Source organism: Moschus berezovskii, chromosome 6, assembly GCF_049115385.1.
Source record: "Moschus berezovskii isolate FMDL1 chromosome 6, NW_MosBer_1.0, whole genome shotgun sequence".
Lineage (NCBI taxonomy): Eukaryota > Metazoa > Chordata > Mammalia > Artiodactyla > Moschidae > Moschus > Moschus berezovskii.
The window spans coordinates 114102046-114210306 of NC_142465.1; the positions used below are offsets into that span (position 1 = coordinate 114102046).

A 108261-nucleotide genomic window follows, 5' to 3' on the forward strand; every position below is an offset into this window, starting at 1 on the left:
GTTTTGCTCCTCAGCTCAGCCCTGCAGAGCAGGGCATATCAGTCTGCATGCCTGTTGGCAGATAAGGAACCAAACTCCAGAGGTTTCAAAGCTGGTCTGGAATCAGAGCGGAAGTGTGGGAGCCTGTGATCCACAACCCACAGTGAGAGGGGAGCTGGTGAGGGGCTGCCTCGTGTAGTCCATCCTCAGGGCCAGCTCCCTGTGGGCTAGCTAGAGAAGCCCCAGTCCATAATCTTCCTTCCTGGTACAGGAGAGACTAACTTAGAACTGAGAAAGGATACTGCATGAGACTGCAAATAATAGGAGCAATGGAGAGTTTGCCTATTCCTCAACCAGGGTCTTTAACGACCATTTGCTGTGCACCCTGGATGCTGGACACCTGTAGACAGTGGTTCAGTGGTCTTAAAATTGTTCAGCTTACAATGTTTTGACTTTCAGTTTAGTCACTCAGTCGTGTCCGACTCTTTGCGACCCCATGAATCACAGCACGCCAGGCCTCCCTCTCCATCACCAACTCCCGGAGTTCACTCAAACTCATGTCCATCGAGTCGGTGATGCCATCCAGCCATCTCATCCTCTGTCGTCCCCATCTTCTCCCACCCCCAATCCCTCCCAGCATCAGACTCTTTTCCAGTGAGTCAACTCGTCGCATGAGGTGGCCAAAGTATTGGAGTTTCAGCTTTAGCATCAGTCCTTCCAATGAACACCCAGGGTTGATCTCCTTTAGAATGGACTGGTTGGATCACGGCGCAAAAGTGATATACATTTAGTATAAACTGTATTTTGACTTATGATAGTTTTCCAGGTTAGCAAAATGCTAGCAAAATAGATATTCATTGGAAGAACTGAAGCTGAAGCTCCAATACTTTGGCTACCTAATGCGAAGAGCCGACTGAATGGAAAAGACCCTGAGGCCGGGAAAGACTGAAAGCAGGAGAAGGAGGTGGCAGAGCATGAGAAGGATGAGATAGGTTTATTGGGACATAAACCAAAGAAGGGCTATGTTTCTAATTCTCATGAAAAATTTTCAAGTTTGTAATCATCATCCCCTGCTTTGAGATGAAGAAACAAGCCCAGCAAGATGACCCAGCTCGGAGGGAAGGATCCAGGACCGAAAGCTTTGGAATCAGCAGGGGCGTGTTTCATGGTCCCAGTGATAGGGGTCCTGGTCCCTCCGCACCACCACTGGCACCTGAGGGGGATTCAGCCGTGTGGGACAGCTCTGCAGTGAGGAAGCGCTTGTATTTAGGGCGCGGAGGGAAGCAAACTTGCATTGGTGAGTTTCACCAGAGGAACGCCGATCGACTTTTATGTAAAAAAAAAATTCCTCTGGCTTCGCTGTGTGTGAGAACAGATGGAAGAGGGCAAGGCTGGGACCAGAGAGGTGGCGGTTGAGGAGAAGTGGCCAGATTCTAGGCTGGAATTGAAGGTGGAGCCCACCAGTGTTTGCTGATGGATGTGCTGTGTGAGCTGAGTCTAAGGATAAGTCAAGAAGATGAGGATTTAGCTCTCAGCCCCTACCTTTTTCCATCTCCATTTTCCCAGTATTGTAATGTCACACTTTGGTTAAGCAGTATTCATTGTTCACATGATACCACCTTAATACTGTTGTAGATGAGATTTGGACTGTACTGTTTATTATCTTTGGGCACAAAGTATAAGTCAAGGATAATGAAAATCTGTAAGAAATGGGAAAAACAATTAGCCATATCTCTACCATAAACCTTTTTGGTTCCCCCCACCCCCACACACACAAACTGAAACGCTATGTGGTTTGGGAGTTCCTTGGTAGTTCCATCGTTAAGACTCTATTCACTGCTGAGGGCCTGGGTTCAATCCCTGGTCAAGGAACTAAGATCTTCAAGCCATGCAGTGTGGCCAAAAAAAAGCTATATACCTTCCAGATCTTAGCTTTTTGTCAGAAACAGCTATCACATGCTGGCTAAAATGCATCCTCATCCGAGCTTTATTGACCAAATTTACTGCTCTGGGGGCACCCAGGTAAACAGTGCTGTCTAATTAATGTTTGTGATCATTTGTAATCACTGCAATCCTCTTGTAAATTTCTGAGCTGAGTGTCATTAGGAAAGAACTGTTGCTGAAGAGCTGAGATAGAAAGTTCTGTGGGTGTGAGGGAGGAGAGCAAAAAACCAGAGAAGGGGTTTCCCTGGTGGTCCAGTGGTTAAGAATCCACCTGCCAATGCAGGGGACACAAGTTTGATCCCTGCTCTGGAAGGATCCCACGAGCCTCATGGCAACTAAGCCAGCCCTCTAGAGCCTGTGCTCCACACAAGAGAAGCTACCACAACGGGAAGCCCGCGCACCTCAACAGAGAGTAGCCCACTCTCACTGCAACTAGAGAAAGCCCCCAAGCAGCAATGAAGACCCAGCACAGCCAAAAATCAAGAAATGCTAACAAAAAAAAAAATTTACAGCTTGAGGCCTAATAAGGGGATTCATATGCAGAATTGTACAGATACGGGCTGATGTGTATGGTTTCTTGGGAGAGGGTACTTAGAACTTTTGTAAAATTCTCCAAGGGATCTGTGTCCCACACTGAACCAAACCAAATTAGGAACTGCCACACTGCCAGCTTCATGTTCTGACGCGAGAGAAACGGGAAAGGTGGGAACTGTGGAGGTGAGGGATAGGGGATGAGAGGAGCCAGGGCGGGGTTCCAGAACCCCTCCGCTCCAGCCAGATGGCAGAGTCACCCTTGTCCCAGCATGGGACATCGCCGTCACCTGATGGGACCCGCAACTGGTCCTCAGCAGAGGCTCTGGGCCGCCGTCAGCCTTCTCATGCGTCTCCTTTGCTGCCATGGAGCCATTTCTCCTTGAGATAATCATGACACTTCCCTCCTTCCTCTCCAGCAGCTCCTCCTCGAATTCACTCTTGGGTCGGGGGAAGAAGATGCCCTTCCCTACCCCTGACACTTTTAGGGGATTTTTGGAGGATAGTTCTGATTTTTTTGTTGTTATTCTGATATTTTGACTTTTCATTAAAAAGGTTTTATGTGGCAAAACACATAACATAAAAATTACCATCTTAACTATTTTAAAGTCATATTAATACATTCATCATATTGTACAACCATCACCACCATCAGGGATTGAACCTGTGCCCCACCCCCCAGCAATGGAAGCACAATCTTAACCACTTAGTCCCCTACTACCGGGTTTTGTGGGGTTTTGTTTTTTTGTTTTTAGATTTTATTTTTATTTATTTTGGCTGCATTGGGTCTTCATTGTGGTACTCTGACTCAATAGTTGTGGTATGTGAGATCTTAGTTCTCTGACCAGGGATCAAACCTTGGCTTCCTGTATTGGGAGCACAGAATTGTATCCACTGGACCACTAGGGAAGTCCTGTAAGGCCCATATTATGGACAGTTTACACAATCCAGATCCATGGGTCGTCATGGCATTTTACAAGATTAATAAGAATGAAGATTATCTAGACTTCCTTGGGGGTCCAGTGGTTAAGTCTTTGCTCTTCCACTCCAGAGGGCACAGGTTCAATCCCTGGTCTGGGAACTAAGATCCCACGTGGCTCAAGGCCAAGAATAAAACAAAAACTTTTCAAAAAAGGAAACCTATCTCCTTTAAAAAGGAAGGCCATCAAGAGTTGTGACCCTTGATGAGATTAAGAAGGAGGTCCCCAGGCAGTCTATCTATCTCCCAAGGAGGTCTCCCAAACCAGTCAGTCCTAAAGGAAATCAACCCTGAATATTCATTGCAAGGACTGATGCTGAAGCTGAAGCTCCAATATTTGGCCACCTGACTCAGTGAGCCAACTCTTTGGAAAAGACCCTGTTGCTGGGAAAGATTGAGGGCAGGAGAAGAAGGGAACAGCAGAGAATGAGAAGGTTGGATGGCATCACCAACTCAATGGACATGAGTCTGAGCAGGCTCTAGGAGAGTGGAGGACAGAGAACCTAGTGTGCTGCAGACCATGGGGTCGGGCGCGCACAGTCAGACACGACTTAGCGACTGAGCAACAGCAGCAACAAGGAGGCCTGGCTGAAACAGTCACGGTGCGTGCTAAAGGGGCGGGAGGAGGCCCCAGAGGCAGAGGAGGATTTTCTGTTTAAATTTGTTCTGTCTTTCTACAGGAGGAATTTTATTTCATCAGAGTCAATGATATCTGTAGCTTCCACACAAGATGGCCTTCTCAACCCTTCAAGAGTATTGGTCTTCTAGCATTTTTTTTTAAAGAACCTGTAAAAGAAATCAGATGCCATTGCTAAGTCGCTTCAGATGTGTCCAACTCTGTGCGACCCTGTGGACTATATCCCGCCAGTCTGCTCTGTCCATGGGATTCTCCAGGCAAGAATACTGGAGTGGGTTGCTATGCCCTCCTCCAGGGGATCTTCCTGACCCAGGAATCGAACCTCAGTCTTCTGCATTACAGGTGGATTCTTTACCACTGAGCCACCGGGGAAACACCGGGTTTAGCTGCGCATTGCTTAAAAGCCAATACTCAGACACAAGTCTTGGTTGGAAAGGAAAGGTGGCTTTATTCAAGAGGCCAGCAACTTGGGGTGAAGCAGGCTCATGTCCAAAGCCAACTCTGAAATTCTGCTGACCAAAAGAGTTTTTAAAGGGAGAGTCATGGGCGGGTGGGGACGGTCAGAGTCTTCCTTAGTGTCCGTCATGTGCAGACTTTCTCCTGATTGGTTGGTGGTGAGCTAGCAGGGCGGTTCTCCAGGAATCTTTTGTTCCGCCTGAGGTTACAATCCTCCTCCTGGTGGGGACCTTAATTCCTGCATAACTCAAAGGTTAGGTGTACCTCTTGAGTCCCCATCCCTCCACCCCCTAATATGAAAGAGCAAGACAAAGTCAAGTATCAGATAAGGATTGGGACTGTCCAGTCCTGAGAGTCTATGGTTCCACGGTCAGTTGGCTAAAGAGGTATATTAAATTACCCTTATGTTAATAACTTGTTGGGCACGTTATAAAAAGAAGCATTTTCATCCATTGTATAGACAAAAAATTAAAATTTGGAGAATGTGGAGAAAAGGATACTTCCATTTACTATTGTGAAAGTATGCTGCTGCTGCTGCTGCTAAGTCGCTTCAGTCGTGTCCGTCTCTGTGCGACCCCATAGATGGCAGCCCACCAGGCTCTGCTGTCCCTGGGATTCTCCAGGCAAGAACACTGAAGTGGGTTGCCATTTCCTTCTCCAGTGCATGAAAGTGAAAAGGGAAAGTGAAGTCGCTCAGTTGTGTCCGACTCTATTGTGAAAGTATATGATACTGTAATTCTGAGGGCAGTTACCTGATACCTAGCAAAATTTTAAATGTTTACACTTTTTGGCCAGGTACCATGATCTTAGTTTTTTGTTTTTTCCAGTAGTCATGTACGGATGTGAGAGCTAGATGATAAAAAAGGCTGAGCGCTGAAGAATTGATGCTTTTGAACTGTGGTGCTGGAGAAGACTCTTGAGAGTCCCTTGGACAGCAAGGAGATCCAACCAGTCCATCCTAAAAGAAATCAACCCTGGATATTCATTGGAAGGACTGAAGCTAAAGCTCCAATACTTGGGCCACCTGATGTGAAAAACTGAGTCACTGGAAAAGACCCTGATGCTGGGAAAGATTCAAGGCGGGAGGAGAAAGGGACGACAGATGATGAGATGGTAAGGAGATGACAGAGGCTGAGATGAGAGCATCACCGACTCGATGGACATGAGTTTGAGCAAGCTTCAGGAGTTGGTGATGGACAGTGACGCCTGGAGTGCTGCAGTCCATGGGGTCGCAAAGAGTCAGACACAACTGAGTGGCTGAAGAACTTTTTGTCCAGGAAACCCACTTCTAGAAATCCATCCTTCAGGAATATTTGCAGCAACCCTGTGCTGTGCCTCGATCTCATTTCTAAAATGGGGGTAATAGCACCTCAGTGGGTTGATGTGAGGATTAAATGAGCACTCCCAAACACCCACCTTCGCACACACAAACGATGTCTGATGCTCTTGAGTGTTAACTCGCCTTCATGTTAATACACTGAGATTGTTAACCTCACGTTTTCCCAGACCAATAAATCTCCAGCTCTCTAATTTACTCCTACCAAATATAGGAATGAAACTGGATTAGTGTTGGCCTAAGTGTGATATCGGAGAAGGCAATGGCAAGCCACTCCAGTACTCTTGCCTAGAAAATCCCATGGATGGAGGAGCCTGGTAGGCTGCAGTCCGTGGGGTCGCTAAGGGTCGGACACGACTGAGCGACTTCACTTTCACTTTCACACATTGGAGAAGGAAATGGCAACCCACTCCAGTGTTCTTGCCTGGAGAATCCCAGGGACGGGGGAGCCAGGTGGGCTTCCGTCTATGGGGTCACACAGAGTTGGACACGACTGAAGTGACTTAGCAGCAGCAGCAAGTGTGATATCTGGGAGGCTTGTTATTAATAAAATGCAGATTTCCGGGCTCACCCTAAGTCCACTGAACAGAATTACCGCGGGCACACCCGACTCTCTGCCTTAACAAGTTTTCCAGTTGTGTCACGTTCCCGTCCGCCTTTTGAAGGCCGGTGTTCATGGGGTCGCAAAGACTGAGCGACTGAACTGAACTGACTGAACTGAACTGAAGTCAATCCGCCAGAGGGCGCCGCTCTTCCCCAGTCCGCCAAGCTCCGGCTCCCGGAAGAGCTGTTCTATCCGCCGTGGTCGCTGCACTCGCCTCTTCTTTTCCGCTTCCGGTGTCCCCCCACAGCCATGGCTGCCGCCGCCGCCGGACCTGGAGCGCCCCTATCCCCCGACGAATTGCTTCCGAAAGGCGATGCCGAGAAGCCTGAGGAGGAGCTGGAGGAGGAAGACGACGAGGAGGTACTGAGCGCCGCAGGACAGAGAGGGCCTCGGAGGTGTGGGCAGGGAGTGGGGGTGTGGGATCCGCGTGCTGCGGAATCTGGACGAAGGCGCGTCGCGGAGCCTGGAGAGGTCCCAGCGGAGGCGTCTCCGGGAGGCGGGGTGAGGCCCTGCTGGGACCGGAGTGTCCCGGCGTCGGGGGTGGTTGCTGCAGCTTCTGCCCATATCCACGCCTCCTCCACCACAGCTAGATGAAACCCTATCCGAGAGACTGTGGGGTCTGACGGAGATGTTCCCGGAGAGGGTCCGGTCCGCGGCTGGAGCCACTTTTGATCTCTCTCTCTTCGTGGCTCAAAAAATGTACAGGTAAGGGACAAGGGCCAAGACGTTGGAATGTGCCTGGCGTGACCGAGGTGCCTTGAATGAACACGGGCTTTGGAAGCAGCATACCAGGGTTAGAGGCCACCTAGATCACTGAGTGACCTTGGATTGGTGCCACCTTAACCTTTCTTGGTCTTGATTTTCTCTTCTGTAAAGTGAGGATTCTTATCGGGTAGGGGGTCATTGTGAGGATCAGATTATGTGAGATAATGTGTAATAAAAGCAGCATTGTGAGAACTCAGTTCAGACTCTTCTTATTGAATGTACAGCCCCCAGAACTGCTCCTCCTGTTTCTGGCAGGAGTACGGTGTAGGGGTTGGGTAGAACACGTTTATCAAAAACATCGGTGTGTGCAGGGTGAGAGGTTTGGTTACTAGTTCCTTCTTGGGGAAGCTGTCTGTCTTTGTCTCGCCGTCATGCTCATGCTCCCTGTGCAGGTTTTCCAGGGCAGCCTTGTGGATTGGAACTACTTCCTTCATGATCCTGGTTCTTCCGGTCGTCTTTGAAACTGAGAAGTTGCAGATGGAGCAACAGCAGCAGCTGCAACAACGGCAGGTGAGCCCAGACCCTGGGCTTTTTGCCAGTAGTGGTGACACAAGTTTGTTTATTCCTCAAGTGCCTAGGTAGGGCACTTAATGTGTCATGCAGGATTGGGATCCGGCCCAAGCCCTTTAGGTACCTGAGCATTGTTTTTGCAACATTGTTTTCATAGACTTTGTCTGCCCAGACAGGTGTGATGAAAATGAGACCCTTGGGTCTGTACAATGCCTTACACCCCTCCTTTTCTTTTCCAGATACTTCTAGGGCCTAATACAGGGCTGTCAGGAGGAATGCCCGGGGCTCTACCTTCACTTCCCGGAAAAATCTAGATTGCTACTGCTATATTTGACCTGTCTTGGTGGGAAGAAGTTTGAAAATTCAATAGTGTTTGAACTGCTGATTATTGGATTTTTTTTTTTTTTTAAACTTTGGCAAATTGCTCTATAAACCTGGTGGCGGGAATTCTCCCCACATTGGCTCATGGAGACTCCTCACTTGCAGCTGTGCCCTCCACTGTCCTGACTTATTTCTTCTCTATTCATGCTGATACCAGAGTATCAACAACGCAGACCGTTACTCCAGCTCTGGCCACCCACCCCCTTCACTAAATTACTCCTGGTGGAAGATCTCACTGTTCTGTTGCTGGGGTGGGAACTGATGCCGTGGAGAAGGATGTGCTCCTGACCGTTAACAATAGATTGGAGAAGTTGGGGAGGGATGTGCACACAAGATAAAATACAAAATGCATTAATTACAGCTCTGCTGCAAAGCAGCCACTGTGAATTTGTGTATGTCGGAAAGGATGGAGGGAGGGCTGGCAGCTTCAGCCACAAGATGGGCATTGGAGGACGGAGCAGGAGCTCATTTCCTCCAATATTTCGGCTGTTAGACTTGTGTGTATATGTGTCTAAAAAGGAAAAAAAGTCAGTGCTCACATTTTGTATTTAAATATTAAAAATGATTCCAACAAAAAAATGTCTTCCAAGTGCTTGATACATACCTGGAAATTACTTGGACCATTTTAGCAGGACAAAGGCGGCTGTCCCTCATGTTTTCTCTCACCTAAGCCAGCAGCACCATTTACTACTGATTGACCCCTTAAGGCCAAAAAGGTAAAAAATTCTTTGTCCAAGAACTTGAGTTCCAGCAATCACTTGCAGGTCTGCCAACAGAGGACTGGGTTCATGTACTTGCAGTCTACAATGTTGTTTCAGTCACTAAGTCGTGTCTGACTTTGCGACCCCATGACTATAGCCCGCCAGGCTCCTCTATCCATGGGATTTCCCAGGCAAGAATACTGGAGTGGGTTGCCAGGATCTTCCTGACCCAGGGATCGTAACTGCATTGACAGGCAGATTCTTTACCACTGAGCCACCTGGGGAATTCTCTAGTGGTTCAGTAGTTAGGACTGCACTTCCACTGCAGGGGGTACAGGTTTGATCCCTGGTCAGGAAACTAAGATTCCACATGGCCATGCAGCAAGTCCAAAAATAGAAAAAATTATAAAGGACTTGTAAAGAACAACAGTATTGATTTCTAGTCTGGGGATAGGAAGGTAGCAAGTATGACATCTTGGGTTTGTTCTTTTTTAAAAAATACAATTGACCCTTGAAAAATAAAGGGGTGGGGGGACTAGCCCTCCACGCAGTCAAGTCTGTGCATTCCTTTTTTCAGTGGCCCTGTGTGTCTGCAGTTCAGCTACAGGTTGTGGTACTGTAGTATTCACAAAAAATCTCATGTATAGAGTGGACCCTCATAGTTCAAACCTGTGCTGTTTGAGGAGCAACTAACTGCTGATGAGCTCTTGATAGTGAATCCAGCTGTAGCCCTATCTTTGAACTCTAGTTTTTCCTCTTGATATACATTTTTATTGGCATTGTGCTAGTAACAATACTAAGCCTTTCATGTGGGTTGCTGGAACCATATTATACAATTTAGGAGGTGGTAGTATTCTCATTTTACAGAAGAAAACAGTCCCAGAAAGGTTAAATGATCTGCTCCAGGCTGAATAGAAAATGCCTGATCTGAATCCCAATCTAGACAGCCCCACTCAGAATCCTGCAATGTACTTGATGCTGGGGCCTCCCAGGCCCTCTTGAAATACATGATCTACTTGTTAATCAGGGAAAAATGTATCACTTGTCAGTAAAGAAAACTTGTCCTTAGATGAAGGTTAGGGTTCTTCATATTGTGGAGCCTAGTTTTTGTAAATTGAGAAATGTCTTAGACTTCTTTTGAATCAAGTCGTACTTTGTGAATCTTTTGTCTGGATTTTTGAAGTGAGAGGCTGGACCAAAGCACAGTATGTCTCTAAAAGATTACTTAAAGCAGTCGTGAATGCCTTTTAAAACTAAAGTTCACTTTTTAAAATGTACATGGTTACAGAATTCAGACATATGAAATTTATGTACGGAGTTTTCCATTTTTAATATTTGGTTAAACAAAATACATCTTTTGTAAACAAACCCAGCACAAGGCCAACAAAAAGGAATAAAAGCAAGAAAAAACAAAAAGCCTAGGGTTGCCCCTTACTGGGCATCAGGGTCAGGCCTGCCCACTTCCCTAAAGGAAGTGGGGCTTTCTGCCGTTGGGCGTCAGCATAGGTCCCTGTTCCTAAGCACCAGAATTGGATATGAACAGAGGAACCAGCCCTGAAATGGTTAAGTGTCTTTGCATATCCCATTGGCTTATGAACTCCAAGTGCGTGAGGACTCCTTTGAAGTGCTGTCTGCACAGGCCCAAGCAGACTGGTGGCGAGGAGTTCTCTCCTCCTCCTTCCAGGAAATGGCTTACAACACTGACAGTGCCAATGGACCCAAGGTCCTGCTGTGACAGTCAGCAAGGCTGGCTGAACTTCTGGCTGGTGGTGGTTGGAATGTCACTGTGCAGGGGTGACGAGCTCCCTGTGGTGCCAAGCAGGTCTGGTGTAGAAAATGGTGCAGAAGACTGCGGCCACTTGCTGAGAGGGTGAAACGCAGTAGCTGCTTGGTGGCCTGTTACTCAGCATTAAAAAAATGGCCTTCTGGGATTGAAGATGCGTGTGCAGAAAAAGTGCTGGTGTAAACATGCACTCCAGTCTCAGTGGGGAGAAGGCCTCAGCCCCATCATGTTCAGCCTGCTCAGGCTGGACATGCAAGCCCCACGCTGGCTCTGCTGCTGGAGGAGTCTGGCCAGTGGGGCAGCTCTCAGACCTGCCAAGACCACTGATCTGTGAACGGCTGGACAGGCCACCCCTGCCTGCCCCCTGCCTTGAGACAACCACGGCCCCTTTGGTGACAGGCGGTGTAGCCTAACACTTATTTCTCTTGTTTTCCAAAGTTACCAGGAGAAAAGTGTCCTACAGCTATTTAAAGAGGTAGGGGGTGGGTCAATTCTCAGTTGATCTGTTATGGAAACTCCAGAGAGATGACAAACCCAGGTCCTAAGCAGAATGCACGTATCTGCCCAACGTGAAGGCTCTGTTTGGTCACCACAGTGACTCCAAGCCTAGGACTTCTACTAACTTGAGCGGCTCCAAATCTCTGAGGGCTTAGCTTCATAATACTTCCCTTGCCCAACGCTGTCTCAAACTAGTAGAATTTGATGGTGAAGGCAGTCTTATTTTTTTCCGATTTTGCTGGGGTGGGTCAGCTGGAAAACTGCCCTTTGGCCTGTCTTGTGTCCCCAAACCTCCTAAACCATGCAGTGTAGTGGCAGGGACGATGCTGGAGTGAGGCAGGCAGGCTGTCCGTGCCTATCCCCAGGCTGGCTTTGGCCACATCCTCTTAGGTATATAGCTCACTCTGTCATGTTAGAATACTGCAGGATTCAACCACCCGGCATGGAACATTAGAGAACTTTTCATTATAAAACTTCACTCTTAAAAATGGGGTCAGGGTGGCACTGAGGGTTGGAGACAGCATGCTGCGCAGCTGCTGCAGTTCTGGAGATGGTTTTCTGAGGGGCCTTTCTGCTCTGAGACCTTCAAACCAGCCCCATGGGCTTTGTCTGGACTGTGTGTTCAGACTCACTGGTTGCCAGGAAAGGGAAAGGGGAGGCAGCATCTCCAGGTGAGTCAGACAGAGCAGAAGTGAACTCCAGCAGAGCCTCTGTCAAGTCCTCATAGAAATGGGGAAAGGAAGCTAAGACCCACCTTTCTTTCTCCTCTTTAAAATAAAACCAAGGTCTCCACAGATCGCCCTAAGCACACAGAGCTCCTACTTTCCTTTTCCAGGAGCGAGTAACGCTGGTTGGTTCTTATAATAGTCCACGTGTCTGTCCTATTGCACTGTCAAACTGGAGGGGAAAAAACCCGATGAGATGTTTGGGGAAGTGGCAAGGGCAGACCACGGTAGAGGCCACAGCACATCACGGAGGATTTCAGAGGGCTGAGGTGAGGGGAGGCTGGGTGGGACTGCATCACACGTCAGCCCTCCAACTCTGACGGGCCTCTACCTCTTCTGGTACCACCAGCAGGAGTTCACAGTTCTTTCCTCGCAAATGATGTTTTAGAAATTTCCTACAGGAAAAAAAGGATAGATGAAAGAGAAAATAAAATGCTAGTAAAATTGCAAATGCCAGTCTTGGGGCCACATGTTCACTGCCAGGCAGTAACCTTGTTATTTATACCCTTGGCAGTCCTGAACACAGTCTAGTCATCTTGTTCTTGGAGCAGTCCACGTTTGGTTACCTCTCAATCTTTCCAATTAAATTTGCAATCTGAATTTTTGCTCATCCTCATATATTACTGCCAACAGTACTCAGTTCTGTGAGGAAGAGAGCCCCAAGTACTCTAAAGGACTGCTAATTGTAAAAAAAGAAAAGAAAAGGTTTCTTCTTTGGTCCTAAGAAAGTTTAGCCCTCTGTGGCCCAAAGGTCTGTCTTCCCTTCTCCGAACTGGCAGCGATACTGTCACATTTGTCTAAGTTGGAGAGTGTTACAAGGGCAGTTCCACCAAACCAGAAAGCCAGCATCCAAGGTAATGGCACTTCTCTACCAGGGGACTTAACATCCTCAGGGGCCATGGAAGATTCAGGTCTTTTAAATCTAAGACCCTTTGATTCTAAGTAACAACAGGGAGAGGATCCACAGAGCTAGGAATTTCACTTGCCTTGTCAAATACCCAAAGGTAAGTTCAACTTGCCACTACACCAGCCACACAGGTACCTGAGCTCACTCTTGCCTCCAATCCATTCGGGCATCTTCAGTTTGGAGTCGAGGTTGTAGTAGGCACCTCCCACCTCTCGAACACAGATCCAGTGCTGCCTTTTGAGTGGCAGCTTCAGAGGACCCCAGCACAGGCTGGAGGGCAGGTTCATGATGAAGCCCATAACGTTTGTGAGAGCAATGGCGCCAACATCCCTGCAGAACAGAAATGGAGTCAGGCTCCACAGTGTCAGCCAACTCCCCAGGATTCCCCAGCTGTAACCCCACCACTGGCTTCCTTTCCAGCTTAGTGTCAGATCCCTTCAAGTCAAGCCTGGTTCGATTACCTGCGCTTGTCCCACCAAACAGCTTCATAGCCTTTGGTCTGAAGTGCTGCCATAATGACGTTCACATCATAGTTCCCATTTCCCAGCATGCTCTTCTTGTGGGGGGTCACCATGGTGTTTGGAGATAACCTGCAAATGTGACGGGAGGGAAGCTGAGATTGGCTGGCCAGCCCAAGCCCTCCTGGCCCCACACTGGCAGGGACAGAAGACCCTTTACACCACTGCCCCTGGAAGCCTGTTGCCGTCCACTCAAGTTAATGTAACCAGTTTTTACTAAAGTATTTTGTAGTCTGGGCTCCTGCTAGGAGCCTAGGGATTTATCTTTCTTTTGATGCAAAATGGTAATTCAGCAGTGGTGGTGCCTATCTGCCTGCCATTTAGAAAGTGCGTCTATAGTGAATTCAATGGATATAAAGAAAGAAATCGCTCATTTATAAAATCCCCAGACTTCCCTTTTCTGAAATCTTCTTTGCTGATCTTCCTGCCTTGATATAGCCTTTTTTTTTTAACATTAGAAAATAGTATTTGCATGGACAGTATCTATCATTAGTTTTTTTACAAATTTAAATGCTTTCTATTTAAGACCTGCATACTTGGTAATTATTAATTATTAAATACTCAAAGGCCTACACACAGGTAACATCAATGTATGAACTGGGGCCACAGAGAAAGCAATTAAAAACAGTATTAAACTGAAATGCATGAACCACCAAAAGGTATTCCAAATATACATGTGTGTGAAATAGTGGAATTTGAAAGAAAATACACCAACTGAAAAATATTTTTGCCACCAGACAAACAAAACTCAACTGCAGTCTGGTTCACCTGCTAGCTTTAAGCCATCTTTGGGTCAGGCCTCTTTAGCCACTCCTCCATCTTCAGATAAGGTTAGTTCTGGAGGCATTTTCGATCCTATTAATTTGCTTTCACAAGCTGCGCAGGCCAGGACATGTGGAAAGGCAGGGGCAGCACACCTCTCACCCCCAAGTAAGGGAAACGTAGTGAGTTCCTCAGGAATACAGGTGGAGAGCAGCTATCTAGGAGGTTGCTAACTGCCATCTCCAGAAGAGAATCAGATCTTGCAGTCAACTCTAAAAACTTAAAGAGATCTTAAGACTCTACACACAGCAACCATACTGGTATTTTTCCAACATACTCTTGGCACTGCTTAGACCCTCCAAGGCTCCCAAAGCACTTAAATACGATCTAAATGACATTGGCAGGTCTTTAAGACCCTTAGGATTCTGCTAACCTCATCACTACCTCCCAGCACAAAGACCTTCTGTCTACTACCTAGACACACAAGCTCTTTCTCTCTTTCGGGCCTCTGCACTTGCTCACTGTCTCCGATGTGTGGAAAGCTCTTCCCCTACATCTCCACTCGGTCTGCTTCTCATCATGTGGGTCTTAAGTGTTACTGCCCTAGAGACCTTTTCTGACCGGCCAACCTTAACTCTCCCAGTCGTTTCCTCTTACATCCAATTTAATTACAGCCCAGGTTACTACTGGACATGTTTTCTGACTTGCCTGTGGGCTAATAAGAGGAAAGGCCAGCCAAGTCCCTTGGCTTGGGTCTAAAATGTAGCCTGATAGGATAACGGCTCTCAGTGCATTCTTGGGCACTTAGATTAAATGACAAAGCCCATGGATGAAAACCTATACCAAGATATATCGAATTGCTTTCTTTCACCAACTTTTCAATAGCTTCTCAATCCCTTCAGTGATGTCTCCAGCCAGTAGATGCATGAAGGTTCCAGTAGAGAAACTGCCAAGTCTTCCACCTTTTTTACCACCTAACTCCCTACCAGGCTCGAACCTTAGTGCTGTGCTGTCCCCTCGGTGTGTTCCCAAAGGATCACAGAAGGTGCTTAGTACAGTAGCTGAATGAATTAGTAAACAGGTTTCCTGCAGGATTCCTTGAAGCCCCTAAAATACTAATATTTACCTTGAGTCTCCAGCCTGTATGTTCCTGCCAATTCACCAAAGTGTCATTTCAGTTACTTACATAAGAACTGCCAATGAAGCCAGCTGCCTTGCTAGCCAACTCTAACCCTCCCAGCCCCACTTGATGTGCTGTTTCCCTTTAACTGGGCTTAGTGTACTTTGGGTACCATGACCATGTGGCCTCTCTTCTTTATCCTAGTCCTTGTTCCAAGCTAATCCTAAAGTTTTTTCAAGTTCCACCTAACACCCAACCTTTTCCATGAAATCTTTCTTGACTCCAATGTAGTAGGGAAAAAAGAGAGCGATCTAAGGACCACACATATTTGAGTTCACATCCAAGCAGCATCAGTATCAATTTTGAGATTTAATCTCCACGCCTGTTAGCTTACCTGTAAACATGGGAACTATTCCTGTCTTATAGGACCACTGAAGAATTCAGTTATTTCACACTTGTCCAATGAAATAGCCAATGGAGGAGTGGCTTAATAAATAAATGCCCAAAGTGAAGGGGTGACTGTATCTCTCATAGCTGGGCACTAGCAACTGAATAACCATGTGTTTGCCAAACCAATCAATATAGTAAAGGCCAAGAATGGTTTCCATCTCAATCCTAGAGGAGAGATCATTTGAATAAGTGGATTCCAGGGACTTCCCTGGTGGTCCAGTGGTTCAGACTCTGTGTTTCCTGTGCAGGAGCATGGGTTCAATCCCTGGTTGGGAAACAAAGCTGCCACAGGCTGGGTGCAGCCAAAATAAAAAAAGATAAAAAAATTTTTTGAAGAAGTGGGATCTATCCATTGTGCCCATTAAACCAGTGCTTGTTTTTACTTTAACAATAATCAGGTGCCCACTGTGTTAGCTACTTTTAAGAGATTTATCACATAATCCTTCCAACAATCTTGAGATTAACCCCACAGTGTAAACAAGGAAGCTGAGGTGCAGAGGTCAGGGTGGCTTGTAGTCATATATACAGCTAGTAAGTAGCAGAGCTAGGAACCCACCTCTAAACCTGAAGCTACACTCAACAGTCTCCTGGATACCTCAATACCTGCTCCCGCTGAATCCCATGGGAATTCTGCTCTCAGTGGAATGTTTTCTCGAGATTCCTCAGCAAACTCCTGTTAAAGACTGTCTTAATAATTTCCATAGAGATTCTGAACTACACACTAGCCTCTCATTTTTGTCACCAGGGCAGACGTAAGAGCCATGAGATGTGAAGTCATCCCCAAGTGGGAAGATGGGTCCCAGTTTTCCACTGACGTCTGTGTCCTCGGTTAAGCCTCTGGTCCTCTCTTGTGGTTACCACTGTGTCTGTCTAAGGTGATGTTTCAGGTTGCAATGAAAAGGAGATGTGGAAACAATTCATCAAGATTCCTTTTCTCTCGATTTTTTCCTTTTTATCAGTTCTGAAGAGGTGTGACCTTAGAAAATATGGCTCGGGACCTCCTAACGTGTTTTTAAATTTTTAAATACATAAAGCACAGATTACAGGGCCAGGCACACCGAAGGATTCTGTAGGTGGTGGCGATGAGGAGGAGGAGTTTGCCTGGCCCTTGGATAAGAAAATTTAAATCTCTAGAGGTTAACACTCAACAACACGTTTTCTCAGTTTACAACCACCATACCTTTAAATGTGGCTCCTTCCTTTAAATGTGTGCTCAGGGACTTTTTAATGGGGGGCAGAAGGGCTTCTCTGTGGTAGAGGATGTTCACCAATATCTATAACCCCTTACAGTTTGATCTTTTCTCCAATTTCAGTTGTTCATCCTTTCCAAACCAACAACCTCTCTGCTATTACTACAATCGTGACCACTATCTTCAAATCCTGGACTGAGCCTGTCACACCTGACTGTCTCTTCCCTGTTGCTGTCATTAGCTTAGTCCTTTCCAAATCCCTATTCACTTCCATGTCTACCATGAGTCATCTCATACCCACAACTGCACTGAAACTCCACCCTGCTTTTGTATTTCTTCTACCTGGCTAGAATTCAACTACAAGGATGAACTTCCTCTCAACAAATGGCATTAATCAAAAACTTTCCCATTTCTACCATTTATCAACATCTTCAAAACAGCACAGAACTTTAGATCTGGGAATTTAAAAGTATCTAGTTGACATTACTGTCAACATTACTCTTCTTTTCTGTTAAGATCGAAAGAGATTATCTTTTTCCCTTTAAACTGCTCTAAATTCCAAAGTTCTAATTCACTTAAACCTATTCTCGAGCTGGGTCAATGTACAGTTCTGAGCTGTATTACTTCTCTGTGGCTAAGTCTTGTTCAGCTTGCTTTCTTTACGGTGCCGAGTGGTGCCTGGCACACTGTAGGCAGCTAGTAAATGTTTGCTTAAAAAATTCCATCCTCTCTCCCTCACCTCTTCTCCCTTTGTTTTTTTCCCTCTGATCCCTTTCACACGTCTTTATTTCTGTGTATCCACAGAGAATCTTTGCATATTAAATACTCTGTACAGAATGCCATGTCTGGAGAGGTAGGGTACAAATATTCTCGTATTTACAAGGACATTTACAGCACGCTGACAGGTAACTGGAGAATGCAGTACAACTTGCTAAAGCTTCAAAAGCCAGGAACAGAACTTTTTTGGTTCTATGTGAGTTTAGCAAATATTTAGCATTCTTTCAATTGGGGAAAACATAGCTGAAAGAGTCCTGCTATTATCCATGAACAACTTATAATCACAGTCCACATCTTCAGACCCAGGCCCAACTTCCTAGAAGAGTGAGCGGCTACTGACAGTATAATTGCTCTGACACCCCTTCCCAATATTCAGGAAGGAGCAGGGTAGTTAGGAGAGCAGGTCCTCCATTCACAAAGCTTGGGTCCAAATCCTACCATTACTAGGTCTGTTCACTCATCTGGAAAAGTCAGAAGTAACAGGATCTACCTTCTGAGACGGGTGTCAGGAGTGACACCCAGTCACTGATGGGTGTCAGTGCTTTCCAAGGAAAGCACTCAGAACTGTGCTCTGCCCAGTGTGAGCGCTCATCTGTGTTAGCGATTATCATCATGTTGACCCGGGCCAAATTTATCCAAGTGAAAAACTTCTGAATGGACACACAGAATCTTGTAATTGACTTTTACTAGTTGAGTGAAACTGGGTAAATTGCTTAAGATGAATTCTGATTTCCTAGGATCACGCCTGATAAGGTTGTAAGATTGTCGGAGTTCAAAATACTAAGCACATTCAAGCACTCAGGGTCTTTTCCTTCTCCCTAGTCTTCGATTAGGACATAATTTGCAAATATTCAATCAGGAGTAGAAGATGTATTAATGGCTGGCCAAAAGGAAGCAGTCTAAAGGACTGGCCTCCAGCAATCTTAGACAAATTATCTCATCTCCCAGGGCCCTATTTCCTGAAAAGAGCTCATTCTACTTGCCAGGTAATGGCTATGATGCAAAGGACACATTTGCCCTGCTAAGGCATTACTATGGTCATTACTGACCCTGGAAAATAATTACCCTCATTATAACTTTGTCAGCACACCAAGATTACCATTCTTTTAAAAGAGGGCCTATGGTTCTTTTAAGGTAAATGGTCCAAACCTATGCTTCAAAAATCACCCCAGATAGGTTGCTCTCAACTGTAATTCAGGCCCTCCTGGGGCCATAATTTCACCTCTGAACGGAGTCAGAAAAGGATCTTCTGTAACTGCCAATATGCACTGCTTGAAGAATTCCTGAGCTTTCTCCACACTGAGAACTGAGCAGGATAACTCTTTAGAAGCTGGAGTAGTGAGACAGGCTCACTGCCAAAGTTGCTATGGACTGCAGACATGCCTCTGTGTTCATCCAGACACTGCCGCACCATTACTCAAACTCTTTGAGAGACAAATTTTAAAACATCAAAGCTGAGAGAAAAAAGCTGGAACTTCTATCAACCTGTCTGGTAGCACTTTGCAAAGTAGATAAGAAAGGCCATTTGGAATGAAGTAGAAAGGGGAGGGGACCTAGAGTCAGCTTCAAATTATAGCTTTGTTACTTCAAAGCTGTTTGGACATTACCTGACCTTTCCTTTTCTTTATCAGTAAAATAGAGACAGTAAATCGACTAAAAGAGCTAAACAAAACACCATATAAAAAGCACCAAGGCCAGCACATGGATTCACAGAGAAGCAAGTATTGTGCAGGAACTTTCTTATGGAACCCACAACATTTGAACTCTGATGACAGGTGACTGAGTGTGTATGGATCTGGTTTCCCTTCTAGACTCTTAAACTCCTCGAGGGAAGGACTTGAACGGCATTAATATCACAGTGATAAACAGCACAGCAACAAACCTGGATTTAAGCTTGACTTCATTTCTTGTTATGTTACCTTGGGCAAATTACTGAACTTCTCTGAGCCCCGTCTTTATCCACAGAATGGAAATAATTACACATTCCAATGGACTGTAGAGAGGATCACTTGAGATGACACCACTGAGGCTCTTTATCACTGAGCCTAGCCCACTGGAGTGCTCAGTAAATGGTCCTGATTATTCTCTTTCCCATTCCTGTGTCCCTTACACCTGCTAACAGCACCGAGCTAATAAGACCTGTTAGTTTGAAGGTTTATGCAGCACAGAAGTTGCCCCATGCACAGAAATTCAGATAGAGCAAAAACTATATGTATAAAGACCCCAACAAGAAGGGGAGTTCCCTACCTCTGGAAAATCTCTTGCAGCGTTTCCCGGGTGAAGGCATTGCTGTCCTGGAAGACGTTATTGAGGGCGTGCAGAGCACAGAGCTCCCTCCGCTGTTTCTCATGGTAGATTTGTGGGGGTGCTGCCTGGGGCAGCTCCAATGATTCAGATTTGACCTTGTCTCCTTTCCATGGCACGCAACTCATGTTTTTCCTTTTAGGTTCCAGAGAGGGCTAAAAACACCCCACCCTTCCCTCCTGAGGAGGAATGTAAGCTTCTCAGTCTTTTGAGAATTCCTGAGGTCCACCTTACTTTCTGGTGTCCATGATTTATGCTTTGTCACGGGGAGAAGAAAAGGTTGGACTCAAAAGGGAAAATAATCCCCCTCTTCTCAACAGAAAGATAACTTTTGGATTAGTGTATTTCACCGCCACTGTCAAAGTGCAGAAGTTTTAAAAAACCATGTAAAATCAAAGACCTTGTTTTCCTTCTTCCCCCGCCTCCACAAAACCCCAACGATTTTCTTGTTTTCTCTCTGCAAATGCCAGCCAGGCCTCAAGGCAGAAGGACCGAATGGAATCGGTCACATCGCTCCTTTTCTTCCATTTCTTTGGAACCACAAAGCCACTGGCTCGGGAGACAAGGCCTAAGCGGCGGATAAAACGCAAATCTCGAGCAGCTAACGAGGGCTGGCCGGCGTGGGTTCGCGGGCCCTGCTGCGGCCTCGGGGGAGGCTCTCCATCCTCTCGGGTGCGGCGGGACCTCGAGGGGCCGAGGCGGACGCAGCTCCTTCGGAAAGCGCGAACTCTCACCCTCTCGACGCGGCCCTACGGAGGAGATAACTCCTGTCAGCTCCGGCGGTCGTGCAGGCCACCGCGGAGGACCGGGCTGTCCCGGGAAGCGGCGCGGCGGGTCCCGCCCCAGCCCCAGCCCCAGGGAAGGAGGTCCTTCGCGGCGACGCGCAGGCCAGTCAGGGGTGGGGCCGGACAGTTCGTCTCGCTCTCGGGGGCCTGGGCCCACCCAGCTCGCAGCCCCCACCCCAACCTCCCCGCCCGTCACGTGAGTGCAAAAATCGAGCCGCCCTCCCGCCGCTCCCCTAACCCCGGTCCCCGCGCCGCCCGAACAGCCTGCCGCCGCTCGCCCTCTCACCGCTGCGGGCCGCCACCTGGAGCTGCGGGCCGCCACCTGAGCCGCGCTCCGGGCGGGCGGGTAGGCAGGCAAGCGCACGCACCTGAGCCCGACGTCAGCGGTCGCCGCCCGGCGCGTGCTCCGGAAACGCCCTCCTGCGCCGTTTCCCCGCTCCCGCCCCCCGCGGCGTCACGTCTGACGTCAGCCTGACGTCAGCGGCGCCGGCTTCGGGGCCGCGGCGGCGGTTCCGTTGACTGGGTGTGGGCTGCGCCTGGTCTCCTAGGGGTGCGGGGTTGGGAGTTCGGCGGCCGCGGTAGCCGAGGCGGCGGCGGTAGCTCGCCGTAGGAAGAGCTAAGTGCCGGGTTCCTCGGCTCTGTTCCTTCCGGGGCTGGGCTGGCCAGGCGGCCCGGCGAGTCCCGCCCCGGTGCCTGTTCCGCCCTTCGTTTCCCCGTCCCTCCCCTGGGCGTCGGCTCCGTTCCAGGGCGGCGACCCGGCCCGCGGCTGCACTTTAGCGGCTCTTCCCACCCGTCCGCTCTGTCTTACCGGGCTTTTGGGGCTGATTGCTTGCGCGAACCCGGACTAGTCTTACCTGCGCCGACCGTTTTATGTTTATACTTTCACTTTTCACTTTCACACATTGGAGAAGGAAATGGCAACCCACTCCAGTGTTCTTGCCTGGAGAATTTCAGGGAAGGGGGAGCCTGGTGGGCTTCCGTCTATGGGGTCACACAGAGTCGGACACGACTGAAGTGACTTAGCAGCAGCAGCACACCGTTTACCAGGTGATTTCATAGCACTTTACTGACGCGGTCGGGCGCAGATTTTCTTGGTTAGTGGGCCCGACCGCCGTCAATTTCCAGCAGCTCCTGCGTGCTAAGTCCTTGCCGCAAGCCGAGTTTGAAGTGGTGTAGAGCCCTGTTTCAGTTCCTTGGTGTCGAATTTCGGCTTGCCACTCACAGACTACCGTCCTTTTGCCTTCAGGTTCCCGTCTGGTCAATGGTAGCGGCCATAGAGTTTTCCTCTGAATTTTCTCTAGATCTTGAGAGCAGTGTGTGTGTCAGGAAGATGAACTCAGTCTCGTATGAATCTCCGCCCCCCGCTTTTTTTTTCCCCCTTTTGGATTTTTGTTCAGAAAGTTCGAAAAACAAAAATAACGATTCAGGCATTTAATTCTGCTTCAACAGAACTCACTGTTAAAACACAACATTCAACTGAGTAAATTTGAAAATCTAATTGAGTTATTAACTGATGTATCTGGCAGCACCCCAGCTAGTAAATAGAAAGGTCCTCCTAGAAGTTGTGCAAAATGGAAGGTTTTTAATAGAAGAAAGTGGATTGTATCGCTGGAAGGGCACATCCCCTTCCTTATAGGAAGGCAAGGGTCTTATCAGGCAGATTAGCTCAGTAGTGATTAGTTAGAGATTCTACTCCTGATAGAGGCTGAAACTGCAATTTAGTTAGGTGTTAAATCTTGGCTGGGCTTAACACAAGTGATATATTCCCAGATGGAGGCACTCCAAATTTGCACTCCAGTGCAAGAGAGGCAAGAGGTCTGGGTTTTGAGCTCTGGGCCGGGAAGATTCCCTGGAGTAAGAAATGGCAACCCACTGCAGTATTCTTGGCTGGAAAATTTCGTGGACAGGAGCCTGGTGGCTACAATTCATGGGGTCGCAAAGAGATGTGACTGAGCATGCACCCACGAGTGACTACAGATTAACAGCAAGTTGTGAGCCTGCCTGTGTCGTTGGGGGTCCTCTACACTGATTGACGCAACTTTTGAATTTTTTATAATTTGTAAGCCATCTAAGGATTACAGTTATATTTGCAAAAGATTCGTTATTGAGGCTTGCACGCATTGTTCTAAGTGCTTTACTTATATTAGCTGATTTACTGTGAACTATCCTGTTAAGTTCATACTTCTTGTGCTGACAACTGAAGCACAGACAGATTAATTTGTTTGAGGTCACTAACCTGTCTTCAGAAAAAGGATGTAAACATGATAAGGAATTCCTTCTCTAAAATGTGATTTCAGATTTTTAAAGAAGTACCTTTTGGGGCTTCTCTGGTGGTCCAGTGGTTAAGAATTTGGCTTGCAATGCAGGGGACACCAGTTCGATCCCTGGTCTGGGTAGATCCCAGTGCCACAGGGCAGATAAGTCCGTGAGCTGCAACTACTGAAGCTGGTGCTCCACATCAAGAGAAGCCAAGGCAATGGGAAGCCCGTGCAGCGCAACTAGAGAAAGCCTGAGAGCAGCAATGAAGACACAGCACAGCCACAAATAAATCAACAAAGAAAGATCCAACATTTCTTAAAAAAAAAAAATAGAAGTACCTTCTCTGATAATGTACATATTTTTTCTGGGTAAAGCCCTGTAGTAAGAAGGGCTTTTTTTTTTTTTTTTTAAACGTATACCATGAGGTGTAAGCACATTCTGAACTTGAACTCCTTCTGGAAGAGCCAGTTGGTGTGATAAATATCAATATTATTCTAGAGTATAATGCCATAATTGGCTCTTTCGACAAACTGGGATTTTAATATTTTCATCTAATAGAGATATATGTAGGATAATGGTGAGCAATTTCTCCAGAAGAAAAAAACTGAACTATTATCAAAACCTTTTTAGTTGGATGACTTCTTGTTCCAGATTCCCAGCTGTATTTGTACAGATTTGGTTGCAAACAGGAACAAGAAGTTGTCTCTTAACCCTCAAGTAGATCCTTGAAACTGAAGACTCTTTGGAACTCCGCCTCTTGCTCACTAAACTTTGTGTTTTCAGACCCCTCAGTTCAGTTCAGTCACTCAGTCGTGTCCGACTCTCTACGACCCCATGAATCACAGCACGCCAGGCCTCCCTGTCCATCACCAACTCCTGGAGTTCACTCAAACTTATGTCCACAGAGACGGTGATGCCATCCAGCCATCTCATTCTCTGTCGTCCCCTTCTCCTCCCGCCCCCAACCTTTCCCAGCATCGGAGTCTTTTCCAGTGAGTCAACTCGTCGCATGAGGTGGCCAAAGTACTGGAGTTTCAGCTTTAGCATCAGTCCTTCCAATGAACACCCAGGACTGATCTCCTTTAGAATGGACTGGTTGGATCTCCTTGCAGTCCAAGGGACTCTCAAGAGTCTTCTCCAACACCACAGTTCAAAAGCATCAATTCTTCGGCGATCAGCTTTCTTCACAGTCCAACTCTCACATCCATACATGACCATGGGAAAAACCATAGCCTTGACTAGACTGACCTTTGTTGGCAAAGTAATGTCTCTGCTCTTTAATATACTATCTAGGTTGGTCACAACCTAAACCTGGGTATATTATCTTCTCAATTCAAATGGCTGCTTTTGCTTGCTTGCTGCCTGGGCCGAGTGTCCATGGCCAGCATTATTAGAGTTTGACTAATCCCTAACTTCAAGCTCTTCAGTCTTTTGGAAGAAGAATTCAAGACAGTAGAACTGGTGTTGATAGTGTTTTGGGTTGGGGTTTTCCACAGCTGATGACACTGGAAGAATCTCCCATAGGAAGCTACCTTAGCAGACACTAGAGTTTCGCCTTTCAGTTTACAAATGTGGTGAGGTACTTTTTTTGGCTTCTGTTTGAGCCGGTTGCCTCATTTTGGTCGTGTAATTTCCTTTTCCGCAGAGGCAATGAATGGGGAATGCTCCCTAAGGTCAGCGTTTAATTAATTGCCGCGCTCTGGCTGCTACAGTACTCCAGGCATCGATCCTACTATTAAAATTGCCAGGAGATTGCCAGCAGGTTGAAAATCCGTCTTCAGTGACAGCCCGGAGTCATTGAGTTGGGTGGGAGGTGCCTTGCGCAGTTTACAACCTCCGTGGGCGGTGGCCCGAGGCGCGGGACTTATCCGAAAACTGGATTGGGCCTTTCCCCTGTCTATCATCGGAAGGCTCTCTGCCCCCGACAATCTTGCTGCAGGATTTGGAAGCTGAGCACCGCCTCTGAAAACTAGGGGAGTGATGGGCGGTAAGGGTAAACCCGGTGTGTATTTCTCTCCTTATTGGTTGGCTGATGTGTCAGTCGTACTCCACTCTGCTCCCATTGGCGGGAAGGCTCCAGGCCGGTAGCGTGGACACTGTGCTGCCCACTTGCAAGCTACGATCAAGGCGCGTGACGTCCCAGACTTTTGTTGTTGGGCTTTGGACCTCATTAATTATTCATTAGGTACTTGAACGAGCTGTAGCGATTGGTGGCCGAGAGGGCCGGTCGATTGTTTCTTAGCTAGAGATACGTGTCACTCTCTACGCGGCGGGAGAAGTTTCGTATAAATTATTCTGATACGGTATGGGGGCGTGGCCGCGCATAGATTAGGCAAATAAGCTGAGGAGGGAGGGGAGGCCGGCTACGAATTAGCCTAAGTTATTAAAGATGGCGGCGGAGCGGAGTCGCTCCCCGATGGAGTCGCCGGTCCCGGCCTCTATGTTCGCCCCCGAGCCCAGCTCTCCGGGGGCGGCCAGGGCCGCGGCGGCTGCCGCCCGGCTCCACGGCGGCTTCGACTCGGACTGCAGCGAGGACGGCGAGGCGCTCAACGGCGAACCGGAGCTGGACCTCACCAGCAAGGTAGGCCCCGGGCGCCGGCGGCTGGGGGGACCGGGCACTGAGGGGGAACCGGCCGGTGGGCCGAGCCGTCTCTGGGGCGACGGCGGGGGCGGGAGGCGCCGAGCCCGCCCACCTGTAAGTGCGGGACGCGCGGCGGGCTCCGGGGCGAGGGGCGGCTCTGGCTGCCCGCGGGCACCGCCGTCCTTCTCTGGTGGCGCCCACCCGGCCTCCCCGCCGTCTCGCTCCCGCCGAGATCACAACCCCTCGGCTCCGCCACGTGGAACGCGGGCGCCCGACGCCGGCAGCTGCCCGCGCAGTGGCGGTCCCCACGCGGTGCCGCCTCCCCGGGAGATCGAGAGGGACTCTCTCCGTGGACTGTCCACGGGAGCCGAGCGTCGAAGGTGGCTCGGGCAGGGCGAGCGCGGGAGGATCAGGTAGTCCGAGGGGGAGCCGGGAGGCAGCTGCGGCTCTTCCTGGTGTCCAGAAAGCAATATTAAGTAGTCCCTCAGTCAAGAATGTCTGCTTTAGAAATCCACCCAAAACAAAAGTGAAAGATGGGCATGACCCATAGTTTCGTCTTCTAGGAATGGAACCTTATCTTGTATGACTGGAATAATGAAGGACGTTTTAGATCGTGTTTTCTGAGCTTTTGTGAAGGTGGGCAGGATTTTAAGGGCTCAACCTTCTGCTTGGCGTTGGTGGGGGCGGGGATAAATAATTCAGTATAATTTGGGACTGGCGTTTTGAAGGTTCCTAACGTTGCTAAAGGAAAGAATGCCAGCTTGGGAGTGGGAACGGCTGGGTTCCCTTTCCTGCCCTGCCAGTTAAAAAGGCTCTGTGACCTTGGGAAAGTGTCTTAACCTCTCAGTTTTCCAGCTTCATCATCTTTTTTAGTACAAATACGTAGTGAAAATGAGAAACGTATGTAAGAAATCTACTACACTGCTGGTTACTTACTACTCAGTAAATGTTTGAAGGAAATTGAAGGAACTGATGATTCTCTGTGCAGATTAAATAGCAGCTGATGCAAGACAGCACACCCATCCCACCTCCTACCTGTTGTTGGATACTTACAATAGAGATGTTTAGTGAGTTTTGAAAACATTTGTGATTTTTTAGTCTATGGTGACAAAACTGCACGAAACTTGATCTAAACTGAAGAGAACTTTCTTGAAACCAACAGTTCTCTCCCTTTAGTCTCCACTGAGCACTTAGAAGCTAGCGCTCCACCTTAGCACAGGGTCCTCTCTGGTGCCTCTAATGCCATAATGAGGCTGACCAGGTTCAAAGAGAGGATGATCAGGGGAAGTGTATGAGGCAGTGGGACACAGTGCAGAAGACCCAGCACCTAGGTTCAAAGTATAGGCTCTGATGAGTCAACTCAGGAAATTGTAAGAGATGCACTTGACTCGGAAGCAAATGAACTAGATGTCAGCTCATAGCCAAGGTGCTGAAGAAGCCTGAAAACAGTGGGAACTGGCTCAGCAGAGTTGCAAACAGATTTATTTCCTGACCAGCTTATTTAATGTTCCAGGGTAGGGAGGTGTGTCTTCGTCATGAAGCTGAGGAAGTCCTCATTATTTTAAAGATGCTATATGTAAATTAATATTGATGATATTGAAAAAAACTGATGTGATGAGAGAAAAGAGATGGGTTAAATAGGCTGATTCCTGAGGAAAAGTTAGAAGCTGTAAGTATATATATACTTGCCATAGTTAAATGTAGGGATGGACATAAGACTCTGAGAGCTTCCAAAGAGAGAGAATTAGTGAATTGCGGTATCTAGTTTCATTTAGGAATGACTGGGTGGGGAAAACTGTAATTACCACTTACTGAGCTGTGGAGTGGATGCTTTACATGTTATCTTGTTATCATGTTATCTTGTCTTTACAGTGGCCTTAGGAGGTAGATAATAGTATCTTCATTTTGTAGACTAAAAAAACTGAGACTCAGAGGTTAAGTTCTTTGTCCAAGGTCACACATGACAGTTAGAGAATGGGATTTGACGTGCCTGTTGGTAAACAGCCTCCCCAAATAAGTGGTTGATATTTTAATGTTATTGGCAGAAATTCACAAAATGATGGTGTTGATACCCATCTTAGAGGTAAGGGTGTTTTGTTGATAAAGATAAATCTTGCAGCAGTTTTTACTGCCGATTCCTAAATAATCAAGATAGCCCAGGCAAGATGGAACAAAATTCTTATGTTGTTATGGGAACCATTGGCCTTGGATGGAGAGCATGGCAGTATATGAGATCCCTGTCCTGTGAGTTGCAAGCTGCAGGTAGAATACCTTGGCATGTTGGTGTAAAGCACTGCTCATTAATTTCTACTTACAATGTCACATTGTTAGTCCCTGTGGGTCCTGCCCCTCCTGTTAAGCAGCAGGAGGCAGGCTACTCACACCTTCTATTCTGTGGGTTGGGGTTCAAACGTACTTATAAAGCCTTGAGCTCAAAGGCTGTTTGAGGAGAGGCAAAGAGGCCATGAGAGGGCTGCAAAGCTAGTTTAGGTCAGGGCGCAGTGGGGTTCAGTCAGGGTCTTTGGTCAGGCTATCGATCTGCTTTGGCTGTGGTACTCTTCTAGTAAGTGTGGTCTAAGGCTGTTGGTTTCTCTTCTAGCTGGTTCTAGTGAGCCCTACATCAGAGCAGTATGACAGCCTACTTCGGCAAATGTGGGAGAGGATGGACGAGGGATGCGGAGAGACCATATATGTCATTGGGCAGGGATCAGGTGAGCATAGTTTTCCTTTCACTTTATTTTTAAAAACATTATTCAGAGTACATTTTCCCTCTTTTATCAACTTTTCCTGTTCGTGTGTCTCAGTTGCAGTGATTCTTTAGTGTCTGCAGAACTGTTTGGGAGAACGTGAAAGTACAAAGTGATAATGTTAATTCCCACCTTAGTGGTGTCCTAACGTGCTTGACTTTAAAGATTCACTTTCCAAGAGATTTTACAGAAGCTTCATTTCTGCTTCCAGTACCCTGCATTTGCGTAAGGTGTGATGAAGCACAGAGCAAGGAAACTTCTTGTCTGAGATAATAGAGTAAGTCACCATTAGGTCTAGAATTAAGTTTCCCTAGGCAGTTCTAGGTCTTCCCCTCCAAGCCTGATTTACCAATCCCATTGCTACTTGTTGCCTGCTTAGCAGAGAACCTCTGTGATACTTCTTGATGTCAGCAAGAAAAGGACATCCAGAATTCTCTCTTCAGCTAGGCTGCCTTGCCCTGGTTCACACTGACCATTCAGTGGGAATAGCTGTGAGATCCTTCGCATATGTAGGCTTGTTGCCATTCTGGAAGGGACTTGTTATTGCCCTCCAGCCCTCTTATTCCACTTTCAGTTCAGTTCAGTTCAGTCGCTCAGTCGTGTCCGACTCTCCGCGACACCATGAATCACAGCACGCCAGGCCTCCCTGTCCATCACCAACTCCCGGAGCTCACTCAAACTCATGTCCATCGAGTCAGTGATGCCATCCAGCCATCTCATTCTCTGTCATCCCCATCTCCTCCCACCCCCAATCCCTCCCAGCATCAGACTCTTTTCCAGTGAGTCAACTTATCGCATGAGGTGGCCAAAGTATTGGAGTTTCCACTTTAGGAGCCCATTATTTTAGAGGAAGGCCATCCCCCTGACAGAATCCCAGATTATATCCTGGGCTTCCCATCCCGGTCATTCCTAGTTTATACTCTCAATGCAAAGCCTGCTTACTCTTGTCTTCATTTAGACATTATCTTTGCTAAAATGGCAGCTGGGCTTGTTTAACAGTTATCAATTTAGCCTGTACTAGATCTTGTCTGTTGTCTTTGCAAGTTTAAGTAGGCCTCCATGCATCATTAAAGGACTAGTTCTCTTTACTGAACGTAGATTTTTATAAAGACAGGTAATAATTCTTTTACAGTGTGAGTCTAAGATGGTAGGAATCTCAAAATCAGTTTTGAACTGTTCGACAAATATCTACTAAGAATCCTTCTAAGGTCTTGATACTGTTGCAAAACACTTTTGGATACTTAACATCTGTCCTCTGTCTTGAGAAGGAAAGATGGCATATACATAATTAACTTCAGTAGAAAACAGCATTTAGAAATGTTGCAAAATTGACACAAGGAAGAAGGGTTTGATCTCCCAATACTGCTTTGAAATGTTTCTCATGTTTATCCTTTCCTTTCTCTTTGCTGCCACCTCCCCAGTTTCAGGTCTTATCACTTTAAAGAAGGCATGGTGAGAGAGATAGGCAAAGCAGGAGGTTCATGTCGAGAGAGAGAGATGGTCAGCATTGTCTGGTGTTACAGAGACAGCAGGGAGAGTTAGGTTCAGAAAAAGCCATTCCATTTGGTGACTAGGCCTTTTGAAAAGCCTTTGTGTCACTCAAAGATCACTTAAAACTTACAAAATTGAAGAAAACCACATCTAGGTCAATTCTGACAAGTCTTGGGACTGTTTGTTGAAGATACCGATTCTTAAAGCTCAGTTGAGTTCGACTCTGCGACCCGTGGGCCCTCGCCAGCCAGGCTCCTCTGTCCATTGAATTCTCCAGGTCAGAATACTGGAGTGGGTGGCCATTCCCTACTCCAGAGCATCTTCCCAACCCAGGGATTGAACCCAGGTCTCCTACATTGCAGGCGGATTCTTTACAGTCGGAGCCACCAGGGAAGCCCCTTAAAGCCCCCACTGCTCCCTTATTCTTTAATAGGAACTCTTAGTGAACTTTACCAAACCTTGATGGCTCACAGTTAATTAACCCTCCCATGGCAAAGCATAAGAACAAACATTCATTAACATGTATCTTACACACCCAAGCATTATCTTGGCATCTACCAATTGGATGCTATTAGATTCATAGTGACTCCTTCCTGCTGGAATTCTTTAGAGGTTGAAAAAGATTGCAACTCGTTAAACAAGTTGAACTTCAAATGGAAGATTGAACTAGATGCAAAGCCCCCAGGAGTCAACTTCATCACTGATGTCCTGTGTGTATTTGGTACTTCCCCTCTGTTTACTGCTTCCTTCGTCTGTAAAATGGGGCTAATGGTACCACCACCACCACCCCCACCTCAGAGAAATCTGTATGGATAAATTAGGTTTTTAAAAAATTCTAAACAGGGCAGAGGACTGTGCTCTTTAAATATACATTCTTAAGATTGATATTAAAAGGAGGCACCGTGATTAGTTAGTTCAAATTCTGTAGTTAGGTCAGATTCTGGAACCTGGCAGGTCTGAGTTTGCCTTATGGGTTCTTTCCTTGCCTTAAAATGGAGAAAATAATAGAATCTAGCCCGTGGTATCATGGTGAGGATTAACACTTGGCATATAGTAAGCACTATATAAATGCTTAGCTAGTGTTAATAGTTAGAGTAGTCATTTTTTAAAGGTTCCAGGTTATAATTGACTTACCATGAGATCTCTTTCCAAAAGAACCTGTTCATTCCTCAAATATTAAATCATGACTTTCTAAGAACGAGGTACTGCATTAAAAGTTCAGGAAATGTGGGAGGAGTATTATAACTTTGTGGCAGGGTCAGAGAAGGCTTAAAAGCCTTTCTAAAGGAGGAGGTGCCCGATGAGTGAATTCTAAAGGATGAGTAGGAGTTTCCTAGATGAGTGGAGGCAGTAGTTAGTGAGCCGAGAAAGCCACAAGCACAGAGGCATGGAGGCACTGTGATTGTGGAGTATTTGGTGGATCAGAGGTGATTCAGTAAAGCGGGAGTGAGGGTGAGATTGGGAGTGTCAGGGAGACTGGACAGGTAGTCAGGGCCCAGCTCTGAGAGTCTTTGAATGCCATACCAAAGCATTTAGACTTGTGTCCTAAAAGTTTGGGGACCCCCTAGCTGCATATTGAGCAGGAGGGTGAGTCAGGAGGCAGGACCGAAATCTGACTAGCTTCCCGCGTGGCTTAATGTGTGGCCCTGAGTGATTGAAAAGCCCTCTGGCTTTTCTCCTTGGCTTTTTTTCTACTCCTACCAAGTGAGGACATGCTGGAGAAGGCTGATGTGACTGGGGGTATTTTCAGTCACAGAATACTGGGAGCCCTGGATGGATAGGTGATACTGTTGATTGCCGCCTGGTGTGAGATAGAACCTGAAAGCATTGCTTTCCAATGTAACAGAAGCAGAAAAGGTTGGATAGAGTTTGGGGATCTGGCCAGAATGGCAAGGTAGCCGGCCTTCTCTCAGGAACAGTTCCAAGCCCTTCTTTAATCCAGAAGATTCCCAGAGCTCAGTTGGCCATGCATTTAGAAGCTCCTTGACCGAACTGCTCCCTCTTTTTTCATTTGTTTTAGCATTTTGCAGACACTTGCAGACTTGGTATAGGAAAAGCACCCCTCTTGGAGTGTCCAGGGATATTTGAGATAGGGTCCTTATCCTCAAGATGCTTGTGTATAGTGGGTGAAGACACATCCGAAACACTATTCCGTGGTGAACTTCATAAGGGAGCAGAATGGGTAGGCTTTTGACAAGTGGAGATGTGCCAATTGGCTTTCCAGGGTAGGAAATACATGAGCAAAGGTGTAGAGCTGGCAGAGTGCAGAGAACATGGGGATGGTGACTGGGCCGTCTGCCCGGAACAGAGTTGAGGAGGGGAGGATGGGGAAAGGGTGGAGTAAATGATGGATGCCTCTAAGGAGTTAGAACTGAACGCTGCCGGGCCTGGGGAGCCCTTCCAAGGCTTTGACTCGAAAGTGGCAACAGCAGAGCTGTGCATTGTTTAGGAACTCGAGCTTGTGCATCTATGCTGGATGGGTTGGAGGAAACAGATGGGATTTGCTAAGACCAGTTAGGGATCTTGTGGTGATTCAGGTAAATAAGGGCCTGAATCAGGCTGGTGACATTGGACTGGCAAAGAAAGGAGAGCAGGAACAAGGAAAGCTAGACTTGGCAGGACTAGAGTGATGAGTATTAATCTTGGGTGACTGCAAGGATAGTGGTGTCATCAGAAACAGGGAAGGCAGGAAAAGGAACTGATCTGGCATTAAGAGGAGCCCTTGCCAAAGGAAAAGGCTCTAGGTGTGGAATCAGAAGACCCATGGCCGCTCTGTTCCCTCCCAGCTCTGAGACTTCTGGGTTCTGTGTACCCCAATACTAAATGGGAACAGTAGTATCTAATTCATAGGGCTACAGGGAGGACTGAAATGCTTTGTTAATGCTGTTAGTTTTTGTGCTGTTGTTTAAAAAGGGAGTGGATAGAGCTCTGGAAAGAGGACTAGTTATGAATGTTTTTTGTAGTTTTCAAATGACAGTGGAAGCCATAGAATATTCAGATGGTCGAGGGGCATGTTCAAGGACAGAGAAGAGGGCCACTGACCAACTACTGAAAAAGGCTGGCATCGAGGGGCAGGAGCAGGAAGAGCCAGCAGAAGAGACAGAAGGAGGAACCAGAGGGAGGGAGGTGAAGCAGAAGAAGTTGGGGGACTTCTCTGGTGGTTTAATGGTCAAGGCTTCGCGCTCCCAGTGCAGGGGGCACTGGTTTGATCCCTGGTCGGGGAACTAATCCCACATGTGGCAAGGCATGGCCAAAAGTAAATAAATGAAAGGAAAAACAGTTTGGGTTATAGGCAAGCAGAGTGGGAGTGAAGTGCTTCAGTCAACAGAGGGACGGTGGCCAGTGGCGTTGACTCTGCAGGGCTCGAGAAAAGGACTTTGGATAAGGGCATAGAAGGCCACTGATGACTTGAAAAGCGGTTTTTTTCCAGAGGCATCAGGTCAGTGAGTAGGTGGTGGGGACGGTGGCGCCGTTCATTCGCTGGGCCACAGGGACAGAGGCTGGGCCTCCTTGAGTTTAGGAGTGACCTGGACTTGTTTATAAGGGCAGGAGCAGAAGCGGCTGAGAGGAGCTGCAGGGTCTTGGGGGGCAGCAAAGAAAAGAGGGGGGGCACATGCTGGGGGTGAGCCCAGGGGAGGAGACAGGCTGGAGGGAGGCGGAAGCGGCTACTGTGGGGATTAAATATGACTCCGTGTGGGAAGCACCTGACCATATTGGCAGACAGTAGGCACCATAAATTACTGATTGATTGGTCCTTCCTCCCTCATCCTAAGCTCAGACTCATTTTTGCCAGCTCCTTGCTGGATATTTCACCTGAGCCACCTCTGAAAAATCTGTCCCTAAAGCCATTCATAAATTCTCTCCCCATTTTCCTTTGTCTCCTGTCCTTGTTATCTTTTAACTGTATTATTAGAATTCTTTTCTAACCTTCGCTCCCCGTTTCTGGTCTCTCGCTTGCCAGCACACACTTTACACTGCTGCTCCAGAGATCTTCCTGTCCCACAGCGATCTGATCATGTTACTCCCCCGTGTAACCCCTGAGGCCCCCCTCCCTGGTATATGTGTGTGTTGCTGCTGTGTGACGTTCACCTGCCTAACCATTTCCACCTGTCATGTGGTCTCCCGCCACTTGACATCCTGCTCCCCAGCTCACCAAGCTGCTTCTCGGTCCCTGAATGTGGCGTGATTTGCCGGGCTCCATGCTTTGCTCTGCTGCCTAGCATGTCTTCCCTCCTTTCTCTGCAGGCCCGTTTTTCATGTTAGGAGTCCCAGCTTGAAGTCAGCGCCCTGCAAAGCCGTGTTCAGCTTCCCTAGGCAATGCTAGTTGCTCATGCTTTACATTCTCTTTGTACCGTTCTTTAGTACAGCACTCAAGCAGTATGGCAATTAATTAATTTCCTGTCTCTCCCGCTGGGCTGTGAACCCGCCAAGGGCACCTGTATTCCCAGTACCCAGCATGAGACTTGGCATGAAACCTGGGAGAGTCTCCATGATTATCATTGAAGGAATTAATGACTGCCCTGCTTAATGGGGAAGCCCTGTTACTTATGAACTCCACACGTGCCCGAGTGTTGGAAGTGTCAGGTAGAGAGAGAGCCATGTTCGGCAGTGCCCAGGGTGGGGCCCTGGTGATGGCTGGTTAACTGGCTGACTTGGTGGCAGGCTGACGTGTGGACTCTTGTCACCAGATGGGACTGAGTACGGGCTGAGTGAAGCTGACATGGAGGCCTCCTACGCCACCGTGAAGAGCATGGCAGAGCAGATAGAGGCTGATGTCATCCTCCTGCGGGAGCGGCAAGAGGCCGGGGGTCGAGTGCGCGATTACCTGGTCCGAAAACGAGTAGGAGACAATGACTTCCTGGAAGTCAGGTGAGGGGGCCCCTGAACAGTTCCAGGTCCCCTGCAGCATGACCTTGGGGTCCCGGGCACCACAGAGAAGGTGATTGAGCCTTTGACATCAGGCACATTCACTTCGTCCTTTTGCCTCCTGAGGCCTGAAAAGAGTGTCCAGTGACATCAATGGCTCCATTTTCTGTTTCCATACTTTTTCATCTTTAAATCCTCCCATTTGGAAAGAGTGGGAGGGAGGCCAGCCCTGCGTGCTGTGGCCACTTTGTGGGGGCACTTGCTCTCCCCTCATGGAGGAGAGCAGCGTGTGCCCCTCTCGGCTTTAGGGCTCCTGTCGGGGAGCTCAGTTCCTCCTGAGTAACATTCTAGTCCCTGGGTACAGCTCCAAGAGCATTCCCAACGTGCTCACCCATGACTTGAAGGAGCAGAGAGCTGGAGGGGCCCAGGGGTGAGCCCGTCCCTACAGGTCCGGTTGCTGGGGTTCACTTCACTCACCTGCCAACTCACGCACAAATGTATGGGTTTGTGTACATGCAGGGTAGCGGTTGTGGGCAATGTGGATGCTGGCAAAAGCACGCTTCTGGGAGTCTTGACACACGGGGAGCTGGACAATGGGCGAGGCTTTGCCCGCCAGAAACTCTTCCGCCACAAACATGAGATTGAGTCAGGTCGCACCAGCAGTGTGGGCAACGACATTCTGGGCTTTGACAGTGAAGGAAATGTCGTAAACAAGCCAGACAGCCACGGTGGCAGCCTGGAGTGGACAAAGATCTGTGAGAAATCCACTAAGGTGATTACCTTCATCGACTTGGCTGGCCATGAGAAGTACCTGAAGACCACTGTCTTTGGCATGACTGGCCATTTGCCTGACTTCTGCATGCTGATGGTAAGTGAGGTGCTGGTGAGGAGGGCAGGGGGCTTTAGCTAGGCTCCTGGGATGTGGTGGTATGCAAGTGTTTAAAATTGTTCTGAGGCAGGAGTCTTTTGGTTTAGGGCTTTGAAACCGGATAAGGACGACAAGTGTTGCAAGGGTGCCCAGTCTTCTCAAGGGTGTACCTTGATCTTTCTCCTAGGTGAGGCCAGGAAGAGATCCTCGAAGAGAAACCAAGGTGCCATTTGCAGACCTCTCTTGTTTTTCAGAGAGGTGTAGAGGAGGGTTCTCCTGGGGCGTTTCTTACTACCTTCTGAAAGGAAACACCTCTGAAAGGTGTTTCCTCCTGGGGTCGGGCTGTTTTGAGATGATATTGGGCAGCACCCTCAGAGATGGGGCAGCCTGGGGACAAAATGGAGGCGAGGGCATAGCCAGCCACCAAGGGGCTCAAGAGGTGGTCTCTTCTGAAGCCTGGAACTGGTGTCCGCCTCTCACAGCTACTTGTTGAGAGGCGTCTGTGTGCCTGGCACTGTGCCAAGCCTGAAAATAGAGCCGTGAACAGGCTGTCCTGAGCACCCATAGAGCTCACAGTCTGGTGGGAATAGACTTTTCAGCACCTCACCAAGTGGATAAACTGAAGAGGGAAGGGAGCAGAGGCTTCTGGGCCGGATCACGTTGTGAATCCTGCAGTTGGGTCTCTTGGATCTTCCTGGCCAGAGAATAGGTGTCTGTGAGGCCCACAGCCTTGGTCATGACTTCATAGCTTTCACGGAGCGCAGGCAAGCTGGTTTTCCTTTGGCAAATCCTTCTCAAAGTCCTTCCCCATTTCCCAGTCCCTCCAGCTGCCTGTATTAATAAGTGTAGTAAATGAAAGCATCTGTTCAATACAGACTTGATCAAATTGCCCAACGAACAGGTTCTCGGGCAAATTCTCTCCAGACTGGAGAGCAGAGAGAGGCAGAGCATATGTGTGAACACTCTCGTCAGCTCTCTGCCCAAGGTTCTTAGGATCTCAGTGTGATTTCATCTCCTGTATCTTTGGACGTTGCAAAGGACCCTTACCAACCTTGACTGGCCAAGGAAAGCTGCTCTTCCCGAAGGGGTTTTAGAGGAAGAGCATAGAGTGTATTTGGGGCAGTTGTTGGATTAAAATTAAGAAGGGTATAGAAATCAGTTTAAAATGAGTGTTTTTCTAACTGAGCTACAGTTAGTTAGTGTCAGTCACTTTGCGACCCTATGGGCTATAGCCCTCTAGGCTCCTCTGTCCATGGGATTTTCTGGACAGGAATACTGGAATGGGTTGCCATTTCCTTTTCCAGGGGATCTCCCCAACCCAGGAATCAAACCTGGGTCTCCCACATGGCTACAGTGATTGATGGACATGTCTTCACCCCAGATGAGATGTTATATATTATTTGACTTTTAGGTCAGGAGCTAAATGCTAAAAATCTCTGTAGAAAACAATGAAATACTTGATTATTGTTTCATGGCAATCAATTAAAAAAAAAACACACACAACCAAAACCTTGAAAATATAGAGACAGCAGAGAGAGAGTATTCTCTTATCCCTCTTGGAAGAAGAGAAGTAGATCTGGGTAGGTTAGGAAAGGCGGTCGGAGGGATGGGAAGATTTAGGAGGAAGATGGTAGAGAGGTCGTGGTGTAGGCAGAGGGAACATGTGTGGGATCAGTGTAGGTGGGGTAATAGCTCCCCTGGGAACTGTGATGACCAGCGAGAGCACCACTTGAAAACACTCTGGAATGTATGAAACCCTGTATAAGTACTTCATGGCAATTTTAACCTTATTTTCTTTTAGTGAGTAATACATGCGTATGGTACAAAAATTAGAAGGAAATGGCAACCCACTCCAGTGTTTCTTGCCTGGAGAATCCCAGGGACAGCAAAGCCTGGTCGGCGGCTGCCTATGGGGTCGCACAGAGTCAGACATGACTGAAGCGACTTAGCAGCAGCAGCAAGGGCTCTTGATGAAAGTGAAAGAGGAAAGTGAAAATATTGGCTTGAAGCTCAACATTCAGAAAACTAAGATCATGGCATCTGGTCCCATCACTTCATGGGAATTGGATGGGGAAACAGTGGAAACAGTGTCAGACTTTATTTTTTGGGACTCCAAAATCATTGCAGATGCTGATTGCAGCCATGAAATTAAAAGACGCTTACTCCTTGGAAGGAAAGTTATGACCAACCTAGATAGCATATTAAAAAGCAGAGACATTACTTTGTCAACAAAGGTCCGTCTATTCAAGGCTATGGTTTTTCCAGTGGTCATGTATAGATGTGAGAGTTGGACTGTGAAGAAAGCTGATCACCAAAGAATTGATGCTTCTGAACTGTGGTGTTGGAGAAGACTCTTGAGAGTCCTTGGACTGCAAGGTGATCCAACCAGTCCATTAAAGGAGATCAGTCCTGGGTGTTCATTGGAAGGACTGATGCTAAAGCTGAAACTCCAATACTTTGGCTACCTCATGTAAAGAGTTGACTCACTGGAAAAGACTCTGATTCTGGGAGGAATTGGGGGCGGGCAAAGGGGACGACAGAGAATGAGATGGCTGGATGGCATCACTGACTCGATGGACATGAGTTTGAGTGAACTCTGGGAGTTGGTGATGGACAGGGAGGCCTGGCGTGCTGTGATTCATGGGGTTGCAGAGTCGGACACGACTGAGCAACTGAACTGAACTGAAGGACTTTAGAGACTTTCCACTTTAGAGTGAGAAGTCTCTCTTCTGCCTCTGTTCCATTTTCTCCAGAGGCAACCAGTACTGCCACTTTCTTATACATCCTCTAGAACTATTTTGTAATCATACCAGCAAACGTGTATATATTGAAAGTAGATTATATTATAGACATTGTGACTCTTCACCCCAAATGCCTCTCACAGGTCCTAAAATACTTTAGCGCTCAGTCTGCTACAGTTTTTGCACCCAAGAAGATGAATGAGAGTTCACTAATGTCATATAGTATCTAGTCTAAAAGCATTTACATTGTCTCAGATGCTCCCCGGATGTGTTGCAGCTGCTTTTTTTTCAAACAGTGATCTAATCACCAGTCTTCATGGTAGCACTGTGCATACCACCTTGCTTTTCTGCCCTTCAAACATATCTTAGATTTCCCTGTATCCGTGGAGAGGAATTTCCTCTTTCTTTTGCAGGCATACTTGTGCAGTGCATTAATTCATGTAACTGGCCTTTATGATATTTGAAAATGTTTATTGTTACAGGAAGGAATGGTAACAGCAGTAGCAGCAGCTCTTGCATGAAGACCTAATTCCTGCTAGTTCAGTGTGGACCTTTGACACGTTTGGTTATTCAAACCTCAAGTGAACCCTTTAAAGTGAATATTATTACCCTCCCATTTCATGGCTAGGGTTACTGGGGGCCAGGGATGTTACTGAATCCACCTTGATGACTCTGGACAGCTCTTTTCCCAGCCTGAGTTTGTCTTTTTTTGTATTGCCTCCAGATCTCCTCAGATTTTGATAGGCCGTCTTGTTATATGGGAGGGTAAAGTGGTCTGTGCCCAGCCCAGCCTTCAGCTACAGCTGTTTGGTTTCTGGCCCAAGACTTGTGCCCCTTGTTTTCCGTTCTGATGGTGGCCCTAGAGATGAGACTGCGCTCTTCCCTCAGCCTTCCTTGGGCCCCTGTGCCCACCCATCATCCACTGTGGGCACACAAACTCTCTCTGCCCCTTGTCCTGATAGTTCTTTCTGTGTTGGGGCAGGTGGGCAGCAACGCTGGCATCGTAGGGATGACCAAGGAGCACCTGGGCTTGGCGTTGGCCCTCAACGTGCCTGTGTTTGTGGTGGTCACCAAGATTGACATGTGTCCTGCCAACATCCTACAAGGTAAGCGCAGGCGGCAGTCTATGGCACAGTCACCCACGGTGGCTCCTTGGTGATCTGCCGCCAGGGCTGCAGCCTGTGATCTTCTGCTTCCCTGTACTGTGTGTAGACTTTGGCCTGCATGTCCACCAGCCCAGAGACTTCTGCTCCCTCCCTGTTTGGCTCTTGGTCTGAGCACAGCCTAGAGTTACCTCCTGCTTATTGTTCTTCTGGTTACAAATGCAGGATCCCTGAAGGCCCTGATCTAGCATCTCTTTTCAGGTTCTAGGCAGAAGGGGTTGGGTTTTACCATCTAAGCTGGGCATGTATGGAGACATTTGGGCAGAGAGTCTGATGGCCTTTTGCAACCAAAGCTTTCAAAACAGAGTTGCAAGACTAGGCTAGAGATGGTGGAAGAGAATTAGAGAAGGATCCTTCTGGAGGGCCTCCTAAGGGCTTCTGTAGGTGTCTAAATATCCTAGAGATCCTCTTGTCAGATGAATTTTTTCCCAGGAAACAGAGCACTCTAGAAACAATACTGTCCCTCTCATGGAGCCCCAAGTCACTTGCGTATAGGATGTGAGTCTTCTAGAGACCCCAGAGAAGCCTGACAGGTTTCAGACCTGTGACCTGAGCACACACTCCCTATCAGTCTCCTCCTACTCTGGCAAGCGTTCACCCAGTTTTGGCCCTCCTTCTCTTCTCCAGGCATTATGGCATTTAACACTATGCGTCTGTCTGTCTCCTGCTGCGTCAGTAATGAGTGGACCTGTCTTGCCTTGGAAGCCTGGCCAAATAGAAGGCTGTGTCCCCCTAATTTTGTTCCATTTCACCCTTTAAGAAACCCTGAAGCTATTACAGCGCCTGCTGAAGTCACCAGGCTGCCGGAAGATCCCTGTGCTGGTGCAGAGCAAGGACGATGTGATTGTTACAGCCTCCAACTTCAGCTCTGAGAGGTAATGGGTAGGGAGCAGTCACTTGGGCGCAGGCACAGAGATTGGTTGCGATAGATGATTCTGCTCTCAGCGATGTTGCTCAGGGGCTGTATGAGGTGACCTGGATTCTGAGGTGCTGGCCTCACTGAGGTTGGAGTACTAGCTGAGACTTCAGTGTCCTTATCTGTGAAACGGATATTATCTTCTTCATAGGGCTCTTGGAAGTGTTGGCAATGATATATGTAAAGCACTTAGCACTGCGCGTGGCTGCTGTCTGATAGCCATTTTTATAACTTTCTATTGACTTTTATTTTTTTTTTTTTCTATTGACTTTTAAAATCAGTACATTTTATTTATTTGGCTGCACTGGGTCTTGTTTGCGGCATTCCGGATCTAGTTCCCTGACCAGAGATCAAACCCAGGCCCCCTGTATTGGGAGTGCAGACTCTTAGCCACTGGACCACCAGGGAAGTCCCTAGTTTTTTTATACTGTTGTTTCTCAAAAACTCTCTAATCCCAGATGAGTTTTGGCATTTACTCATTAGCATGTCCTTTGATTCTATAAATATATATATATTTTTGGCCGTGCTGGACGACTTTTGGGCTCTTAGTTCCCAGACCACAATTGAACCCAGGCCAGCAGTGAAAGTGGTTGACTGCCAGGGAATTCCTTGATCCCATAAATATTTATTGGATGTTTGTTCTGAGCTGGGCTTTTCATTTAAGCATTGAGGACTCAAAGTTGACTTGGGCACAGTCCTTGTCTTCAGGGCGGTCGGCTTCTTGGTCAAAGATGGTCTCTTGGCAGTAGTGCATTTTGTTGACCCCGCTTCTTCTCTTGGGGCTGTTTGCCACAGGACCCAGAGCAGCCCGACTTTTTGGCCTCTCTCTGCCCTAGCACTGTCTTTAGTACCACCAGTTGGCCAGCAGAGGGGGTATGTCTCAGTTGGCCCCATTTCAATTCATTCATTTTGTTGAGTGCCTGTTCTGTCCAGTCCTTATTCTAGATGTAGCAAACGTGTAGTTCCTGATCTTGAGAAGTTTGATTAACCATGGATAGCAGATAGGCAGGAAACTATTATATATAGAATGGATAAATAATGAGCTTCTACTGTGTAGCATATTCAGTATCCTATGACAAACCATAATGGAAAAGAATATAGAAAATTATATATTGAATATATATGTATGTGTATAACTGAGTCACTTTACAGAAAAATTGAGCACTGTAAATCAACTACTGTACTTCAGTATTTTTTTGAAAAAAGTTTTTCTGGAAACTCAGAGGGAGTCAGGGGCACCCATCTGGGGAAGATTCTCTAGAAGGACGCAGCATTAGAGATGGGCCATTCATGTTGAGTACAGTCCCCAGATGAGAGGATTTGGTAGTTGGATAAGAGGGAAGGAACCCAGGCAGGCGGATTAGAATGAACAAGTGCATGGGAATGAAAAAAGCTTTGAGGAGAAGGGAGGATTCTCCAGTCCAGCTGGAATATAGGACTCTGAGAGAAATAAACCGGTAGGGGTGTCAGGAGGAGGGATTCCGGCTGGTATCTCTTCAGTGGAGAGTTGGTTAAGGATTTAAGGATGTGTGCGCTGTAAGAAGAAGGGGTACTCACGAGCACCCGGAATAGGGCAGTGGTGCCAAGACAAGAGAGGAGGGGACAGATTTCAGGGACAAAACGGTGTAAGGAGAGGAGGCCTCAGGCACAGGTCGGTGGGCTAGGCGGGGCCTGGGAGGCCAGTGAAGGTGTGGTGGGGGCACCCTCAGTCGCAGCATCTGTGCCAGGAGTCCCCCTGCTGCTCCTCCCCGCTCAGGCAGGAGCTCGCCACACGAGTGCCTTTCTTCCTCTCTCTACACCGCCCCCCCACCAGGATGTGCCCGATATTCCAAATCTCCAACGTCACAGGCGAGAACCTCGACCTGCTAAAGATGTTCCTCAACCTCCTCTCCCCTCGCACCAGCTACCGGGAGGAGGAGCCTGCTGAGTTTCAGATTGACGACACCTACTCCGTCCCGGTGCGTGGGTTTCGGTGGACTGAACAGGGTTGGAGCGCTGAGCGGTGCTTCCTCCAGGGCTGTCGGGGCCAGCCTGTGCTGCGGATGGACTCACTGGGCCAGGGTCTTCTCTGCAGGGTGTGGGGACCGTGGTGTCTGGGACAACACTGAGGGGCCTGATCAAGCTGAACGACACACTGCTGCTGGGCCCAGATCCCCTGGGTAACTTCCTGTCGATTGCTGTCAAATCCATCCATCGCAAGCGCATGCCTGTCAAGGAGGTGCGCGGGGGCCAGACTGCCTCCTTCGCACTGAAGAAGGTGAGTGTGGAGAAAGCTACAAGCTCCCTCGGGCTCTGCATCACACTGGGCTCTGACTCATCTCCAGCTCTCAACAGCTGCTCTGCAAGGCAGGGAGTGCTGACCTCACTTTTACAGATGAGGAAACTGAGGCTCAGAGAGCCTGAGTGACTTGTCAGGCCCTTGGGGAGCACACCAGGCCTGCGGCCTCCTGAGCTCTGTTCCTCCACAGTGTCTGGCCGTGGTACCCTGCACCGGGGGTGAGGTCAGCTGGGGGCCTGCCTGCTGTGCAGAGGGTCTTTCTACCCGGGGCTATTGAGGTCTATAGCAGATTCTCTTGCCATTCAGCTTTCAGTTCCTGGGGCAGGGGACTGGGGTGACTGCTGGCTCCTGGGTCACGCACTTTTCCCACGAAACAAATTAACCAGCAAGGCCAGACTTTCTACTTTCCGTCAGTCATATTGTGCTTACCCTATTTCTCCCACTTGAGTACTTGCCTGCCTTTGCCCTTTCACCACTCACTTAATTCCAGCCCATCCACAAGGTCTGGCTGAAATGACACTTTCTGACTGAAGTCTTTCCTGATCCCCCAGTAACTACTCCCTGACGGAGCCCTAAAGTCTGTCTGGGACGGTCTGCCCTAGAAAGCTTTTGGTCCAGCGCAATGAGAGGTCAAGGCCCTGTTGGTCCCGGTTCCCAGAGGGACTCCTGCCCCGCCACACCAGGGCATGAAGCCAGACAGCCTTACTGTCCCTGAGGTCTGGGGTTCCCTCTTGTTTTCAGATCAAGCGCTCGTCCATCCGGAAGGGCATGGTGATGGTTTCTCCACGCCTGAATCCCCAAGCTTCCTGGGAGTTTGAGGCCGAAATCCTGGTCCTTCACCACCCCACCACAATCAGCCCGCGGTACCAGGCCATGGGTAGGTGTCAAAGGGCATTGCCAGCCAGAAGTCCCCAGCTCCAGCAGCCTACACCCCAAAGTTTCAGCTGCAGCCAAGAGGCAGGTCTCTGTCCTGTTTAGTGATGCCATCCCTTCTGTTCCACCTGCAAGCTGCAGCCTGTGGTCTGTTCATTCTTGCAAACACTAACCGAGCACTGGCTCTGCGCTGGGCACTGGAGACTCAGACCTGCCCTCAGCAACCTCACACTCAGTCCTTCAGTGGACGTCTGCCAAGCGCTGCTGTGTGCCAGGCAGTGATGCTAAGGTGCTGGGGGACAAAGACAAGATGGGTGAGGGCACTCCCATCAGGAAGCCTAAAGTCCAGAGAAGGCACGCATACCAGCAGAGTGCCTGTGTTCAAGAACTAGGATGGTGGGTCCAGGGACCAGCAGAGTCTATAACTGGAGGACAAAGTGGGGGAGTGTGAGGCAGGATTAATCTGAGAGCAGGCCTCCAGCTCACTTAGCCACACTCGGCCCCTCCAGGTTCAGCCTGCCACATAGCAGTAGCATGGTTCATGCTTTCACTCACTGCGTCCCCTGCCCTGAGGCCCCCGGGCGGCTCAGGCCTCTGCTGACCTCCTGGCTCCCTTGGCAGTGCACTGTGGGAGCATCAGGCAGACGGCCACCATCCTGAGCATGGATAAGGACTGTCTGCGCACCGGGGACAAGGCCACCGTTCATTTCCGCTTCATCAAGACCCCCGAGTACCTGCACATAGACCAGCGGCTGGTGTTCCGGGAGGGCCGCACCAAGGCCGTGGGCACGATCACTAAGGTATGGCCGGGCAGACCGCCTTCCCTGCCCGCGGGAAGCACCGGGGGCTGCCAGCGACAGCCTGGGAGCACAAAAATCACTGCTCGAGAAGCCCTGTGAAAGTGTACCAGCTGCCGTCTGCCCTGCTGCCCTGAGAGGCGTCCCTAGACCTCTCATCCTGGGCTCTGGTGGCCACCACGGTGGACGGAAGGTGGGGCTGAGGCATGGAGAGATTGGTGGGAAGATTTCCTGGCCGGGCGGGGCTGGCCTCTGAGAAGCTGGGCACAGGCTCCAGTGGCCTGGCTGGGGCAGTGCCTGTACAGCAGTGGGTCCAGGTGGAGCGAGTGCTGGCCAGCAGTGGGGCATAGGCTCGAGCTCTTTGTGTCCTGGAGCCCGCCTCGTGCCCTCTGCAGACTTCATCTGTGGCCTCGAGTAGGGGCCCTTGAGAGAGTGGCCTGACCCCTGCTCCATACAGCCTGTCTGAGATCTTGGAATCAGGTTCAGGCTCGCTTTCTCTCCAGAATGGCCTTAGGCCCAACTGCGTGACCCTGGGCCTGCAGTGTGTGTTGGGGAGAGGGGAGTATCATGTCCTTGAAGGCCCCCTTGCTTCGGACTGGCTGAGGGTTTGGCTGAAGCTACTAGCACGTGCTCTAGTGCCCTTGGGGATGCAGCTGGGCCTGTTCCCTGCTTTGAGATTGAACTGGGATCATCAGGGAAGGCTCTGAGTCAGTCCTTCCTGGGTGGTAACTCTTAAGAATTCTGATGGCAGCACTCCAAATGCTTCCAGCTCCTGGGAGACTCACTTGGTCTCTTTGGGAAGCCTGAAATGAAAACTTGCCCCAGACTCTTGTTCCAAGGGCAGCAGGAGATACATCTGATGCTCAGGGCAGGCTGGACCCCCAGCCTGGGAGCTGAGCTCAGTAGCAGATGCTGGGGTTCACAGATTGTGGGAAGAGCCACCAGGGTGGGGAACAGCCTGGAACCCTTCTGGGCTGGGCGGAGACCGGTGAGACATTGGCCCCGACCCTGGCAGCCTGAGTACACTGAGTAGAGAGGGCATCTCACCACCCCACTGCATTGTCATCACCCTCCGGCCCCCCCGCCTCGCCCAGGCCCAGCCAGGCCAGGAGTGGGGAGGTCCCTGAGACCTCGGGGTGGGGCGGGGGCAGCTGAACCCATGTCATGGCTGGCAACTCCATTCTCACCCCCACCCCCTTGGTTCTGGCAGCTCCTGCAGACCACCAACAACTCCCCAATGAACTCCAAGCCCCAGCAGATTAAAATGCAATCGACAAAAAAGGGTCCCCTGCCCAAACGGGAAGAGGGGGGCCCCTCTGGAGGGCCCACAGTGGGGGGCCCCCCACCAGGAGATGAAGTCTGCTCCCTAGGGGCCACCCAACTGGCTGCATCCAGCAGTCTCCAGCCACAGGTGAGTGCTTCCCCAGCCAGTCCGGCCCCTGACCACCTCAGGCGGGTGGGGGCGAGAGTGGTGGGGGGTGGAGGTGACTCACAGAAGAGCCCAGGCAGCCTTTGCCAGCCTGCTGTGTCCTTGAGTTCCTCGGTGGGTGTTTCCCACACTCCAGGCCTGTAAGTGCTCTCCAGGTGGGAGCTTTAGGTCTCTTAAGGCAGTGTTTTTCAAACTTGAGATGTGGCCTACGTAAATTCAACTTAATGAGTCAGACCAGCATTTAATGAAATAGGATAAAAAAATGTCAGAGTTTCCCTGTCACAGTAAGAGCGCGCAGTATGTGTGTGAGTACCAGTGGTGTGTGCACACTGCAGCCCCGGGTGTCCGAAAGGTGCTGCCTTCAAGGGTGCTTCCGTGACGTGAGGGCTGGGTGGCCTGGGGCCCCGGCCACTGTGGCTCTCACTCAGAACCCCCGCCAAGCTCTGGAGTCCTCTCCTGGCGCCCCCACGTTGCTCCTTTCCAGAGTCTTCCCTGACTCCTCTCTTGAGAGAGAGCTTCTGCCTGGACCCCTCCTTTCTGCTCTCCCCCCGCCCTCCCGTTGAGTCTCCCCTCTGCCTCCTTTGCATGCTTTCCCTTTGCACCTGTCAGTGGTGGCACATGTTCACTCCCGCCCCCTGTGTGCCCCCTGAACTGCTCCTCACACCCTGTTCACTGGGACCCGCTGCCTGGGAGGAAGGCAGGGTGGGCGCTGGCTCCATCCCAGACAGCTGCTCGCTCGTGGGCGGCCCCCGCTTCTCAAGCTCCTCCTTCTCTCTTTCAGCCCAAGCCCAGCAGTGGGGGCCGGCGACGGGGGGGCCAGCGCCACAAGGTGAAGTCCCAGGGGGCCTGTGCAACTCCTGCCAGCGGCTGCTGAGTCTCCCCGGCCCACCTCCACCACCCGAGGGATCCTAGTGCTCTGGCCCCGGCTCCGCCAGAGGGACCAGAGCAGCCCTGGCGCCACTCGCCCTCCCCCGGCCGCACCCGGAGCCTCATCATTCCCCCCACCCCCATTTTCCAGGGGGGCTAATTTATAAGCTGAGGAAGGTGGCCAGACTTCCAGAGGGGACGAACCACCTCCCACCCTCCTCCCTGCCTTCTTCCTCACTCACACCTTTTTTGTACATCCGGGCCCTTAGTTTTTATTCTTTTTATTATATATCTATCTCTCTATCTAGCGATCGTGTGGTTGTGTGTGGGGGTGTGTGTCTGAGGTGCAGGAGCATGGCCGATCAGGGCTCTGGGCGTCTTTCTCCTTTTTCCTCTGTGGCTGGCCACCGGCCTCCAGGAGCTAGCTGGCTGCCTGTCCGTCTGTGTGTGTCTGTGCGAACCTTCTGGGGCTATCGGGGCTGACACCCCCCCACCACTTTCCGTGTGTCCATTCTCTGTGCCTGGAGCCGCCTCGGGGCTGCGGGTGTCCAGGTGGGAGTGTCTGCTGGTACTGGAGTCCTCCTTCCGACACGTGGGGATCTTAGCAGAGCGGAGAGTGGTGGTTCCCTAGTCTCTTTTTCCCTCTTGTTCCCCTTGAACCCCCAAACAGTTAATGCCAAAAGCTCTTAAGCTGTAACCCGTAGATGTGTGGAGGGTATTGGCGATTGGATTGTAGGATCCTCCTTCTCCCATCTCTGACCCTCGCCCTTGACCTAGAGACAGCCGATGGCTTTTCTTGCCCCTCCGAGACAATCTTCTGTTTGCCTAGCTGACTGGGGTGACCCGTCCTCAGCTGATTCTGTAACGGTGGAGGCTCTCGCCTCGCCCTTCCCAGGGCTGCCTCCTGCTTGTACTTGGACTCTGAGTCTTGTTGGGCCTCAGGCCACTGAGGACCAGGACTGGGGGCCGCCCGCTCAGACTCACACTCAGCAGCCCATCTTTTTGGTGGAGGTGCCGGCTGTTCCTTTGAGCCAGGCAGGGACAGAACCTCTCCTTCCCCACACCGCCCCAGCGTGGCTGCTACAGGGGCACGAGTGAAGGGCCGGAGCCCCAGATTGGGAAGCTCTAATTGGAGTAGAGGGAGGGCAGGTAGGAGGTGTTAACAAGATTCTTCCAGACCCATCTCAAGAGTGTTAAGCCCTTAGGAAGAATCATTGCCTGTGGTGGGGTGGTGTTGCCCAGGCCAGAGAAGGCAACATGGGCCCTGAACCATCCTGGCGTGAGCTGTGGACCGAGCCCTCGCTTTAGGGTGGACTGGTGGGCAGAGCTGTGTTTTCTCTCGCCTGGGACACCCACCTCCCTGGCCGGGCCCTTCCTCAGCCTCACCTCCCCTCCGTCCCCAACCCTTCACCACTCCTCCTGCGTCCAGACCGCCGGTCCCTCTCCTCCCCTCCTAACTATTTCTAGTTACCACTTACCTGTGGCCATGGACCGACCAGACCAGCACACAGAATAAAAGTTTGTTCCAAGTTGACGGTGTCGTGTTCCCTGCCCAGCCCCTCCAGGTGGAGGCGCTGCCATGGGGACCTCCATTGCTCTGCCCACCCTGGAGCCCCAGTGACAGGTGGGGCCCGCAGGAGCCCAGCCTCTCCTGCCAGACAGGCGTGGCTTCAAGAACCCAGGCTTCTCGGCCAGCGGTGACCCAGGACCAGCTGGCATCCTCTGAACCTCAGCTTCCTCATCCACAGCGAGAGAGGTGAATGCCTGCATCAGGTTGTGAGGATTCAGCGAGAGAAGAAGCGTGAGGTCCCAGTGTGCCCAGCATGTGGGAGGTACCCGGTGAGTGGTCACCACGTGGCTTCTCACCCACGCTGGCCCCCAAGTCCACAGCAGTGGCCACAAGCTGGGGCACAGGCTCCAAAGGAGAGATGTGGCACGGACTCGGCTCTGCTGCGCAGCTGGGACCATGCCAGGCATTTCCCTCGCTTCACGTTCTTTGACATTCGCAGCTATCATCTGTGAGGGAGGTGGCGTTAGTGACGTCTTTCCAGTTAAGGAGAATTTGGAAGCAGTGCCCCCAGCCCCCAGCTGTTCCAGTCACCCGCTCCAGCATGTCCTCCAGCCGGCCCTGGTTCCTTTGGCTGGCTTTGGTTCCCGGTTCCTGGTTCTGCTGGCTACCCCCTTTGCTTTTTTGACTCTGGATCTGCTTAGAGGGGCCACTGCCCAGTGGTGCCTTCATAGTGGAAATTCCAGGTAGAGTAGCAACCCCTGCTGTCAGTTCCCATGGCAGGTGCTGTGGAATTTGTTCCCATAGGACTTGGCCATGTGGGACCTTGAAACAGGAAGAACCACATTTGGTTGGCAGTCTCTTGCCTCTGTGAACATAACCAGTTTCTTTACATTTAGAAGCTACAGCTTCCGCCCTGGCCTCTGCCTTCAAACACTCAGGTCAGTCTTATCTCTGCCGCCACTTGCTAGCCAGGGGACTGACGGCAGCATTTTACTGTCGTTGACTGGGACTGCAAAGGTCCTGTATGAGTCTCAGCCCTACGCACTGTCTATTGGGAACAAACCACCAGCCCTTTCGTAGTTGATGAAGAAAAGTTGTTAATCCAGTCATCTTAAATGACAAATCCTGACCTTCTGCAATGCAGTTAGCATGTGTGGCCTTTTTGAATTCATCCAGGCCCGCTGTTCTGGCCTCCTGACTTCCCCAGCACCAGAATAAGGTAACAGGAACATGCCATGGTGCAGGGAAGAGCTGGTTTGACTGGGGTCATGAGATGGATCATGGAGAAAATGGCCAGGTGCCATGGTCAGGATGAGTCGTATGTTGAATCCAAATGGGGAACCACCCCTGGCAGGTTGTGCCATGAAGGACTGATCAGATTTGAATATGTACAGACAGGCCCCAGAGGGCATGAGCGGAGGCCCTAAGCTCTGATTCTGTGTGGTCAGGTCCAGAGACCGTTTACTGGCACTGCTTAGGGATTTGGCCTTTGTTGAAAAATGGTGGTGAATACAGTGCAGGTGTTAAGTGAGACAGGAGGTAATGAAGCAAGCAGCTGCTGAACAGTGCGCCCTGGGACGGGCTGTCCTGGTGTGGAGAGCTGAGGGCTTGAGTAACTGGCGCAAAGCCTCGGGCCTGGCTGTGTCCCACCCGGCACCCTCTCCTATAGCAATTCACCCCCAGCTCCTCCCTGCTGACTTGTTCCTGCCTTTATTTTCTCAGCTATGATGGGGCCCAGCCCTGGGCCAGGTGCCATGGTCAGGATGAGGCGTATGTTGAGTCCAGATGGGGAACCACCCCTGTCACCTGGAGCTGCTCATTGGAGGCACTGAATCTGGGGAGATAACATGCAGGGAAGGGCCAGGACCTGCTCCCCGGAACTGGCAAGAGTTTGACTCTTCAGGGGACCCACCTCGTCCCATCCCAACACAGGTACAAGGGACAGGGTCTAACTCCCGTGGAGGGGGATTGCGACACGGACATAGGCGAGCTCAGAGTCCAGTGGGTCACTCCTATATCCTGCTCCACTGAGACACGCAGGACAAGCCTCCTGCTTCCCAGTGGGCATCAGTGATGGCTAATAAAGCCACCTCTCTTTCTCCTGTCACCATCAAACCCAGGAGTCACCAGAACAGGGCCAGCCTCAGGTCCCATCTCCCATCACAGCTGAGAAGCCTGGCTTTCTACAGCTTAGGTTTCTAAAGCTTAGGAGGTAAGCCTTTGCGACATTGTTTTGGCAAAGAATCCTTTCTCTTTTTCCCAAGAGCAGAGTCCCATGCAACAGCCAGATAAAAACCACACGACACACTCCATTAACCCTGGGCATAATTTATTTTTTGCATAGGCATAAATTAGAATCTGGAGATTAAAAAAATTAAGAACCAATAGTGCAGCATTTGTGACAGGAGAGCGCAAACAAAACCTGGTTGTCTGGAGGCAGGGGCCGGTGCTGGAACAACACGGGGTCCGTGGGGCCTCACCTTTGTTCCAGCCCCATCCTCTAGGAACTCCTCCAAGGGCACCCACCTATGCAGCAGCCCTTCCTGCCCCCTCCCCACAGGCCAGAATGAACCACAGAGTCAGAACCAGTGCCCCAGGCCCCTCTTGGCAGCCAGGTTACAAGGAACTGCATTCACCCAAGGCCCCACAGAATGGGGCTAGAAATCAAGCCCTTAGCTTCTCAGTTAAAAAAACAAGACCTTGAAAAATATATACACAATAGAGCAGGGCCTGCCGGGTCCAAAAGCTCCCACCTCAGCCCTCCCCCCTTAACCACCCCCTCCCACCCCTGACTGCTCCCCATAGAAAACGAGAATAGAAACAATGAAGCAAGAGCTGAATGAGCCCCCAGGGATGGCTTAGGATCTGGGGCCTGATAGGGTGGGGCAGGGCCAACAGTCTACACCCCCCCACCCCAGTGACACCCTGAATGTCACTCTCATCATGTCACTGGGCCACCACAAGAGCCCAGGGAGCTCCATGAACACTGCTGGCTGCCCCCAAAGGACAGGCCTGGACACCTACACCCTAGGGGAACGTGGCAAGCTTGCTTTGGGGACCAGGTGGGCCCGAGCAGGAAAGGGGAGCAGAGCGGGCCCTAGGCCCAGCATCAGGAGAGAGAAGACAATCGCTGGTCCCAGCAGAGGGGCTCCTATAGGCTCCCGGGAGCCAGACCCTCCAGGGTACCAGAAGTCCCTGGCCCACCCTGACCCAGGACAAACACAGTGCACAGAAGCCCTTCAGGAAAGCTGTGGGCCTTGGCTAATGGCACTGGTGTCTGGAGGAGCCCAGCTGCCCTCTCCCAGGAGCTTCGTGCCTGGGGACCAGTCCCGACCTGCACCCTGCACACTTCCCTCACCAAGGGAGGGGGCACAGCCCAGTTGCCCCAGGCCCTAGCCTGTCTCACCCACAGCTTTGGCGCCTGCTTCATCTGCGCAGCTCCCAAGGTGTCAGCCCCTCCACACGGGCCAGGGGCAGGCAGGTCTGGTCCCCCTTTGCTGGACCACGGGCATCACCCCGCTCTCCCCGCCTCAGTTCCCCATGACACGCTACATATATACACCCTCCCAGGAGGGAGAAGACGCCCAGTGCTTGGCACGCGGAGAGCGAAGAAGGAAGAGAGAGAATGGAGCCTGCTGGCCGCCCGTCGCACAGGAAAAGCCGGCATGTTCTTTCATCTCCACTGCGCCAGGGCTCCTTTCTTGCTCCTGGAAGTCAGTGCGCTTCAAGCATGTGCGGGGAGTCAGGGGGTGCTGCGCACCTAGCCCCAGAGAGGGGCGTGGCCGGCAGCAGCACAGAGCAGGCCTAGTGGGCAGGCTCCCCGTGCACCCTGAAGCGGTAGATGCAGGTGTACTCGGGGTGGCCCCAGTTAGTCAGGACGCGCAGCTCCACCACCTGGTACGTGGCCATTTTAGGACCCTGCAGAGAGAGAAGGAAGGGCTAAGAATTCACAGATGGGAGGGGAGATGGCCACACCCAGGGCCAGGCACCCCGCCTCAGGCCTCTGCAGGGAGACCAGACTTCAAAAATCCCGTCTTCAGGCCCTGGAACAGAGCTTCCAGCTGGTGGGCCAAGAAGCCCCAGAGGCTTCCAAGGTCCTGCAGGGGCTGGGAACGCACATTATGGCTGCGTGAGGCACCCATGGCCACAGAAATATGACCTTACAACTGAATGCAAGCACGATGCATCCTGAACTGGCAAAAACTCACAGGAGCTCCTTTTGACTACGAGCAGGGCTACCTTTTAGGAGAATCTGATATATGCTGATGGTGAAAAATAATTCCTTCACCAGGAATTAAGCAGAATGTCTTTTTTTTTTTTGTCAAGTTCCCACCAAGCCTCTGTCTTGTATGCTCATTTCTGGCTGAGCCCTGAAATTCTCTGGCCTGGCAGCCAGGCCTGCCTCTCCTCCCGCCTCGGTCCCTCCTCCACCTCACCCAGTTTCCCACACTTGGACTTCTCTGGGGTGGCTCTCAGGTCACCTGGGCTGGAGACGGGGAAGCTATTTCTGACAAGGGCCTAGGAGACCGATGTCCACTCAGGTGGAGGCAAGAGGCCCCTGTCGGGCCCAGCCAGGCTGTGCCGCGTGAGACCCTGCCAGGCCACAGCATCACTCAAGACACCAGCCCTCACAGCTTCCCCAGTACCCCCAACCTGGAAGGTCCCTGCCACACGCCACTCGGACAGTTTTCTCTGTTTCGTATCTCAAGCTGTGGGTGGGCTGGGCTGTGGCTTCTCACTTGGGACTCCTAGCGCCTGGCACAGAGTAAGTACTCAGAAAACATCTGACGAATGGACGGGAAAGTATACCACCTCTGTGAGCAGGCCCAAAGTTTCTTACCTGAAAATAAAATGTCTGAATGGGCTCCCCATCCTGGTCGTAGGTGAACTGACCAAGGAGCGTCCCCTCCTGCTGCAGGTCCTCATCGAACCCCTGAAGATGGAGGGAGGACCCTGCCCTTAGCCACGGGCCCCCAGGGAGGAAGGCCTTCCCTCCTGGCTCCCCCTGGTCCCCTGCCACCTGGCAGGGCAGGGACTGGCCTCCTTGGGGACTGCAGGGGTCCTGAGCTCTGGATGCAGGACTGCTGTGTGATCTGTGACAAGTCGCTTATTAGGCCTCCCATTTTTTTTTCCTCTGCAGCCTGAGGCAGCCAACACTGAACTGCCGTTTCCCACCTTGGCACTGTCTTCCACACCTATGCCCTGCCCCCAGCCAAAGAATGACCCTAGCTCTATCCTTGACAGAGACCCCCAGCCCCCAGGAGGGATACTCACAAAGATGGCAAAGTCCTTGGGGGCACTGGAGATGGTGCTGTTGGGCGACAAGGATTTGGGCACATGCTCTAAGGTGACAGCGGTGGGGTGGATGCGGGCAGAAAGGCGAACCACAGCAAAGCCCTGGGGCCCCTGGAAGGCCCAGCAGTTGCCTGGGTGCACATCTGGCTGGAGGGAAAAGGCGGGTCAGCACGTGGTAGGTGGCAAAGACAGCCTGCCCCAAGCGCAGCTCCGTATGCCCAGGGCGGGGCAGCCACAGAGGCGACACGGGTCCTCGGCCCCACCTGGAGGATGGCTCGGGGAGACTGGGAGTGGTACCACAGGGGGACGCCGAAGAGGCTGAGCAGGGCCGTCTTCGTCTCGTAGGTCTCAGAGCATCGAGTACTGATGACACTGGCCCCTGAGACGGGAAAGAAAAGCAGGGTGGGCGCCTGGGGCTGGCCACTAGCAGGGGAGGGAGACCCAGGCAGTGGGCTTAGCTGCCAGCCAAGAGAAGCCAAAGAGGGACTACTGTCCCTCAGGACAGGTCTTTACATCTGACCCAGACTACAGAGCAGCAGTAAGCATCAGCCCCGCCCTGGTGATCCTGCCTTCTCCCACAGTCACTCGCCTTTGTTCTGAGTTGGCTGCTTTCTGCTGACCTCAAGCCCTGCTTGCTAAGCACCACGGCTGCCCCAGCAGATGCCAAGGGGCCTGCCAGTGTGGGGCAAGGGGGCCCAGCAAAGGGAGGCGAGCTAGACACACCTCCCGACTCCAGAGCGTAGTCCACCATCCCGATGCGGTCCTCGCTGTAGCGCTTCAGAGCCTGGTTTACAATACGGTGCACCTGCTGAAACAGGCGCCCAGAGCAGCTGCGACAGGGAAGCTGAGACCCGCAGACTGAGCCCCCGATGCCTGCGCCACCCTGGTGTCCAGACACTTCCCCAGGCGCACCCCCGCCCTCTCTCACCAGCCCCAAAACAAACATCAGAGGCTTCTGCATGTTACTTAGGTCCTGGAACCTGCCAGGGAGCTGGCTGGCTGGGACTGTGCAGCTCTATGGCTCCCTGGAGGAGAGCACTGTGTGTGTGTGGGCGGGGGGTGGATCAGTCATTGGTGGGGGGGGTCCAGGGACAGAGTCCTCACCTCCTCAGTCACCCCAATCACGCCTTCCCTCTGCAGCGTCAGCCCCAGGCTGGCCACGGCCTCCCTTGCTGACTTGCCCTGCATCTCGGCCATGTGGGCGAGGATCCTGCTCTCCAGGTCCCGCAGCTGAGCTTCCATCTCCTCTCGCTGAAGGAGCCCAGTGTGGGTTCCCCCACCTCGAAGAAGGTACTGACTGACCCAGGCAGGGAACTGAGACTCCACCTAGGGGCCAAAACAAGGTCTCTGGGAGGCTCGCCGGGAAGGTGGAAGCTGCCACCGCAGGGCCCTAGCCGGCCTGGAGTGGGGGGCTGGGGGCGGGGCCTGGCTTGGGTCGAGAGGCCAGGCAGTGAGGACAGGCCCCTCTGTAGTTACTCCAGCGAGGGGAGGGCTGGCATGTGCCTGCTCAGGCCACAGGAAGAAAAGAGGTACAACCCTTCATATTATTACCAGTGAGAAAATGGGAAGAACCTCCATCAGAGAAAGCCAGCATCTGTGCCCAGAGCGGGGGCAGGAGGCACTCTGCCTCGCAGACTCCCAGGACCGGCGCAGAGGAGGGTTATTCCTAGGGAACCCAGAGGGTTCCAACTCACGTCGTCCCGCACGGCCTGGAACTGCTGGGGCAGCAGCCCCACCTGATCCTCCACCGAGCTCTGCTTCAGGGTCAGGGCTGCCAGCTCCTGCCGCAGGGCTGCCAGCTGGCCCTCCAGCCGCCCCAGCTCCTTCATGGCGTTCTCCTGGAAGGACTCCTGGGTCATCCTACTCCCAAACAGAAGAGTAAGCTGTGGGTCTCCAGTGAGGTTGATAAGGCTATGCTGAGGCAAATGAGAGGATCCCCTAGTTGGTACCTGATATACGTGAGTGCGAGGCCTGCTCTCGGGGGTTCTAAACTGAGGCTGTAGAACACAGCTCTGATGCCTACACTTGGCCTTCATATCCCAAGGAGCTAGTTATTAATTATCCTGCTTCCCTCTTAAGCCCAGATCCAGAATTTACTGCCTCAGCTCTCACATCCTCCACCAGTATGGATGTCTGGGGCACTGGGAGGCAGCCGGCATGAGGCTGCACAGAGGTGCATCTGCAAATGAATCCAGGAATCTCAGTTACCTGGCAATGCCCACAATCCCCACCCTGACCACCACTGCCCCTCGACGACGGGCTCTGAGCAGATGGTCCTGAGCCGGGTTTCCACCGTCTCCTTCTCAGCCTGGGACACAGAACTCTGCGTTTCTGCCCCTTAGTCCTGTCTGGAGGTGGGCATGGGGAGGCTAGAGATGAGCAAGCCTAGGACAGATGGCAGCACCCATTACCTTTGCCACTCTGACTTCAGCTGCTGGAGTCGAGCCTCAGATTCCTATAAGCACGAAAAAGGCACCAATTCAAGGACTGTCGGGCTCACAGCAATCAGTCTCCCAGAGCAGGATCTGTTCCTTTTGGGGTCTCTCTGCTTAACCACATCCCCACCCCAGGGCCTCCTGGCTGTTCCAGCAAATATCAAACTGGCCTCCCAGTTGATGTCCTGATGCGAGTCTCACCCCATAACTATCGTGCTCAGGTGTTCAACCATTCATTCTGCATGTTATACCCAGCACAACAGGCCACTTCAAAGTAGCTTCTGCTGTCCTCTGGCACACTCCCAGGGCGTCTTTGCAGTGTTCCAGCCCAGGGGGATTCAGTTTAAGCAGAAGTCAGGAGACTACACATCCCTCTCCCCATTCTAAGCAGACCCTTTGGGGCCAAGCTGTCTCAGCCCAAGAAGAGATGATGAATTGGGTCAAGCCCCAAGCTCACCAACCTGCGAGGCCTGGACAATCTTCTTGAAAAGGTCTTCTGAGTCCTGTTGATGCTCTGCTCTCAGGGTGACCAGCTCTTCCTATCAAGTATAGGAGAGAGGCTGAGGATTCTGAGCCATGCTCAGAGGGCCAATGAAAATCAGTAAGTGGTGTAACGAATTAAAAGCAGGCCTGTTTGATTGCAAACTTCAGCTCCTAGCCTTTCTGCTGCAGTGCCTTTCTGGAAATATGCAAGACTCCTCTCAGTCTTAACTGCACACCTGCATGGTGCGCTTCACCTACACGGGCCCCGGGCCAGATGCACTACAACCTCTTATTTTCAAGACCAGGGGCGGGGCAGACGGGAGAGCCTCCGTTGCAAAGAGGAGGGAAGTAAGGCTTAGAGAAGGTGACTGCCAAGTGGCAGAGCCATCTGACCCTGAAATGACAACACTGCAGTCTCCCTCATGTCAGCGAGTGTGGGGCCTCGCCCCCTCCACCCCACACACCTAGGGTGTCATCCACACAGAGTTGTAAGGCCCCTCAGCCCCTGTCCCCACCTGGATCCGAGTAGCAGTGTCCCTGCGGAGGTCCTCCTTCAGGGCAGCCTCGCGGCGGCTCACCAACCCCTCCAGGAGCGCCAGGGTGTCCTCGTGGCTCAGGCCACCGCCTCCACCTCCCTGCCTGCCAGTCCCCTGCTGCAGCTCCAGGCGCTCCAGCCGCATGGCCTCCTTCTGCCAGCTGGACGAGAACTCAGAAGCAAGAGCGTCCAGGCGCCGCTCCAACGAGTGTACCCGGGACAGAATGCGCTGCTCGCCCTGGCGGGGTGGGGAGGGAAAAGCCACAGAGGTGAGGGACTCATGACAACAGAGCTTCCTAAAGAGAAATGGAAGGGAGTCCCAGAAACACACAGCCTGTCGACTCGATTAAAAGGCAGGAGCCTACTGGGAACAGAGGTTGGGCTTTCAACTTTCAAAAATTCTGTTTTTAAACTAGGCAGTATTTGCTCAACTCAAAAAGCAAGCAGCAAAGTCAAGGTCCTAACCTCTGCCCCGTCCACCCAGAGCCCTGACCACCAACCCTTCCTAGGCAACTATTTTTTTACTGCAGATGAAAGTAAATACAAAGATAGTTCATCCTTTACTTCCCCCATTTTACAGAAAAGCTGGTCCTGAAACTGAATTGTCTTTACCAGTGATTTAAAAAAAGTTAAAGATGCCACAACACATTATTTTGTGAAATAATAACATCACAGTCAGGAAAGTACTATCCAGCAAAATAAATGGTTAAAAGTGTGCTGCCAAGTTAAATTTAGCAGGATATAAGCAAAGTTCGCATAACAGGGATTAGAGGACAGAGTTTTCCATCTTCGTCGCAGAGCCCAGGACCTGTACACACTGCTATAGTCTGTGCACTCATCACCCTTCCCGCCCTGGACCACAGGCCTCTTGAGGGCATGGTCTGGACCCAATCCATCTTTACCCTCTGACAGGATGCAATAATGGCCACTGTCCTGCCCTCCTCCCCACACCCACAGCCTCTGCCATGTGGCTTCCCAGGTGCTCCCATGAGAGGGGGAGTCTCTTTCCCCCTCCCTGAATCTGACCAACAGAATGTGGCGGAAGTGAATCTAGTCCTTGAAGTCTGGCCTGACTCCACCCTCCAGGAACCCTGCCCGGTTGCTGTGAGAGCAAGCCCAGGCTAACTAGCCGGACATTGAAGCTGCAGCCCGGCCAGGCCAGGCCTAGACTAGCCGCCCCTGCTGACCCACCAGTCCCCTGTGGATGCTCTAGTTGAGGGGGCCTAGCCAAGATCAGCTGCCCTTGCTCAGACCAGAAAAGCTACCTAGAGGACCTGCAGATTCACAAGCTAGTCCAATGCTGGCACTTTTCTTTTTGGCCACAGTGTGCCGCTTGCGGGATCTTAATTCCCTGACCAGGGATCAACCCTGCGTCCCCTGCCGTGGAAGCGCAGAGTCTTAACCACTGCTGCAGGTGACCCTCCAGTGCTGGTAATCTTAAGGCACTGATTTTGGTGGTAGTAGGTAACAGACCAGGATATTACCTGACTCCCAGAAGGTACTCTGTAAATATTTGTGATACTGTATTAAAAAGGAAGAAAGCAATCTGTCTGATTTCTTTTCCTTCTGTTTTCTGTGCTTCTTAGGATGGAAACTAACTTGAGGACAGGTCTGAGTCACATTCAAGTGCAGGCAAAACTCCCCCCAGCCCCTGCACCACGAACAGTAGAGAAAGGAAGGTGTCCTGGGAGACAGGCAGCATCTCATCCGCTGGGAGTGTGAGGAGTAAGGGCAAGGAATGTAATGGCAAATGAAGGCTGACGGCGGTGGGGAGGGGGCGGGTGCTGTGACCCTAAGATGCTCACCTGGAAATGTGGGGATGAGTCTCTGGACCCCCACACCTCACGCTGCTCACTGCTCCCCTTCGAGGCCCACCAGGAGACCACAGCAGGGTGGAGCGTCTGCAGCCCGAAGGGGTAGAAGTACCAGGCTCCTGCACACAGAGGAGAGGGTAGTTACTGGGGCCGGGGCCCAGCGAGGAGGCACATGCCAGGGAGCACGGCAGGTTCACAAGCAGTGCTCATCACTAGCCTGTCTCACTCGTGAGCACCTCGCTCCTGCCGAAGGTGGTACAAGGGACGGAGGTTCCCCCACTGAGGCAGCAACCTCTACCTGATGATCACAGAGTATAAGCATTCTCACATCCCCTCAGGAATCCTCATCTTTCCATAGATGGCAAGGCTTGCAGGAAATCACTGGAAGCTGAGGACTGTCCAGGGATGGAACCCAGAGGCCCCGAAGGTGCTTCTCAGTTCAGATTGTACAGCAGAATCACCTAGGGAGCTTCTCCAACAGCGTCTGGCCCCACCTGGCAGGGAGTGAGCTTGCTGGCCTGGGCGGATCCCCCTGCAATGAGTTTTAAAAGCTCCCCAGGTGACTTTAATGGTTGGCCATAGTTGAGCCATCACTGGAACAGAATCTACTCGCTCAGAGAGGCTGCCTGTGGCCACAGAACAGAGCACAGGCTGCCACACAAAGACACACTGCTTTAGGGGCCACCTGTATTTGCTCCTGAGCTACGCATGTGCGTGCGTGTGCGTGTGCAAGTATGCATGGTGGTGACAGCACCTGGAGAAGTCATGCTGCCTGTGGGGTCTCCAGCCTGGGAAGATGCCACGCTTGCCACACAATTGTTTGCCTAGAGCAGGTGCAATGGGAAGCACGTGACCACAGGCCTTTGCTTACTGCCCTCCCTGAGCTGGTCACTCCACCCGTCTGCCTTTCAGACTTTCTATGTGCATCTCCTCATGAGGCCATGACAACCTTGGCTCCGCCAACCCCATGAGGGGATGGTGAAACAAACTGAGATAGCACGAGGGAATGTGCTTCCTGAACATAATGCTATATGATCATAAAGTCAGTATTATTGTTTTAAGAGTGATACCCAGTTTCCACTGAATAGGAATGAGCTGTTCTTATAACCGCAAGGGAATCAACACTTGGAAAGATGTCCTACTTTGGTATAAATTAAAGAAATACAACTTCAATAGATGCTAAAAAAAAAACTCTAAAAAATAATAATAATGAAGAATGGTCTTTAGTTATAAATTGGTAACTTTGAGCCTGGGGGCCACAGGGGACGCTCATAGGAAACTGTAACGATTATAACTGTAAAAAAATGTGAAAGTTCAATGACAGAGATCAGGACAATGTGGAACAACTTGCAAACGAAATGTAATTTAGTATCTTGGTGCAAAAGGTGCTTACTTCTCTTTCCTACTTCATTGTTTTGATCTTAAAGACAGCTGAAGCCTTGATGGAGTAATAATTCACTCACCCACGCTTTGTCCTGATTTGGAATGGAGGGAAAAGGAGTGCTAATGACAGTGTCAGAGTCCCAGCCTTTTACGCCAGCACTCCTGTAACGGGGCATCTTCTGGCCCCATGGCTTCCAAGGATGCTCTAGATATGCCAGGCAGTCCAACAGAGCCACCCAAACCAATGACAAGATCGGCGGGTTGGGACATTGCCCCTTCCAATCACCAGAGGGCCTAGAGAGCCAGACAGGATGTTGCTCAGGCTTGATCCGACCCTGCCTTGTCTTTCCGCTTACTGTAGCTTACTGTAGCTTTTCAGTGTCCCTCCAGTTTTCAAATTTCCGCTCAGCGCCACCCTCAGCGCACGCTCTGCCTGCCCCTCTGGCTCACCAGCCCCGTCTCCACAAGGAGAGTCCTCCCTTCCCGGTGACAGTGTGCGACTCACCATAGGTCAGGCCAGTCAGAAGCAGCAGCAGCAAGAGGAACCACAGGAACGTCTTCAGGGATGAGAAGCGTCTGGACCACAGGAGGGGACAGAGGGCAGGCAGAGGGGTCAAGAGGCCTCCAGAGCCTCTGGGTGCCCTCAGGGAGTCCCTAGAGTGCTGAGCTACAGTCGGAGGGGACACCTCAAGCCTCGCATCTTGCCAGGGCCAGACTGGATGCTGAGAGCTTTACCTGCAGAGCTTGGAGTGATGGGGACAGTTCTGACTCTGAATTATATCGATGTTATTAAAAATAAACCCTGGGTCCTTGAATAATCTAAAACTCTTCTACACAGAGGTCTTCTAGGCAAGCAAATATAGAAGAAAAAAAAGTTAATTCCTTAAACAAACAATATTTATTTTAGAAAAATGAGAAGCCTTTTTTGGGGACATGAATTCATCCTTGCTCATCTTTTCAGCATAGCTGGCTGCCCACTTCAACCAGGTTTAGGGCCAGAGGGACCCTAACCTCCTGGTTCAGTGTTCCTTCCTCTGCCCAAGGACCAGCTCCCAAGATCTGGCTCTGCTGGGTCAGGGACTTGGGGAACAGACCCACAGCATCCTCAGGCTGCACCCATTCGTGACTTCTGAACACAACATGGGAAACACGGGGCTGAAAGTACCATGCCCTCGAGGCTGGGAAACACCATTGCAGGCCAGAGCCTAAGGCCTGACCCGTGGGAGTAAGGCCAAGCTTGTCTGAGACTCCGAAGTGGCTGGGCTGTTGTTTAGCAGGAAGTACCCAAGAAGAAACAAGACCCCGTGCTCTGGCACGCTCCCTGACGAGCTATCAAGTCAAGCAGCAAAATCTGACCCTGCGTCCCACCGTCTATCAGGCAGAGCCGAGCTTTGGGCGTCCACTCCACGCTCTCTAATACAAGCAGCAAATACTGGGGAAAAACCCTTCAGAGAAACGATCGCGTACAGGTTTAGATGCTTTACTGGCCGCCCCTCTGCCCAGGGCCTTCTGATTCCTTGTCAATTTCACTCACCTGGTTAAAACGAAGACGTCAAGGAGGGAGGCGGCTGTGGTCAGGCGGTACCAGGTGGTGCCGATCCACCAGTAGAGGAGCCCGAAGAGCCGGCCTGGAAGAGGGCCCGTGGAGCCCAAGTGCCACCCTGAACCATCGGCTTGCGGGTCTCTCCCCGCGGCCCTCCCTGCCTCAACCGCAACCCTGACAGCCAGTGCACCTCTGTCCTGTCCCACGCCTCCCAGTTCCCATCATGCCACCCGCCCTCCTGTGCAGCCAACACCCTCCATCCAGCTCCCAAGCAAAACTGCTCCTGTGGCTCTTGGCTCCCAGCGATTATTCTGGAACAAGCTTTTCCCGGTGGCGCTACAGTCTCTGTAACGGAGTTGGATGCCCAACCGCAGAAAGACGGGCGAAAGTAACTGCCGGAGAAGACAGACACAATCGTGCACAGAGCAGTCCACACCCACCTGGAGAGGTGACCACCATCCAGACAAAAGCGCCCGCCTGGGAGACAGCGTTCCGCAGCTGCGACCCTGAGCCCCGGGGGTCCGTCTCCGAGTAGCCTGTGGGGTGGCGGGGGAGAGGGAGCAGCTCAGTTGTCTTCATGCTTTCATTTGTTTTCTTTAACTGTTTGTTTTTTTTTTCTGGCTGCACCACATGGCATGTGGGGTCTTAACTTCCTCAACCAGGGGTGGAACCCACACCCACTGCAGTGGAAGCACAGAGTCCTCCTAGCCACTGCCCTCCTTCTTAAGAGCCCTGGAATACGGACGACTGTCACTGTCTGCTCCTCCAGCCCATGAGCTGAGACCGTGTGTCACTCTCCTTCGTGTCCCCCAGTGACTCAGGCTGGCAGGCAGCAGGTCAGTAAACGCTGTTGGAGTGACGTGCTTAGTTCCCATTTTATTTCCCTCAAACTCCTGTCTGCTTCCCTCTGCTTCCCAGCAGTCCCTCAAACCACTCAGAACTGGACTAAGGAATCAAGTACCTCCTGTGTGCGTGAAGGCTCACGCTAAACACTTGCTGGAAACATCAGAACAAGGGGACTGGCCACAGGCTGCTCAGGGCCTCGTGGGGCCTGGCTATCGCGGTCCAGCATGTCCAGGACCACCCCCGGCCTGGCTCGGGTACCACGGTGGCCCAGCAGTGACGCCCAGCCGGACATAGGTGCTCTCCCAAGCTGTCAGGGCACCCTCCTCGCCTTCCCATCACTTCCCCAGCGGCCCGGGAACCCGAGCCTGGGGAAGGAAGACGTCGCCTACCCACGCAGTCATCCTCGGAGGAGTAGCCCGAGGAGGACCCGAGGAAGTCCTCGGAGAGCTTGTTCTCTGGGAGCCCGTTGGCCTTGCTGCTGTCGCTGCCGCCCGTGCCTCTCCGCCTCCTCACCCGCAGGTCCTCGCCTGCGGACGGAAGAACTCGGGGTTCTCCTGGGGCAGACGCTCTGAAGGGGGAGGTGGTGTTCTTGGGGAAAGCCTGAGGAGCATCTCTGATGGGCCAATGGAATCTACTCTGAGCCCCTCCCGAGCTCCCTTGAGTCCAAGGAAGGGTGAACCAGGACCCGCCCCTCTGTCTCCTAAGTCTGGAGCAGACGCGTGGCTACTTCATCATCTAAAAGGACCTGGGAGTTCAGACACCTGGCTGCTCTCCCCAGGATTTCCAAAGTGGGGCACCCCTCTTCTGGCCCAGCAGTGGTTAGGAAACCCCCTGCGCGGGGGTGGTAGATTTTGAACCATAAATTTCCAAAGGAAGCCAAGGCCCCAGAGGAGGGCTGCGGATACTCACTCCAGTAGGGGTCGTCGAGGAGGGAGTTCCTGGTGAGGGAGGCGGCGATGGAGGCGGCCCGCGGGCTGCCGATGTAGGACTCCCTGACCACGGACTCACTGTAATAGGAGGTGTGCGTGTCCGAGGAGGGGCCCAGCTGCGGCGCTGGGGAGAGGCGCTTCGAGTTGTTGAATTTCTTCTTCAAGGTCCTGTGGGAGGTCAGCCAGGAGGGGAGAGGCAGGAGCAAGCAGGTGAGCCGGCCTGGAATGCTCTGCCCTCCTACAGTGAGTGGCATGGGGAGGTGGGGGGGTGGGTGGGTAGCTGTGTTGCTAGGCAACTAACAACCCCCATCTGCTACCATGCAAGGCAGGTACTTTCTGTGCTCCCATTATCTCTAAATCTCACAAGCAGTTAGGTAAGATCAGTGAGGGAGTCGGGATTCAAATCCAAGACTCAAACTTCAAAGCCTCAGTGTTCTTTCATGCTTCCTGATGGATTAGTCGTTTCTGCCACCCACTGAAAACCCAGACAAAGCTGACTGGCCTCGGAGAGCAACTCAAAGCCTCCTCGGGGGGCTGTCATCCGGGCCTTGCACCTGCCAGGGGCAGGATGCGATGGGGGGACGCCTGCCTTAGCTCACGTCCCAGGTACCCTTGAACTTGTTCATGTCCTCAGCTGCTTCACTGGCCTTGCTGAGGCCCTACAGATGGATGGATGGTGAGGCAGGCGGCTGTGGGTCTGGCACAGCCATCCACAGCAGAAGGGGTTCCTGTGAGCCCAGCACTCGGTTTTGGGGTTTCCGGCCTGGCTTATGCTTGAAACGGTCTCTCCCCACTTCCTGTTCTCTGAATATGAGACAGCCCAGCTTAGAGAGGAAGAAACAGTGCTGGGCCCTGGCATCCTCGGAGGTGTGGCTGTCCCCCTTGGTGTGGCTGACCGGACATGAGCAAGGTCTGGTCTCTGCCCACAGAAGTCACAACGGGAAGAGGCAGCACGGTGAACGGCCCAAGACATCTGCTCGGTGGGTCGGGGGACCCACGCAGGCTGGGGGTGGAGGTGAGCCCTACCTGAGAGGGCTGTCCTTAAACAGGGTGCTCTGGCTCCCCATCACTGAGCTCCCTCCGCTGCTGCTGCTGCCGCCGTCATCATCACCCTGGGAGGAGTAGCGCGTTAGGCGCTGGCTTCGCCGAGACATGATGAGGTGGGCGGGGGGACCCTTCCCCTGAAGGGAGTCTGGGGAGAGAAAGGCGGCCAGGTGAGGCTGCTTTCAGCTGCTCTCCGGGGCCGGGGTGGAGGAGAGACAAGACACAGCCTCCCAGCGAACACACACCCTTGTGCATTCAACCAAAGAGCCTGACATGTGGGCGAGACTCGGCATTGATTAAGCATCCCGGCCCCACCCACCTGCAGCCCTCTGCACTCTGCCAGCCTCTTTCAAAGCAGGTTCACAGGATTTCCAGACTTTCAAATTATTGGATTCTTAGCTCCGAGATCCAGAATTGGGCCTTCTGCAACATCTGACACAAGGCGGAGCCTGTGGCACCTGCTAGGTAGGCTACAGGTGCTAAATAAACGCCACTCATCACTGCTGCCCTGCACAGACTCTCCAGTCCAGCCGTCTTACTGGGCTGCCCAGTCCCTAAAGCTGTGCCCGTTCTTGTTCTAGCCTGTTTCCCTTAAGTGGGACATGCATTCCTTTCTTTGTAGCTGTATCCATTGAGTCAGAGCCCCAGTCAAACTCTGACTCCAGAAAACCTTTCCACGGTAACCCCGCCTACATTCTGCAGAAGCCTTGGTGCCTAGCCCATTAGTGATTATTGGCCTGCAACATCAGTGCCTCTTGATATGAGGCTGATGGTGGTGATAAAATACTCAGTTAAAGGCCTCCTAGATACAGGGCTCCTGACATACTCATTTCTGATCCTTACGATCAAGGGAGGTATCACCGCTCCCACTGTACAGGGGGGAACCTGGGGGCACTGAGAGGATCAGTAACCTGTCCATAGATCAGTAACCCAGGCTGTAAGTGACAGAGGCAGAGTGTGCATTGCGCTGGGGCCTGGGTCTTTCCACTCTGCCAGGAAGTTTTCAAGTTGCTTCAGAAAGGTGTTGCTGTGTCCCCAATGGGAGTCTTATATAACCTCCATTATATTCAGAGGGCTTCCCTGATAACTCAGTTGGTAAAGAATCCGCCTGCAGTGCAGGAGACCCTGGTTCGACTCCTGGGTCGGGAAGATCTGCTGGAGAAGGGATAGGCTACCTACTCCAGTATTCTTGGGCTTCCCTGGTGGCTCAGCTGGTAAAGAATCTGCCTGCAATGCAGGAGACCTGGGTTCGATCCCTGGGTTGGGAAGATCTCCTGGAGAAGGGAAAGGCTACCCACTCTAGTGTTGTGGCCTGGAGAATTCCATGGACTGTATAGTCCATGCGGTTGCAAAGAGTCCGACAGGACTGAGTGACTTAAAAAAAACAAAACTATGTTCAGAACAGGCTGTGGACAGAGCTATTACAAATACTGGTTAACAAACTAAGCAGGTGGAGCAGCTGTGTGAGATTACTGTCAGCCTCTACCAGCCAGACCAGTCACCACAGTGGGTGGAAACCAAGGCTCTGGGACGAGGCCAAGGTGAAAAGACCTGGCAAAAGGCGGCACCCTACAACACAGGGGGATTAACAAACTTTTCAGCTCTAGAAACCCAAATTCAGAATCTCTGATAACCAGTGTGAGCACCATGGTGCCTTTGTTGGCCTGTGTTACAAAGTCACTGTTATACTTTGGCCCTAGTAGTACTTGTGACTTGTTATCACTTCTAATATTCCTGGTTGATACTTTTTTTTTTAAGCTGTGCTCCGTCTTTGTTGCTGCGGCCCCACTGGCTTCTCATTGCAGTGGCTTCTCTTGTTGCAGAGCGCTGGCTGAATAGTTGTGGTGCATGGGCTTAGCTACTCTGCGGCATGTGGAATCTTCCAGGATCAGGGATAGAACCCATGTCTCCTGCCTTGGCAGGTGGATGCTTCACCACTGAGCCACCATGGAAGCCCCTCCTGGTTAATACTTAAATTACTACTTCTCTGGGTTCTGTGGAGGCCATTAGGCTCTAACATATCCCAACTCACACTATGGAAACCAGGAGATCTGGTTGGTCTGGCTAGAGAATTCTACAAAGTTCTCTTCTGGAATATAAGCAGTCTTATATCTTGGGACTTATTGATGTCCTCACAGGTAGGATGTTCACCTGGCATCGTCCCTGGTTTAAGCCGAGGTTGGTAAAGGGAACAACTGGTAGTAGCCACAGCAGGAAGTTGGCCTGGGTCCTTTTCTATATTCAACTCCTAATAAGGTAATTTCACCCCCACTACTACCCTCCCTACCTGAAAACTCCAGATGCCCACACAGGCACAGGCTTCTCCTCTTAACCCTGCCCTGATAAAGTTGATGAAGCTTTTGCCCTGGGGCAGGAACAAAGCAAAGTGTTTATACAGAACTCAGGCTGCTGTCGGCAAGAACATAAAGAAATATGTAGATGGATAAGTGTGTGTGTGTGTTGGGGCTGCGGGAGGGGTTGCTGAAAACCATCAGCAGTGCACATCCTCCCAGAGGGGTGCCTTTTCGTCTTTCTCCTAGGGTTCTGCTATCACAAAACAGTTTATGATAACTGCTGACACAAAACTGAGCCTGGGTTTCACAAGATGAAAAAGGTCAAGGCTCTGTCCTCCAAAACAAAACAAGAGGTGAGCCTCTAGGAGCTCAAATCTTCTGCATATCAGAATAGACACCGCCCCCAGCAACACACACACAGTTAAAATACCCTCAAATAAAACATCCCTCCCCACTTTTGAGCTGACCACATCCTTTTTTCAACTCCACCTTTCCCGCCCTCATCACAAACTTATATGGCAGTATCCAGCCACTCTTCGGACTTAACCTAAATCTTGGCATCCTCAGCCTGACGTTTTCACACCGCATTCCTTCGTGGGACGGGCAAACCGCTCTAGGGGCTAACTCTCTTCTCCCTTCATGCCCTACTGGCTGAACCTGCGGGAGATTTTTCTTTTTTTTTTTAACCAACCACGCGCCTGTCCCTGCCTCTCTGCTCTAAGTAACACTCCCGCCCCCTATTTGTTTGCTTTTTAAAATTTTTTTAGAACTGAACAAAATGGGCCGCCTCCCTATTCCCAGAGTTCTGACAGGCGGCGGCAGAAGCAGAGAACTGCCAGTCCCTGGAAACTGCCGAACTGGCACGAAAATGCAGGCACCGGCCTGGGCCGGTTTGGACAGCCGGGTGTCCGCTCCCCTCCTCCCGGGGAGGTTCGGCCCGGGGAAGCCCCGCCCGGAGACACCCGCCCTTTGGACCGACCAGTGGGGCGGCCAGTCCCGGAGGCGGGGGCCCGGCGGCGGCGGCGGCTATGAGTCAGGACGGCCTCGGCGCTTGGCCCTTCTCGACTGGCCCAGGGGCGTGCTCCGGGCGGGGCTGGAGCCTGGCCCAGCCTGGCTGGGGAGGAAGAACCAGGCCTGGGCAGCTCGGCTCTGGCCGGTGCGGCCTGACGGTGACCCCGGGGTCAGGCCGGCCCGGGACCCGCGGGGAAGGGGGCGAGGCCGGCCCATCACCCTCGCCCGGCGCGTCGGCCCGCCAGAGGCCCACGGCCGGCTGTTACCTGCCTCAGCCGCTGCTCCGTACAAGGCCGGGGGCTTCCGAGGCCCGCCGCGCCGCTCGGGCGCGCCGCCCGCTTACCGCGTCGGAATTCCGGAGCGGCGGTCGGCGCGGGGACCCGGGGCGCGCGGGGAGAGGCGGCAGGCGGGCTGGCAGGCGGACAATGCGGCCCGCGCTGAACTGCGCTGCGCGAGTGGGGCCGGACGGCGCGCGCGTGGCCGAGTGTGTATGTGTGCGCCTGTCAGTCAACGCTGACAGGCCGCAACCCATTGGCCAGACTCCGCCCGCGTCACCGCCCACTGCCACCGCCCATTGGGCGGTTTGAACACAAAGGCCCCCGGCTCGCCCCGCCCGCCGCGTGGGCCCAGCGGGCGGGGCAGGACCGGACCGGAATCCGCGCAGGGGAGGCGCGGGTGAGAGGGGTGCGATCCCTCCCTGCTGGGCTGCTCGGCTGAAGCCGGCCTGACTGCGCGCTTGACGCTGGGTCTGGTGGCTGAAAACGCCTGAGACCTCTCCTAGAGCCGCCTCGGGCGCCTCACCCCACCCGCGATCTTCTGGGTCCCAGTGCTCCGCAAGCTGACTCGATCCGGCCGGGGTGCCAGGAGCTTAAAGGCATTGAGGAGGGCACGAGGAAGTGGGGAGCAGGGGACACTGATGACCCCGATGGCCTAGGGCCCGCCTGGAGGGGTAGCACGGAGTCTGCCCGTAGGGGACCGCCCCCTCCCCTAAAAAACGCGTAATTGTTCTCTTAGGTATCACACTTAAAAAAAAAAAAAGCACATCTGGAAACAGGTTCGTAGAGTTTTTAAGTGATTTGCTTAAAGTCACGCAGCTTGAAAAAGGCAAAATTGAGATTAGAAGATTCTGTGAAGTTTCATGGCAGAAGCATTTTTTTTTCCATTTTAAGGAGGGCACTTGCCCCAGTTGGTGCTGAGAATGCAAGACTGGCTATCTATTCCTATGTCTTACTCAGATCTGCTTGTAGAATAAGCGCTTGATAGTTAGTGAGTGAATAATAAATACACTGCCTGACTCCAAGGGTCCAGGGCCCTGGTTCCCCACAGGCCAGCTCTACAGGCACAGAAAGGGCCCCACTTGGGAGAAGCACTTCCTGTGCTAACAGAAGGTGAAATGGTGTTATTTCACTTTTAAAGTGCCAAGAGGAAGAGACTCAAAATGACGAAATGGACAGGAAGATGCTGGGGGCAGAGGACTGAGGAAATGTGAAGCCCTTGTGCTCAGCCGGCTCCAGGCAAACATGAGCCCCACCCCCAACCCTGGCCCATCCCTGGGTCTCCATTGCCCCACCTGGAAAAGTGTCACCTGCACTAAAAGCCCATTGAAGACCACAGTGCTTGCTTCTGGGGTTAAGACTTCCAGCTTCCTGAAGACAAGGGCTGGCTCCGGTCTGAGTATCTGGTGAACATAGGATGAGTTAAAAGAGAATTCCAATCAGATTTAGAGTCAGCATCCAAGTAGGGCAGGGGCCCTCTCGACACCTTGTGCTCCCCAAGGTGCTTCACTCCTCCATCTGTCCCAGCCAATTCCAGTGGAGTTTCCACATCCTGCCACCTCCGTTGCACACCCTGCTTCACTTCTCTCCAGGGATCTTGGCAGAAGGACCCTCTTCCCAGGACATGCTGGTTTGTAAAGCGAGAGGCCATGTGCCTTCCACTGGCCACAGGAGAGGGCCATGCCCACGGCTGTCTAGAGGTAGCCCTGACTAAATTATGTTGACTCTGTGGGCCTGTAGTGGGTGAACCATGGGCCCCAAAGATATTAGGTTCTAATCCTTAGCTCCTGTGAATGTTACTGCACACGGATAGTCTTTGCAGATGCAATTAAATGGAAGGATTTTGAGATGGGGAGATTATCCTGGATGATCAAGGTGAATCCTAAATGCAATCACCAGTGTCCTTTGAAGAGAGAGGCAGAGAAGAGAGGGCGGTGAGGCCACGGAAGCAGAAATTGGAGTGTGTGGCTGCAAGACAAGGAATGCTGGCAGACACCAGATGCTGGGAGAAGCCAGCAATAGAATCGCCCCTCGAGCCTCCAATGGGAACAGGGCCCTACTGATCATGACTTTGGTCCAGTGATTTTTTTTTTTTTTAATTATTTATTTGGCTGAGCCAGGCTTTAGTTGCGGCACTTAGGATCTCAACCTTCATTGCGACACATGGATCTTTAGTTGCAGCATGCAAACTGTTAGTTGCAGCATATGCGATCTATTAATATCTCCATGACCACGGATCTCACCCAGGCCCCCTACTTAGGGAGCACGAAGTCTTAGCCACTGTGGTCCAGTAATTTTGATTTTGGACTTCCGGTTTTCTCAACTATGAGAGGACAAACCTCTGTTTCTTTAAGTCACCGAATTTGTGTTCATTTGTTACGGCAGGAACAGGAACGTAATAAGGGCCCCTGGAAAACCCCTGGGCTTGTCCTTCAAGGCTACCGTGGTTGTGCCAGGCTCCTCCCTCTGTCCTGACCATCCTCTCTGATGGGATCTGTTCAGACTTGGGCAGTCACACACAGCCCTGTCTCTCTGCCGTCTTCTCCCTCCGCAATGCTCTGCCCTTCCAGACTCCCCTCTCTGTCCAGCCGCCACTCATTGTCCAGTCTTCTCCCAGCACCCTTCTCTCTTTTTCACGGCTCTCTTCTTGCTCCTCCTTTCTCCATCATCATTTCACAAACAGTGGCAAGGTGGAAGTGGCTGGCTTTACCCCAGCTGGAACAGGTTCTTGGCAGCTGACAAATGTGGCTGCTACCATGGGGCCACGTGGTGGCTCTCTCCATTGCCAGCCACTTCTGCTTCAGTGGCCCCTTCCTTCATTTAAAAAAAAAATTAAATTATATTTTACAACCACATGGGTAGAAGGATGACTGTAATCTATACTTGATGCATTAGTAAGTATTCATTATTACTATACTCAATTTTTCTTCTGGTTTTAAAAGAAAATGTTTCTGTGGGCCCCCGAAGGACCCTGTGTCCTGGGCGCTGAGCCTGCTCTGCTTCGTGGGGACGTTGACTCTGTGCTAGAGAGGCTGAGGAACAGCTCAGCGAGAGGGGCCCAGACCCCTGCCTCTGCCTGACAGAGGGTCCCCTTCTCCAGGGGATCTTCCTGAGCCAGGATCAAACCTGGGTCTCCTACATTGCAGGCGGAGTCTTTACCATCTGAGCTACCAGGGAAACTGTGCATTGGACCAAACTCTGGCCAAAGGCAGCAGGGAGGTGCGATCTACAGCCCTGGGTCTAGGCTGGGTGTACCGCTTGCCTGCTCTGTAAGCCACTTCACCTCTTGTTCGTAAAATGCAAGTAACTGTCCTATCTGTCATGCAACTGGCTGTGTGATCCAGGACAAATCACCAAGGTTCACTGGCCCATGTTTCCTCAGGTGTGAGGTCAGGTGAGGAGAGGAACTGCTTCAGCATAAAGGGCTTTTACCATGATGGTCTTTGGGAGATAAAGGGAGAAGGGCTGGTCCTGGACTCAGTCAAATTGGGCTTCCCTGGTGGCTCAGCGGTAAAGAATCCACCTACAATGCAGGAGATGTAGGAGACTCAGGTTTGATCCCTGGGTCAGGAAGATCCCATGGAGGAAGAAATGACAACCTACTCCAGTATTCTTGCCTGGAGAATCCCATGGACAGAGGGATGGGATGGGCTTACAGCCCATAGGGTCACAAACAGTCAGACACAACTGAGCTTGCTTGCTTGCAAAGTCAAATCAGGTAGCTTTTCTGTGCTTCCAGAAGCCTGACTTCCCCCTTATAACCCCACATGATGGCTGGATGAACCCTCTCCTTATCTGCCTCTCACTGGACTCCTGACCCTTGTGCCAGGACGGGTCCTGGTAGGCGCTCATACGCTTGTGTCAGATTCACACACTTTGGCCACCTCCCTGCAGCCAAGGTTCCTCCATACCTTCCTCCTGGCCATCCGCACCCATCAGCTGCCAAGGTGGTGGCGTCTGTCATTTAAGCATCACAGGCAGAGTAGCCTCAGTAGGGGCGGGGCCGGGCAGGGGACTTTAATGTCAGGCTTGCTGACTGTAGGAACACGTTTGACAACCATCAAGAAATGGTAACCACAGAGGATCTTGGTGCCCTCTCAGCTCCCCAGGGGCTGTTTCTCTGCCTCCTGGGGATCTGATGTGGGCTCCCTACTCCGCTCCACCCAGTCTGACAACCAGGCTCTGTATTTACAAGATCTTTCATCCAGGGAGCTCAAAGAGCTCCGTCACTAGGTGGCAGGTGCAGTTAAGCCTGTTTTATGGAAGGAGAAGTCCAGTCCGAGGAGGGAAAGGTGATGGATCCAGGTTATTGGAACCAGCTGGGGTGCCAGGGACAGATTGTGTGTCCCCTGCCAAGAGGGACTCTCCCAGGCATGTTCTAGCGGGTGACTGAGCCTTAGTCATCGCTGTTCCCCCATGCCTATTTCAGTGCTCCACTCCTCATGAATGCTCAATAAACATGCACCAAGTACCTGCCTGACCGCACCTCCCCAATCTTCAAACAGCCCACTCCCCTGTGTGGCCTCCGAAGGCAGCAGCTGGAAACTTCTTGTGGCCCGGCTGGCAGGCCTGAGCTGAGCTCCCCACAGCCTCGCCCTGGGGCTCCTTGCACTCCCACACCTTTGCTCAGGCTGTGCTTGGGCCTGGAATGCCCTTGTTTCTCTGCCCGATGAAATTCTAATCTTTCATGGAGGGGCTCACAGGTCTCTTGTCTCATGAAGGCTTGCTTCTCTGCCTCCAAGTTCCCAAGACAGAAGCAATGGATCCCACATCCCTCTCTCCGCGTATTTCTCAGGCTGGGTTCTGGAACGGGAATAAGAGTCGCCTATGGCCCTCAGGGATGCCATGAAGACTGGATGGGCTGCTGCCTGGTGTTCAGTGCCTGTGAGCTGCAGTCGTCATTTATCGTCCCCCGGTTCCCCTGGCACAGCACCTGGTTATGGGCTGTGCAGTCCAGAGGAAGGTCAGGGCAGCAGTGGGGCCTTCAAGAGCACTGGCCCATGGGTCAGGACTCACAGGCTGACATCAGCGGCTTGCCTGATGTCTATGTGAGGTTGTCCCTCCAGGAAGCCACACATCCACCAGCTGCTCCACCTCCCGTGGGGATGTGGCTGGGGCCATGGTGCAGGCTTGACACTTGGGCTCTCCTGGTGAACAGCTCGGGCCAGTCATGTAGCCTTTCTCAGCCTCCACGTTCTTATCTGTAAAATGGGCATAATAGTAATGTGTCTGCCTCACAGGAGCTGAGCACAGTGTCTGGCACAGGGCAAGGGCTCAGTCAGTGTAAACTCCTTTTCTGTTTACAAGCTTGTCTTTATTCACCCAGTGCCTACTGCGAGCCTGCTCTGACAGTAAGACGTGACCCATGATGGAGGAGGCAATTGAGTGAGCATCCCCACAGTGAGGCCCTGGGAGGCACACGGGCCTCTAAGGGCCCCCCATGACCAGGGCCTCAGTATGACTTTCATGGTCCACTTCTTCCAAAAAGAGGATTAAAAATTCTATTTTGTGATTGTGTTGCTATAAAAAAGACTAGAATCCAGGCTGGGTTATATCCATTTCTCCCACTTCTTTTCTTTTTGAGTTCTTTTTTTTCCTTAAATTTTCAGTCTCCTCTTCTAATTGATCAAAATAATAGCATTTCTGTGGCCCTGTAAGCACGGCGGGCCCTGACATCGTGCCTACCATGTGTCAGTGTCTGCCTCACCCAGCTTTGGGGAGTCAGAGAGGCTGCCAGAAGCAGTGACCAGAAGGGCAGGAGGAGCAGCCAGAGAACAGAGGGGATCGCGGGGAGAGCACCCAGCTCGTGGGGACATCACAGGATTGACTATGCCCACTGCACGGAGATGGTCTCCGCCCCACCCCAGCCCGGTCCCTGGATCCTTCACTCTTGTCCCCTGGGCTAACCTGAGATGTCCTAAGCACCACCCCAGCCAGACCCCCATCACTTGCCCAGCCCCCTCCTCTGCTCCCCAGCTTTAGCTTTCCCATCTGCACTAAGGGAATGTCACTGCCACCCTCCCCCACTCTCCATGGACAAGGGGCTGCACGAGGACTCACGAGGCGGCCAGGCTTTGCCTCCGTGTTATTGTTGGTGTGGCAGGCCTGCCTCTTCCACACAGGACCGACCTCAGAGGGGCCCTTATCACTCCGCACCCGGCCATCAGCAATGCAGCCCGCCTGGGGAGGAATGCTCCATCACACGGCGCTCAGTGTGGCCCCACAGGACTGGTGGGCCTGGGTCATGGCTGACGGTTTCAATCTGGGGGCCCCAGTTCCTTCAGTCCTCCTCCCGTGCCCACCACCTCCCACACTGCCCGTTTCTTGGAGGCTCTCCTTTCTGAGGGCCAAAGCTCTCTGTGTATGAGGAATCTGGGTGACTGGCTTTGGTAGCACACAGGTGGGGCGAGACAGGGCTGCAGAGATTAAACGTGGTCCCTGCCAAGCTCAGGCCTACGGTCTGGCGAGCTCCTCCACCAACACCTTTGAGGGCCCCCAACCCGTTCCCCTGGGCCTCATACCAGCATGGCTGCTCCTGCCAGCCCGGGGCCTTCAGATGCTCATAGACTCTCACATGCCATCCCTTGGGTTGTAGGACCTGGTGGTCAGGAGCCACGGGCTCAAGAAGATTGTCTTCTTGATGCTGAAGAATGAGGTGAGAGGGGAGGACGGGATCAGTGAGGGATGGCCTGGGTCTGCTCCTCCACCCCACTGGTCCAAGACCGGACTTGCCTTTAGCAGCTGGGGGTGTGTGCCTGTGTGCATGCCTGTGTGCGTGCAAAGCACGGACGGTAGACATGGACTACCACTTGGAAGTGAGGTGACCTCGGGCAAGCCTGTCTGCCCACCCAGGTGTTGAACGAACTGCCTCTGGGGTCCTTTCCAGAGCCCACCCTGGGCTCAGCCCTCCCACTGGCAGTAGCTTCCCCGTCTTTGCTCTGATCACCCTCCCGGAACCTTCCCAGCCCCCAGGACACATGGGAGAGTGAGTTATCTGCTTCCACAGCCAGCGCAGTGCCTGCGGCTCAGTCAGGGTATTTATTTATTTTAAATTTTTTGGCCTTAGCTGCAGCACTCAGGATCTTTGGTGTCGAGTTCGGGCTCTGTAGTGTTGGCATGTGGGATCTTTAGTTGGGGCATGCAAACTCTTACTTGCAGCACGTGGGATCTAGTTCCCTGACCAGGGATCGAACCCTGGGAATCTTGCATTGGGAGTGTGGCGTCTTAACCACTGGACCACCAGGAAAGTCCCCCTGTTCTGTTCTTTGTCTGAAGTGCTCCAAGCACTCCTGTCCAGCCCCCTGTTTCTCTGTTACTCCATCCTCCTGTGTTTAATCCTCAATAGCTTTGCCCTAGGACCCAAGGAGGCTGAAAAGTGAAAGTGAAGTCGCTTAGTCGTGTCCAACTCTTTGCGACCCCATGGACTGTAGCCTACCAAGGTCCTAAGTCCATGGGACTTTCCAGGCAAGAATACTGGAGTGGGTTGCCATTTCCTTCTCCAGAGGATCTTCCCGACCCAGGGATCGAACCCGGGTCTCCCTCATTGTAGTCAGACACTTTACCGTCTAAGCTGGAGGCTGAGGCTATTTGTAATTCAGGCAATTTCTCAGCCTTCCTCTTCCAGCCTCTCCCCAGCCCCGAGCCCAGATCCTCCAGAGCTGGGTCCCTGCCAACCCTGTGCCCCACCCCTAACGGCCAGCCTCCCTCCCAGGACAGGTTCCTTGGAACCTGAGCCACCTTCTGCCCCTGCCCCCACTGCAACCCACTCCTACCCCAGCCTCCACAAAGCTTCCAGAAGGATCTTCCCTAAGCTCAGGCTGGGGCCTTGTGACGTGCCTCCAGCTTATCACCAGTCGGTGGCTCCATCACCCCCACTATCAAGTCCAGCCTGGCCTCGAAGGCCCTCTGTGACGTGGCCTCCACTGCCCCCCACCCAGCCCCTATCTCCCTCCCCACCTCCACTCTAACCATGCAGAAAAGAAGGAACACAGCAGGCCTGAGACAAAGGCCTGCTTGCAAGGGTGGACCTGGGCTGGCATCTGGACACTTGGATTTCAGGAAGTTCCCATCACTCCTTGATAAGAGTGGCCACTGGGAGTAAACTGCTGGTGATGCCAGTGTAGTTTATGCTGAACCCCTGTTTTCCTTCTGGGAGTCTGGATTTGGGTACATGCCAGGCAGAGGGTACCTTCACGACCAGCCCTCAGTGAAAAGCCTTGGGTCTCTAATGAGCTTCCCCGGTTGACGACTCTTCACATGTGTGGTCATAGCTCATTGCTGAAGACGTTAAGCATGGCTGACTCCACTGGGAGCAACTCTCGCGAGGCCTGAGCCTGGTTTCCCCCAGATATGGCCCTTGTGCCCTTTCCCTTTGCTGATTTTTTTTTTTTTTTTGGCCATGTGACATATGAGATCTTAGTTACTGGACTAGGGATCAAACCTGCGCCCGCAGCACTGAAAGAGCAGAGTCTTAACCACTGGACCACCAGGGAAGTCCCTCCCTTTGCTGGTTAAGCTCCATATCCTTTTGTGAAATAGCCATGAGCAAGACCCTGGGCCATGCCCTTTGAGTCCTCCTAGCCAATCATGGAATCTGGGGTGTCCTGGGAGCCCCCAGCTCACTGATCCTTTCTCAAATACTCCGTGGGTGTTTGGCCTCCATGCCTTTGCTCCCACTGCTCCTGCTTCATAAGCTGATCTCCCCATTTCACCTGGCGGGCCTGTCTGCACCTGTATGTCCAGGACACAGGTGACCTCCTCCTAGGTCCCCCTGCCCTCCGCTGTACATTTGTGACTTGGTGCTGTGGGCACTGCCTGGCCTTATGCTGGCTGATCTGAGGACCCCTAAGAAGTCAGGGGGTGGTTATTCCTTTCTCAAGAGGTTCCTGGCTTGACCGGGGAGGTGAAGGAGGATCCCTCCTCTTCTCTAATGTTTTGTCACTAACAAGCCTGTTGCGTGCATTATCAGTGAAAGACTGGTTATTTGGACATAGCTTTTGAGGAGACCTGCCTGGTTGTGAAGCGTGATGAGCCTGAGGGTCAGGCTCATGACAGTTGGCAGGACACTGGACTTGATTCGTGTCGTGATAACAACACCACTCCTTGCGGTGCAGGGGCTTCGGCTGCCCCCTCCTACCGTGGTCTGGAGCGGCTGGCAAAGATGCCTGGCTTGGGACTTCCCTGGCGGTTCAGGGGTTAAGACTCTGCCCTTTCGCTGCAGGAGGTGCGAGTTCAGTCTCCTGTCGGGGAACTAACATCTCTCACGCTGCATGGTGCAGTCAAAAAAAAAAAAAACAAACATCCTGGGCAGCAGGGAAAGAGCTCGAGAAGGAGAGAGAATCAACCCCAGCTTTGCCTGTGCTCTTCCCCCTTAGTCCTTGGGGCTCCGGGGCCCATCCTGGGGCCATCACAGCTGTCCCAACCATGAGGAGGGAGGTCAGGTCACCAAGGGCCACAAGGTCTATGAATGGAGCTACTCTGGCTCCAGGCCCAGGAGGGAACCAGGAGGGGACTGTCAATGCTGCCCACTCAGCCATGCCGTCAGACGGGGTTGGGGCGCGGGGAGTGAGGGGCAAGGCCACGATGAACCAGGAGCAGCTGTCAGTGGCAGCGGCAGGAGCAGGGGCCGCGGAGCCCTTGAAGCTGCCTCTCTGGGGACAATAGTGCTCCATGGGGTTGTCGTGACGGTTACGTGAAATGATCTTTGTCTCAAATGAATTTCTTCAAAAAACTGTTTGAAATACTATGACTGAACGAATGAATCTGTGTTACACATTTCAGGATAAAGAGGATATCCTCTGGGTCTCTCCCCGGGCCTGAAACGCAGTGTCCGTGTCTGACCCTCACCTGTGGTGGCTCATGGATGTCTTCAGAGCTTGGATAGCATTACCCCCTCCCTGGGGCAGCCCTCCCTCGCTCTCTTAGCACTTAGAGAGGGGAATTTGTGGTCACTTCCAAACACACACTAACACACACACAGACACACAAATACGCTAAAACACATATAGACAGCACAGGAGGCACACACAGGCACACGCACATCAGACACACAGACACACACTGAGACACACACTCCCAGGGCGCCCCTGCTGGTCCTGGCCTAACCTCCAACTGTTGTCCAGGTGCAGCAGGAAGTGGTCACTGCCGATATTCCGGCGTCTCTTGTGGCAGTACTGGTGCAGGCTCCCTCGGGAGGGGGTAAGGCAGCCAGGGGAAAGAGATTCTAGCAAGGGCTCCCCCGGGGTGTTCCCAGGTAAGGGTAGGAGGGTCTGCAGGGTCACTGGGGCAACAGTGAGGGGGTTGCCCGTTAAAGACTTAGAGCGGGGACCTCCCTGGGCGTCTGGTGGCTAAGACTCTGTGCTCCCAGTGCAGGGGTCACCAGTTCAATCCCCTGTCAGGGAACTAGATTCCACATGCCACAACTAAAGGCTTCACATGCTGGACTGAGACCTGATGCAGCTAAGACCGGAGACACACAGAGGCACACATGCGTCAGGGGCACAGACACACAGAGGCATACTGAGACACACACACACACACCCTCCCAAGGAGCGCCTGGGAGCCCATATATATATATACATATATGTATATACATACATCAGGCACACAGATACACAGAGGCATACTGAGACACACACACACACACACACACTCCCAAAGAGCGCCTGGGACCCGATATATATATATATATGTATATACTTACATCAGGCACACAGATATACAGAGACATACTAAGACACACACACACACACACCCAAGGAGCGCCTGCGAGACTATATATATACATATATGTGTATACATACATCAGGCACACAGACACACAGAGACATACTAAGACACACACACAACCTACCAAGGAGCGCCTGGGAGCCCATATATATATATATACATATAAGTATATACATACATCAGGCACACAGATACATACAGACATACTGAGACACACACACACACACACTCCCAAGGAGCGCCTGGGAGCCTATATATATATACATATAAGTATATACATACATCAGGCACACAGATACATAGAGACATACTGAGACACACACACACTCCCAAGGAGCGCCTGGGACCCGATATATATATATATGTATATACTTACATCAGGCACACAGATACACAGAGACATACTGAGACACACACACACACAGTCCCAAGGAGCGCCTCGGAGCCCATATATATATATACATATATGTATATACATACATCAGGCACACAGATACACAGAGGCATACTGAAACACACACACACACACCCTCCCAAGGAGCGCCTGGGAGTCCATATATATATACATATATGTATATACATACATCAGGCACATAGATACACAGAGACATACTAAGACACACACACACCCTCCCAAGGAGCGCCTGGGAGTCCATATATATATACATATATGTATATACATACATCAGGCACACAGATACACAGAGACATTCTGAGATACACACACACACCCTCCCAAGGAGCGCCTGGGAGCCCATATATATATATATATCTCTCTCTCTCTCTCAGATACTGTGTGTCTGTGTATATATATATACATATGACAGCAGCTATAAGTCATATATATGACATGTATATATATGACAGTGTATGTATATAAAATGACAGCAGCTATGTCATATAAATATGACATATATATGTGACTGTATATGTGTGTATGTCTGTATATGAGTTACAGCTACTGTCACCCTGGAAATGCTCAGGTTGGGAGGGCCACCTAAAGCCGATGAGGGGAGCCATGGGGGGCCACAGGGAGGCTGCTGGGACCCCAGGTGTGGGGAGGCTGCAGCCTTCAGGGCTCACCCACTGAGCTGAGAGTCAGGAGCCAGCTCCCACCCAGCTCCAGAGGACAGGCCTGGTGGTAGCCGGTCCAAGCAGCCAGACTCACCTCTGCTCAGACTGACCAGACCTCAGACTGACCAGACTGATCAGCTGCTCAGAGCTCAGACCTCTGAGGCCCACTGGCCTATGGTGGGGGGGATGAGCAGGTGGCCAAGACAACAGCTTGCCCAATGTTGCCAGATGTGAGGGGGCTCAGGGGGCTCCTGGAAGCCAGGCTTCCCCCATCCCCTCAGCCAGAGCCATTCTGTACTGTCTGTTCCCCAAATGGGGGTTCCTTGGGCAAAGTAGTTTGCAAAAAGAATTCTTCTGCCAGAAAACAAACCAAGCATACGAAAAGGACAACTGGCCTGGCCGACTTCCCAGAGCCCGTATCTCACTCAGGAGAAAGTCTAGGATGGCCAGGGAGCAGGTGGGAGGCCCTTGGACCTGGCACAGCAGTCCAGGGTCCCCTCCCACCTGAGAGGAAGGCCCGGAAATGGGGCACAGCTTGGCTCAGCAGCTCTGGGCAGCCCACGCTGACCCAGTGATGGGGAAATAGCCAGGACAGGCTGGGTTATGGGAGGACTGCCATGGCCGAGACAGCACAGGGTGTCCTGGGACGGGCCTAGGGGCTGATGGCAGACGGGCCCTAATCCCACGTGTGCCCTTCACTCGGGAAGGAGCTTGGCTCAGACGCTGTTCTGCTCCGGGTCTCAGTTTTCTCTAGTAAACGATGTGACCACTGATGAATTCATCTGACACGTGCCAGGCCTGCGGGTCCTGGTGAGCCAGACCATGATGCCTGTCCTCCATGGGCCTGATTCCTGGTGGGGAGAAGAGCCAGTGCCTGGACCACGCCAGGGGCTGCACCACGTGACTCTCAACCCCACCTCAACTTTGGCTTTGCGGCTCCCCTGCCTGGAGCCCGTTCCTGCGATGGCCACTTGGCTCATTCCCCATCCTCCCAGTGAGGCCCTGTTCTTCTCAAACCACCCCGTTGAGGACGATCTCCTCCCTCCAGTCCCCCTTCCCTGCTTCATCTTCCCACTAGATCACCACTGAACACACCCTACATTTTACTTATCTGCGGTTTTTATTTATTGCCAGTACTTCACTTAAAAGTAAGCACTCTGAGGGCAGGGATTTGACCCATTTTGCTCACTGCCATACCCTCGGTCCCTAATCGAACATCAAGCACACAGTAGATGTTCAGTAAATATCTGTAGAATGAATGAATAACAACCAGCCCCATTGTTGTCTCCATTTTACAGATAAGAAAACTGAGGCTCGGAGACGTGATTTATCCAAAGTCACACACCAGTTCCTAACAAAGCCAGGGCCTTCTGATTCCTCAAGCACATTTCTCTTTCCCTTTGACCAGTGACTGCCTTAGACCTCAGAGGAGAAGCCGGGGAATGATGCTAGACAATGAGAGGGAGGCCCACGGTCTTGAGCAGAGCTGTTCTAGAGCAGAGCTTTGCCCTGACTCACTTGGCCTTCTTGCTCTTGCTGGGGGAGCATCTATGGGGTCTGTACCAGCTATGGCATTTGGCCAGGGTGGCTTTGGGAAGAAAGGGGACTTCGGGCCCTCCAGCACGTGGGGCCATCGCACAGCGTGGGCTCCCTACAGCAGTAGGAGGCGTATACGCAGCTGTTTGCTGCGGGAGAAGGGAGGCCGCAGGCAGTGCCATATGGGCCATGTCTGGGGCTCCTGTCCCTCACCAGGCTCCCCCAGGCTCAGCCCAGGCAAGGCCCTGGCCCCCCACAAGCTGGGGGTGGGATGAGGGGACAGAAGGACCCCTGCCCCACATTCTGCCAGGAAGAGGTGACTCCCTTGGGCTCTGACTCTGCTCTGGTTGATGTGATCTCTGCCACTTTCCCCAGATCCCAGCAACACCTGTGCCTAGATTCTAACAACCGTGCCCTCTTGTAGCCCACCCAGGGTAGGAGAGCGAGGGTGGGTCTGGGAGCCAGGCTGATCCGCCAGCCGGAGACGCTTGGGCAGGCACTCCACTTCTCTGAACCTCGGTCCCCAATCTGTCCCTTTCTTTCCTCAAATTCCAATAACAGGGACTTCCCTGGTGGTCCAGTGGCTAATACGCCACACGCCCAATGCAGGGAGCCTGGGCTTCATCCCTGGTCGGGAAGCTGGATCCCACTTGTCACAACTTAGACCTGGCACAGCCAAATAAATATTTAAGAAATTCTAATAACAGCCTCGGCAATGCTCTCCTCACCTGTCAGGCTGCTCCCAGGCTCCGCCCTCTGTTGGTGCTGTGACCGCCACCTGGCAGCCCATCTCACCTTCCCTCTCCACTAACTCATCTAACTCACACGCACACACTGACACACACACACACACACACACTCATAAGTCTTTCAAATCCTAGTGACAATAGCATCTCCTCCAGGAAATCCCCCTGGACCCCGGGGTGGTCTACATGTCCCTCCACTGTGCCCTATACATTCTGCTGCCTTTATCATTAGCACTGGCTCCTGTCCCCTGCCAGACACATGCCAGTGTATGAGCTCCATCTCTGGGGCTGGCCAGGAGAAGTGTAGAGCCTGAGTGGGGGGAGTCCAGAGGACCGCCTTGGCGTCTACCCTGGATGCAGGGTGCCCAGGGAGAATCACTAGGGTGTGGCCGGTGTGGGGAGGCCATCTGGGGGCGGGGAAAGCCTCAGTGCGTGTCTCAGTGTGAGGAGAGCTCTCAATTCACTGCCCCCCCAGTGCTGGGACTCTGGAGAAGTGGGCCCGTCGTCGGGGGACACGAGGAGGGTTTGCAGGGCTCTCTGACCAGCGGTGACACCTCAGACCTCCTTGCCCTTATTCACCTGTCAGCTCATGACCAAGAGGCCCCTCCCGAAACGCAGGATTCGGCCCCAGAGCAAAGGGAAGCGAAAGGAACTGCTTGTACTTAGTGCCTGTTAGTCAGGCTTCCCTGGTGGCTCAGACGGTAAAGAACCGCCTGCAGTGCAGGAGACCCGGGTTCTGTCCCTGGGTTGGGCAGATCCCCTGGAGAAGGGCATGGCAACCCACTCCAGTATTCTTGCCTGGAGAATCCCATGGACAGAGGAGCCTGGCGGGCTACAGCCCATGGGATCGCAGAGAGTCGGACACGACAGCGACTAACACTTTCTTTCACTTTCAGTCAGCCCTTTGGCACGTCTTACCACCTAGCAGTTCACTAAAATCTTTGAAAGGTGAGACATAGGGTGATCGTCACCTTTACAGGAAGCTGGGCTTGGAGAAATTATGGCTTGTCCAAGGTGAGCATCTGGTGGATGGTGAGGCCAGAGTGTCTGACACACAGTGATGCCCTTTCTCACCCCCAAGTGGCCCCCAGGCATTGGGCCAAATGTCAGGGGAAGAATCTGTCCCCAGAGGGGGGAGGTGGGCAGGGAACCCCAGGGCTGGGAGAAGCTGGAGGAGACCGGAAGACCTGTCTCTGCTCTTAAGGGACCTAGGGCTACCAGGAACCTGGCCAGCAGAGGTGCAAAGAGAAAGGCTGTGAGTTCTGAATTATGCTGCTCAAAGTCAGAAACTGGCAGGGGTCTCCTGGTCTTGGGTCAGCTTGACATTAGATGGAAAGGCCCCCTGACCGCTCCCTACCTGGCCCTCCACCCCTGAGCTCAGGGGTCGGACTCCTCACTGGAGGCCAGAGACCTCCCTGTCCTGGTGGAGGGGATGTCCCAGCTTCCTGCCCACAGTGTCAGGGACCAAGTCCAGCCCCTGTGAGAGAGCTGTGTGACTGTGGGAGTGGCCTTGCATCCCTGGGCCTTGGTTTCTGCATTTTGTCAAAAGTGGAATAGTGGGGTTTCCCTCGTGGTCCAGTGGTTAAGAGTCGCCTTGCAATGCAGAGGACACGGGTTCGATCCCTGGTCCGGGAAGATCCCACTTGCCACTGGGCAACTAAGACTGCGCTCCACAACTACTGAGCCCACGCTTGAGAGCTGGGGCTCTGCAACAAGAGAAGCCTCCACTCACAGTAACCAGAGAAAGCCTGTGCACAGCCAGAAGACCCATCACAGCCAAAAATAAAATTAATTAATTAAATTTAAAATAGAAGAAAAAAGTGGAATGGAGCCATCTGTCTTGAGGGACCACGGTGAGGATGAAATGAGGATTGATATGGAGCCTCGCACTTAACTCACTGGGTCCCTGGCTTCCTTCCCAAACTGGCCCACAGGCAGGCAAGCCAGGTCTATGTGAAGTTGAGCCAGATGGTCCAGAAAAACAGACCTGGGGTCTCTGAAGAGCACTGAACTTGCAGCCTTCTCTGGACTCCCCTCTCTGCGCAGTTCTGTGGCTGTGTGACTCTGGGCAGGGTACTAAGCCTCTCTGTGCTCCTCACCAGGTGAATCACAGATGTAGGAGTGGCTGGGTTTTTGGTTTCATTTTCCTTTTTTAGGGTGAAATGTGGAGCATGGTAAGAGTCCCTCCCCAGGGTGACTGTAGTCTTAGGGTGAGGGGCCCTGTGCCGGAGGTGACCCACCCAGCCACAGAATGAAGTGCCCAGAGTCTGCCTTCTTGTTTTCTGGGAGGGCTCCCTGGCAGCTGAGAGAGGCTGGCCCAGCCTGTGTTTTCCTCCAGGGCCTGGGGTGACGGCACCAAAGCCCACATGCTCTGGCCTGGCTTGGCCATTGGTGTGGGGAGGGGCTCAGTACTGCCTTGCTTGAAGCGAACCCACTGAACAGAAAATGCCAAGGGGTCCTGAAAGGCAAATTTTAGAGTGCTCCCTCACTCTCCGAGAGGATCTTCATTGTTTTGAAAAGTTCCCCCCTCAAATTCCATTAACGGGACCCCTTCCTTGGACGGTGGGGGTGGGGGGCAATTCTTGCAAGGTGGGGACTGTGGAGCTGAGTTACAGGAGGAGCGTGGGGTTCAAAGTGTGAAGTGGAGGCGCTGGGGCCCGGCTGGACCATAACTTCAGTGACGGTGGGGACGCACCTGCTCTTAGGTGGCTGCCCCGGTACCCACACCGGCAAGGCATACAGTAGGTGCTCAATAAATGTTTGTGAGTGAAGAGTCAAAGGAAGTCAGGTCCGAATGACTCATGACTTTTCCCACTTGGGCTTGATGAACCTGAGGAGGTGGCTGTGGTCTCCCCACCCCAGGCCTGGGAGGAGGGCAGGGTGAGGACAGAGCCGGGAGGGCCCCCCCAGCGCCGTCCTGCGGCCCCGGAGCCGGCGGTCGCCAGGGAGCCTTGTTATGCACGCATGTGGCCACGAGAGGTCGCCCTGCACCGTCAGCCGCCGTGAATCCAGCCTCCCAGAGGACCCCTAGCGGTGGAGAAAAGAACTCACCTTGCAGAAAGCAGGATGCGTTCGGAGCAGGGTTGGAGAAAGACCATCTGGAGGGTCAGCTGAAGGACACTGTGAAAGGGACCCTTGGGGCACAGAGGAGGAAATGGGCCCAGAGAGGGGTGGCTGGTCCCAGGGACACACGGCTAGTCCTCGGCCATCCCCAGAGGACCCCTCCCAGTTCCTCATCACATGGATTTGAAGAGGGCCTCCTGTTGCTGGGGCTGCTTTGTCTGGGTCCACCAGACTTCTGGACTGCAAGGTGGAGATGGGGGTCAGGAGAGGCAGGGCTGGTGGGCGGGGAGGATGGGGGTGGGGTCACGGGGTGCACTTGACTCGCCCAAGGCCACCACCTTCTTGGTAGCCATCTCCTCCTGCAGGGAGGGCTCAACCAGTCACACTGTGGGGATAACTCTCCATCGATGTGGAAGCATCACCAAGTGAGACTGGTGCCCTAGGGGCTCTGGCTTGGCCCTCGCTGACCCCGGAACCCCATGCCTGAGGGGCAGGCCTGGCCCTGGGCACCCAGGCAGTGGGTCCTCCAGAGAGGCAGAGAGGCCAGGTGAGGAGCTGGGTTTGTCCTGGGCCGTTGGGGACTCTATCAGGTGGGGGTTAAACCGGGGAGCACATGGCCCTTCTAGTTCAGTTCAGTAGCTCAGTCATGTCCAACTCTTTGCGTCCCCACGGACTGCAGCTCCCATGGATGCCAGGCTTCCCTGTCCAACACCAACTCCCGGAGTTTGCTCAAACTCATGTCCATCGAGTCGGTGATGCCATCCAACCATCTCATCCTCCGTCGTCCCTTTCTCCTTCTGTCTTCAATCTTTCCCAGCATCAGAGTCTTTTCCAACACATCCGGCCAAAGTATTGGAGTTTCAGCTTCAGCATCAATCCTTCCAATCAATATTCAGGACTGATTTCCTTCAGGATGGACTGGTTGGATCTCCTTGAAGTCCAAGGGACTCTCAAGAATCTTCTCCAACACCACAGTTCAAAAGCATCAATTCTTCAGTGCTCAGCTTTGTTTATAGTCCGACTCTCGCATCCATACATGACTACTGGAAAAATCAAAGCTTTGACTAGACGGACCTTTGTTGGCAAAGTAATGTCTCTGCTTTTTAATATGCTGCCTTTGTTGGTTTGGGTTAGTAAGATGTGGGTGGGGAGCTACGACACAGCTCAAGCCCAGCTCACACTGACTTGCAGGGCAGGTGACTGGCCCTCTCTGGCTGTCTCCTTTCAGCTCTCCAAGCTGGGAGAGGAGGCCTTTCTCCTGGCTCTCTGGCATCACGATCCTGCCAGACGCCCTCCCTGGATCCCCACGGCTGGTCCGATGACAGGTGGACACCTTCCCCAGCCCCATCCTCAGCTCTGCCCACTCCCACCCACAGTGACTTCAGCTGCAGTGCTCTGACCCCTCCTCATCTCCCTGGGGCCTGCAGAAATCCCTTCTGGGCCCAGTTCAAATATCACCTCCTTTGAGAGGACCTCCTGGCCAGTCTGGACATCGAGGCCTCTCCCTGGCACCCCCATCCTGTGGGAGTTCCACACTCACTGTGCGAGTGGGGTTGTTGGCCAAGACCCAGAGGGTGGAGCTGCCTGAATGTAGGGTCTGGCCCAGCGGCAGGTACATCATCCAGCGAGACGGATGTGGGGAGAGAGAACAGAGGGGTCTCAGGAGGCCGAGCCCCACTCTTGAGCCCCTGAACTCGAGTTCAACACTCTCACTGGTCGGTCAGCGAACTTCCTAGGTGTGACACAGAAGAGCTTGTCCTTCAGCCCCAGCGTTGACATGGCTGTGTACACGGGTGGGCAGAGGACTCGCCCCGTTTGCCCTGGCCTGGCTGCCAGGCTATGGCCCCAGGCTCTGTTGGGCAGTCCCTCTTCTCCACGGATCCCTTGCCACCCTGGAAATCCTACAGCTCTTGAAGCCCCCATGGCTTCTGGCCAAGCTGTGGTGGGGGGCGTGGAGAGTCGGGCATGGGCTGCCCTGGCTGTGACAAAGCCACCTAAAGGGGCCCAAGAGGAGGGGAAGCCAAGAGTAACAGCAGGGCCACCCAGAGGGGTGCCAGGAGCTGGAGGGGGCACCATGGCCGCTATTCAAACAGCTGCAAGGCCAGGAAGCTGGACCGCACAGGGATTCTCTAAGGGGATATAATACTGTGAGGATCGTCAGAGGTGGCACCTCCTGGACCCAGCCATGGAGGGAGGGCATCTCCCAGAGGGCTGTCCGGAGGTGGAGTCCAGAGAGTGCCCTAGGCCCTGGGGATGCTGTTGAGGCGGTCAACAGAGGGAGTCCTGGCCGGGAGGGGCAGGGCGGGGTTACGGGGAATGACAAGAGAAGGGGCCGCAGGTCAAGGGGCCAAGGGGCCAAGGGGAAGGCAGGTTTGGGCTCTGGATTCCTCAGGAACGGAATGCTTACCTGCCCCGCTCCTGGCCCTTGGCAAACCTCCATCATCAAGGTGGCGTTGCCCATCCCAGCTCCAAAGGGGCTCTGAGCCAGGGGAGGGGGAAGTGCAAGGACCACCCAGCCCAAGGAAGGACTGAGCGACCCCTCCGCACGCAGCCTTGAGGGCCTCCACCCAGCCCTGTGTTCCCAGCACTCAACGGGTCACCGTGCACTGTCGCCTCCCCGGATTCAGCACCCTGTCTCCATCCTGGCGCAGGCCTCGCCCCGAAACCCCAGCCTGCCTCCAGCCCGTGTATGCTGTCGCCTCCTTCACTGCCCCCCACTTCCTGCCATGAAGGAGGCCCACAAAAGCCTGGCCCCACCCGCCTCTCTGGGAGCCATTTCTTGGCTCATCTCCCCCACTTTCCCACTCCGTCCAATGGCCTTCTTTTTTGAGAAGCGTGTCTACACCCTGACTTCTGCCTCAGTTCCTTCCCCTTGTGTTCAGCTCCGTGTCCACTTCCGTTGTGGCCCTCCTCTGGTCTCAGCACCCCTCCCGGGCACACCCACCCGCCACGTTGCACATGGAGCTGTCCCACTGGCCCACGTGTCTGCCTAACTGCAAGCTCCTCCGGGGAGGGCAGGCAGACTTGCCCCACTGTCCTGTATCCCTGGGCCCCAGTGCAAGCAGCAAAAAGAATGTGCTGAAAGGTTTTGCCGACGAGGATGAGGACATTCACTTGGTAAACATTTATTGAGCACCGGTTATGTACACAGCCTTGTGCTCAGCCCTGTAAGAGGTTACATAATGCAAGGCCCTGTGGCTCTCAAAAGAGCTCTAAACCACACAGTGTTCAAGGGGGAGGTTCTGTGCCTGCCCAGGGCAACTGGGGGCTTTGGCGGGGGCTCTGCCTAGAAGACTCCTGAACGACCCGCCAACTTACCTGAGCTTGGCCTGCACAGTGTTCTCCAGGGGCCCCTTTAGAGTTCATCTCCCCTAGTGCTAGGGGCAGGGACCAGGGTGGGGGCCTATTTCCTCTGCAAAGGGCCTGGCATCTCCGGAGCTTATTAAATACTTGCTGAGTGATGGCTGGAAAGAGCAAAAGACCAGCCTGGGGCACAGGGTCCTGGCTGATGGCTCACTAGCCAATGACGATGCTCTGTTAGAGCCTTTAATAGCAGGAGCTCAGCCCTGACCCCTTTCCTGGGGCTGCTCCATTCGCTTAATCCTCCCCGTGACCTCTGGGCAAGGAGGGCAAGGACTTCACTCCTTTTTACCCCTGAAGAGAACGGGGCTCAGGAGAAGGGACTCACTCAAAGCCGCATGGCCAGCAAGTGGTGGAGCTGGTGTTGGAACTCAGATCTGATGGCAACCCCAATGTTCTTCTTGGTGCTCCTTAGCAAGCTCTTCCAGACTTAGGAATCAACTCGCGCTACTTCTGAGTCTTCATATTTTCTTATTAATCAGATCAAAGCGGGGTGATTTTCTGAGTCCCAGATAAACCTGAGGTCTCCTTTGAGGGGCCTGGAGATTTAGCTGAGGGCATCAGAAATAAAGGAACGCCCCTAGTCTAGCCATCACTGGTGTGTTTGGCTCGTGTGCCCTGTTGCTCTGAGCTTCCTGGAGAATCTTCCGCTAATTTATCACCCACTTATCCATCCATCCATCCATTGTTCATCCATCCAACCATCCCTCATCCATCCATCCATCCATCTTTCATCCATCCAACTATCCCTCATCCATCCATTCAACCATCCATCCATCCAACCATCCCTCATCCATCCATCCATCCATCTTTCATCCATCCATTCAACCATCCATAATCCATCCATCCCTCATCCGTTCATCCATCCATCTTCCATCTATCCAACTATTCTTCATCCATCCATCCAACCATCCATCATCCATCCATCCATCTATCATCCCTCTAACCAGCCTCATTCACTTGCTCACTAGTCACAATGCACCTCTGATACGTAGCAGGTCCTATGCTAGAGAGATAAGACATATCTCCACCAAGTCAATAAAACGGAGCCGGTGTAGATATGATGATGCGGCACAGTGGGGACACAAAGTGACCTCGGTGTCCAGGGACTGCGGGGTGGGGGGGAGGAGTCCTAGAGGAGTTGGCAGCATCCTTCCCACGTCTCTGAGACTACTGGTGTATAGAGGAGAAGCCTCTGCCCAGGCCGGCCCCCATCCCAGCACATCCCAAGTTCTCTGTGAGGCCATTTCCTCACTGCTGGGGCAGAGACCCTTACAGAATCTGCCTGGCTCACTTCAGTGGGCCATTCTGAGGCTCGAAGGACAGACACAGCTTGGAGAGGGCTTGGCAACAGCAGAGTCCTCACAAGAACCTGCTATCAGGACAGTCCTCCCCAGCTCAGGATGGAAGGACAGGGTCTGGTCCTGGCTGTTTGGGATCCTCAGTCACTGGACGTGTGTAGTCACCCTGTGTTTCATGCCATGACCCTGCAGAGCCCAAATGCCAACAGGACCTTGGAGGCAACTACCTACCTGGCCCGCTGAGCCCAAGCTTCCAGATTCCCACATCTCCCAGGGGTTTCAGGGGCTCCCCAGACTGGCCCTGACCCCAATTGCTGTTCAGCACTTCCCACCTTCAGGCGTTTCCACCTTCATGACCACTGTCTCCTTGGTGCCCTACCAAGGAGAAGAGGCCGGGCAGGAGCCGGGAACCCTATTTGCAGGTGAGAAAACTGAGATTTGAGAAGCTGAGTGGCTGTCCCGTGGCGGGCAGACCTTTGGAGAGCTGGCTCTGGTGCCCTGTGGGCCTGTGGTGAATCCTGGTCGTGACCTGGAGCTTAACCTCTCTGGGCCTCGAAGCCTCATCTGTGAAAGGGGCACTGGCAGTATCTCTTCACAGGGTGGAATTACGAACTACAGGAGACAGTTTGGAAAATGCTTCCCAGGTGGCGCTAGTGGTAAAGAACCTGCTTGCCAATGCAGGAGACATAAGGGACTTGGGTTCGATCCCTGGGTCGGGAAGATCCCCTGGAGGAGGAATTGGCAACCCACTCTGGTATTCTTGCCTAGATAATTCCATGGACAGAGGAGCCTGGTGGGTTACAGTCCATAGGACTGCAGAGAGTTGGACATGAGAGAGCAACTTAGCACGCACACGACAGTATCTCTTCACAGGGTGGATGTACCAACTAAGTGAGAGAGTCTGGAAAATGCTTGGGGCAGGGCCCGGCACACCTGGGACCCCCAATAGTTTGGAAATATTATGAGTACTAATTCAGATCCTCTACCTCCTAAGCTTGCACCCTTTCCACTCCGCCCCCGCACCGCCCTCCTAAGGACTGAAGACAGCAGCTGGCAGTGGGAGGCGGTTACTTTAAATATGAGATGAGGAGAACAAAGGGAAAATAGAACAGGGTGGTGGCTTGTGGCTAAAATTGAACAATTCCCCTCCCAGACTTGGGGGAGGATCTGAAGGACATTATCGATGATCCCTTCTCCTTCTTCTCAAGGAACCAACAAGCCCTGCTTCACACCTCTGTCAGTCCGGCTGGGGGCTGGCGAGATGCTGGCCAGGGACCCCCACCACCCCAGGGGACACCACCTGCCTGCCCCAAAGGCTCTGTTCTCGGGAGAAGCAGGAAGTAGTTTAAGCGGGACCCTGGAGCTTCTCTGCATCACTTCCGAGACAGCATTAAATATTCACTAGAAGATTTCTCCATGGGCCCACCGCCACCTTCAAAGGCAGCCCTCTCACCCCCTTGGCAGCATGCCCGCCATCTTGGTTGCCACGGGGCCCTGCCACCCAGCCCCTGCCCTTCATCCTCTCACACTGACTGCCTTGGTGCCCCTTGCCCCGCTCCCACCCCCAATCCTGGGGAGGCCTGTGCTTCTAGGGTCTGTGCAGGTCCTGGTGGAGGGGACCAGTGTTCGGTTCTCTCATCTGGCTAGCACTTGCTGCTCTCCCAGGCAGAGGGCTGGGGCCCCAAGGGTGGGGGGCCTATGACTTGGCCCTCCAGATGTGTCCAGAAAAGGCTGCCCGACTTCCCCTCCGCTGAGCCGGCAGAGGGGACTGAGGTGTCTGGGTGAGTCCCCGCTGCCCACACACGGATGGCACCGGAGGGGCCTGGGCTGGTGGCGGCAGCAGGGCTGTGGTCACTGTCTGGGGCTGCGGCAGTCTGAACAGAGGGAGGTGGGGGCTGGTGGCCGGCGGGAGGAAGTGTCTGGATGGAGAGGTCGCCATGCCGTGGGACCCCAGCTCTCTACAGGGCAGGAGGTAAAGAGAACGGGCCTGAGAACACAGCTGGGGCCCGGCAGAGAAGGGCTGGTGAGGCTGGCACGGGGAGGGTCTGGTTCCCATCTGGAGCCACTTCCTAGCTGGACCCGGGCAAGATCTCTCACCCACCCAGCCTCATCTGTAAATGGGGACAGTGATGACCACCTTGGAGGTCTGTTGAGGACACAGGACATCACGTCATAAGGAAGCGAGTCCAAGTGCCTGCCAGGTGGGGGACACTGAGTGGCTGGAGTCTCCTGGCCTCAACCTCTTCCTCCTTCCGCCCTCTTGAGCACGCCACTTGCATACCCTCCAGCACTCCCAACAGCCATCCCGGCGGCTCCCTCAGGCACTGGTCTGAACGTGCTGCCCACCTGAGGCTGCCTCCCCAGGTAGCTCTCCCCTTCCCATCTCAGCCCTCCCCCGGGAAAGCCACAGCCTAGTTTAGCGCCACCTCCTCTGTGACACCTTCCCCAGCGCCCTGGGGGTGACGACAGTGCCTCCTTCCCTGACCCCACATGCCCATGAACGCCACCCTCTCTCTCCCTCTGGCAGATGGCTTATGGATAAGTGCGTCCCACTTTTTCATCCCTGGCCTGCCTTCCTCAGGGACTGCCTGCTGCCAAGGCTGAGGTGTTCCGGCGTGTGGCTCAATGGTCACGACCCTCTCCTTTTCAGTCCGTCAGCAACTGCTTGTTGATTCTCTGGCCGTGAGCGGGGAGGGGCCTGGGAGGATGGTTAGGGTGACCACGGCTGGCATGGGTCCCAGCGGGGAGAGAAGGAAAGCTACCGAGGTCAGCAGCGTCGTGCTTTCTGCCCTGTCTTGTGGCAGCTGGGTGTCAGACAGGTTCCCATCTCCAAGGCGGGGAGACAGCAGCACCCTCAAGCACACAGTGTGCGTGGCAGGGGCGCCGTCTGCTCTGGGGACAGGCCTGAGGCTCTCAGCAGCCTTGGGAGCCGGTGAGTTTTATCTCCATTTTTACAGACAAAGCCACTGAGGCTAGCGAGGTTAGGAAGAGCAGGGCTGGGCCTGAGTCAGGTCTGTGGACCTCACAGCCCACACTCCCCGGCTGCCACCCTAGCACTTGGGATTCGGGCTGAGCCTGGCTTACATTGTGGCACCTACACGTGGCAGATTGGAGGCGAGAACAGCTGCCAAGGCGGCAGTTGATAAACTGGCTATTCCAGGCCTCAGCGCCCACCTGCTTGTATGCCCATCTGCGTGCCTCACCAACCGCCCCCTGCAGAGCCTGGTGTGGCCCAGGGCTCGGGTCAGCGCAGGTCCCAGGTCAGAGCTGCCCTCCCCCCCAACCCCCATCCCATAAGTCCCAGAGGGTCAGATGACCAGTAAGGTCTAGATGACCAGTTAGGTCTATATGACCACAGTTAGGTCGAGATAACCAGCCCTGGGGCAGTGACCCTGACCTCCTCCTCTTTCTCAGGACCCCACACGCAGCAGCAACTCAGCAAACACTTGTGAAATTCACCAGCGGTCCACCATGCTCCCCTCTCTGCTCAGCTGCCTGGGTCTCTGAGTAGAACTCAGAGGAAGGACGGGAAGCTGTCCAGCAGAGCTGTCGACAGATCCCATGAAAAATGGATTCGAAGCCTTAGGAGGTCATGACCGGGCCAGGGCCCAGGGCTGCCAGGCCTGGATGTCCTGGTGAGCCATTTCAGGAAGGGAAGGTAGGCTGGGGAGCAGACAGGCTAGCCCGGTCTGCCCAGACCCAGCATTTCTAGGGGTGAGACTCAGATTGGGGGGGAAGGAGATTCTTGGGTCTGCAGGGTGGCCCCTCACACCATGCATCTATTCCCACCGTCACTTGGCCCTGAGCACCTCCTCCCTGGGGAAAATCCTTCTCTCCCTTGAGAGCTGGCTTTCAGGGCCCACCCCACCAGGGGCTCCCCAACACTCCCTAGGCGGGGTGTGAAGGCCTTCCGTCCACCCCCACCACGCCCTGTCCTCTCTTTTTTAAAAAATTAATTTATTTGTGGTGGCTCCGGGTCTTCCTTGCTGCGCATGGGCTTTCTCTAGTTGCGATGACTGGGGGCTGCTCTCTAGTTGTGGAGGTGGCTTCTCTCCTTGCAGACCACGGGCTCTACAGAGCCCAGCAGCCGCAGTGCATGGACTTGGTTGCTGCGCGGGATCTGGGATCTTCCTAGGCCGGGTTTTGAACCCATGTCCCCTGCACTGGCACATGGATTCTTAACCGCTGGACCAGCAGGGAAGACCCTTCTTTTATGTCACCACTTTTCACGTCCAGCTGAAACAGCTGGGTTCCTGTGTCCCTCCTCCACAGCCTGCGAACTCACTGAGGGCAGCGTCTGCGGCTTCCCTGTCTTGGTGTCCCCACTCCTGGGGGACCTGGCCCTCAGCGCTGCTTGAAGAAACATCTCTGAACAGAACGACATGATGTGAGACCAAAAGCGTCTTTACGGGGGCTCGGTCTGGCCACCAGGGTGCCCGAGTCAGTGTCCCCGGTGCCCGCGCCGTGACGGAACAGGGAGGTGCAGGGCCTGAGCGCTGAGACACCAGCAGCCTCACCAGGTTCCTGGGACCCCCCCGCGCGGCCTGAGGATACTGAGCCTGGCTCCCCCCTCCCCCGACCTCAAGAGACTATCAGATCAAGGTCAGTTTTTGGTTATTTTAATTGTAAAAACCAAGACATTTATATATAAATAAGACCGCTGTGTAAAATAGGATTCACCCTTCTACTAAAACCCTTCTCCCCACACTCAAAAAGAATATAGAAAACCCAGCAGAGATAAGAAGTACAAATCGGCATGCGGTCCCTGATGAGAAGTAAGTGGCAGGCCAGGTTTCCCTGCTGAAACAGGCCTCGCGGCGAGGGCGCTCCTGGCCCAGGCGTCTCACCGGAGGTCAGTGACACTTCCAGAAACCGCGCAGGCGCGGTTCCCGCACCCTCAGCCACTGGTTACCAACTGCACACGTGGCGGCAAGGTGGGGGGAGGTACGGGGCGGGGGGCAGGCTGCTTGGTCCTCATGCCAAAGCCAGGGGGTTGTGGAGCTGTTGGCGCAATGAGACGCGGTGGCTTGTTCAGCCCGGGGCCAGGCGGGGAAACGGGCTTCTGGGGGTGGGGTCACCGCTTCTCCAGAAGAGGAGGAGAGAGGCCCTTAGTGACCCCCTAAGAGGAGAGGCTCCCTCGAGGCCATCAGCACACAGGCCCCATCAAGACAAGGACGGGCGGACGCCTGCCCACAGTGCTGGCTGTGGGAAGGCGTGGGGGCTTGGCAGGTCCCTGTGAGAAAAAAATACCACCCCCCCCGCCCCTCCTTCGACCCTGTCACAGACACCCCACTCCCCCAGCCCTCCCCTGCTGCCCGCTCACACCGGGGGCTCAGCGTGAGACGGCTGCGGATGCACACGCGGGGCGCGGCTCAGGACACGGTACACAGGACAACGGAGAAAAGACCCAAGCTCTCCTCTGGAAAGTCAGGACCTGCCCCTGGCGGCTCCCCCCTCCCAGGGAAACAGGGTCGGGGGGAGGCCTGCGGGGGCGGGGCGGGGACGGGGAAGGGCGGGGGGACAGTGTGTCAGGAGCACTTCCAGACACACACAGCCAGGGTCCCCCCGAAGTACAGGTAGAGGAGGTTCTTCACCTCGTGTGTGATCTCAAAGCCGAAGCCTTCGCCGATCACCACGTGCCAGGAGGAGCCGAACTTCTTGTCCATGGTCTCTTTGATCATCTTGGCAGCGCTCTGCAAGGAGAGCAGGCTCGCTAGGGGCGGGCGGGTGCGGGGCAGCTTGGGGGAGAGAGTGGGCGTGGGTCAGCGCCCTCACGGGGGAACCAGAAGACTCGGCAGGAGAGAGGCCTTGTAGCCTCCTCACTGCTGTTCGGCTCTCGAACCTTCAGACAGGGTTTCCGGCCCCTCCTACCAGGGGCGGCTACACAGCTACGGCAAATTGGACAGTCTACCTCAGCCGTCAGGAGACACCCGTGAGGTGGCAGGGTGGGGCATCGGGCCTGAGACGGCCCCCGGCTGAAGCTCAGGCTGTGCCCTCAGTGCCCACGCCAAGGCTGCTCTCAGCCCTCAATGAGTCAGCGCCCCTGAGCACACGCTGCGGATGGAGCGATCGCCATCTTCACAGTGAGGGCTCAGGGCTACCTTCAGGGAGCACGGAGGCCTTCCCTGGCGCGTCTGGAGGGCTCTGGGAGAGAGGTCGGCCCTGCCTTCCTCAGCTGCGGCAGCGGCGCTCCCCGTCCTTCCTGAACTCGCTCTTTCAAGAGGTCTCGGGAGGGGCAGAGGCCCGGCCTTTGCGGGGTGAAGCCCCAGGCTCCGGCACTTGCTGTGCCCTAGCCGCGCCCACCACAATGCCAGGCACCTCACCCACATCATTTCAGGACGTCTGTCCTTAGGACCACCCAGCGAGGAGGCAGCATCCTTGCCCCCTGGCACAGACCGGGAAACTGGGCCCCGGCGATGAGAACTGGCCTGTCCAAGATTAAAGAGCTAGGAAGGGGCTGGAGACAGATTTGAGCTTGGGCCTGCCTGGCCTGAAGCCGGGTACACAGTGGCCAGGCTCTGCCTCCCCCACAGGCTGCCACCACGCTGGCTTCCTTCTTGTTCACCAGCAGACTGATGAATGACTTCCTGTGTCGATGCCGACGTGTGGTATCGCCAGCACCTAGGTCAGTGCCTGGCACAGGGATGGTGTTTAACATCTTTTCTGAATGGATATATGAATGAATGCCTGGCCGGCCTCTGTTCTCCACTGGGATGGAGCCAAGGGGAAAGGGAACCTGTTTTGCAGCCCACCTGAGATGGGGCACGTGGACCGGGGCATCACAGAAAGTCCCCCGGCTCTTCTCCCTCTAGCACTGGGTCAGTGCCCGAGATAGCGCCAGTCTCTGCCCTCACCGGCCTTCCCCACGCTCTGAAAGCTTCCCAGGAAGGGTCTGGCCTGGCCCCAGCAGCACTCTGTGCAGCTGGCTGTGGGGACTGGGGCCACAGGGGTCAAGACACGAGGGTCCGCACTGATGGCAATACCTCGTTGTTGTTGGAGAATTTCTCACAGGCCGTGACACACAGCTCCATGGTCTCCACTCGCATCTCCTCTGGCATGTCCGAGTGCTGGAGACAGGGCGGGGGACAAACAGAGAGAGCCTCAGCCTGTGACCTGTCTTTCTGGGCTGCCTCTCATCCCAAGCTTAAGGCACGGGCAGAGCCCAGAGAGATGACCTGTCAAAACCGAGCGAGGCCTTGTGGGCTTTTATGCCCGGGGCCCCTGTGCAACCAATGCATCCCAGCGACACACAGGGGAAGGTGGCTGGCCCAGGCAGAAGTACGCTGGCCACGGAGATGCTTTACCAACAGCCTCAGGGCACAGCAGACTCAGATCCTGAAGAGATGGTGTGGCCGCTCTGAAGGCCCCCTGCTTTTCTTCCTGGCCCTCTCTGGGTGCCCTCCTCCCCTGGGCTCCATCTTCACCCTCGCCTCTTCTCCAGCTCCTGCTCTTCAGGGATCCCGCCCTGCTCTGTGGATGCAGACATCTATGCAGGCAGGGTTCCACATGTTCATCCTTACTTTCGTTTTTAGGGCTCCGGATTCCTATGTCCAACTGACTACTTGCCAGCCTCAGAGGTCTGAAAGATAATGCTTGATGTTCTCCCACAAACCTAGTCTTCCGTCTTCCCCCTCTTGGTAACCAACACTGTTTTCTCTCCCACACTCAGGACAAAACACACCCTGGAAGTCACCCTTGGCCTGCTTTCCCTCATACCCAGCATCCAGTGCGCTGCTGAATTCTATTGCTCTACCTTCAACATCTGTCTAGAACCCTACCGTGTCTTGCCATCTCTGCTCCATGACCTGGACCCAGCCACCCTCTCTCTCCCTGGGCCTCTGCAGTAACATCCTGGTTGGTCTCCCTGCTTCCACTCGGGTTCCCTAAAATCCATTCTCCATCCAACAGCTGGAGGGCTCTTTCAGAAACATTAAACAGATCACCGGACTCCTATTCCTCCGCTGAAGGCTCTTCACTGTTTCCCTTTGAAGTCAGGATGGGATCCTCATTTCTTACTGTGGCCCCCAGGCCTGGGAGGCTGGCCCGGCTGTCACACTGACACTCACGTCCTGTGCCCCCTCACTTGGCACTCATTCCAGCCACACTGGCCTTCTTCCGGCGCCTCCCAGATGCTGAGCTTGCTCAGGCTTTCCATGCTTGCTGCTTCCCCTGCCTAGAGAATGTTCTCCAGACTCTCACAAGGCGTGCTCCCTAACTTTATTCAGGTCTCTGATCAGAGAACCCTTTCCAGAAGCCAGTCTTTACTCTCCAGCTCCTTACTTCTGCTTTATTTTTCTTCAGGGCACTTGTGACCTGAAATTATGTTCTTTAAACCTTTTTTCACGTGGGCCAGGCCTCTGTCTTGTTCACGCCCATATCCACAGTGCCCAGAACAGCGCCCAGTATGTAGTAGGTGGCCTAAATAATTGTTGAATGAATGGATGGATGAATGAACCACTGTGGACGCCCCCTTGGTCTCTAGACTGGCCAGCAGAGCCCGTCATAACCTCCTCCCGATGCTACCGTGCCGGGGACAAGCTCCCCCTCGCCTCTCTCTCTAAGGCTCTGGGGCCCTGCTGGCCACCTGCCTCCCTCCTCCGGGCCTTACCCTGACCAGAGGGAAGGTCTGCAGTCGTTTATAATCAGCCTCATCTTTCTTCCCTTCTGTTTCTCCCATGATACTTCCACTGTGACCAGGAGGAGAGAGGGATGCTTTCAGGAGGTGCTGGGACTGGTAATTAAGACACACCCAGGAGATTCAGGAAGCAGGCCCTGCCAGCTTGGTGGAAGCAGAAAATGTCTTTCCCCAAGGGGTGCTGTAGAAAACAGGAAAAACCAGGAGAAACGAGTTGGCTTAAAAACTATACATCACAAATTAGAAATGTCTCAGTAACAATCTGACACCTCCCCATCTCAACTCCTCCACATCCTTTTCCAAATGGCCAGCAAGTCTGGAGACGGGAGGATGAGTCAACACGAGATGCTGGGACCCAGTGAAGAACACGCTGGTACGATGCTGCAAGCCCACACTGTCATTATCAAGACAAATACTGACTGCGGGCCAGGCCGAGGGCGGAGCCTGCAGCTTGCAATGAACAAACCCGGCTTCTCTGCTAGGCCACTGTACATCGTCCTTGCTTCCCGGCAGACGTGGTTAGAAAGTGAACTGTCAGGTCGTGTTCAACAGTCCTGGGCTTATGGGCAAGCAAGTGCCTCCTTTCGCAGGTCCTGGCTCTAGAGGAGAAATGTGGCCAGTGACGCTCTGTGCCCTCCTTGGCGTGCCAGGCAGTCCAGCTCTTCTAGTCCACTCCCTCAGGCCACCATGTCCTGTCCGGCTGGCCCAGGGGTTGGGAGGCTCAGGCCTTAGTTACTGGTCCTTCCGCTCACTAGTTATGTGGTCCTGGGCCTCAGATTCCTCACCAGTAACACGCAGGTGGTCACGTCTACCTCGTGGGGCTGTTACGAGAATCAAATGAGATGGCGTATGCCGGGCACATAGTAGGCACTCAGCAAACAACCAGCAAACTGTCTTTCCCTCCCTCTGGCTCCTGGGAGATTCACACAAGGATATGATGGAAAAGTTATAAAGCCTAAAACACATGCATAGATTTCTTTTTCCTTTCCAAATCTTATGGAAAAACAGATGGGGCTTTTCCTTAAAAGATGGGCTTGGATCCTAAACGACTGGAAGCAGTGCTTGAAACTCGGTGTTTCTCTCTATCCTACAATTCAATTTATCCTATAACTAACTCAAAGAACTTTTAATATCAGAAGTACAACTAATATAAATGAAAACACACCACCACATCATTAAGCCCCTTTTAACTATCCTGATTGAACAAATGGGTGTCCCTGATGGCTCAGTAGTAGAGAATCTGCCTGGAATGCAGGAGCCGCAGGTTTGATCCCTGACTTGAGATGATCCCTTGCAGGAGGAAATGGCAACCCATTTCAGTGTTCTTACCTGGAGAGTCCCACAAGAGGAGCCTGATGGGCTATAGTCCGTGGGGTTGAAAAGAGTTGGATAGGACTGAGCTGGTATGCAAATACAGCCAAATAATGTTACAATATTACAGCATCGCTCACATTTCCAAATAAATTTAATTTTCATTGCACAGCCCCCGAACCCTGAAGATGCCCAGTGTAGTAACAAACAGGTAGGTAATGATGGGTGACATCTGTTCCTGCGGGACAGACACTGTTCCAAGTACTCCACATGCATTTACTTGGCCCTGTGCCACCAACCACCCCACGAGTTAGGTCCTGCATGTAAGGGAGACATCACTACCCCGAAGGTCACTCAGCTACTGAGCGGCAGAGCTGGAGCTGACCCAGGATGGTCTCTGACACAGGTGATCCTAACACCCTCCTCACATCACAGGGCCTGCGCCCAGCAAGCACACGAGGTTGGCGCCCACACACTTCGCCCCGAGGTATGACCACTAGCGTGGCTCCCATGATCCCAGAAGTGAGAGGAATGTTAGAGCGTCCCTTTCGGTGTCTCCCCGTCCAGTGCTAACTTGATCCTTGTTTGGTCAAGCCTTGAGCTTTCTGGGCACATTTTTTCTGGGTGGTGCTCTCAAGTTTATCCCCCTCTCTGGTGCTGCAGAAATCCTCAGCACTACTCCATGTGGTCAGCTCCCTCGAGCGAAGCTAGAAGCCTGGCATCACCCTCCACCCAGCAGAGGGGGCGTCCTCCCCCCATTTCCCGGATATGCTCTGGTTTCCCAGCAGACAGACGGCTCCTCTTATCTCACCATCCTGGGCATTTGTACCACCCGGATATTAGCCGTGTCTGTTTGTCTCTACATATAAGCTGGCAAACAACCAAGTACAATCTCATCGTACTCTCTGCTTAAGTGTCTTTATTTCACAAAAGACAGTGAGTCATCTTGTCCTTTCTTGTTCCTATTAAGGCCCCATTCCCCCGTCCTCCTTGCAGTCTTTGGTAAAGGCCACTTTGTTGCCTCCTCCCCTACATCATCAAGGGGTGACAGAAGGTGGGGGCTACGCTGATGTAAAAGGGGTACATCCTTTGTAAGCTTTGCTGTCTCCCGAGACTTTCAAGTGGGAACAATTTAAGACGCTGAAGCAGCTGCTTTAGGCCCCTTCCACTTGAATATTTCAATCCGATTCAATTCGGCCTCTGGGCTAACAAGTGCCAGCACAGAGGGGAGCTCAGAGGCAACCGTGTGCACGTCTGCCCTCAGGGACCTCAAGGTCCATGACCACTGCTCGGACTTTGCTTCAGCACGTGGAATCCTGGATGAAACCACACTTCAGAGGTATTATCAAAGCCCATTCTTCAGGAACAAAGTGGGAAAGCCACTGGGACAGTTTTTTTTTGGGGGTGGGGTGGGTGGGACATCACGTTATAGAGAAGAGAAGGTACTATGAGGGGGGGCATGAAGGCTAGAGCACCAGCTCTAAAACCGAGAACAGTTCTGCACTCTTCCCTGCTTTGCAGCCGGAGGCAAGTAATTTAACCTCCTGGGCCTTGGGGTCCTCCTCTGCGAAATGGGATGATCCCACCTCCTCTCAGGGAGCTGTGGTGAGCACCGAGTATATGCACGTGAGCATTTGGAAACCGTAGGGTCTCTGCACCCAGCACCGTGCTGCCCTGACAACCACCATGTTATCAGCCGGACTTCATCCTCATCATTCGGCCACGTTTATTAAGGATCATGACTGCAAGTGGCTTTTCCTAACCTCTACACATACTTCTAAAAGGAACAGTTATAGACAAGGTGTCTCCAAATGTAAAAAGGTAGAATTTTTTATGACACTGTATCATTATAGTACAGCTATAGTCATTCAGCTCCGATTTTAAAACCCTGCTGAAAGAATGTTACCCAAAATAGCACAACTCAAGTTTTAATAACCTTATCAATCTTCCATGCAAACGAGTGTGTGCCTGACAGGTCCAGGCCAGGAAGCAGTTGCGTCAAGTCTAAAAGAGAGCCCTTTAATAATTAAAGTGTGCTCCCGGCCAGGGCATGCCAATCTGCTGGGTAGCAGAGCTCGACTCTCCCCGGGGCCCGTCTGGGCACACAGAGCCAGCGTCAGCCTTGCTCCCTCTCTGCCCTTTATTCTCCTTCTCAGCCAAGGGCCCTTCTGGAGCCTCAGGCAGCCTCGCCCATGTCTGACGCGAGGCTTCTCCTCGGCAACGAGCTGGACTCCTCATCTCATCATCTTGTCAAAGCCTGTGTCCTTTGTTCTTCTGTGGGCACTGACCTCAGCCACCATTTATTCTTCTGCTTCTGAAATGTTTGGGAAGACTCCTTAAGTGGGTTAGGGGATGTGGGAAGGAGGAAGGAAAAATGAACGAATTCTGGGAAACAAGGCCAAAAGGGTCTGCCAGCAGGCCCCTCACCACCCACTCCAGCCACTCAGCGCCTGGAACAAGCTTGGTTCATAGACCACAGCTTGCCGCCTTGACCTCTTTCCAGCATCGGAGGGATGGGAGGACATGTGTGGAGCATAGCTTTATGGTTGTGAGTACAGGCTCCACAGGAAGGTCTGACTTCACACCTCGGACTGTCTCGGATAATTGTTTACCTCTCCAGGCCTCAGTTTTCTTATCCGCAAACTGGGTCTAGAACAGACTCTACTTCACAGTCAATGTCAGCTTTTGTTACTGGCGTGGGAGCAAGCGTCCTTCTTCGAATCCCAGGCAACTAAACAGCGAAACCCTCAGACAAACAAACCAACACTCATCGAGCTCCCGCTCTGTGCTGTTAGTACTGAGGCAGGAAAGAGTCACAAGGGGATTTGGCAAACACAGTTGGGCCAGGGGGGCTCTGGTGGAGTGAGTGATACACTGCTTTCACACCTGCTGTCTCATTTCATCCCAAAACAACCTGTAGGGGCAGCACCCGCTCACAAGACAAGGCACCTCAGAGAGGTCTGGGGGCTGGCCTGGGGGGACACAGCCAGCAGTGACACAGCCAGGATCGGAACTCTTATTCTTCTTTACCTTCTGTGCTTTCTCTCCTGTCCCGAGCAAATAGGAGACAAGACAGTAACACAAACAGTGTCCATCCTTGACAGCCTGCAGTCCAGATTCCTGCCCACATAGGCCTGATGGTGCCGGCTGCAGTAAGGTTACACACACCCTCGGCACCTCGGACATCCTCCTGCCCTCCCCTGACAAGTTCACCCTCTGCCTTCCGGCAAACAAAAGGTGAGGCTCGTAAGGTGAGGAGAAAGGAACCTGAGGACTTGAAGGCATTCATCTAAGATATCAGGGAGGTCAGGAAACAACATGGACCATCTAGGTTTCACCATCCTACTATAAAAGAAAGTTTCAAGAGTAAGAAAGAGATGATTGCAGGATAAAGAAAGAACAGTCCTTGAGAAGACAGTTACCTTTCATGTACACAAAGAGTTTTGTTTTGTTTTTTCACATCCCCCTTATATTTTTTCATTTCACTGATGTCTGGTGAAAAAACTTCTGATGTGGCTTAAACCAGAGGGAGGGAGGGAAAGAAAGATGGAGAGATAGAGATCAAGACATTTTCTTTATGTACAAGATGATGTAATAAACCATACTGACTCACATGGTTCTCCCTCATGGACATACCCAAGTCTGGATGCAATCCAAACACTTTAGTCAAGATACAAAGTACCACAAACAGCATTAACCATCACAGTCATCACAAGGGAACAGCTGCTCACTGCAGACAGTGGATTACGAAGTCTCTTACCCGTCCCTTCCCCACCCTACCCCTTTCACACCTACTCCCCCCTTTCCCACTCAAGAGAACAGATTTGAACCTAAGTGACTAAGAATGATGTTATCACAAAAATAAACTGGAATGAGCGCAGAGTTACTTTTTAAAAAAATCATTCATAACCACTAATTACTGGTGACGTCTCATAGCCAGTCACAACTCAGCAGTGCGTCATGAGTCCAGACACTCTCCCGGGGATGAAGGACTTGCTCTGCTCTCCTGTAGATGCCCCCAGAGCAGCGTCCAGTGTCTGGCACACGGCAGAAGCCCAACAAATATCTAAACTCTAATTAAACTGTATTTCATTTGCCCCCTGGGAAGGGGGGCCCGATCAAATCCCTTCAATAACATCTATTGAGCACTGACCTTGAGTAAGGCAACAGGATGGGTGTTTTATCTAGAGGATCTCATTTACTCCCCCTAAGAACTCCATCAGGCAAGCACTATTATCCCTACTTCCCTGATGATCATTCAGGCTGAGCAAAGCAAAGTGACTTCCCACCCAGCTAATAAATGGATGAACCAAGATGCACTCAGCCATATATGACTTTCTGTTCCGTTCAGTCGCTCAGTCGTGTCCGACTCTTTGCAACCCTGTGGACTGTAGCCTACCAGGCTTCTCCATCCATGTGATTCTCCAGGCAAGAATACTGAAGTGGATTACCATCTCCTTCTCCAGGGGATCTTCCCAACCCAGGGATCGAACCCAGGTCTCCTGCATTGGAGGCAGACACTTTAACCTCTGAGCCACCAGGGAAGCCCCAAATATATGACTCTAGGACTAAGCTTTTTCAACTGCTCTGCTCTAAGCAAGAGAGAGTCTCTGCTTTCAAGGAGCATACAATCTAATATGAGGGAACGACACACATACACAAGGAACTAAATATGGTTCATGGCAGAGAACAGGAAGTGCCGCCAGACAGACAGAACTAGAGGAAAGAGGAGAATTCTGGAGGACGGGAAAGGACAGTGAGAGTCTGATGGCAGGGGCAGCATTTGAGTCAGACCTTCAAAGGTGAGTGGGAATCCTGACGGGTGGAAAGTGAGCAAGACATTCCAGGCAGAGTGATGAACAAATGCAGTGCTGTGGAAGCAGAAAGCTCAAAGCGTTTCATGAGAAAGTCCAACAGTCCAATTTGGCCAGAGGACAGACCTGGCAAATGAGAAGAGAGGGGACATGCTGGGAAAGGGGCTGGGATGGGGTTGTGGATGTGGAGAAGAGCCCTGAGACCCAGGCTTAATAAATATGGATATTTTTATTGGAGAAAGAGAAGTCGTTTGGAGGTCTCCTGGGGACTGGTGACATGGCTGTGTTTTGACAATTACTCTAGTGGACTGGGTTAACAGGACGAGAGACTGGGGGTAGGAACACCCAGTATAGTTAGGAAGCTATAGCAATGGCCTGGGTGATAGGCATGAAAAACTTGAACCAGGATAATGGCTTCAGGCATGGAGAGACTATAAGATCCTTGCACAGGCAGAACCAAAGATGTGACACTGCCTAAGTGGGATGAGCACGGCAGAGGGGCAGATGATGCCCCAGGAGGATGGTGATCTAACTGAGAGAGACAGGAGAATTCAGGTAGAACAGATGGACAGACAGAGATGCGGGATGCTTTGATGTTTGAATTGCTGCTGCTGCTAAGTCACTTCAGTCGTGTCCGACTCTGTGAGACCCCATAGACGGAAGCCCACCAGGCTCCCCCATCCCTGGGATTCTCCAGGCAAGAACACTGGAGTGGGTTGCCATTTCCTTCTCCAATGTGTGAAAGTGAAAAGGGAAAGTGAAGTTGCTCAGTCGTGTCCAACCCTTAGCGACCCCATGGACTGCAGCCTACCAGGCTCCTCCATCCATGGGATTTTCTAGGCAATAGTACTGGAGTGGCTTGCCATTGCCTTCTCCAGATGTTTGAATTACTGAGTTTAATTTGTTGGTGAGAAATGCAAATGGAGGTATCTCCTCAGGAGCAGGGGATCACAGAATCATGGATTACCAGGGGCAGGAGGGGAGCCATCAAGTCCAATCACTACATCAATAAAGCAATCTCTATTCCAACCCCCACCCCCAAAGTCTCACTAACCATGGAAGCCCAGGAGAAATATCTGAGCTGGAGATGTGAATCGGAGGGTGAAATGGAGAAACAGGTGATTCTCAGAGGGAGGGAAATGTGCAGAAATATGAGACAAAGGAAGGAAGTTCATATTATTCTCAGAATCCCCTGAGAAGATGTGCTATAGTATCCTAATTCTGTAAATACTCAGGCTGGACTCCAGGGAGATTAGAGAACTTGCTAGGGTCCTGTAACTGGGAATCCACATTAGGTTTGCCAAGTCCTTTTCTCCAGGAGACGGTGAAGGATAGGGAAGCCTGGTGTGCTGCAATCCTTGGGGTCGCAAAGAGTCGGAGGACACAACTGAGCGACTGAACAACCACAAAGTCCTTTTCACTACACTCCAAACTTCCCATGAGGATCATGTCCTCGGGGAAGTCTACAGTTGGGTCAAAGAATCACATCCTGGAACGTCAGAGTCAGAGACCTTAGGGATGATTCAACCTAACTTCTCATTTACAAATAGGGAAACTGAGGCCCAAAGAGGGAAATGACCAGCCTCAACTGCCAGACAGTCGTCAACTGTCCAACTCAAGCGGTCTGGGAGGAGGCGATAAAGACCACCCGCCCAACCGCGGGAGGAGGGGGTTACTCTGCGAATGATGGGTGATCAAGGTGCAGGGGGAGTCGGGTTAGAGAGGACGGGGAACGTGAAGCTGGAGGGGATCTCAGGAGGGTCTGCAGAGTAGCGACGGCGAAACTGTCTCGACAGAGCTCGCAGGTCCCCGAAGTGGTGGGGGGGGCGGGGGATGGGGGTTGGGAGGATGTGGAACTGGGGACCAACAGGCAGGAGGCTGAGGTGGGGCCTCCGCGGTGGGCGAGGCCCCGCCCGCCCCGCAATGCCTCCCGGCCCCGCTTCGGGCCGGCCCTCCCCGCCCGGTTGCCCGCCGCACCCGGTGGCCTCACCTGCTCCTGAGGGGGCCGGAGCTAAGGCCTCAGCGAGCGCACCCCCGCCAGGGTTGTCAAGGAGCGAAACAAGAGTGTCTTAGCAACAGCGAGGAAGTCCTGCCCCCTCACCGGACGTTACGGGACTTTTACTTCTTATTGGTGAGCCAAGATGTCAATCAACACTGAAGGGCCCTACACCGTAGTTTGTACGGAAAGAGGCGTGGCTTACAGATTGAGGAGGCGGGGCTTCACTTATAGTTGTCTGAAGTATGCCTGAGGAGTCGGGCACAAACAGAAGTTCTCATTTTAGAGAAATTTAGAAGGGCGGTATTATCTGGAGAGTTTCTTTTAGTCATTTGAAACAGCAAATGCAACTTGTTGGTGTCCTGACATTAATGGGCCACACTTACGGCAGAAAGCGAAGAAGAACTAAAGAGCCTCTTGATGAAAATGAAAGAAGAGAGTGAAAATGTTGGCTTAAAACTCAACAGTCAAAAAACTAAGATCATGGCATCCGGTTCAATCAGTTCAGTTCAGTTCAGTTCAGTCGCTCAGTCGTGTCCGACTCTTAGCGACCCCATGAACCACAGCACGCCAGGCCTCCCTGTCCATCACCAACTCCTGGAGTTCACTTAAACTCATGTCCATCGAGTCGGTCCCATCACTTCATGGCAAATAGATGGTTAAACAATAGAAACAGTAACAGACTTTATTTTCTTGGGCTCCAAAATCACTGCAGATGGTGACTGCAACCATGAAATTTAAAGACGCTTGCTTCTTGGAAGAAAAGCTATGACCAACCTAGACAGTATATTAAAAAGCAGAGACATTACTTTGCCAGCAAAGGTCCGTCTAGTCAACACTATGTTCTTTCCAGTAGTCATGTGTGGATGTGAGAGTTGGACTATAAAGAAAAGTGAGCGCCAAAGAATTGATACTTTTGAACTGTGGTGTTGGAGAAGACTCTTGGGAGTCCCTTGGACAGCAAGGAGATCCACCCAGTCCATCCTAAAGGAATTCAGTCCTGGATATTCATTGGAAGGACTGATGCTGAAGCTGAAACTCCAATACTTTGGCCACCTGATACAAAGAACTGACTCATTTGAAAAGACCCTGATGCTGGGAAAGATTGAAGGCAGGAGGAGAAGGGTATGACAGAGGATGAGATGGTTGGATGGCATCACTGACTCGATGGACATGAATTTGAGTAAGCTCCGGGAGTTGATGATGGACAAGGAAGCCTGGCGTGCTGTAGTCCATGGGGTTTCAAAGAGTCGGACATGACTGAGCGACTGAACTGAACTGAACAAAAGCCTAATATAAAGTAGCATCATGTAGGGCTTTTGCATGAGTATTTCATCTGATTCTATCCACAGTTCTTTTAGGTAATAATATTTATAACCACATCCATCTGAACTAAGGTTCAGAGAGGTTACATAGTTTGTAAAAGGAAAAAAATCGAGGTTAAGTTCCTGGAGAAGGAACACAGGGCTCTTGTGCTGCGGCACACCCTCATAGGGCTGCCTCAACCTGGTCCGTAGGAGACACTGTAGCATCTGACTTAAAGATATAGTTGTCCAGAGCCTGCCTTTTCTTTCCCTTAGGAGAAATTAATCTGAATGTATTAGTACAATTAAGGGAGAAAGGAAAGGGGGGAAGGGAGAGAACCCTGCAGATTCAAGGTTTTGATTGGTGGATCAAAGGGTCAGTGAAGTACTTCATATTTTAAACATTTACCCTCTCATGATGGGAACTCTGGGTGGATCTCCACTTCACATTCTTTGGCACTTGCTGGGAACTCAGCCC

General features: G+C 52.5%; 5 protein-coding genes across 12 annotated transcripts; 2 read left to right on the top strand and 3 right to left on the bottom strand.

The window, feature by feature from the left end:
- The first annotated feature begins 6667 nt into the window (after window positions 1-6667).
- On the top strand, window positions 6668-8701 carry TOMM22 (translocase of outer mitochondrial membrane 22). The gene is made up of 4 exons (XM_055395457.2): window positions 6668-6826; window positions 7053-7171; window positions 7624-7741; window positions 7981-8701. Exons 1-4 carry the CDS (start codon window positions 6716-6718, stop codon window positions 8053-8055), a joined length of 423 nt encoding a protein of 140 aa, XP_055251432.1. The 5' UTR covers window positions 6668-6715; the 3' UTR covers window positions 8056-8701.
- A 1424-nt stretch (window positions 8702-10125) lies between these two features.
- On the bottom strand, window positions 10126-21260 carry JOSD1 (Josephin domain containing 1). 2 transcript variants are annotated; one of them, XM_055395456.2, is made up of 5 exons: window positions 21011-21260; window positions 19801-20606; window positions 13198-13326; window positions 12872-13066; window positions 10126-12224 (listed from the first exon to the last, which is right to left on the bottom strand). In XM_055395456.2, the coding sequence occupies exons 2-5, from the start codon at window positions 19983-19985 to the stop codon at window positions 12125-12127; spliced, it is 609 nt and encodes a 202-aa protein (XP_055251431.1). In that variant the 5' UTR covers window positions 19986-20606; window positions 21011-21260; the 3' UTR covers window positions 10126-12124. The 2 variants fall into 2 exon arrangements, with proteins under 2 accessions (XP_055251431.1, XP_055251430.1); XM_055395455.2 differs by having other exon boundaries at window positions 20929-21260.
- A 3849-nt stretch (window positions 21261-25109) lies between these two features.
- On the top strand, window positions 25110-51949 carry GTPBP1 (GTP binding protein 1). 2 transcript variants are annotated; one of them, XR_008681714.2, is made up of 13 exons: window positions 25110-25482; window positions 28082-28193; window positions 34409-34589; window positions 35106-35454; window positions 39178-39301; window positions 40119-40233; window positions 42088-42232; window positions 42349-42531; window positions 43294-43429; window positions 44047-44225; window positions 45433-45633; window positions 46433-48357; window positions 49751-51949. XR_008681714.2 is itself a non-coding variant. In XM_055394294.2 (12 exons), exons 1-12 carry the CDS (start codon window positions 25291-25293, stop codon window positions 46523-46525), a joined length of 2010 nt encoding a protein of 669 aa, XP_055250269.1. In that variant the 5' UTR covers window positions 25110-25290; the 3' UTR covers window positions 46526-51949. The 2 variants fall into 2 exon arrangements, 1 of the variants encoding a protein (XP_055250269.1); XM_055394294.2 differs by having other exon boundaries at window positions 46433-51949.
- SUN2 (Sad1 and UNC84 domain containing 2) lies at window positions 50341-68141 on the bottom strand. Of its 4 annotated transcripts, none has more exons than XM_055394292.2 (18): window positions 67984-68141; window positions 64318-64483; window positions 63272-63459; window positions 62752-62889; window positions 61957-62052; window positions 61508-61601; window positions 60479-60549; window positions 58582-58709; window positions 56757-57014; window positions 56220-56297; window positions 55735-55778; window positions 55018-55183; window positions 54428-54649; window positions 54047-54131; window positions 53587-53702; window positions 53303-53470; window positions 52869-52961; window positions 50341-51946 (listed from the first exon to the last, which is right to left on the bottom strand). In XM_055394292.2, the coding sequence occupies exons 2-18, from the start codon at window positions 64443-64445 to the stop codon at window positions 51833-51835; spliced, it is 2187 nt and encodes a 728-aa protein (XP_055250267.2). In that variant the 5' UTR covers window positions 64446-64483; window positions 67984-68141; the 3' UTR covers window positions 50341-51832. The 4 variants fall into 4 exon arrangements, with proteins under 4 accessions (XP_055250267.2, XP_055250268.2, XP_055250265.2 ...); XM_055394293.2 differs by having other exon boundaries at window positions 54047-54128; window positions 67911-68140; XM_055394290.2 differs by having other exon boundaries at window positions 67911-68140.
- Window positions 68142-94326: 26185 nt separating this feature from the next.
- Window positions 94327-106611, bottom strand: DNAL4 (dynein axonemal light chain 4). 3 transcript variants are annotated; one of them, XM_055396134.2, is made up of 5 exons: window positions 106474-106611; window positions 98332-98539; window positions 96707-96790; window positions 95318-95416; window positions 94327-94724 (listed from the first exon to the last, which is right to left on the bottom strand). In XM_055396134.2, the coding sequence occupies exons 2-5, from the start codon at window positions 98398-98400 to the stop codon at window positions 94698-94700; spliced, it is 279 nt and encodes a 92-aa protein (XP_055252109.1). In that variant the 5' UTR covers window positions 98401-98539; window positions 106474-106611; the 3' UTR covers window positions 94327-94697. The 3 variants fall into 3 exon arrangements, with proteins under 3 accessions (XP_055252109.1, XP_088693620.1, XP_055252108.1); XM_088837494.1 differs by having other exon boundaries at window positions 94327-94803; XM_055396133.2 differs by having other exon boundaries at window positions 94327-95416.
- Between the last annotated feature and the right edge of the window lie 1650 nt (window positions 106612-108261).

Excerpts from the sequence above, each read along its gene's own strand:
- TOMM22 (XM_055395457.2), top strand. The coding sequence starts at position 6,716 with ATGGCTGCCGCCGCCGCCGGACCTGGAGCGCCCCTATCCCCCGACGAA. Across the intron at positions 6,827-7,052 it reads AGGAGGAAGACGACGAGGAG|CTAGATGAAACCCTATCCGA; the intron begins GTACTGAGCGCC and ends CCTCCACCACAG. Across the intron at positions 7,172-7,623 it reads GTGGCTCAAAAAATGTACAG|GTTTTCCAGGGCAGCCTTGT; the intron begins GTAAGGGACAAG and ends CTCCCTGTGCAG.
- JOSD1 (XM_055395456.2), bottom strand. The coding sequence starts at position 19,985 with ATGAGTTGCGTGCCATGGAAAGGAGACAAGGTCAAATCTGAATCATTG. Across the intron at positions 13,067-13,197 it reads GTTTGGTGGGACAAGCGCAG|GGATGTTGGCGCCATTGCTC; the intron begins GTAATCGAACCA and ends TCTGTTCTGCAG. Across the intron at positions 12,225-12,871 it reads GGAGGCAAGAGTGAGCTCAG|GAAATTTCTAAAACATCATT; the intron begins GTACCTGTGTGG and ends TTTTTCCTGTAG.
- GTPBP1 (XM_055394294.2), top strand. The coding sequence starts at position 25,291 with ATGGCGGCGGAGCGGAGTCGCTCCCCGATGGAGTCGCCGGTCCCGGCC. Across the intron at positions 40,234-42,087 it reads TCCAACTTCAGCTCTGAGAG|GATGTGCCCGATATTCCAAA; the intron begins GTAATGGGTAGG and ends CCCCCCCACCAG. Across the intron at positions 43,430-44,046 it reads CCCGCGGTACCAGGCCATGG|TGCACTGTGGGAGCATCAGG; the intron begins GTAGGTGTCAAA and ends CTCCCTTGGCAG.
- SUN2 (XM_055394292.2), bottom strand. The coding sequence starts at position 64,445 with ATGTCTCGGCGAAGCCAGCGCCTAACGCGCTACTCCTCCCAGGGTGAT. Across the intron at positions 54,132-54,427 it reads TGATTGGGGTGACTGAGGAG|CAGGTGCACCGTATTGTAAA; the intron begins GTGAGGACTCTG and ends CGCCTGTTTCAG. Across the intron at positions 53,703-54,046 it reads CTACGCTCTGGAGTCGGGAG|GGGCCAGTGTCATCAGTACT; the intron begins GTGTGTCTAGCT and ends TTCCCGTCTCAG.
- DNAL4 (XM_055396133.2), bottom strand. The coding sequence starts at position 98,400 with ATGGGAGAAACAGAAGGGAAGAAAGATGAGGCTGATTATAAACGACTG. Across the intron at positions 96,791-98,331 it reads AGACCTTCCCTCTGGTCAGG|CACTCGGACATGCCAGAGGA; the intron begins GTAAGGCCCGGA and ends CCCTGTCTCCAG. Across the intron at positions 95,417-96,706 it reads AATTCTCCAACAACAACGAG|AGCGCTGCCAAGATGATCAA; the intron begins GTATTGCCATCA and ends CTCTCCTTGCAG.